The sequence below is a fragment of the Procambarus clarkii genome, chromosome 18 (genome assembly GCF_040958095.1).
Source record: "Procambarus clarkii isolate CNS0578487 chromosome 18, FALCON_Pclarkii_2.0, whole genome shotgun sequence".
In the NCBI taxonomy this organism is placed as follows: Eukaryota; Metazoa; Arthropoda; class Malacostraca; order Decapoda; family Cambaridae; genus Procambarus; species Procambarus clarkii.
In genome coordinates this window covers 25,664,352-25,800,564 of record NC_091167.1, presented here as the reverse complement: position 1 = coordinate 25,800,564, position 136,213 = coordinate 25,664,352, and the positions used below count along the sequence as shown (strand labels likewise).

Here is a 136,213-nt window from a genome sequence, read left to right as displayed (position 1 = left end):
TTAAAGCATCCAGCACTTCCACTAACACGATAACATCATTTATATTTGCCAACATCCAGGGTATAAAAACACGCAAATCCAACAAAGTTCACTTTATAGATGGTCTCCTTCATGAGGCAAATGCAGTGTTTGCAGCCCTAACGGAAACTCACACAAAGGACTACCTTGATGGTGAAATATGGATCTCAGAATACAATCTCTTCAGATGTGATAGGAAACACCGGCTTCAGGGTGGGGTCAGCCTCTACATCAAAGACACACTCATCTGTACTGAGCTGTTTACTGGAGGGTTTGCCTCCGGTGACTTATATACAAGGACAACAACTACATTTAGGATCTCTATTTTGACTATCAGCACTTCCACCATATCATTTGAGGTGTTTAGCCAACCCGTCCTCTTAAAAATAACGTCACTTTTGGCTGGTATGCGCGCTATGGCCAAATTTGGACGTAATTTGAAATGAAATCGACTCACAAAAGTGACGTACTGTTTCGTTTTCTGTTTGAGTTCTCCGGCGTACGCGCAGAGGGTATAAGAGGACACTTTAAATTCACGTTTTTCATAACGTTTTGAAACTGGTGCCCTCAGCAGTTTAAAGACCAACTAATGAAAATAGAGCACTGCTTGGAAAACCTCACAAATCCAGCTCCGAACATCATCCTGCTTGGGGACTTCAACCTACGGCACCTGAAATGGAAGCACCTGGCTAATACAGTAATATCAGAAAGAATACCAGGAAGTAGCCTAAATGAACAGGCACATGCAAATGATCTGCTACGGATGTGCGATAGGTTTGCCTTAAACCAGCAAATAGTAGAACCAACTAGGAAGGAGAACACGCTGGACCTCATTTTCACTAATAATGATGAGTTGATCGGGAACATAATGATTACAAATACCTGTTACTCAGATCACAACTTAATTGAAGTTCTGACAACCATAGGGAATGGACCTTCAAAACCAGTCCAGATTCCCGGTGGAGGAGATTTCAGCAAATTCAACTTCAATAATAAACGGATAAACTGGGAGCAAATAAACCAGGACTTCACAGAAATAAACTGGGAAGAACAGCTAGGAAATGCAAACCTGAACCAGTGCTTGGAAAAAATAAGCTCAGTAGCACTAGAAATATGTTCAAACCGCATACCCCTAAGAAAAAAGAGAAAGAGATGCAGATTGGAACGGGAACGTCGTTCCCTATATAGGCGAAGAAAACGAATCGCGGAACAACTTGAGAGTCGCACCCTATCTCAAGAACGGCGAAGAAGGTTAAGTAGAGAAATAGAAACAATTGAACTCAAGCTACAAGAATCATACAAAACCCAGGAGAGGCAAAGAGAGCAAAAGGCCATCAGTGAAATAGAGAGAAATCCGAAATATTTTTTCTCCTATGCAAAATCAAGATAAAAAACCACATCTAGTATCGGGCCCCTGCGAAAGGGAGATGGAACTTTCACCGATGACAACAAAGAAATGAGCGAGTTACTGAGGAAGCAGTACGACTCTGTTTTCAGCGAGCCATTAAATGCACTAAAGATTGATAACCCAAATGATTTTTTCATGGATATGATACCAACATCAAATCATATATCAGACGTAGCCCTATCCCCACTAGATTTTGAAGAAGCCATAAACAGTATGCCTATGCACTCTGCACCAGGCCCGGATTCTTGGAACTCCATATTCATCAAGAACTGTAAAAAACCACTATCGCAGGCCCTTCACATTCTGTGGAGACAAAGCCTAGACACTGGCGTTATCCCTGACATACTAAAAACAGCAGAGATAGCACCACTCCATAAAGGAGGAAATAAGGCAGAGGCAAAAAATAACAGACCGATAGCACTAACATCGCACATCATAAAAATTTTTGAGAGAGTGCTAAGAAGTAAGATCACAAAATACATGGAATCACAGCATCTCCATAACCCCGGACAACATGGTTTCAGAACAGGGCGCTCTTGCCTGTCGCAGTTGCTGGACCACTATGATATGGCATTAGATGCTATGGAAGACAAACAAAACGCTGATGTAATTTACACAGATTTCGCAAAAGCTTTTGATAAATGTGACCATGGTGTTATTGCACATAAAATGCGTTCAAAAGGAATTACCGGGAAAATAGGCAGATGGATCTACAATTTCCTGACTAACAGAACCCAATGTGTAATAGTCAACAAAATAAAATCCAGCCCATCAACCGTGAAGAGCTCAGTCCCCCAGGGTACTGTGCTTGCTCCAGTACTTTTTCTCATCCTCCTATCGGACATAGACCAGAACACAACCTATAGCACTGTATCATCCTTTGCAGATGACACTAGGATTTTCATGAGAGTTGGCAACATAGAGGACACGGCAAACCTCCAATCAGATGTAGATCAGGTCTTTCTATGGGCTACAGAAAATAATATGATGTTTAACGAGGATAAGTTCCAGCTCATGCGCTACGGAAAAATTGAAAATATAAAAACAGAAACCACGTACAAAACTCAGGCAAATCATAACATAGAACGAAAAGGCAATGTAAAGGATCTGGGTGTACTCATGTCGGAAGACCTTACCTTTAAAGAACACAATAAAGTAGCCGTCACAACTGCAAGAAAAATTACAGGTTGGATAACAAGAACTTTTCACACTAGAGATGCTATACCGATGATGATACTTTTCAAAACGCTTGTGCTCTCTAGAGTGGAGTACTGCTGCACAATGACAGCCCCTTTCAAAGCTGGAGAAATTGCTGACCTAGAGAGCGTGCAGAGAAATCCTTTACTGCTAGAATCCACTCAGTAAAACATCTAAATTACTGGGACCAACTAAAGAGCCTAAATCTGTACTCCCTTGAGCGCAGGCGGGAGAGATACATAATTATTTACACGTGGAAAATAATTGAGGGGCTGGTCCCAAACCTGCACACAGAAATAACACCACATGAGACCAGAAGACATGGCAGGATGTGCAGAATACCCCCGTTGAAAAGCAGAGGTGCAACAGGTACTCTGAGAGAGAACTCTATCAACATCAGAGGCCCGAGACTGTTCAACACGCTTCCACTACACATAAGGGGCATAACTGGCAAACCCCTCACAGTGTTCAAGAGAGAACTGGATAAGCACCTCCAAAGGATACCTGATCAACCAGGCTGTGACTCATACGTCAGGCTGCGAGCAGCCGCGTCTAACAGCCTGGTTGATCAGTCCAGCAACCAGGAGGCCTGGTCGACGACCGGGTCGCGGGGACACTAAGCCCCGGAAGCACCTCAAGGTAGCCTCAAGGTATATCCGTGAGAGGACAGACTATTTAGCAATAGTGGAACACAAACATTTGAATACTACACAACCCGGATGAAAAAAAAATACGGAAACAGTGACCCTCGGAGACATAACAAAACTCAATGTTATAATAGCGAACAAATGTATAATGCATTAAGCATTGTCGGTGGAGGTAGACTATATATTTTGCCCAAACGCTATGCGTGCTAGGGGCTTTACAAGAATGTAAATTCAACTTAATTTCTATGTTCTCTGTTAACCCCCAACGTACCGTCTTGTATATAAATAAATAAATGAATAATATTCATGCGTACCTCCCAATTGCTCAGATAAAAAAAAAAAAGTATCAGCCTTACCTACACGGGAGGGACTCACAGCACGCCGCCGCTGCTTCCTGACGACTGGCGGGGTCATAGTTGATGACCCGTTAGCGTCCAACCGACCCAGAGACCCCCTGCCTAAAATTATTTGTACGCCAAATTTAAATTCCTAGCTTATAGCGCCAAGAGTGTGTTAATTAATATTTATATGCGTTATAGGCCTTTCTAAAGTAACGTGTAGATCTCTGAATATCACATATTGTCTAATAAACTAATTATTTAATATAATATTTTAATTATGCCAGATACAAGTCTCATCGCACACAGGAAGATTCGTCTGCGGATTTTTTTTTTAATTTTTTTTTATTTATATATAAAAGAGTTCTTAAATTCTTGTAAAGCCACTATAGCATGCATAGCGTTTCGGCAGGTCCTTAATCCTATATTTTTCCGCGGAATACGACCCGCTAAATCGTTTAACAACCTATTCTCTACTGGGTGAACAATTCTGTGGTTGAGTGTTCAATAAACCCTTGAACTATATGTTTAACACTTCTCTAACCCTGTCCATGGAGGACAGAAGAAAATGTATATATGCTGGTTAGCATTGTAAATGTGTGGCCACGTCTGTGGTAGAAAATAATAATAATAAAAAAAAAGTTAAGGATTGGCTCCCGGTCAATCCTTCCCGGCCAGGATACGAACCCAGGTCAAAGCGCTAGCTTCCACTTGTTGTACAACTATCAGTGATTGGTGGATTCTGACTCCAAGATAATGTTGATAATTTGGTAGCTGTGCATTATGCCCCACATGGGTGAATAAAAACATCTGTTTTGTGAAATCGTAGTTCCTTGTTTGTGATTGATTCATGAAGATTAAGCCACCCAAGAGGTGGCACGGGGTGACACGGGCATAAACAGCCCGTAAGTGGAAGATTTTTTTGGAGTGAATGTGATCTTTGCACTCAAGTCGTGCATGTTGCTCCCAAACGAAAGGATATACAGCGTGCTGTGCTCGCATTTAAACAAGTTACATCCCCACTCCTGTGCCAGGTAAGTCCTCTATGGGCTCACCATAGCCCGTGCTACTTGGAACTTTTTGTTCCCAGTAGCTGAATCTATAACAACAACATCGCATTTAAATCGTCAGTCTGTGGCTGCTATCGCGGGGTGCTTAATTGTTTGTGTTGCATCTGACAGTACTGGTCGCTGGCTCAAAATATGCTTTCATACAAAACCAATTTATACATTCCAATAAATAAGGTAAATAGCTACAGTTTTTTTTATTAATAAGCTTAGGTATACACAGCAATGTGCTGCAACCCTATTCTATATGAAAGATTACACAAGATGGATAAAAAACTAGCTATAAGTTCATCTATTATCCTCGTCTCTTCTTCTTCTTGACAGTAGGTGCAGTTTGCATGAAGGATTTATCCTCCCGATGACTGCATCCCCATCTCACAGGATGGTTAATCATCCTAGGAGTTAACATTAGCATTAAAAGTGATGTATGCAATGTTCAGAACAGAACAATGTACAATCAGAACATTATATTCAGCACCTTGGGAAAGAATGAAGGTTAGTTTTGTTCAGTTCAGGTATAATGCATCCCATACCAATCCTGTGGGCGGTAGTGGAAAGGGTTACAGAAGGATATAATGGGCTCATGGACTGAACCCCACAATTCATTTAGTTAAGCAAGTTACAAAATTCAATGTACATCGTCACATCAATAATGAGCTCGAGACCGACGACAAGTAGTAGTAGGCATAACTCAGTCTCGGGAGACTATGGAGTTGCGCTCTGGGTGTCGGTCTGGAGTGGCCTCTTCAGGGCCCAAGCCAGGGTAGGTCGATACGGAGGAGAAGCTGTTACCCAAGCAGCAGGTCCCCTCCCCCTCCACGGTGCTGAAAGTTTCCAATAGAAAGGCGAACGCCAATACGATTGGTTCGAGCGCTGTTGCAGGAACTGCAAGAACGAGGTTAAAGTCAACAACAAATTGCCTTAGGGGCTCCAGCTCCGGATTTTTCCTCGAGGATGACTCTTGAAACCTTTTCCAAAAGTGGGTATGGCCGCAAGGCAGTGGAGGCTTGAGATCGGGGTTTTCCTTTCCCCAGGCGTCTGAGGTAGTTAAGGTAGTTCTGGCTCGTGGTCCCCGGTAGGCAGAACTTCATTGACTAATGCCTCAGACTAATATATCGCATATCTGTTCGATAGCTCCAGAGAGTCAAAGGGGCTCCCCACAGAAAAGTTTATTACAAAATATAATTTAAGAGTTGAGTGCTTGCAGTAAAGCATTAACATCAGGGTTTGTTTTGAGACCTTATATTTAAGCTAATTACTAATATGATGATTTGGTAGTACAGTAGTACATTGCTGGTAAGTAATTATCAAAAGGTGGCACAAAACCAGGGAGACTATGTAGCACCATCAAATTTGCAGGATATTCAAAAGGCACTAAATATTACTAAGGATGCCAACACGAGAACAAAAGCACTTAGGCCGAACGTTATAAAAAGTATCCAATTCGTCAAGGATTCTGTCAAGTGAAATGACCACGAGGGACAGTCAAGAAGCTAGACGCACGCACGTCTTGGAAGTCAGGACATTCAACAAGGACATGCACGACTGTAAGAGGGACATTGCTGGCAAGATTTTCTGTATAAAATTTGCGGTTTTGATCTACAAGTTGACAACTGTTGCACTGTACTAGACGAATGCTTAATTCAGGGTTTCTGCTTGAGTGCATTCAGTATGTGGGATTAATGTGAAAGTGGACTTACAGTATTACCATTAATGTATTTAGTAATGCTCAGTATTATGACAATAACAATAGTACATTTTGGGGCTTTACATGAATGTACCATTTAATCACCAAAATCTGTAATTACAACCCATTGTACGTTCTCGTAAGTAAAATAACTAGCAAGGATAGCAAGGGAATATTGTAATTAAATTATAATGGGTAAAACTGTAATTAATAAATGGGTCAAGTAAATTGAATACCGTGTGGTAAAAAAAGTAGAAAGAATGATCTTAATCAGATGATGGTTGATACTTTATGAGAATATTACTTTATAATATAGTTCATCCAAGATATATTAATGGCAATGACAGCAAGATAGAAATATTGAAATAAAATATATTATTGTAATAATGTATTGATGGCACTGTAACTGAACTCAGAATGATAAATATCTCTTGATCGTGTAAAGAAAACAGTTTTAGTTCTCAATTGTGTTGGGAATTAGCAGTTTCCTCTGTGTTGGGTTTTGTGCGTTTGGGAGCAACAAAAATTATCTTCTTGGCTTCAAACTTTTTATTGTTTCTAAAGTTTTCAGCCTAGTGACAAGAAAACTTATTAGCAGATACATTGACCAAATCACATACTAGAAGATGAAGGGACGACGATGTTTCAATCTGTCCTGGACCATTATCAAGTCGATTGTGATAATGGTCCATTGGTAATGTCACAATAGACTTAATAATCCAGGACGGACTGAAACATCGTCGTCGCCATCAACTAGTGTGTGGTTTGGTCAACATATCTTCAGCCACATTGTGACTTGTCATCTGCTAACTAATTAGGAGTAAAGCTGGTAGCTGTCTAGGAATCTAATAAACATGTAGAATAAACTGGCAATTCAAATGTTTTACAATGTGGTTTTAGTCTTTCCATTCACAATGTCAATATACATGCTGGGGATACGTGACTTGTGTTGCCTGCAGTTTTTGTTTTTTTAATAAGTTCTGAGGACTACACTAAGTTGTAGTTGGTTGCACTTGTGCTATTTCTACCGACTCTTGGTGGTAGTGGCCATTTAGGATAACTAGAAGCCTTTAATTATTTGAGTTAAATTTTTCATAGCAGTCTGAGAGGGTTTTGAATAGTATGAAGATGTCTTATTGCTAGACACTGTGGCACAAGTGATGGAAGTACTGAATGTCACCCTATCCTGAGGGTTAGGATATTGTTTACACACCCAATAAAAGCTTACCTATGAAAGTGAGTGGAATGCCTAGAAAACCATAAAGAAGCCATAAAATCAAGGTGTGATAAAACAAGCTTATTTTTGTTTTTACAAATTTAATATTTATTATTCTATAAATTATTAAAAAAAATGAGCATAAAAATTTCTAAAATATATTTACTTGGCTCACTATCACATGTTTTTGTAGAATTTTATCCTTTTTTAGTACAGTACAGAATTTCTTCAAAGGTTCTATGTACTGGGGAAGAGCTACTGATTTTCTATTTTAGTGTACAACTATATGACCACTCATTCATATACCAAATGAACAAGTCACAAAAAATTAGAGTGTAAGCTAAATATTACAAGCACCATATGTCAAACGTAAAAACATTTGCACTTCAAAGATTTTGCTGTACATCATACACTAATAGTCATCTGTGTTTAAGTCAAATTGAAAATGATTATCCAAAGTTGTTTATATTATACATTTTAGAAGAATTAATATCACAGCCATAATGAAAAACCTGATGTATTTAAAATTTAAAGACTTCTGCAAACTGATCAGTAACAGCAGCAATTCAACAAAAGATGATAATTAATACTGTACAACTTAGCTTACAAAGGATCTAATAATAATGAGTATAATACATCAAAGAGAAGACTTCCAATGATGAATACAAAGGCAAACTTAGAAGAATTCTTTCGTATACATGATAATCTTTATGAACATTTTACTGTTACCTGTCATAGGATGACATATCCCATGACCACAAAAATAAGAAAACCATCGCAACAGTAAATGTAACACACATACAGCACCTTGTCAGATCAAACCCAATGGTTTCTAAAATATATGTTTTGAAAATGTCATGGAACAGGTAAAGTGAGAACATGCTATACTTTTATATTGCTATACTTAAAAACCTTTGTGGCATGACATTTTCCAATAATGTTACTTTATTCAATAATCCATCAACTGAACATAATTTTCTCAATATAGTGTAATACCTTAATTTAAGAATAAATGGCTTTCACATACAATGCCAACACAATATCAGGACTCCTCAAAGCTTCTGCTTTTATTACTGGTATGACTCTGCAGCATCTACCAGGTTATTGATATGGTATACAATTATCAACTAAAAATTGGACCAATTATATGTATAATGTACACTCATGCAGAGCCTGGCCTGAACACCCTGTCACACATGTTGAGCCTGGCCTGAACACCATGTCACTCATGCAGAGCCTGGCCTGAACACCCTGTCATGCATGTTGAGCCTGGCCTGAACACCCTATCATGCATGTTGAGCCTGGCCTGAACACCCTGTCACACATGTTGAGCCTGGCCTGAACACCCTGTCACTCATGCAGAGCCTGGCCTGAACACCCTGTCATGCATGTTGAGCCTGGCCTGAACACCCTATCATGCATGTTGAGCCTGGCCTGAACACCCTATCATGCATGTTGAGCCTGGCATGAACACCCTGTCACTCATGCAAAGCCTAGCCTGAACACCCTGTCATGCATGTTGAGCCTGGCCTGAACACCCTGTCACTCATGCAGAGCCTGGCCTGAACACCCTGTCACACATGTTGAGCCTGGCCTGAACACCCTGTCACACATGTTGAGCCTGGCCTGAACACCCTGTCACACATGTTGAGCCTGGCCTGAACACCCTGTCACACATGCAGAGCCTGGCCTGAACACCCTGTTACTCATGCAGAGCCTGGCCTGAACACCCTGTTACTCATGCAGAGCCTGGCCTGAACACCCTGTTACTCATGCAGAGCCTGGCCTGAACACCCTGTTACTCATGCAGAGCCTGGCCTGAACACCCTGTTACTCATGCAGAGCCTGGCCTGAACACCCTGTCATGCATGTTGAGCCTGGCCTGAACACCCTGTCACACATGTTGAGCCTGGCCTGAACACCCTGTCATACACTTGGAGAGCCTGGCCTGAACACCCTGTCACTCATGGAGATCCTGGCCTGAACACCCTGTCACTCATGGAGATCCTGGCCTGAACACCCTGCCACACATGGAGAGCCTGGTCTGAACACCCTGTCACACATGGAGAGCCTGGTCTGAACACCCTGTCACACATGGAGAGCCTGGTCTGAACACCCTGTCACACATGGAGAGCCTGGTCTGAACACCCTGTCACTCATGGAGATCCTGGCCTGAACACCCTGCCACACATGGAGAGCCTGGTCTGAACACCCTGTCACACATGGAGAGCCTGGCCTGAACACCCTGTCACACATGGAGAGCCTGGTCTGAACACCCTGTCACTCATGGAGATCCTGGCCTGAACACCCTGCCACACATGGAGAGCCTGGCCTGAACACACCATTGCCTATTTTATTGACAAAAAAAAAGAGTGAAGCAATTACCAATTATTTCTACTATGACAATGAGAAGATGGCAAATAACATGTGCGCAAGGAGAAAGATGGACATGCATGTAAACTATTAAAACTCTATTCTTTGTATGGGAAAAAAACACCACATTTTCTGTATGGTTAATACTGTATATGAAGTAATAATCACAAATACATCTCAATGAAAAGAAGTCCTTACAGTGCTGTAATAGGCAGCCAAACAATATTGCACATTAGTTCCATATATCACACATGTTTGTTTATCAAGATTTGTTGGCATGCTTGAGAATTTATTGCACCATTTGTGTGTGTTTCTCAGAAAACATTGGTCCCACATCGTGACCCTTGTATGAATCCAATCGGCTATGGTTTGTTCTGATAACGATTTGCATTCCTTCATATACAAGACGTTCTTTATTTGTCAAAGTATGTAAATGTTGTATATACATAATTTCACCACAAAGTTAAGTTTCAGTTTGTAAGGATGCTATGATATCTCATACAATACACTAAGAGACTCCTGCACACTCTCCACATATATCTCTCAATTATTCAATTTCTTTAACAGAAAACCACTAAGTGGATACACTCACAATCCTCCCATGTATTAGGACAAAGATACACAAATAATAATTAAACCGGTTCCAATGATTTTCACTATTTATGCTCTGTTCAAATATATTCACTGTTCTATAAACTTTAGTGCAAATTGCACTGAAAATTAGTTAGTGAAAAGAAATTCGACTGCATGCAAACTGACAAATGGCCATCATAATTATGTCCATTTGGCCAAATTAGCTCCACTTTAAATTATGAAACTTTTACCTGAAGGACGCTAACACTAGTGGTCTCGATGAGGACAGGAAGCCAGTGGCTTGTCGAAGACCCCCCCCCCCCATTTGACTTGATCTTTTCCAGGTGGATTTTAAAACCTAAAAACCCTAGAGATCCTGGGGTTTTTGAGTCTTTTAGTTTGTCAATGTTTTTCGTATGTCACGTTATTGGTATATCCCTAAATTCATTCTCTTCACCACCTGTAACAAACATACGGAAGCAACACAAACCTTCATTTGTCTTGCAGACTGATTATACAACAATAAGTCATGAAAGAAGATTGTAATGTTTTGTGTATAATCTGTAGGTGTAAAGAAATGTATACATTTATCACTCAGAATGTTCTATAATATGTTGCTTGCTTGTAATGTGTTCACATATACAGACAGACAGAATATGTGTGTGTGTGTGTGTGTGTGTGTATATTTTATATATATATATATATATATATATATATATATATATATATATATATATATATATATATATATATATATATATATATATATATATATATATATATATATATATATATATATATATATATATATATATATTATATATAAACACGTACTGAATGGGGTGAGAATAGCTTGAGCTACCTCATCCCTTTGTGTGTATTTATACCTCAATAAACTTACTTCAATTTTAATTGTAGGTGTAATTTTTAATAAAGCAATGCGATGCTTAATAAGTCTAAGTATACAAATTCTTGTATTAAATATAAAATAATTATTAATTAACAAAAATCTCAACATGAATAAATAAAATTTTTTTTACCTGCAAAGAGCACAAGTACACATGATAAATATAAAACCAAACTAGTGTCTACTTGCATCTGGCCATAGAAGCATTACCAAGAAAACCTTGAATGAAGGTTTTGGTATATTACATGTATATGAATATATTACCAAGTATACTCATACCACATAATAAAAAAAAAGTGTGGAATTAATGCCCATATTATCTTTCTGGCTAATGAACCAAATAAATGGCTACATTCTGTACTGCAATCTTCAATGTAGATTTAAATAGTACATAATAACATTTTTGCAATTTTAAGTAAAAACTGGCTATTGCATTTTATAATTACCCTTGTGTAGCAGGTAATAACTTTACACTATGCAATGAATCACACGGCTTAAAAATATGATGGTAATGCTAACTTGCATACATATTAATTATTATAATTATATAGAAACTCCACTACTAGTCATAAGCTGGTCCAAACTTTTCGTTTACAGTATAACAAGGGTGCTTGTTATTTGAGGTTAAACATAAGAAAATATTTCTTTTGGAGGGGTTTAAAATTATGACCAATTTATACAGGCGAGCAACTTTATGAGGTTTCAATGTTCATAGTTATTGCATTCATTCATCTCATTTGTTAACAATGGCAGTGTTTTAAACAAGAAACCTGAGACTTATTGAAGAACTCAGTAATAACAACCTTTATACAACTGCAATATATCTCAACAGTTAAATGCAAATTTAAATGAACTCTACAATTATTATCACTTTCAAGTAAAATGTTTTTTAGATTGCTTGTTATTCTCTGGTATTCACAATTACTACATCCAGAAGTACTGTATATACATGTATTAATCTTCAAGATGGCATCTATATTCAATAATGAGATATAAACTACAACCTAAAGTTACTTCCCAAGCAATCATCATAAACACTAAAACAAATGTATTACATGCACAGCATTGTAATCACATGCACTGTCTGGGTTTTATGTCAAGGATTAAAAGTGTTCTAAAAGTAGATTAAATAAGAAACATTTCTGTGTTATACACAAAGATTTCTTGTTATAAGGTCCTAATGTTACAATACAAAATAAAACATGAAAAGTATAACTCATTAGACCTGGGATTACCCTGACATTTTAGAGTAGTTGTGGGGAAAATATCAGCAGGGTTAGAAGCAGACACTCTTAAGCCGATTCTGGCTTAGCGTCCAAGCACAGTACCTACGTATTTACCTCACGAACCACACAAATATAACTTAACTGACACAATAAGTGTGAAAGCTGTGGACTAAGAAAGACTTCTCACTTCCTAGCATGCAATGAGACATTAAAAAGCCAATAGGATATTTAGATCACTTTTTATATAAATTTATGATAAAGTCAACTAATAAAGAGCTTGTTACATAATAATAATTATATAATTGGCTTATATCTTAATATTTTGTGGTTGACACCAAAAATTAGGGGGATATTTCCACTGCTTTACCACAGGTCTGAAATATTTGATAAACTTAAAAAAAAAAAAAAAAAAAAGGGTAATTTAGTAACTTAAAAAATTTGGCAAATTAAAACATTAAGGCACTTTGTTATGAAACATTAAGGCACTTTGCTTTAAAATGTTAAGGCACTTTGTTATATATAAAAAAAAAAAAAATGTACAAGGTTCACCTACATTTATGATTTCCTACAATGTTTTTTGCTTCAAAATATTACCATCATTGTTCAAGATTGTCCGAGTCATCCCTGTCCAGTTTTATCCGCTTACTTTCATCCCTCTTCTTAACAAAGCTCTCAATTCTCCTGAGGGGTTCTTTAAACATTTCTTCAGAGTCATGAACCTGGAAGGCAAAGACATTTTTAATAAATTTCTAGAAATAAATGTTGCATGTTGCTAGGATCCCCTGATCATTACTAACCCTTTCTGGACGTTTCCCAAGACATACATGAAAACAGTTCACACGTTTGTGTGTAGAGGGATTCAACACCCTTGGTACAAATCAAGACCTACATTTCACTTTAATATGGTTACAGAACACGACGTTTTTGAGGAAAGGAAGAAAGAAAAATTGTACAGGGGAAGCTCGCCTGAATGGAACCCATTTCTTTGATAAACAAGATTGAATAAATTCATTGACTTTTGGTGGAACTTCAGCTTTAGTGAAAAATACTGTATCTGGAAAGATTCGGTCGAGTCGGTTTTTGTTTTCGTGGCCTAGATTTGACAAGATACCCATGTACAAAATGCAGTACACAAACTACATTTAAAAGTGCTGTATACACCTATGAGTAAATATTTGGTAGAGGGTGTATTTGGCTCAGTGGAGACTAATGCTCAGTACTGTATAACATCTTATCTTGAGGTTATCTTGAGATGATTTTGGGGCTTAGCACCCCTGCGGTCTGGTCCTCGAACTAGGCCTCCTTTTAGTTACACATTCCCAGGAAGCAGCCCGTAGCAGCTGTTTAACTCCCAGGTACCTATTTACTGTTAGGTGAACAGGTGCATCAGGGTGAAAAACTCTGTCCAATTGTTTCTGCCTCCACCAGGGATTGAACCTCAGAACTAGAAATCTGAAGCACTGTCCACTCAGCTGTCAGGCCCCGAGCATTCTTGAAACTTTTGTAAAACTGTGTCCTTAAATATTAATTTGATTTGGTCATCACAATACTTTAAGGTGCCTGAAGCACTAAAATCAGAAAAAAATATTAAAAAGAAAAACAAAAAAACTTAGAAATACAGTACAGTAAAGTACAGTACTGTATATCTAAAATTACTCAAGGAAAGTTTAACCCCTCGGTGCAAAACATGTGCACCGCATTTACAATGTATATACAGTACTGTACTATATTATACCCCTTTCTGGGGACGCCTCGGTGGCTCATTGAGACTGCTCCAATCTACCAGTTATATCAGTTGCATGAATTCCTCACGCCAACTGGAGGTCAGTGCCAAAACCTGTACCCTCACATAAGGTGCAGGGAGCAAATGACATTCTGCCATTTCACCAGGAAAGCATGCAGAAAGTCAGCAAAGCTTTACAGGAAACTGCTGGGAGTCACAAGACTCAAAAGCTACTAAACTATCAAACAATTCTCCAAATAATTCAAAACAAACAAAAGAAAACAAAAAACTAGCTAGAATCTGTTAGTACCAAAATGCTACCACCAGGCAGCCCAGAGGTCAGTTCAGCATCAGCTATCAGATCAGTTCCTCTGCTTATGCATAGCCTTGAGCAGCACAGTAGTGCTCCTTTGTCACATCTTGCAGGAAGTCCAAGAGCTGCTTTGCTTCACTTCACATTTTCTGTCTGGTTTTGTTGTGTGAACTTTGCTTTTTGTGCTCCAAAGTGCATGTGCCCAGTGGTTAGTTCCAGAGTTTTTGCTATGTCTTGCCTCCGGTTGTTGTCAGGTTGATGAGCTTCATGCTCTCCTCCAGTGGTGGTGGTTATGCTCCTTTGGCTCAATTGGCCATATTTTTAATTTGCATCTGTCTCCTCTTCTGGCAAAGAATGAGTTGGCAGGCTTCCAAAGGGGTCCTTTGGTTATTGATGTTTGGTTAATTTTGCTGATGGGTGCATCATTTGTTATGTTTGGTGACAGATTCACCACTACCTGTGTACCACAGCCTCAGTTTCGGTAGATGCTCTTTAGGTTGATCTAGTCTCCTTGGTTCCCATGTGAATGAAATATTGGAGCAATCTCGGTGAGATAGGTACAGGAAGCCAACGGGGCTCCACCAGAAAGAGGTACTTCATTACATACAATGAATTTGGTATTTGAGCTCAATTAAAAGATTACAAGATGTACAGCAGTATACATTTAGATTAGGTCGGCTGTTAACACAACCCCGTCCCAACAACTTTAGGTGAACAACCTTCAAAAAACAAACATTTGTATGATCTACTGAATTTGCACTGAACACAGTTTGACCCATGTGGGGATTCAATTGGGGCGAGGCTCATTACACTGTGGGCCCATTTTATATACATATAATGCAAAATAATGCTTACCTGTAAAAATTTTCTTACACCATCAATTTTCTCAAGGGTTTCATTTGATGATGGGGCCGAGTTTTGTCTCTTAATGGCCATGTGTGGTCCATTCAACTCCTCCTCTTCGTATTCCAGTATAATGGTTGTAGTGCTTTGTGAGTGCAATATACCTTCATGGTCTCCTCCTCTTTGAACCTCGCCAATCAATGCTGACGAGTTTCCACCAGTCATGCGCAAAGGAGATTCTCTACTCATGTGCTCTGGCAATGCTTCAGCTCTTACACCAAAACTGAATTGAGCAGTGTCAACTACATCATGAGGATCTTCAGAAGGGGTTTCAATTCCATCCTGAGGATCTTCAATGAATACATCACTTCTGAAATATTTATAAAATTGAAATATATATTTCCTTTATGTTATCATGTCTGCAACAATATTCAAAAGTTTCATTTAGCATCAAGGAATACACTTCCATAGTCAACTAGCATATTCTATCTTGTGCATTACTCTAGGAAGGGAATTTGTGTGTGATTTTAATATGTTAAGTGTCTGAAGGTTACCACTATCTCAATGGGTGTGCTCCCTAAAATGACAATGTTCACTGTGTATGACATCAAAAGATAGAATGTAATATACAGTATCCACATTACTTTGCCAACACATGTATACATATATTTTTTTAATCAAGACTTCAAACTATTATCAGACATGTTGAGCAGAATTACTTAGTTGCACCCCACCAAAGGTATCCACTGTGTCACAGCCCAAACTTTTATACAGTGAGGAAAGACAACATTCTAGGCACCAACACTGCAGGGATGTGTACAAACATCCCTGCCAGATTAGTAAAGGGGCTAAGGAGGAAAAGGAGAAAAGGTCACTCCAGCTCTAACTGCTGGAAGTACATTTATATTCAGAGGCTATTTAATCCTACTAAACCCTTGCTTAGTATTACATGTGATTGCCACAGACATCTTTAACATTAATCTTGTCTTCAGTCTTTAAATAATTGGGTCATTGGTAGCCAAGCACTCCTGCCTTGACTGGACAGCATGGGGCAGTCCACACACACTGAATCAGATCATGATAGTGGAGGTGTCAGGATAAAAAACATGGTAATGGTTCTGAAACTAAGGTTTGGAAGGTGGGATGGCTGGAGGGACCAAACATGTTGCACGAGCACAAGTAATGTTGGCGGAGCTAAATCATCAAACTTGGCACCTAACCTTGGGAAAGGACATAGAACCCTGGACCATTATCACAATCGACTCGATAATGGTCCAGGACGAAACAAAATGTCATCATCTCGTCTTCTGGTGTGTGAGGTTTGGACATGTCTTCAGCCATGTTATTGTGACTCATCATCTGCACATGTTGTGAATGATTTGTGGTTATTATTAGTACAGTACAGGCAATTTTTGCACAATAGGTGTTAAATAAAAGGCCAAGCAAAGTACCAATTGGGAGATAAAATTCATCAAGAATCATGGAGAAAGAAAAACCTGAGGGTTGACATCACGCCAAACTATTCTCCAGAAGCCCACATTAAATAGATACCAGTATATTCTAGGTTAGCAAATAACAGATTTATAAAAGTCATTTCTTGTAAGAAATAATTCAATACCTGGTATATCATGTCAGATCGATTCCCTGAATACCAGTATGCTACTTCAGCATTGCATTCTTATCTAATCAAATGCAAGATGAATTTTGAGTATTCATAGGTATGCCACCAGACTATTCCCAGAATTGATATAAGTTATGAGAAAGAGTTGCAACAATTAAATCTCGTATCACTGAAAGATATGATTACCATATACAAAAATTTCAGGTGATTTGATAGGGCAGACAAGAATAGACAATTTAGCATGGGTGATAAACAAGGCATGGAAACTGAGTACCCAAATAAGCCATAAAATAAAACTTTTGCAGAATCAGTCAACAAATGAAGTTCACAAAGCAGAAAGTTTCATATGAAGATATGCAGAGCTCAATATGTCCATGAACCTGTACACCCGATTATTAAAGATGATAGGTGGAGCCAAAGAGCAGAAGCAGCAAGGAGGGGGTGGGGGGCAGAGAAGACAACAAGGAGGAGGAGGAGGAGGGGGGGGGGGGGGGGTGAAGGTGGCGTGTCAAAGTGTATGCCATGTTTTCCCTCAGTACCACTCCCTTCCAATAATATAAAATGGTATGAAGTGACATGCTGAATACATACTATGAACAGTACTTATCACACAGTCTTATGTCAGCCAATAAATTACTTAGATAGTATGCTTCTATATTTTGGAACCTCTATATTCATCACTAACCCATTCTTGATGAATATGGAAACTGACGAATATGAACACTGACAAATATGGAAACCCTTTATCCACTTTCAAACTTGGCAACGAGCTGTTCTTTCAACTCGATTGTGGATCTCAAAGCTTATCTTTTTGGTTGTTTTTCTTCGCAATGCCTTGTTGGGGTCCTTTTTCTTCTTCTTTGGGGGGGGGGGGGCCCCTCCTTTGTTGGGGCATTTTACCTTTTTTTTTATACAAAGATTACCGCAAAGAGTTGCAAAAAGAAAAACAATTTCCAAGAGAAATTAGTAAGAGATGCGTGTTTGACGACTGCACAAAGCTGACTGGCTGGGTTAGCTGACCGAGTGACAATCCTGTACTGGGTGGTGGATGACAAATAGGGAAACTGCTGACGAATATGGATGTATTGTTCTTGTTGTTAAAAGTGACGAATATGGAAGTACTGTACTGTACTATTTTTTTGTCAAAACATGATGAATATGGAAGTACTGTATTGTTTTTGTCTTCAAAATGTGAAGAATACAGAATCTGACGAATATAGGGGCCAGAGGAATATAGAAGTTCCACAGTTCTCTATCACAGAAATCTAACATTTATTATATAAACCTATTGAATTACGGTATTGTACATACCCAGTGCTATAATTAAGTATTTCAGGTGGATCAGTAGCAGCTTCTTGTAGTTCCTGGGCTTGCTCTTGCTCACTGTTGGCACGGCCCCTTGCTTCTCGACGACGAGGAAGAGGAGTAGAATGGTGCAAGTAGCTTGTTTCAGGCAGAGAAGTACGCCTTCGAGGACGAGCGCCACTCAGGCTGCTCACTCGAGGGCAAATGAGTGCTGTGTTTGGGTTGAGATTAAGAGGTTCATGTTCTTCCAAACTTCTCTCTGAAGCATTATTGGCCCAACTTAGGTTTCTGTGTCTTGTTTGACGATAATTGTTATTCGAGTATGCCACAGGTATTGTTCCTCGAGAGCAATGCGTGTGCCTTTTTTGACAATATGCAGGAGCAGGTAGTGGTGATGCAGCATTTTCCAAACTCCTCGAGTCAGATAGAGCATTTGACAGAGTGCTCATGTTCAATAATCCACTGAAAAGTTTGTTTTAATTAATATTCAAAATCATAGTAACAATAATAATGGTTACACATTTATTAATAAATATCTAGATTATACATTACTTTGAATGTTAAACCAAGCCTCTTACATAAGACGATATATAAACAGCAGAGTAAGTCAAACATTGACAAATGAGCAGAAGTGGTCAAGAAGCTTATGAAGTAGGAAAGAGTTGCAGAAGTTAAAGGCCTTCAAAATATGGTTCAGTCTAACTTTAGCACCTATATTTTTAGTCTGTCTTACCTGGAAGTAATATGGTGTTAGTAGTAATAAGATCTTGTCAATGCTACCAAGTAAGAAAAAGCCTTATCTGAAGAAGTAAGTCACCAGCTGAGAAGTCTTGCAGCCCTGCATATTTGTGGGTCAGAGCAGAAGTAATAATTCATCCTCATGCAGTTATGGATAACCTTCCAAGGACCAGCATGAAAAAACTTTGCTTGCATGTAAAATAAAACTCCTAAATGCCATTTATTTTTTATATGAAGTAAATAATAAGTACTATGTTTATTTTATTGGTAGAGGTTCTTTTAAAAATTACTCAATGTTACATTCAAACCCACTGCAAAACACTTATCATAACAAATGAGGTAGTGTGTGTCACTACCTTTAACACCCATACACAGTAACATTTACACCATCTCTAGACAATACTATTCCATCCTAAATAACTTGACACAAGGGAGAAAAATAATGCTTATTAATGTGAAAGTTTATCATCAAAAAAGTAGGAAAGGTTACACATTAAGCCCCTAACCCCCCCCCCATCTTTGTTTAGCTAGACTCTCACCCATACACATGTTGGCCAGCAGGTTTTGTTGCAGTTATGCAGGAGAGTTACACTGTATATCACTTGTCCACCTGCTGTGCCAGTCACTATATAACACACAGACAAGTTTAACCACAATCCAGCACCTTACTACTTCATATAGTGTACAGTGCTCCTCATGAATTGAAATATAGAGTATAAACAAATATTCACTCCCTCACAAACTACTTTTACACACAGCCTTGTCCCTTCCCATATCTTGTACACCATTCAAACTGAATCTCTACTTCATCACACGTGATGAATGCCCATTTTCTGCTGGTCTTTCCCCTCAAACTCATCAGTATACTATTACCCAATGCCCAAAGCATTCCTGTATCTTCTATACAATCTTGTATTTATTTACTTCTGCACTCAAATCTTCAACATTTTAATTCCTCATTACATTTAATTAACACAAAACATGCCTCTCTGATTGCCAATTTGTACTGTTGTAATACTGTACAGTGGTACCTCAGTTTTCGTAGTTAATCCGTTGCCAGAGACAGAATGAAAACCAAAAATACGAATTTTCCCGCAAGAAATAATGTAAATTGAATTAATCCGTTCCACACCCTCAAATATATTAACTAAAAAATACATATTATACAGAATAATACTCTTAGGTACCTTACCTTTATTGAGGACTCTTGTTGGCATATGGAAGACAGTGAGGGAGGGGGGAGGAGGAGAGGTGTTAGTGTTTGGAAGGGAAGTCCCGTTCCATTATAACATCAGGCAGTGATGACTTCTCTGGAGTACTCTATCTCCTACGTTTTTCAGGAGTACCACTAGGACCTGGTTGTGGCTCACTGCTTACTTGCCTTACTAAGAAACTGTCTATAGACACTTGCTTTTCCCAACATTTTAACACTTGTCTGTAGTGAGACATCACATTGTGACACCACATTGTAGTGAGACATCACACTGTCTCACTATGAACGATCTCTTGTTTTTCCTCTATCGTCATCCTCACAACTATTTTCTTCAGTTGAACATTACCATTGACTTTCTTGGAACCTATGATGTGATATATAATAAGAACTTTTATGTTCAGAAACCAAAAAAGCACAAAAACAATGAAATTCTTCACAAAGAATTCAAGTGATTATCACTAGGCAGGAGACGCTGGTAAACAGAAGCACCACACGCTCCGTGGACCCGTACGCATATAAACAAACTCCGAACACCGAGGCAAACGAGTACCAAATCAAATTTTTCTAAGAAATTCAGTACGAGTACCGAAAAATACGAAAACGGGTATGTGAAAACCGAGGTTCAACTGTATTTCACTTTATGTTTCATGTCTATTCCAAAATGTCATCACATGTATTGATGATAAAATGTGTGTCCATGTTTATTTAAAAAAGCTAGTGCTTCCAGAGAACTGGTCAAGGCAATGGGATAAAAATGAGAAAAATACCCAGGTAAAGTGGTCTTCAAGCACAGTTTCTAAATGAGAAGAACCACCAAGGTACACGTAGGGAGATGGTAGAGAATCTCTTAGTGAATATAGTAACAGGTGACTGTCATGTAGTGTGAGAGGGACAAAGCAGACAATTTCAGAAAGAGCAAGACATCATTGTAGGAGTTCTGAACTGTGAGATAAGTAGCACAGAATTTACAGATTTAGAAATCGGGAGGGGATTTAAGAACCAGTGATAACGACCCAAAAAGATGTGAACTGAACTCGTTTGTAGCCGACACCGGATCGGTAATAAGTGAACCACAAAGATGGATGGATGCTATATCTAACAAATATTCACCTCAATCTTTCAAATCTATTAAAGGTTTTATCTAAAATCTTTTCACTGCATTTACCCTCTTGCTACAGGATGATGTCTCTTTAATGTAATGATATAATTACACCTTTTTTATCCTCTTGGGATAGTAGTAGTAAACTCAGTGTCCATTACTCCTTTTTCTTCATTAAATTTAATAAATTCTGCACCTACATCAACACCTGCAACTTTTCTATACCTAAACAACTTCAGTGATGTACTCCTATCTTCTCAATCAAATCTAATCATGTTCACATTAGCGCCTCTCATCACATCTGCCCATCAAATATTTAAAGTACTGTACTGTAAACAAATCCACAAGGGCCGTGACGAGGATTCGAACCTGTGTCCAGGAGCATCCCAGATGCTGCCTTAATCGACTGAGCTACGACATGGTAAAAGAGTTGAAACCGAAGTTCTACTGAACTTACTGGATCCCGCAGTCTCTCCGAGACACAAACCAGGGTTTTACAAAACTCCCCGTGCACTGGAGCTACGTCAATAGGCCGTTCTCACTCTTCACCCTTACATCCAAATTTTCTGTGTACTGTACTGTATTTTCTCCACTTGCAACAAATATCCTTTTGATCAATGAACATTTTCCAATTACAATACTGTATTACTTTTTTACAATACCAACCAACACACACTTTATAAAGCTTACAGTTTTCCAAATAATTTTCTCATTTGTCTCCCCATCTACTTGTTCACTTTTTTCTAGTAGTATTTTAACATATCTTTTACTTTTAATTTTTTCGTCCATCTAATCCACGTTACCCAAGAATCCACTTTTACATCACAAGTAATAAATGAGCAAGGAAAAAGTAACATCAACAGACTAACACTTTGCCTGACCCGGTGGGGCCACTAGCATCACACCGCAATGTAGGCCGAACGCTGCCGGTGAGCACACAACCCAATGTTAAACTCTTTCACTCACAATGTTTATACTTACTAATAAGAATAAGCACAAATTAATTGATGACGGCATTAACGTCATTACCCAAACTGCGTGTATTGTTTTAACGACGGCATGAATGTCATCACGACACCAAAGTGTTAATCAACAAGGTAAAAAAAAAAAAAAAAAACCCAAGTCTTTCCACGAGGGAAGCCTAGACATAAAAAATGTAAAAATACTGTATATTAGAATAAAATAATTCATTATATAATGATATACCCAAGTGTTTAAGAAAACCAGTGTGTCACCTACCAGTATCTTGCTGGATCATCAATGTTACTAAACAAAAACAATTAAATGCCGAGCTCAATATAATTTTATTTTTCATTAACATGCAGACAAATAATACAATGTTAGGAGTCCTTGTCAAATGAAACCACTACCCCAAACCAATTTAAAATACTATATTCTAGGTCAAATTAAATTAGTTTCATGCAAGAAAATCACATATCACATAAGCAGCAGCATTGTTAGTTACATAAAATTTAAATGAGAATGGAATCTTAGATATAAATTAATTATATATAAATATATACTAAGAATATATAAAAAAAATATATGTTCACTTTGACAATAGTTAATTCTTTTTTCCTCTTTGCTCATGGAGAAAACTAATGACAGCAGACCTTATATACTTAATTATATAATACTGTAATTATGTCACCATCTACCTTAAACTTATCACTGATGCATGAAACTAATTAGCAGTCATCAAGCCCAGCAAGCAAATGAACAGGTAACATTTATCACCGCAGCCAACACTGACCCAATACTGCATCACCGATGCTAACGTTTATCTAATTACTACTACTGCTATATTTAAGTGCCTACATTTTACTTGATTCAGACACCTTCTATAGGTACAGTCAGGTTTTGTTTGTATTATAAATAGCAACGTACTGTACTGATCACTTGTTAAAAAAATTAACTTCAGCAATTTCTTCATTCTTCAATGACAGTAAGAATAAAATCATACAAATCTCTTTATTAAAAATTAAATAAAATGTGCAAAAAATACTGGACTATATGCTACCATAGAATCACTTCACCTACATATTTACCAAGAGAGGGGAGACATTTATGATGAATTAATAATTATAGATTTACTTGGAATGCTTGTATTCCATTTCAAGCTCCACTATACATGACAAAATTAAAACACGTGTATGATAAAAACTGAGCTAACTACATTTCCCCCTTCTTCTAGGAAGACACTTATTCCATTCATGCAGGCCATCAATACTGTAGATTATATCTACCCATTTCCTACACTGCCACTGAACTACATCATACTGCAAAGTATTTTGGATCATTTCCATTAATAACAACGTGTGAACTACAAGATCAAACACTGGTAATGCTAAATATGTTTCAGATTCTCTATATATATATAGTACTGTATAACAGTCCTGAAATGTGACAGTTTGCACTCTTGTAAAATTTACCCCTAGAGAAAATCAGTCTGGGGGACAGGAATTCTGTACTTAAGACTTGTCCAAGTACTCCAAGGCCAACTACAAACCTTACCCAGAATGTAACCCAAGATACCTATTTAATTGCTTGATGAAGAGGAAATCAGGTGAATGTAAATATGCCAAACTGTTTGTGCTGCTTAGACTCAACCTGGGTGCCTCAACTGTGAGTTGAGAATACAGACCATTGTAATACAACACCTAAGCCTCCTACATTGTTTACGAAATTTCAAGAACTTTATTATTATTACTTTTATGTATTTGGTAATCTCCATGAAATCTGACCCTATAGTAAGTAAGTACTGTAATTATCAAAAGAAGGAACCAAGCTGGGGAGGCTATGTAGCACCGTCAAATGTGCAGGGTATTCAAAAGGCACTAAATATCACTAAGGATGCCAACACGAGAACAAAAGCGCACAAGGCGAACATCAAAGGTATCTGATTCACCAAGGATTCTATCGAGTGACAGGTGACCGTGAGGGACAGTCGGGAAGCAAGACGCTCGCACATCTGGAAGTCAGGACTTTCAACAAGGATATGCACGACTAAGAGGAACAATGCAGTTAGGACAATAAGGAGCAGGGCAGCGCTCCATTAAGTGCCCGTGAGTTAAGCGTGTATGGTCAATACATAACCTCACCAAAGCCGTTTCCCAATGCCGGTTACAATGGTAGAAAGGCCATGGGGGACAAGCTACCCTTAAGAGCACGCAGTTTGTTACCAGTAACAGAAGAAAAGTGATCCTACCAACGGGCACGGATTCAGGAATGAATAACTTGGTGAAAGTCAAAATAAGGAACACCTTTGCAGGAAATGGGACAAGTGTGGATAGTCTCCTTCACAGCAGCATCTGCACGCTCATTTAAGGAAACAGCAATATGGCTGGGAACCCAGTAATACCTGACTGTATTAAATTTGCTGGTGATAAGAAATGGCCAATATTGAATTTTGACAACCACAGGTTGGGCACAATTAAAGGACACAAGGTCAAAGAACAATAGTGTGTAATTAATAAAGTATGGCTATTGACCATTACACATTACAAACTAATACACTATATATGCTATCATTAAGATCTACTGCAATATATGTATTACAAACAAAATGTTGTTTAGTAATAAAAAATAGCCAGAACTTGAGTTACACAGCTGATATGAACTCTAATAATCCACACCCTACAGTGACTTCAGGCAACACCAAGATATTATTTGCCTATTTTATAAGAGTTGCCAGCACAATATTTTATTTTTACTATAAATTATGTTAGGGAATATAAAAATACACTAGTTCATAATGAAGTACCCCAGTATACCAAGAAACTGCTGTGCTTTTCATTCAATTGTACCCTAAAATACTGCACATGGGTTTGATTCAAACCTAAAACAGATTTTTACACGCCATTCAATTATTAGGGCAGTTAAAAAAGAATATTTTGCCTGGCAGTTACTTCATCAGTCACTTGGCTTCAACCAAGAGCAAGCAATACAGTATATCTGTCCAAAATACCAGCCATCACACATAGTCTAACATGGGATGATGCAGCAGTCCTTAACCTGAGAGTAGCAACCTCTGTGAAAGAAAACATCTACCACATGAGCTAGCTAGAGCCAAAACCTATAATACTGAAAGACACTGTAGTAGCATAACCACATTTATATCTACCTGCATATGAATTATACAAATTATGGATGTCATATTACCAGATACATAATGCATAGAAAAGTGGAATTATAAATTATGCCCTGCTCTTTTCCACTCTTCTGCCCTGCCCTTCTGTTTACACAGGGCCAAACAATGTGTGGATAAAAGGAAAATGTTAAGAAATACACTTATTCTGAAGTTTGACATGCATGCTCTATTACTCAAAGTTACTACTAACATATACTATACTATTAGTACATATATTGTACTAAAGTACATATATTGTACCACATTCTTGGCTAAGTTATCAGAAAATAGTATCAAAAGTTTAGAAAAATAAAATAAAATTAATATTGAACACCATATAATTTGTGCACTGAGCCCTGTATTAAAAAATACTATTTAAATGTCAAAATGACATTTAGAAATACAAGTCCTATGAAGTCTAAATCAGGAAATTTGGGACTTTAATCAGCCGCAAAAATTATGGTAATTCTGAAATTTTATTATTACTGGCTATGTAATTTTATTAAATAAATGTTTTGTATCTTTCTTACTGTCATTTAGCATAAAGCCTGCCATCCAAAACTGTTCACACAAAATAAACCAAACTATTTTAATTCATCTTAAATTTATACAAAAAATCTGGAATGCTTAAATTAACTTAAATTATTTAAATAGCATATTTCTTTATAAATTACCGATAACTTAGTAATGTACAATGAAGCCATCTAGAAATGGGTTGATGTGGTAACTAATGTTAACACCAATCAAAATTCTGAATTGTTTCAATAAATATTGCACTTTCATACTTTAAAAGCTAAGTGAACATTAGCTATTACCAGATTTATATCATATGATTATTCCACAAAAAAATATATTCATTCTAATAAGTAAATTATTATATTACTAAGACTAACATATGAGCACTGCACTCTAGGAAATCACAAAATTCATAAGTTATTTTTAAATACCTGTAGTGACCCAAAGGTTAAAACTAATACTGTATTGTATTGAAAAATATTTGAAGAAAATAGGAAAATGAAAATAGAAAGCAACAATGTCAGTAACTAGTAAGAAGACAACCAAGAGTAGAATGTCATCCAAATTACTATTTTCAGGAATTAACAAAAATTGTGGAGAAAAATATTATCAAATCTAACGGCAAGTTAATGTCGGTTTTCTTGCGTGTGTATCACCGCTCATGCAAACTGTACATAAATATATACTGTACATTGATACAATGGTATCTGAAAGACTTGCGTGTCAAGTTACTTATTGCAATACTAACTTTGTCAACCTGAATCTGAAAGACAACAGTCAACTTAAATATTATTATTACACTTCAAGGAAGATTCACTGAACCAAACTTGCTTGTTTTCTCTTCTACTGAACGTATCTTAAGTCATATTTAATGCCCATAACAAATGACTTGTTGCAGCACATCTGTACAAGTTTGTTTCTAAGGCAGCGTGCAAGAGGGATTGTCAAGCTTAACATTCTGCAGGCTTGCAGGCGATGAGTCACAATAATGAGGCTGAAGTATGTTGCCCAATCCACACACTAGAAAAATGAAGGGACGATGACGTTTCGGTCCATCCTGGACCATTCACAATCGACTTTAGAATGGTCCAGGACGGACCGAAACGTCATCGTCCCTCACCTTCTAGTGTGTCGATTGGTCAACATTCTGCAGGCTTATTACATACCAACTTGCCTCTGTCATGCACTTGGGAAGGCTACAACACTCCTAAAACACATCAGGTGGATAATATTTTCTCCTATATATATATATTTACTGCATTGTATTTACATTTTGTTTCTAGTAGAGAAAAATATACCACAAAAGATATCAGTCTATCCTAGAACTGGAATGTTCTGGAAAACCTTAATTTCCTTTTAATATGTAAAACCAGTCTATCACTATGCTGTTTAATTGAGCTTTGGATTATTCTTCATCAAAGTTTGATGTTTTTTAGAGACACCCTATAGTAACTTAAGACAATACAAACATGTTCAGAACACTCCACATTGGATTATTATGAACAGCTCTTGTTAGGAAGTTGAAGTATACTGTACATAATAAATTATCACATACTCCGTGAGATGAGTAACGAGTGAAAAAATTTGTCAGGGAAGTTTAAAGCGAGAGACTCATGACAACAAGTACAGAATAATTGTAATGGATTATATTAATAGTAAAGGAGGAACAGATCCAGAGAATGATGTAATGGTTATAAACGGCATCCCTGAAATAAATGACAATAGCTGTTGACTGAATGATCAATGAAATAAAAAAAATTATCAATAAAAACACCTTTAGCAACTCGGAACAACTTCAATTAACATTTCATCGGAGATAATGACTTTCTCAAGAACAGATGGAAAATAACCACTATATGTATATAAAAACAGTATATCAAACCACTATAGTATAGGTTGGGTATAATAATGTATGCTATAGGCACTGTCCCACCATTTGACCCCTTTCTAATTTTCTCTCTCATTCTAAACCTTTGACTATTGGCAAAACTATCAAGCTCCCCTGCATCTCGCATTATTAGTTATTACCTCTGCATCGGTGATGCTCGCTTCCCTGATCCTTCTGCCTGAGGCAACACTGATTCAAGCTTTATTTAGTGTGTCTGTAGGTAGTCACCCATCCCCCACAATTACATGCTTTGAGATTTCTTTGAAAATAATAAACATCATGCCATCATATAGGCTCAAAATATAGAAAGTGTCACTGAAGGTGTGTACTAGTAGTAAATGAAAGATGCAACACCAATTGATTTTAGCTGGAACTTAAATTAAAAAAAAAAAAAAAAAAAAAAGCACTAAAAAGCTTCATGTGCAAATAATTCTTTTTTTTTTTATATATTTTGAAGGATATGCACAAAATGAAAGTGATAAAGCAATGCAGCATAAATAAGTATAGAAGTAAATCTGACTAGATAATTAATGTGATACTGTGTAGGAATGATACAAGTACAGGGGAAGGAGAGAGAGAGAGAGAGAGAGAGAGAGAGAGAGAGAGAGAGAGAGAGAAAAAATTAAATTTCTTTCAATGGAGAGGCAATAGATTTCTATATGAAAATACTACAATAGTACTCTTGGTAAAGCCATGGTCAGTGCCACCAATAGTTATATATTTGTGTGCAGATTTTGCCGTTCTTTGCCGAGAGTGAGAAGGAATAGCAAAAGATTGGGAATGAGTTTGATCACGTGTGCAAGAGAAGTTGAAGATCTAGAAGGGTAAAATCAAAATATATATTGTATTAAAATAAAACTGAACTTTTTGGCAACATTTTATACAATTCATTACCTTAAATTACTTAATCTAGGATAAGATATTCCTGCAAACCAGGTAAATTTATCTAACACAAACTTCTTAATGAGCACCTTGGTTCACACTTGCAAAGGACTTCATTTTACCTTCTATACCAGCTTTTATTTCATTCAGAAGTGTATGGTCAAGTACTATGAAGAGATCAAGTAATGCAAATAATGTCCTACGTGTTTCTCAGTGGCTCAGGGTTGAAGAAAAAGTGTCGGTCGAAAGCTCTATTAACAAACTCGCACACTTGCTTGTTGCCGTCATCAGTGTAGTTATCGCGCACCCTACGAGAAACCTGCAACAGATCAATGTTTGGTTAATAAAATTAAAGTTTTTATGAATAAAATTAAAGACTCGCAGAAGGTGGTCTTAATCACATTAACGACACAAGGCTACACAGTGACTAGCTAATAAAAGCTGTCTGCTTGGGTAACATTTAATGATTTATTGAAAGTCTAGATGTTAGTGTCTTCTAAGGCAATATAAAACAAAAAAATGCAATATTAGATAAGGCAGTAAAATGAAAAAATATAAAGGAAATGGCACATTAATGGTTTTACAATAAAAAAAAAGGGATTAGACTCCTTGGAATCCAAGAAAATTGGAGAAAAATAGCTGCTTTTCTCTCGGGGGATCTCAAAAGTTAAATGTAATTCTCAATACTGTACAGGTACAGTATATGGTATTGGTAAAGTAGTCTACCTTAGACCAGTGATGCACCACCAGTAATAAACTCGTTTAATACAAGAGTTAATTAATATCAGCAAACATACCAAGCTCCTCTGCCTTCTTCAACTATACAGCTAAGATGACAGACATGCCATTACCATTAAATTTCAGTCTTTACCACCAGCATTTGAATCCATGCCTATATGACATATGAAGATAACTACAGCAAGAATGAGTTTTAAGCCACTTCCATTCAGCTGTGCCAGGAACAGGCTTATGTGCAATATAAGTGGACATATTACATAGCAAGTCTATATACAGTATCATTTTTTCTCAGCTCTGTATACATAAATTGAGTTACTCAACACAAACACTACAGTATGTAAACTAAGTGAAGCAACAAACAAAATGTCATCCAAGTTGAAAAGTAGAGTCCTCTCTCCCTGCACCACTGTCCTCACACTTGCACATGACACCAAATGGCAATGATCTCAAAACTCTGCTTCCTCCTACAGCTCACAAAACCAGAAAGTGTGATTTTCTGTTTATTATTTATTTTTTGCAAGGTGGAATGGGGGTCCCCACATAGGTGAGATTACAATTTTGATGATTGCTTAAAAATTTAATTATTAAATATAATTAATATTTGTTTTTTCTACTGTCCTTCAGTCATAATATCTTACCATTTTCATAAGCGAATCTAGTTCATGATCACATGCGTTATTCATGAAGACAAAACAGATGGCCTCCATTAACCAAGATCCTCGTTTAGGGTGACGAAATGACACAAAACCTGGAACACACAAATTCCAGAGTATGAGACCTGCATAGTAAGATTTAGTCCAACCTTGAGAAATGAAAAAAACTGGAACCTAGAAGGAACTTGGATCAAAGAGGAAAGCATTATGTCAATTTGGACAGTATAAGAAAACTGGCCTCAAGTGAGAGAGGGGTGGGAGGGGGATGAAGGTACACAATTACCTAAGTGTAGTTACAGGGTGAGAGCTACGCTCATCGTGACTCGTCTTCACGGCATTCTCATATAACGCTTTGAAATTACCGACGGTTTTGGCCTCCACCACCACCTCACCTAACCTGTTCCAACTGTCTACCACTCTGTTTGCAAAAGTGAATTTTCTTATGTTTTTTAGACAGCTTTGTTTAGTTAATTTAAATCTATGACCTCTTGTTCTTGAAGTTCCAGGTCTCGGAAATTCTTCCCTATCAATTTTATCGATTCCTGTTACTATTCAGTACATAGTGATCATATCACCTCTTTCTTTTATCTTCTAGTTTTGGCTTATTTAATGCCTACGCCTCTCCTCATAGCTCTTGTCCTTTAGTTCTGGGAGCCATTTAGTTGCATAACTTTTGCACCTTTTCCAGTTTGCTGATGTGCTTCTTAAGATATGAGAACCATACAACCGCTGCATATTCCAGCTTTTGTCTAACAGAAGTCATAAACAATTTCTTTAGTATTTTGCCATCCATGTAACTGATTCACGACTTCAATCGTGAATCACTTACGTGAACAAAGAAATTGTTCATGACTTTTGTTAGGCCAAAGCAGTTGTATGGTGCTCATATCTTAAGAAGCTCATCAACAAACTGGAAAAGGTGCAAAAGTTATGCAACTAAATGGCTTCCAGAACTGAAGGGCAAGAGCTACAAGCAGAAGTTAGAGGCATTTTCTATCTTTAGGTAGAGAATCTCACTTCAAAATGACCAAAAAAAAAAAAAAAAAAAAAAAAAAGTGTAATTTATTAAAATATTAAAGTGTGAATGCACCTTTAACCATTTAATATAACCCCATTCCACTTCATAATTCTTACACCGACAAAAGTTGCTTCAATATTCAAGTTATGAATTTATGCCTTAGATTCCATATAAATTCCTCCCCCTCCCCTCCATGGTGTCCTTTCCTTCACTTGAGACATCTTGAATATTCATCACCTTATTATAAGACTAAAGGTATGTACTCACCTAATTGTGTTTGTGGGGGTTGAGCTTTGGCTCTTTGGTCCCGCCTCTCAACTGTCAATCAACTGATGTACAGATTCCTGAGCCTACTGGGCTCTATCATATCTACATTTGAAACTGTGTATGGAGTCAGCCTACACCACATCACTGCCTAACCTAACAATGACAAGCAGGGTCTGTGGGCGGATGGAAGGAGGGATGTCTAGCTCAGATTTTTAACACCATAAAATTTCATACATGCCTGGTTTAAAAATTAGAGCCTCTTAAAGTTTTTCTATTTCAGCCACCTTCATATAGCAAGAGTCCATACAGAAACAATTTTAATATTAAAGTCTAAAACCCACTGCTTTAAGCATTTCATAAGCTACAGATTTGAATTTAATCCAACTAGAGATAATACAATTTGTAAATTGGGAAGAGTAAGAATATAGATGGCAGTTTTATTCTTACCTTCAACAGTTGAGTAAGCAATGTACATATCCGTGTAGGTTGGGTGTCTGTCAATAATGGCTTCCCCAAAATGAGCCGAGTCTGTCTGGACATCAAGAGCACGACTGTGCATCACAGGCTGAGGCACAGGTGGTACTCCAATATCTGGTGCTGTCCCTCTGTAGGTGTATTTAATACCTTAAGCTTTCAAAAGAAATAATAATAATAAAATGCTGAATATTTATAAGTCTTCAAATACTCAAAATATATATATACAGTATATATATATAAATACAGTATATGGTCAATAAGCTCATATACTGAATCTTCTGCCAGAATTGCCATTTTTGCTTGCAATTCACTAGTCCATTTTTCACCATTCAATGTTGTGCACCCATCCAACTCAATACATAGTTGTCACAAGGAAATTTATTACTTACAGAAACTTTTAATTACCAGATAACTTTTTCCCAATTCTCTCGACTGAAAAGACAGCAATGCAATATTAATCCTCTAACTGTGAACCTGTGTTAATGTCGATTTCCTGGTGAGCATTAAATTTTTTTTTATATTGTAAACATTACAGTACTTTCTGATGTTTGAAAAAAATTTTTTTAGTTTGGCTGCAGTTAGGTGAAGAATGTTTAAAACATAAAATTCGGAGAATTAATTTTCCAGCGAAATATTTGTAAAAAATTTGTTAGAACAACTATCTTCTGGTTCATAAAAATCATTGAAATTTAGCATCAATGGCTCCTACCATTAAGTGTCCATTGAGTGTCCAGTGCATTAGTAAATGGATGGTCGTGCACCTGACATGGTGCCAATTTAATTTACTGATGCAAAGAAAGGCAACTAAGGCTTTCAGAATCTTTGAAAATGGCAAACTATTGCCAGATGTCTCTAGTATCAAATAACGTCCACATAAAACAAAGAATTTTTAACATTTCAAGGCACAGTAAATCTCCCATAGGCGACAGGAGCACCATCAGTCTCTCTCTTAAGAGCAACATCAGTAGTTTAAGTGTTAAAGGTGGGCAAGAGTTAAATGATGTTCATACCATTTACCCTCGTAACCCCTTACCCAAAAATACTTTTACTACATATAATTTGCAGTCACTTATCAAAGAATATCTTTTGTATCACCACCCAACTATTTCAACAGCAACATCTACACAACTTTATTTGTGGACATTTTTGTCCATGAGCTTTCCCTTTCCAGAACATAGTTCCCCATCATTCTCTATTCACATGTTTATCCCACATTGTTATGCAGTTTCATTGACTTTCTGCCACTGCCTATTGGCAACAGCTTCCCCTGGCACAACTTTCTATCATTTGCACTCTGAATTTTACTTATTATACTTTTCAAAACTATTGTAATTTTGCTTTTCCATTTAATCAATTAATTGTTAATTTAAGTACAATTGAACCTTGACACACATGATCTACAAAGAATTCATATCAGGATCCACTAGCATATTTTAAGCAATCAACTTTGAGGTGAGAGTTCTATGCATAAATTTGATCATGTTTTCTTTATCACTTTGTTATTGTTGTGAATGTAATAGCTCAATAACAAGAGCATGTAGACCTCAGGAAATGGAAATTGTTTTATTCAGGATGCAGCTACGGTATGACTTGGTACTCTGTGCCACAAGTGTTATTGAGATTGGATATGGAACCAAATATACCCATACTGTATTCTGATATTAATCAATTCACATTCCAATAAAATTTAATAAGAAATATTTACCAAAACACTGTAGAGCAGGCATGTCAAACATGCGGCCCCTTCATGAATGTGGCTAGGCGCTAAACCATTTGTATGCAAATTCTGTGTTTCTAAGTAATATAAATATTCTGCAATAATTTTTATTAAATGACTTCAATTAGTTGTGGTGTGTGGCCCTCAGGACAACACAAATGTGATCCACATGGCCCTCGGGGAACCCTCAGGTTGACATGCCTACTGTAGTGTACTGGGTGTTTCAAAGTTAATGGCACAGTCAAAGATAGTTGTTCTTATTTTAATTCTGGAAATTACAAGTTTTGCTCAATTACATTAGATATTGGTGCACATGTTGTTAACCCTTTGACTAAGATAGGAGACAATAGTTGACTGAAAAAACTGGCATAGGATGCAATAAATGAACCTCATTCCACATGACTAGAAAAAATGAATTTGGTCATCTAATGTTTGACCAAGTCTGACCTTCAACACATGCTCCTGAGCACAGTAAATGCTGCCAGTGTAAGAAACAAGTGTCAATACATATATATGCACATTGGACTCTATGCACAAGTTTGGAAAGAGCTTTTCTTTTATATGTAAAAGTTTCTTATTCAAGACTCATTCACTATATTGTCCCATGATAAATAATAGTAAATTTGGAAAAAAAAATTCCACAGTAATACAGTACACAAATTAAGATAAAATCAATAAAGAAAACATCAAATCCCTAATATGAAAAACAGGCAATTTCATACTTAGCCCTTAAAGTAGTAAGTAAGTAATTATCAAAAGAAGGCACCAAACCGGGAAGGCTATGTTTAGCCCTTAAAGAAATTATATCTGATATTCTATAACTACGACCCTCAGTAGAGAGAGAGTGGGTCGGAAAAATGGTGTTGCAGCCAGTTTTTTAATTGTTTACTTCCGTGGAGATGCCGCAAGTGTTACTGTAAAGCTCGACAAGGGATCATCTCTCCAGAAGCATTAATTTGACTGAATTTTCATATAATTTCACATACAAATCTTTACAAAGTTTAAGGGTTAAATCATCACAGTCCCGTTGGGTCTGCTGGAGTGTCCGGTGCCTGTAACTGGGATGAATAACCATTACACTATTTCTTTACCTGCAGTACTGGAAGATGAATATCTTAGGTTTTCCTTGTAGTGCTGGACATTCCTTGTTGCTGAACCTTTCCACTACATCATTCACACTGAGAAAATTATTGTCAGAGGTGTAAAAAGACTTTTCATCGCGGCCATGACTCATAATTACCACTATGCAAGAGTCCACATAATTCAAGTCATCAAGGGCCTGAAATTCCCTTAAAGCCTTTATTGTTTCCTGAAAATATAAAATATTGTAAATTACACTACCATTTGAAATTCAAACATTTGTACTATTAAATACTGTACTGTATATAATACAGTACAGTACATAATAATAAGGAAGGCATAAGAAAATAATGTAGTAGCATGTCAAATTAAATTAAGAATTTGGGAATGTGCAAGTACAGCTTAAAGCAGAAATTAGATAAGAGTACAGTACTGTGCTTATACAAACTCTTAACTTAAATCTACAAATCTTTATATTTTAATATGGAAATTCCAAAAGATTCCCCAAAAATGTCATAAATTATCCTGGAAAATGTTCCAATGCTCCTTCGCTACACATCACCTGCACCATAATAAAACTTATTTTCACAAATCAAAAGTTATTTCCACTGTAAACTCTACTCTTTCCGTACTCTCCATTCCCAAACTACAGTACTGCCTGTGCTAATGATAAGCTACACAACTGAATAGTTTTGGTCTCCATCTGCACATATATAACCTGCTGATGGGGCTAGTCAAGTAAGAATGTAAAGAGCTTTGAGACTTTGTTGTGGAGTTAGTGTTTATGTGGAATTTTGGGTTAGACTACTGACATTCTGCTTGAGTATAGGAATTGCCCACTAAGACTGTAAACACGGTAGCTATGTCAATTTGTGTGCATATTTATGTTTAAAACCATAATATATGGCAATTAATATGCAAGTGGAAGAACTGCATAAATATTTTGTCAAAAAAGAAATGTACTACTTTTTGCATAACATTATGTTTCATCAAATTTATGTACAGTACAGTAGTATTCATTTAGACGAGTGCGAGGTTTGCTTAAGCTACCTCATCAATTACTTTATCTGAAACTTGCTTAAATTTTAGTTTCTCCATAATATTGTCAAGCACATACTGATAGAGAAAATAAAGATAGATTTAGAAAGAGGCATACAGTATTTACAATGCTGATGTACAGTACCAAGAAACTTATCTATAAACATTAAAAGTATATACTAACGTATTTTTTCATATTCAGGTGGACGTTTGGTATACTGTAACCCATTTGTGAAAATAACATTGTAAGGTTTTTCACATCAGTTTCCGACCCTGTACGAGGACTATGTTCATCATTATTAAAATTTTTAAAATTCGCCATGAATACCAGTCCTCGAGGCATGGTGAGATTTTTATACACCTGAGGAAGAGAATATATCTATTAAACAACTGGAAAGATAAAATGGTCATCACAGAAGGTTATTATTTCATTTAATATTTATCTCCAATCATTAATGGCAGAATAATGCTTCATGGAGTTCAGTGTAAATAATCTAGGTTATCTGTCACCTGTCAAAATATCAGAACAATACTAATCATGCACCTACGAAGTTAATTTTAGGCGACGTTTAAATTACAAGTCAAGATCAATCAAGGACAGATTTATTCCAGAAAAAATCTTAAGAAATTACTTTTACAAAATATATATTCTTCAAAAGTTAATATTGTTGCCAAAATATTTTAAGTACCTCTTCATGCTAATGAAGGATGACAAGACAAAGGAATGCTCATTAGTGGGCTGTATTTAAGACAGCTACAAAACATTTTTCCACTTTAGCAATGTTAAAAGCAAACACACTGGAAAAATTTAAGTATTAGTCAGACAAATATAAACATGTGGCTGGATGTAAAAAGTTGCTGCGTATGGCCCAAAGTGCTTTGGGCAAGCGCAGTTTCCGTTATTATGATGCTAATTCTGTACTAGCCAACAAAGATGCTACATTGCCAATAACCAAATGTAATTAAAGTTAAACTTGCAGAATTAAGAGGTACAGTACACTAATTTAAACAAACTTACCGATGCAGGTTCCAAGTCCTGACCCCCAACCTCCCTGTAAGGCACTACATCTATTATCAAAGGTTCATTAGGGATACCGCTCTCAACCATGTGATATTCTGGCATCTCGGGTCTTCTGCATGGAGGACGAGGCAGTGTAGGCAGTTGACCTGGCTGTCCAATATGGATGTTTGGCATGTACGTCAGGTCCTCTAATTCATTGCTATTCCCACTAAACAAAAAAAGATAACCAATATAAAAAATTATTTTCTGTTTAAATCCCATAATTAACATACTGTATAAGCAAAGTCTATAAACACTACTTATATGAGGATTTTAAAACAAAACACTGGTACTGTACATGAAAATGTTAGATGAAATTACCCAAGGTTCCCGCTGTGTTCCTCGTTGATGCTCTCATTTAGTCGCATAACAAGAGCACTCAGGCCCAACTGCATTAACACTTTCAGCAATTTCTGAAATGCTCCTTCTCCGCACGTTTCAAGATATGAAATCAAATTTTTCATCCTCGTGGTTTTTGTAGTTTCCATCTGCTATAGGTATAAAAATGTTGCCATTTAACAAGTATTCATTTGTTGCACTTATTCCTCTAAAGGATATTATTACACCATGTCATTCATATACTGTTTCTTATACTCCTTGTTTTTTCAATGCTACTTTTAATTAAATAGCATTTGTCCTTTTCTGTAAGAGTACAATTTCTACTTTAAAATTTAAACAAATTAACTACGGTCAGAGCATTTTTAAGTTTATATCCACTGTACTGTATATTGTAGAGTACAGTATACAATACTATACAAGCACTACAGTTAAGTGTAGCTACAGCCCTAAAGTAATGAACATATGCAAATCTAATTTATAAATTTACCCATTACGTATTTATGAAATTTATAAATTTTATTTTCAATTTATGTTAGTATTTTTCCTAGGCTTTGAGAGCAGCATTGCTACTGCTAACATCGAGCTCAATTATTGCCAGAAAAAGTATTAACATATGAACTATTTACTGATTCAGTGCTCTTTTCAATACAAAATAGATTACCTAGAATTTAATTAAGCAAGTCAAACTTTCTTCTTAAAGCATAAACTTCAATAAACCAAAACTCAAACAACTGCATTGAGCATGGATGAAATGAGTTGAAGAAACTGCTGTTAGTCACCCAAGGTAGCACCGCACACTTACATTGCATAATTTGGTTATTCCTCAGCTATATATCAGTTCCTTGTTAGGCCCCATTCAGAGAATACAGTTCAATTTTAATCACCATACTATAGAATGGAAAAAATGACTAATGGATTCAGAAAAGGAAGTTAATCCCAGCCTCTTGCGAGGTGATTAAATACCATAAATTACATTTTCAAGAAAGAGTAAAGGGTGATATGAATGAAGTACAGAATATGTATACAGTACTGTAAATAAAGAGGTATAACAAGAGACTTGTTATTGTTTTGAATATACAGTATTAACAAAACAGAACACAAAATAATGTACGTATACTAAACAAGTTTAGATTTGGGTAAGACCTGGGTAAATACTAATTTGGAAGCAGGGTTGCCAATTTATCAGACCGATTACTGGGTAACATAATAGACTTGCTATTGCCAAATGGCTTCAAGCGTATGGGTCAATAGGTCTTCTGCAGTTTTATTAATTATTATATACTTAGGAGTCTGTGCCAGGTGACATTTTACAGTTCAATTCCAGTCACTGGCTCACAACCAAAGGTTTGGATTCAATTTCCATGACAGGACAGATTGCTGGACGAGTTTCCTTTCACAAGATGCCTTTGTTCACCTAGCAGTAAATACCAGTAGGTACTTAGGAGTAGGACAACTTTTTTGGTTCATCCTGGGGAAGGTTAGTAGCTGGCCAAGGAAGACCTCGATAAGCTGATGTATAAGCTTCCTGTCCCCAACAACAGGACAGGAAATTTACATTTTTGGCAATTTAATATTCTTTGGGCAAGAAATAATGCATAACAAAATATTACTAATTGCATACAACACCTGCTAACCAATTTATATGACTATGCACACAACATGTAACAATAAATGAACACAACGATTTAATTTTATTACGATTTTCAACAAAAATGAATAATTTAAATTAATTTCCTTTCCTTTTATCAGTCATATCTATAAATATTCCCAGTTCCTTTCCCAACAACTTTAATATTAATATACAGTATCACAAATGTTACAACCAAACCACACACCAGAAGATGGAGAAACCACAGCGTTTCGTTCCATCCTGGACCATTATCAAGTCGTATGTGAGGGGGAGAGAGATGATTAATGAAGATTAAGCACCCAAGAGATGGCACAGGCATGAATAGCCTGTACAGGAAGAGAGATTGATTGATTGATGAAGATTAAGCCACCCAAAAGGTGGCACGGGCATGAATAGCCCGTAAGTGGTGGCCCTTTTAAGCCATTACCAGTATCAAGAGCTGATACTGGAGATCTGTGGAGGCGCGACTGCACCCTGCATGACGGGAGATGTCTCCCTTATGAATGTGTTAAGATGAAGATGAAGCAACCCAAAAGGTGGCACGGGCATAAATAGCCCGTAAGTGGTGGCCATTTTAAGCCATTACCAGTATCAAGAGCTGATACTGGAGATCTGTGGAGGCGCGACTGCACCCTGCGTGACGGGAGATGTCTCCCGGACCAAGTGGTGACCAGATGGTGGTCCGGAAGAGAGGAGGAAATGGGCAATAAATAAGTAAAGAGTGAGGTGAGGAACAGGTAAGAGAAGACGGTAATTCCTAGAAGAAGGTAAGAGTAAGCCAAAGGCAAGAATAGGATGAAACGTATGAAAGGGATGAGCCTAATAATGCGATAAAGGAAGGATGGAATAAGGTAAGAATTAAAGAAAGGGAAGAAAAATGAAAAGGCTCAAGTCAGGTCACGTTTGTTAACAAGGTAACAAGTGTGACCCGACATAAGCCTACCCCCTTTCTTTTTCTTACCTTATCCCACCCTTCTCTCATCCCATTATTACACGCTTACCTTTTGTACATTTTGTCTTCTCTTACCTACTCCTTACTCTTTCCTTATTTATTGCCCATTTCTTCCTCTCTTCTGGCTACTGAGTGGACTATTCATGCCCATGCCACCTCTTGAGTGGCTTAATCTTCATCAATCATCAATCTCTCTCTCTCTTCCTCACAAACGACTTGATAATAGTCCATGATGGAACGAAATGTCGTGGTTTCTCCATCTTCTGATGTGTGGTTTGGTCATCATATCTTCAGCCACATTACTGTGACTCATTGTCATTACAAATGTCTCTCCATACTAACCTTGAATGCCTCTGCCCTTTCTGAAGTCAGGACACCTTCCTCTCTAAGCTCATAGATGATATGTTGTGTCATTTCTGTGTGTACTAACGCTTCAGCTATAGCATCCTTATGTTCCCGCAGGATCCTCCTCCACGTTGCATCCATTATGCCTTGCTTTCAAACTAAATAAATGAGACATGTATCAGTTATGTTAATTGTAACTTGTCTTGCTTTCATCAGGCAAACACTAATACTCTATATATATTACAAAATAAATATGATCAGGGATAGTGGAAGTGGGTGGTTCATTACAGTATACAGTAGTCAAGTACAAGTCTATACTCTAGCATTGAATGTAATCCCTGGAAACAAACCGAAAATGTCTATTTTCCGCTTGTTACAACTTATAATAAAGTTGTTACATCTTGGCTTAACGTGTTAATGACGTATTAGAATGTTGTTACAACTTGCTATATTGGTTGTTATAACTAGTTAGGTGTTAAAACTTGTTCGAACGTTGTACCAACGTTGGAGTTTCAGTTTGTGTTTGGCGGGATGAAACTCAAGTTTCTGGGGAAGCTCTGGAATCTCCCTGAAGCTATCTTACTGATCAAGCACCATACTATTTGGAGTCATCAGTAGCTGAATTCTTGTATGCCTACCAGGGACCATGAACCAGAACCTGGCCATTTCAGAGAGGTGCTGGGAGCAATGGCCCATGAGCACTTTACATTTAAAGTTTGTTACCTTGCCATTGACAAGGGAACCACCCAGAAAGGTAGGGGAATCAAAACAAACTACTGCCTACATGAAAAATGCGACCTACGCATCAAATCGGATTTCCGTGCAAGTATCAAAAGAACCCTCATCAAAAACAAAACCAAAACTTCGTTCGAATACTGTAGCTCTCTGCTCGTTAGCTCCACGCCCTCCTCATTTAGGAATGTTGGGTGGAGGGGAGACCAGACTACCACCAGCCAGTCCTTGAATGATAAAAGCTGCTGACCGAAGGGACGGAGGGAGGGTGTAAGGAAGCCTCTGGGGCTTGCCCAGAAACTGGCGTTTCAATACATTCAACACTTGTTTTCCGGGGGAAGCTGCATCAGCTCCCAAAAACTAACCTCCTGTAATGCATCGGAAAAACTGAAAAAAGGAAAGGACGAAAAACTCATAGGGTGACGGAGGTAGAGAGGTGAAAGGGGAGGAGTGAGGAAGAGTGGTCAGGGGAAAGGGAAAGTTAAGTACTGTATGAGAGAAAGGAGGAAAGTAGAAGAATACAGCAGTAAGAAAGTGGAAGAGTAGTAAAGTATAAGAGTAGAAAGTGTCAAACGGAGCCCAAAAGCTCTATTCAGACTCCCACCTGAGCCTTGGAACCCACCACCAAGGGCCCCAGGGCCAAGCCCTCATCCTCACCTACCGCTGGCAAAGAAACGGCAGAGTCCAGGGAAAAGGCCTCAAAAGAGGGAGCCACCTGGGATGACTCAGAAGCCTCAGTGGGAAGTAGAGGCTCAATTACCTGCACACCTGCATCAGAAGGAACAACCCCAGAAGCCACCAGAGCCTCACCCCGAGCTAAGCCATGCCCCGGCTCTGAAACTCTCAAGACGCTTCAGAGCCGAAACCAGGGGGGATGGGGAAGAGATGGGTGAACCACACTTGCCTGGGAAGGAAGAGTAGGTGCAGTCATAACCATGGGCAGAGGCAGAATGGATGATGATCACCCTGAGGCAAGAGCAATGAGCAATCCTCGAATTCGAAGAAGGCACGAGTGGGCTCGGAAGAGATATCCATACTACAACCGAGACCGCAGGGGATTTTCATGGCCGATAGTGTGAATGAGCCCTACCAGGAAGCCCAAGGCAAGACAGAAATCTTCGAGCCCCCGACGCACCCCAAGTGCTCCATGAGTAATCATGGAGCACTAGGGAAGGTAACCCTAGGCGCATGAAGCTTCAGTATTCTAAAATCCTGGTGAGTGCACACGTCCATGCAGAAATAGCCTTGCAAAGCAAAACACTGACAAAATAGGAAACTGTGGCCAGCGTGAACCAACGACTGCCAGGCACGAGCATCAGTTAACAACTGGCGGCTCGGCTCTCACCCAGGCTTGCTCCCCCCCACCAATGAGGGGGGGGGTGGAGCTAATGAGCAGGGGGGCTAGTTGGACAAAGTTTTGGTTGTTTGTTTTTGGTGGGGAAGTTGTTTTGATAGAGAGAGCATAGGTCACATTTTGTAACCAGGCAGTAGTCTGTTTTGATTCACCTATCTTTCTGGGCACTTCCTTGGTCAATGGCAAGATGAGAAACTTAAAATGTAAAGTGTTCATAGTCCACTGCTCCATGCGCCTCTGAGGGAGCCAGGTTCTGACCCCCAACATAGGTCCCCGGTAAGCATACAAGAACTCTACGTACAATGACTCCAAGTAGTATGCACTTAATCAGTATAGATAGCTTCAGGGAGGTGACTGGGCTCACCACAGAAAATAAATTATATTTATACTATTCTGTGACAACCATATTTCAAAAATTCAAGAAATGGCAGAAAAAATTAAAAAGGAAAGTCCTAATGAAACAAGACTAAAGTAATCAGGAGCACAAACTTGGGGGAAAAAGAACAAGATCAACATTTATAAGAAAAATTGGGAACCAAATCTAGTCTTGGATAAAAAATGAATAGCTGGGTACAATGGGATCTGGTAACCTACATCGTCTGACTTTAGTCAAGTGATTAATTTTCTTATTTTGTTTAAAAACAAAATTCTGTATGCTTAGAATGTTTTCAAACTGGTCATAAGGCCAGAGTTGTAAAACTACCTCATATTTTCTTACATTTCATGGTATAAATAAAGTACACTGTTCTGTACAATATATGAAAATAGCATTTTTTTTTCAATTAGATAATAAAAACCCTGTAAAATATTGAAGTGACAAAAATTGCGTTATGTTTACAATGAAAACTCATTTTTATAAAACAAGGCTGTGTTCAAGTCATATACTGTACCAGTACAGTAATTGATAAAATTATTTTTAGAATAATTAAAATCAAAACCAGTAATTATACTTATTTTTTTGAGTTGAGAACTTTTATTTAGCATTTCCTTCATTTTTATTACAACTCTACAGATATACTTTATACATTACTGTACCTTACAAAATCAAAGTTTTTATGCAAATTCATAAAATATAACTAAATCATTATACAATATTGGAAAAAGAAACCTGATAATAGGCCAAAAGCATTTCAAATACAGTACAGTATAATATATAGACTATCATAAATACTGTAAATAAACCTTTGCAAAGAGGTGGGAAAGGGCAGGAATTTTTCTTATATGTAATGTAAAAAACTAATTTGAAGACTTATAATCTACAAAAAATTAATTGTTAAAATAGATTGAGCAAGGAATGAAAATGTCACGGCAATGTGGTATGCAAGTCATGACATAGTAATTATTAAGCCAAGCAGAAAGGGTGAACAATGCACAGGATATGGTAAGGGACAAGGTTGAGTGGAAGTACACTAGTTTGTAAGGGAATGAAAGCATTTTCATATATGGACCATATATACAATGATTCTTAATGAATACTATACACCTGATCTAATGAGATGGTGGGTACTGCTGGACATGCCAGCTAGTGTGGAAGCCCTTTTTTAGGTGATACTATATATTGTAAACGACATTATGAATGCAAAAAACTATCAGGAGAAACTCAAGCCATTACAATTCTATAGCATTTGGAAGGCATCAGGATAAGGATTTGGGATGGGACAGGGGAAAGGAATGGTGCCCAAAAAAAAAAACACTTGGACAGTCGGGGAAAAAAATTTCTATGCAAGTAAAAATATTCATGAATAAATTTAGATTGTTTTACATCAAATAAAAAAAAATCAAATTACAGAATACATTTTTTTTACATACAGTATGATCATGGACAAGTGTGATCTGGCACTGCAATACTTGAGATTTTTTCAAGAACTACACAAGAATTAATTACTTTAAATTAAACTAATTGATTTCAAGAATTTTAATGCTAGAAATGGATAGAGTATTATTTGTTCAATTAACAATTTATTTTGTCAGGGGCAGGAAGCCTGTGTATAATGTATATATCTTAGGCATATATCGAGGTCCACCCATGATGACACTGCCTACCGTCCCCAGGATGCAATCCCACTACATTAGCCTAACTCAGGTACCCAATTATTGCTAGTTGAACAGGGACATTAGGTGAATGAATATGTGCAAAACTATTTCTGTCTCACCCGGGATCTTCAATTGTGAGTCGAAAACCAAACTGACATCAGAAACTAAATGTAATTTGCAGCCAAAGGGTTAAGGTATCTTTTCTACCCGAATTTACCCGAGCCTCAACAAGGACAGAAAGCCAGCAGCTTGTCAAAGGTTCCCCCCTCCCCCCAGCATGGTTTCTACATATTGTACTATACTATATATTATGCTGCAATAAATAATTTTGCAAGACATTACAATATAACCCTTGTTACTAACCAAAATGCCACATGGCATTGTACTTGCTTCACAGCTGCACATAAATAAATTCTCAGGCTAGTAATGTACATATTAGTGAAAATAGCACACATGAACACGTTATAGATTTTTATCACAACATACCATAAAAGTCCTGATTCCCAAATACACCACTGTATTACAGTTGTATTACAGCTGTAGGTCTTGCCCAGTCTCCTCTTCCACTTGGCTCTGGATTAGAGTACCCGCTCCTACCTCCCGCCATACACGTTTGAATTGAACATTTATCACATTCAATACACTTCCTTGCACGTATTGTGCCTTCATACTTCAGTCATGAAAACTCTGACAATAATGGCTACACGCTAAAACATTATTAAAAATACATTATACAAGTTCATAAACGAAAACACACTGCAATAAACACATTAAATGTTTTATTTCAGGTGCAGGAACTTGAATTCGACATCTCGGGAGTAAATACTGTGAGACCAATATTAACTCACGCTTATTTCCTTGTCTCTCCACCATTCAAGAGTGTGCCCAGGTCAGAGCAGGGTCAAAATTGGATAAAAACTTGAGGTTTGAGCCACCTCAGGCCATCCTGTGTTGAGGTTTACTTGTTGTGCTCTACCTTTGTCCGATCCGTTCGCCCTCGCCGGCTGTCGTACTTTACTGCAAGTATTGTCGTGCCTCGCTGCCACGACTGTCGTACCTCCCTGCCGGGGTATCGTACCCTACTGTCAGGGGTCGTTGTACCTCAGCAACACGCGAGGGCATGCAATGGGTCAACCAACAAAAGATAGGAATATATACACCGAGAGGTAGACTCAGTTTTCTCGATATACACATTGTTTTATTGTTGCCGCCAGAGGCGGCTAGTTTATTATCCACCCCATACTCTTTCTGTGAGCAGTACAGCAAACAGGATTACAGAGGGCACAAAAGGCCTTTATTAGACCTCAACGGTGATTATTACATTAACAATTACCTCTATCCTTCACACCTTATAATATAATAACATCAGCTAGCTACAGAGAATGTTCCATTCCAATACCTATATATTTACAGTTAATCATTATACATTAATTGTAGGTCTTATCACTAATACATAATTATTTGAGCTATGGAGATATTACACATAAGGAAGCTGCTATTTGTTTTTATTAGTCTTCACAATACACTACTTGCTTCTTAATCTTATATGTCGTTTATCTACTGGAAGCGAAATATGGAGTTATCTTGACATGATTTCGGGGCTTAGTGTCCCTGCGGCCCGGTCCTCGACCAGGCCTCTTTTTTGTTACTTATAAACTACTACTATTCAAAGCTACTTATACTCAAAGGCCTCTGAGTATAAGTAGCTTTGAGGGGCGGGGAAGGGTGCGGTGGGCCTGCCAAGCTCCCATTCCCCACACCGGCCTGGCTATTCGGCTCTGCAGTGATGAACTCTCAATATAGGCACCAGTCTCCGTGGTGTAGTGTTAAGACACTCGCCTAGCGTTCCGCGAGCGCTATGTCATGGGTTCGTATCCTGGCCGGGGAGGATTTACTGGGCGCAATTCCTTAACTGTAGCCTCTGTTTAACGCAACAGTAAAATGTGTACTTGGATGAAAAAACGATTCTTCGCGGCGGGGATCGTATTCCAGGGACCTGCCCGAAACGCTACGCGTACTAGTGGCTGTACGAGAATGTAACAACTCTTGTATATATATCAAAAAAAAAAAAAAAAAAAAAAAAAAAAAATAGAGCGAGATTCTTCTCTCTGTCCTGAATGTGAAACTGCTGGTCTATTTATCAGGGCTCAAGGAGCTAGTCTTCGCCTACCCTGGGGGCTACTTTGCTGTCAACTCAAAGGCAACGGCGGTTTTTTTTTCGTTTGATGGGAGAACACAAGATTGATTGATTGATGAAGATTAAGCCACCCAAAAGGTGGCACGGGCATGAATAGCCCGTAAGTGGTGGCCCTTTTAAGCCATTACCAGTACCAAGAGCTGATACTGGAGATCTGTGGAGGGAGAACACAAGCAAACTGTGTGCATTTATGAGCTTAGGTACGGTACCAGGTAGGTCACCTGCAACACCTGACCTCTCAGTCAACCTCTAAGGTGTGATTTCCTGTTGTTAGGACAGAAGAAAGACTTGCAGTTACAATTTCCTTTGTGACTTGACTCTATTTCTGTCGGTGAATTATTAAATACAACTGTTTGTGGTGTTACAGTACACTAAACTACCACTCACAGGATGAGTATGGGGTGCACAATAAACTACCACTCACAGGATGAGTATGGGGTGCACAATAAACTACCACTCAGGATGAGTATGGGGTGCACAATAAACTACCACTCACAGGATGAGTATGGGGTGCACAATAAACTACCACTCACAGGATGAGTATGGGGTGCACAATAAACTACCACTCACAGGATGAGTATGGGGTGCACAATAAACTACCACTCACAGGATGAGTATGGGGTGCACAATAAACTACCACTCAGGATGAGTATGGGGTGCACGATAAACTACCACTCACAGGATGAGTATGGGGTGCACAATAAATTACCGCTCACGGGATGACTATAGAGAGCCCATTAAACTACCACTCAACTGACCTATCAAATAAGTTTCTTTGTTCATTTAATATGTACCTCATACCAATTCTGTGGGCGATAGTGGGAAAAGTCACAGAGGCACAATGGGCTCAGGAACTGGACCTCGAAATTCATTTAGCTAGACAAGTTAATCTTGATAAGATAGTTACACAGTTTAATGTATATTAGTATTATATCAACAATGGGTTTGAGAACGATCACTAGTACAGTCTCTAGGCTGAGCAACTGGCAGATACCCGCAGCATATCTGGGCCCATAGCATACCTAGGGCCCATAGCATACCTGGGACCATAGCATATCTCATTTAGTGAGGCAGTTTCATGATATGATTTCTTCCAATCACCCACATTTACAATCTGCAGTTTGCAAACTGGTGATATTTGGCTAAAACGTCCGGTAGTAGATAATTTTCAATTAAATACTTATAATTTTCTTGAATATATGTTATAGAGCTGTCTCTAAATTCCAGCCCACCTGTATATTTTGTTGCACAACGTCACATACTGACGTAGTGTGTGACGGTTGAGAGTCGCGCGCAATTAAGGACGATACGGAATCACTTACAATTAATGTATCAAGTTTGGAGACTGGTCACATAAAAAAATTCTTTGGGGACTAGTTCAGTATAAACAACTGAACCTCTACCCGTCACTATTTGCTATATTTCTTACACTCAAATACCATCCCCATAGTGACAGTATTGGGCAGCGTCACTCATCCTGTGAGTGAACACACCGTCATAGTGACAGTATTGGGCAGCATCACTCATCCCGTGAGTGAAGATACTCCATGCAGCAAGTACATCGGCCACCAATTAGAAGAAAACCTGCTAAGGTGTTCATCCTGTCACTTGTACCCAAACGCAGCTGGGACTTGCTTAACTGTCTCAAGAGAAGAGACTGTCAAACAAGGGATTAACAACTCACAACCATTAGGTTTACATATATGCTGCTGATGCAAGGTGGGAAAAGTTTTAAAAGACAGGATCGTTATTTGACAGAAAGAATGTGGGATTTGTTATATTACACGTATATCTAATGTCTCTTCATTCATATTGAAGATTCTGTTATTTTGCTGCTCAGCTGTTGTTTCCATCTCGAATCTTCACGGGAACAAAAATTCATCCAAGACGAATTTTTGTAATTGTGGATTTCCCTCCTTCGCCCATCTCCTTTTCCTCGATAATGATTGAGTTGTTAGTTGCAACTTTATTATACTAGTGAATGGATTCACTGACTTGCTCTTCTCTCCTGTTTTCCCCTCAACTGTCTTCTCACGGTGATGTTGTTTGATGCTCCTGATTTATAAAAGGGTGTTAGGGATAAAGTCTTCAGTGTGAGTGGAATCCTTCAGTACTCTCGACCGCTGGCACATGTGCTCGTTCATCTTCACAGAGTCCAACGTGAGATTGAGTCCACAAGAACTTGATCATCCATCCCCGGCTGGTCACCATTTTTACCTTCTGAACTGAGTTGTTTTAGATTCAGGTACTGGCAACCAAAAGTTGCAAGTTGCACGGGCTATGGTGAGCCCGTGGTGGACTTACCTGGCACAGGAGCGGGGCTGTAACTTTGATTTTAGCTGCTACTCGCCAGGCCCATCGCTGTCGGCAGTTCTTTCAGTCGCCTCGTGGCTATGGCTGCTGTAAAAATAGTCAGTCAGGAAGCGGCCAACATGCAGAGACCTAAAGAGCTCAGTATATGGAGCAGACCAAGGCTGCAAGGGTGGTATATATTGCAACATGAGCATGCATTGCTGAAATTGCAGACCCCAAGTTCTGATCAAATTAGATTTAAAGAACGGCTTCAAGCTGGTCAAAAGGGATGCAGTGCTGCTGTCCTAATGCACATATCAACCTTTATTCGTTCATATAATCATTCTACAGCGGTGATTCAGTTACAATTCTGCGATCACAAAATTTCCAATTCCTCAGATTTCCTCTCGGAGCTCTGCCGCACCGTGAGTTTTTGAGAAACAGAATCTTCCAACAAATGCATGATAACGTAACTAAAAGGTGCTTTGTCTGAAATTCAGCTGTTAATACGTGCCGTGAACAGTACTCTCTACCACACTCCCCGCGGGTCGGATGTCATCAACAAGATCCTTGGAAAGTGTACTGACCTCAATAGGATGGATGAGAGGACTGAAGACATCGATGGCTTTTACATTTTCACCTGGGTGCAAGTCCCTCTCCAGGTTATCCTATTTTGTCAGGCGTGTCTCCGAAAAATATTGCACACCATCTGATCACAACCCAAAACTAGGCAAATAAGCATTTTTTGCATTGAAATCTATCCTAGATAATGTCTTCAATCACCCACTTCCTATCTACCTACTTAGTATCTGACTTCCTGATTAAGTACATCTTGAACACGTAGGTAACTCAGCGGGATCACACAATGCCTCACCAAGTGGGATTCTCTCACAGCCACAGCACTCAAACCATAATGAAGCCCACAAGCAATCCGGCTAAAACAGCCTCATCGAGGAGAGGCTACAACCTTCATCCAAATTGTAACAACCAAAGAGGTCGCTTATATCACAGCGATGAGGGCTCTTCCATGCATGAACCTCTTCATTAGAGACCTCTTATGTCTCCAACTGGCACATGGCTCAACTCTCACTATCCACACTACAGTAGTCCTCCACCTCCCTCTTACAATCCACACTGAATATATATTTGCGGCAAGGCAGAAGATAACAGATACGGTTTGAACTGTGTAAATTCTGAAAACACCAAACGTTGTACTGAAAACACAACGAAGTCATTGACATCATCTAGAGGAGCTTCAGCACAGACAAGTGTACAAGAGAGAAGTTTTCTAATACCCCAGAACTAACGCTAGTTTTCTCATGCCCACAACTCTACCAATACCTTTGGTCACTTGGGCGGGATTACAGCACACCCTTGACAGAACGGTTGTCAATTGGTGCGGTACAACACGTGAATTTCAGCCCTGGCTTGTAACTGCATCAACTTCAGCATTTTTCAAGCAAATGTCACTGCCAATCACAAGGAAGTAGTCCAATATATATGGAGAAGTACACCTTTAACTGTAAGCAATCTTGTATAATGTATCAAACCATAAACACGTGTGCTTAAAAAAAAAGAATGTATGATCAAATACTTACTGGATGTGTATCTTTTTGTTAAAAGAGTTGGCCGAATTTGATATGGCGACGAAAGCCTACTGTAGGTTCATATTTCCAGGGAGAGCCTAAGGCACACTGACTGATCCTTCACACCCAGTGCTCTGCCACCTACTACCTCACTCCTCCCTCCCGCCCTGGCTGGTGTCTACGTAACTGGGCAGGAGTGACACACAGTACACACACCACCATATTGCGTGGATCTGTCTTTTACCAACAATTACGTAGTGTAAACATTAAACACAGCTTGTGGTCATATATGTGTTCTTATCACCATAGCGTCCACATGTCTTATCATTCTACTCTACATATACGCTGCGTGTAATTAACTAAGTGCAATTATCTTAACTACGACCGCTCACAGGATGAGTATATGGGTATGGGGTGCACAATAAACTAGCCGCCTCCGACGGCAACAATCCAAAAATCTGTTGGTGTCCCGTCTTCCCGGCACTCTTATATAACACTTTAAAACTACTGACGGTGTTGGCCTACCTTACCTTGAGGTTACCTTGAGGTGCTTCCGGGGCTTAGCGTCCCCGCGGCACGGTCGTCGACCAGGCCTCCTGGTTGCCGGACTGATCAACCAAGCTGTTGGACGCGGCTGCTCGCAGTCTGACGTATGAGTCACAGCCTGGTTGATCAGGTATTCTTTGGAGGTGCTTATCCAGTTCTCTCTTGAACACTGTGAGGGGTCGGCCAGTTATGTCCCTCCATCTTCTCATTTAACTTGTTCATTTAGAGGGTCTTCTCTGCTACCATTTGTGTGTGTGTACTCACCTAGTTGGTGAGTATCAACCAGGTGAGTATCTAGGTGAGTACTCAGTTTTGTGTGTGTATGTGTGTCTACCCATTTCCTAACGAACTATTACCCAATGTGTAATAGTCAACAAAGTAAAATCCGGATCAGCCACCGTGAAAAGCTGCCCCGCAGGGTGCTGAAGCTTGCTCTAGTACTTTTTTCATCCTCATATTGGACAGTGACAATCTAGAACCGTATCATCCTATGCAGATGACACTAGGATTTTTATAAGACTGAACAACATAGAGGACACAACAAATCGGCCTCCAGTCTGATGTAAATCAGGTCTTTCAATGAGCTATAAAAATAAAAATAAAAAATAACAATAAAATAGCAATGAAAATAACAGGTGGGATAACAATAACATTTCAGACGAAGAGATGTCATACCAATGATGCTCTTCAACACACTAGTGCTCTCTAGGGTGATATAAGGTTGAACAATAACAGCTCTATACAAACCTGAAGAAATTGCTGACCTGCAGAGCGTGCAAAGATCTTTTACTACTAGAATCCGCTCAATGAAACATCTAAATAAGTAGGGCCAATAATATATATTTTATATAATTAAAATGTTTAAATATGTATTCTCTAGAGCGCAGGCGGGAGAGATACACAATACTTTACATGTGGAATATATTAGAGGAACTGGATCCAAATCTGCACACAGAAATAACATCACATGAGACCAGGAGACATGGCAGGATGTGCAGAATACCCCCGTTGAAAAGCAGAGGTGCAACAGGTACTCTGAGAGACAACTCCGTCAACATCAAAGGCCCGAGACTGTTCAACACGCTTCCACTACACATAACTAGCCGACCTTTCACAATGTTCAAGAGAGAACACGGTAAACACCTTTAAAGGATACCTGATCAACGAGGCTGTGATTCATACGTCAGGCTGCGAGTAGCCGCATCCAACAAACTAGTTGACCAGAGCATCAACCAGGAGGCCTGGTCAGAGACCGGGCCGCGGGACCTTGACCCTGGGAACCACGGTAAGGTCACCCAACAGTAACTACTGAGGAGTGAGGTCCAGCTCCTGCCCCGCCTCCTGCCCGTCTATACCTGGGGCACCAGTTACCTCTCAATCTTAACGTTTCCCTAATATTTTTTCTTTAAGTTGTGGATGAAATTAACTTCAAAAACCACTGCCTTCAATGTTGAAGGAAGCTCCTTCATTTGCTGACCACCCGTATAGGGAATGAGAGCTTCCTTACATTTCTATGCCACAACTGCGTGTCCAGCTTCCACTAATGTCCCTTCATCCTACCTCCTTGTATTTTAAATAGGCTTCCTTTGTCCACTTTGTCTCTTCCCCTCGGGATCTTGGATGTCAAGATCATATACTCTCTGTTTCTTCTTTAAAGTTGCGAGGGTTAGTTCCCTGAACCTGTCCTCATAGCTTAGCCCTCTCATTTCTGGTACTAATCTAGTTGCAAACCTTTGAACTTTCTCTACTTTCTTTTCGTGCTTCATAAGTTGTGGGTTCCATGCTGGTGCTGCATACTCAAGTAATGGTCTCACATAGGCAATGTTTATGAATATGAAAGCCTTGTATAGATTCTTTAATGATGTTATGTTGGCTAACTTCCCAAGTGTTGCTGCTGTGTGTTCTGCGTAATTAGCTAAATGTGTAATTACCTAAGTGTAGTTACAGGATGACAGCTACGCTCGTGTTGTGTGTGTTAATATTAACATATTAATTTGTTATAGGCAAGCTTACTATATAATGAATATTAATGAATTTCATATCGAGCAGCTGTAATATGGGTATTGCGGCCGCCGAGGTTATGCAGGTGCTACCATGAAACACAGATAAGCAGAGTACTTGTCATGTTGCCAGGTGACACTGTACACCCGATAACATACGTCACAAGTTGTCTAGCTACCGTACGTCACAAGTTGTCTAGCTACCGTCTAGCTATCGACATAAAATATATATATATATATATATATATATATATATATATATATATATATATATATATGTCGTACCTAGTAGCCAGAACGCACTTCTCAGCCTACTATGCAAGGCCCGATTTGCCTAATAAGCCAAGTTTTCATGAATTAATTGCTTTTCGACTACCTAACCTACCTAACCTAACCTAACCTAACTTTTCGGCTACCTAACCTAACCTAACCTATAAAGATAGGTTAGGTTAGGTTAGGTAGGGTTGGTTAGGTTCGGTCAAATATCTACGTTAATTTTAACTCCAATAAAAAAAATTGACCTCATACATAATGAAATGGGTAGCTTTATCATTTCATAAGAAAAAAGTAGAGAAAATATATTATTTCAGGAAAACTTGGCTTATTAGGCAAATCGGGCCTTGCATAGTAGGCTGAGAAGTACGTTCTGGCTACTAGGTACGACATATATATATATATATATATATATATATATATATATATATATATATATATATATATATATATATATATATATGATTAAACATATACAGAAAACCATGATGTGTATCGTTGTCTTATCAATAATTACTCCATAAGTGTGAAATAAATATTCAACTGTTTATCATCGTGTTATCCTGGGGTTGCTAAACCCATCTCATCATTGTATCACATCCGGGTCCCTCTCACCTGGTTGGGTATCGTATGCACATGACAGTGAATGTCAGGTTGGCAACACCGGAACTCGTGGGCTACGAGGCCTTTCAGATAACTGTTAATTGTTTAAGCAAAATTGAAAAGCGCATCTTTATCATACCGGGAGAAAAAATAACCGATAAAAACAAAAGTATAAATGCACGCAGTTAGATCATTTCTTATAGGTTTGTTTAGTAGTATTAACGCCCGTCCTTGAACCCTTGCACCACGCTGGTCAACGGTTCACTGAACCGATGTTTATAAATTATCAGTGTATCTATAATTTGGTAGAACATCTTCTGTCGCTGATTTAGGAATTAAAATAGTAATTTCATAGGGCAAATTCCCGAATGAGACCATGAAAATAGTACATTTCAGCTCTGAACTCCATATATAAAGGCTACCTAATTAACATATCTGGCGGTGAGTCAGCCTGTGTGATGACGTATAATGACGTATGATGACGTGTTTCTGGAGGTCGCCGCCTCCAGTCTCGGTTATAACAAAACTGAATGTACAATTTCTGCAGCACAGTAGTCTACGTCCTGGACTCAATTCCCGGGCAGGATAAAACCGATTAGACACGTTTCACTTCATCTGATGCCTCTGTTCACTTAGCAGGTTTACAGCAAGTTGGTCAATTGCAGTAGCTGCCCTTCAACATCAATGGGCTCATATTGTCGAAAAAAACAAGATGCAACTACTCTCTTTGGTTAAATATTATAAATTACGTATACTTTTCGTGCAGGAAGACATTATAGTGTTACCAAACATGAAGTGATATTATCTGCATAACCAACATGATGATTAACCAGGCTGTGATTCATACGTCAGGCAGCGAGCAGCCGCGTATAACAGTTACCTGGTTGACCAGACACCCCCCCCCCCAGGACCCGTCTCTGACCTACACAGTAGCTGACGGTATACTGTAGGTCTTATCTTGAGGTTATCTTGAGATGATTTCGAGGCTTTTTAGTGTCCCCGCGGCCCGGTCCTCGACCAGGCCTCCACCCCCCAGGAAGCAGCCCGTGACAGCTGACTAACACCCAGGTACCTATTTCACTGCTAGGTAACAGGGGCATAGGGTGAAAGAAACTCTGCCCATTGTTTCTCGCCGGCGCCTGGGATCGAACCCAGGACCACAGGATCACAAGTCCAGTGTGCTGTCCGCTCGGCCGACCGGCTCCGGGTCGGAGCCGACAATGTACAACAACTAGCATAGCCGACAACTAGCTGACAATGTAACTATAAGGTGTAAAGGATAGATGAAATTGTTTATGTAATAATCTAAGATGAGTTCTGATAAAAACCTTTTGTGCCCTCTGTAATGCTTTTTTGCACTACCGCTCACAGGATGAGTATGGGGTGCACAATAAACTAGCCGCCTTCGGCGGCATATATATATATATATATATATATATATATATATATATATATATATATATATATATATATATATATATATATATATATGTCGTACCTAGTAGCCAGAACGCACTTTTTGGCCTACTATGCAAGGCCCGATTTGCATAATACAGGCCGCCGAACTTTCCATCCTCCTCGGTCCCACACACAATCCTCTTCCAGAATTTCAAATCTTTATCTTACTTCCTTCCCACATCCTTCTCCAAGCTCTTTGGACATCGAATTCGAATGTCTAAAAGATGTTTCCTGAAACATGCCTTTGTCTCCGTCCATCTTATACAACTTCTCTAATTCACTTCGAACGTAATATATGATTCGATCCGTATTATTTGTTAAATCCGTCCCATCATCTGTTCTTATATTGGTTACAAGCCCCGTACTCTTATTATTCTTTACCTTACTTAAAAAATATGTAGAAATGTTTCCTCATACATCCTCTCACTAATCTCGAGGCGGACATTTACGCCTTCAAATATATTCTTCCTCATTGTGTTAAGTCTTTCGTTTAAGGAACTAATTTCTTCATATTTATCTAGTCCCATATTAACTTTAGTATTGAGTTGTTTTAATGTTTTGTAGCAAGATCAAAAGTCCCTATCTCGTAGCTGCCTGTCTTTCGGACAATATGGTAAATAATGTTTATATTCAACTCTCCCCCACGTCGCACCGCACCCCAGGACAGGTGAACCTGTGTGTTTCACCACTGTACCACGGAAACTGGTGCAGGTGAACCACTGCACCAGTCTCCGTGGTGAAGTGGTAAGACACTCGCCTGGCGTTCCTCGAGCACTTTGTCATGGGTTCGTATCCTGGCCGGGGAGGATTTACTGGGCGCAAATCCTTAACTGTAGCCTCTGTTTAACTCAACAGTAAAATGTGTACTTGGTTGTAAAAACGATTCTTCGCGGCGGGGATCGTATTCCAGGGACCTGCCCGAAACGCTACGCGTACTAGTGGCTGCACAAGAATGTAACAACTCTAGTATGTAACTCGTTTGTCTCAACAAGTACTCCCACAATACTCGAAAAATACCAATAATATCTTGCAAAAAAACTGCAAGTTTAACTCCCACAACTCTTTTTTTTCCCATTTGAACTTGACTGTTAACCTCAATTTTCACTACAACAATACAATGATCAGAAAAGCTAACCGGATAGGTACTGTAAGAGCTAATCTTACTGTAAGAGGTCTGTTATGGGTATATATTGTGTATAGTCTTAAACCATAATTGTGGTGAGCATAGTTGGGGATAATGCTCTTGGCATCCAAACATTTCAGGCTAACCCTACTTAACGAATAGGCTTCCAGAGGAGCATATGCATTAAGCAAAGGAATTATGATGTCAATAATCGAAATTCTTGTATACAAAACATCATCATTAAAAATGCTGCTAAGTTACAAATCTGGCCGACAACATTAATTGCACAGGAATAAAAGTATGGTGAAATAAAGTCGTTGAACTCAGGCTCCTGTGTCAAATAACTTGCGCGTATTTTACAAAAATAAGATTCCAGTAAATTAACAATATTGCTTTGAATAATTCAATTTCTAAAGATAACACATAGGATAGCTAATCCTATGTGTTATCTAGTCCCAAATTAACTTTAGTTGGATATTCGTAAGATAGCTAATCATGTGTAGGCGATGAGTCACAATAACGTGATTGAAGTATGTTGACCAGACCACACACTAGAAATTAAGAGACGACTTGAGAATGGTCCAGGACGGACCGAAATGTCGTTGTCCCTTCATTTTCTAGTGTATGGATTGGTCAACATAGCTAATCATTTATGGTGAACATTCATATCCCACCTTTTTTCTTTACGTTTAAAGAGGTTACAGATTAAAGTCCGTTTAATCGGTAATTAATATCAAAGAATAGTGTTTTTCCATTTTCAAAGCAATTTTCGTATCCACTGGAGAATTATGAGACTTATACCATAGTTTAGAAAAAAATACGGTTGATTATTAAAGCCTTCTGAGAGTTTTCTATTTGATTTAATTTTCTCTTCATTTTCTATTTGACATCATATTCGTAGATACTGTAATATTTTTACTAAGTTTCTCCTTGCCCAACCACTTGGGCTGGACGGTAGAGCAACGGTCTCCCTTCATGCAGGTCGGCGTTCAATCCCCGACCGTCCAAGTGGTTTGGCACCATTCCTTTCCCCTCGTCCCATTCCAAATTCTTATCCAGATGCTATATAGTCGTAATGGTTTGTCGCTTTCTGTTGATACTTTCCTTCCACTTTCTAAGTGGAAGATTTCTAATTTCTGTAAGAAAATTTGTCTCATGTTTCACACCAGAAAATTCCGAGGGCCCTAATACTTCCCTGGAGCGTTCCTGGTGGGTAGTTCAGGTAACTTTAGTTATTTGCATTTAATTCTTCATGTTATTTTTTTTAGAGAGAGAGAGAGAGAGAGAGAGAGAGAGAGAGAGAGAGAGAGAGAGAGAGAGAGAGAGAGAGAGAGAGAGAGAGAGAGAGAGAGAGAGAGAGAGAGAGAGAGAGAGAGAGAGAGAGAGAGAGAGAGAGAGAGAGAGAGAGAGAGAGAGAGAGAGAGAGAGAGAGAGAGAGAGAGAGAGAGAATGAGAGAGAGAGAGAGAGAATGAGAGAGAGAGAGAGACAGTGAGAGAATGAGAGAGAGAGAGACAGTGAGAGAATGAGAGAGAGAGAGAGAGAGAGAGAGAGAGAGAGAGAGAGAGAGAGAGAGAGAGAGAGAGAGAGAGAGAGAGAGAGAGAGAGAGAGAGAGAGAGACTGATTGCTTGCTTTCGATACACCCATGTAATAACAGATTATATATACCATATACATTGACGTTGTAGAGCTAGGATGTGTATGGTAGAATTACTATTATAAGAGCTATGTATTGGAGAATTAGTGTTGCAGAGCTAAGCTTTGTATGGTAGAATTAGTGTTGCGCGGGGCTAGGGGATATATAGACTTCAAGTAGTGTTGAGGTGGGTGGATTTACTAGACAATGAAAAGAAACACACATTAGTGTGTGTAGACAAGCCACTCATGAGAGCAGCGAGGGGTAGGTAGGAATTAATGACTGGAGTGTGTGACTAGGCTTCGTTGATGGAAGTTAATAGTAAACTATTTAAGGTGTAGCAGCGGTGTGAGGCTACTACACAGTACTAACGCGCCATGCTTGTTATACCAACTCTCTCACAGCTGTACACAGGCGCATTACTTCTGCATAGACACGCAGGTGGCATGCTCTCACCTGCGTTTCATCTGCTGTTTTGTAAATATGACTGTATTCATATAGACAAACTTGTATTTACAATTGCTTGAAAGTTCTCTTGTGTTTGTTGGACTATATTGAAAAAAATGTAATTAGATGGGCAAACAAAAGCTTATGAAGATTATTAAAAAAGTTATATTATATAGGTTTACACTTTTTTTTTACAGTTTTTAATGAAATGTCCAAAGTTATGGAAATGTCCAAAGTTATAAGGCTTGCCAAATAAGTAAATAGTTAAAAACAATCTGAGTTTAGGTGAGACCACTTTCTATATAAATTTGACTGTTTGCTTCACTTCCAAACACTGTGTCTATTTTTAGCTGCCACGTGTTGGCGCAGAAATGGTGTTTTAAAATATACAATGGCGATTGTAAAACATTTTATTGAATATATCTTGCCGATGTTAATACAATGCTTCACAAGTGAAACATTTACAAGTGCTAGAGCTGCAGTACACCGGCACCCGACTCTGGTCCAGCATCAGTGACGACAACTGCGTAGCGGTCACCACGGTGGCTTCTCCAGCTCGTAAAAGTCGTCACTACACTGGTTTAAAGATGAGGCAGATGACACTGAGCTCCCTCACACTACGACCTCGTACTTTACTTTAGTCACAGATGTCTCGTTTTAGTTCTGTTCGGATGTAACACTTTTTTTTTAGCAAGGGAGCGGTAGGCCCTCTGGTTGTGGATCACGGCGGCAATGTTTACATTCATATGCACTGTCACTGTCACTCCGCTCCCGGCTTGGCTTTTTTCTTTTCACAAAGACACTGCGAGTTCGCGGACGCCGATCTTGAGGTCTGGTGAAAGCCGCCGCTTGTAGGGTCTATCGTAGATGGAGATAATGACGGCAGGATTACAGAAGAGGGAGAGGGCGAAGGGTCCAGCCTCAATTGTCTATCCTGCTTGTGACTTCGCCCGTAAGAAATATGGGTGGTGGTGACGTATGGAAGAAGTGGCGAGCATTGATGAGATAGGAAGTAGCAGCAGCAGGGGCCAGAAGATAGCCAAGAAGCGCCTGAGTGTCACAGCTACAGGTAGCAACCCCTGCAGATGGCTTCCGCTACTGCTCACCCACATTTCCTTCGGGCACGGACGATGGGACGGGAATTTGGGTATTTAAGCCTCACCCTCACCCTTTTCTGCTCCACCGGCGCACAACATGGCGATGAGGGCGTTGGAGTCGATGATGCCGGTGTCCTCGTCGATTTCCATCTGCTCAAAGGCATCGTCGACTTCCGCGGGCGTGAACTTGTCACCGAAAGCCATAAGCATTGCACGGAACTGCTCGGAGTCGATCTGACCGGCTTCCTTCTCGAAGGCACGGAAAGACTTGGCAACAACATCGTCGTCGTCGGACTCTCCAGAGGAGCGTGAGGCGAACATGTGCAGGAGGGTGGTGAAGTTAATTGGGCCAGGTGCGTCAGCAATCATGTCGTCCAGGTCCTTGTCGGTGACAATACGGCCGATTTCGTCGTAGACACCACGGAGGTCGTCCTTGCTGATGATGCCATCACGATCACGGTCCATCACCTGGAAGCCCTCCTTGAACTCCGCCACCTGCTTCTGGGTGAACATATCGAAGACATTGCTTCCTCCCTTCTTCGCCTTCTTGGAAGAAGAACGGGAACCCTTTGAGGCAGGCATGATTGCGACCCTAGCTGTGATGCACTGGCAGGGTTTTCTGGTTGCTCCTTCTTTATATCCTCTGCGCAGAAAAGGCTGCGCAAGTGGTCTGTGCGCACAACCTATATTTGGCTGGTAGGGCGGTGCCTGTCAGGGATACAGTACTCGTGGAACAAGTAAAAATACCTGGGCACAGGACCTCTCCGCTTGGAGAGCCAGTACACCCGCACAGCTCACCTTACACGATCGCCACGCAAACCCGCGCCGCCTCCCACAGCTCTACCATCCCTTCCTTACAACCATTATTTTTGTCATAAACTATCTCCGTAACCCCGCTTCTTGCATGCCATCATCTCCACCCCCCTACAGAATGCTCTCAATGTTGTGTCAAACAGAAGTCGCAGGCACCAAGCCACAAAAAAGGGTGTTTACCCATTCACACGAGGAACTCATAATGGGTCTCCTGTCACCTGGTCTCACCCACCAGTATTTTCTCTCACATTCATAAACAACGCACCCAAACAACACCGTGCCATTCATATTCATTTTGAGACATTTTGTTTGTTCATGTTAAATATGATTATAGATCTAAATTACCCAGCGTGATCTGAACTCTTAGATAATGAACAACTCGAGCACCATTCTTAACAATGCTTTTATTAGTAGAGACATTGGAGTACAATGTGACCTAATGTGGAGAGAGTAACCACGTATTGAAGTGGACGACAGCAGATGGTGTCCTCGGCTCCCTCGCCCACACCCCCAGCAGCGCCACCAGTGATAGCCCAGCCGGCAGTGTATGTGTAGTATACGACACGTGGTTCACTGTAGCAGCAGGCTGACATACAACACGTGGTTCACTGTGGCAGCAGGCTGACATACAACACGTGGTTCACTGTGGCAGCAGGCTGACATACAACACGTGGTTCACTGTGGCAACAGGCTGACATACAACACGTGGTTCACTGTGGCAACAGGCTGACATACAACACGTGGTTCACTGTGGCAACAGGCTGACATACAACACGTGGTTCACTGTGGCAACAGGCTGACATACAACACGTGGTTCACTGTGGCAGCAGGCTGACATACAACACGTGGTTCACTGTGGCAACAGGCTGACATACAACACGTGGTTCACTGTGGCAGCAGGCTGACATACAACACGTGGTTCACTGTGGCAACAGGCTGACATACAACACGTGGTTCACTGTAGCAGCAGGCTGACATACAACACGTGGTTCACTGTGGCAACAGGCTGACATACAACACGTGGTTCACTGTGGCAACAGACGCCTGCCATGGACTGACTCGCGTGTTGACAAAAACACAGCAATAATACCCAAGACAAATTCACACTGAGTGACATAATTTTACTATGTAAAAAAGAAAGAGCAAGAAATTAATTTCTGGTGCGCTAAAGCAGTCAAGAATTAGTGATGTTGGATTCAGAAACCGAAAATGTATTTTGCTTTTAATTCAGAGTGAAGGAATTTTTTGTGGTTGAGACCCGGGATGGAAGCTGATTGAGGTCTATCAACCTCTGGAGGGCCACCACAATAGCTTGCTGACCAACCAGCAAGTATATCTTAGTCCTGAACATCGTCCATGACTATCTTCTTGAGGTTATCTTGAGATGATTTCGGGGCTTTAGTGTCCCCGCGGCCCGGTCCTCGACCAGGCCTCCACCCCCAGGAAGCAGCCCGTGACAGCTGACTAACACCCAGGTACCTATTTTACTGCTAGGTAACAGGGGCATAGGGTGAAAGAAACTCTGCCCATTGTTTCTCGCCGGCGCCTGGGATCGAACCCAGGACCACAGGATCACAAGTCCAGCGTGCTGTCCGCTCGGCCGACCGGCTCCCCAAAGTAAAGTCTTGGTGTATATACACCGAGAAGCGGGGTATATATACCTCTCTTGTGTATATATGTCTCGGGGAGGAAGCAGAACACGAGAGCTATTTCAATAGCTGCAGCTGATGACTTGCATTGTTGGCCTGACTCTGTCCTCAAACTCCTTCCTCCGTTACTCTCATTGTCCATGTTGCATTTCCTGTTATTACTGTGTATCCAGCCTCTGAACTCTCACTACTTTCTTCCTTTACAATGGTTCCTCCTTTACAAGATGTCCTTCATTGCTAGGCTTCTTTCCTTATGAAGCTTCCTTCATTACAAGATTCCCTTTCTTACATGGCTGCCATCATTACACGGCTTCATTGTTTACGAGGCTTCCTTACAAAGCTTCCTTCCTTACTAGGCTTTCTTTCTCCTTACTAGGCTTTCTTTCATACAAAGAAATACATCTTTCTTTTCATACATACATCCTCCCGCCAATTTCTTAAACTGCTTGAATCTTTGTACTCCTTCATGGCTACTTGAAGTGGCTGAAGGAACCACTTCTCGTACATATGGTGTCGGTGGTGTAGTAGTGTGCTCAAGAACCCTAGCTATAGTTTCAATCATCCACACCTTACCACATACCTGTATCATCTTCGATATATCTATATCTATACATTGAAATGTCTTGCCTGTTTGAGGTTAGAAGCCAAACATTTGGGGCTAGCTTCACCCAATTTTTCCGAATAATTGCTGTTGGGTACGTGCCCATCATGGGTGGGTAAGGATTCGAAGCAAGAAAAAATCGATAAGTGACACTGCTAACGTCACTCTCCATGAACATCTTACAATACCAAATGGTTCGATTCTGGATTATTATTTTTTGGCAATATTGGAGACTGCACTGGTCATTCCAAAATTAAAAAAAAATCGAATTATAATATTTACCTTTTAAGTCCCCCTTAAAATTATGTTTTACCCAAAGACTTTATAGACTATGTAGTGATGAACCGACTGTGTGAATTGTTCTTAATGTTATTTGTCATTTTGACGGAGAGAGAGAGCGCTAGAGGGGAACGAAGGGGAGGAGGAAGAGGGGGGAAGAGAGGGAGTAGGAACAGGGGGTGAGGGGAAAGAAGGAAATAGAGGAGGAAGAGACAGGCCAGGACACAGCTGGGTACCCTTCTAGTATTATATATAAATGTAATTGAGAGCGTGAGTGTAGAGGGAGCGGTTAGGAAGAATGCGAGGCAGTAAGGCAAGTGGGCAGCGAGTGTGACAAGATAAGAATGACAAGAATGAGGGGAAACACGCGTTGAGGGTATTACTGGCAGCGGCCCCTGCTGACGCCACGCTACACCCGCGCCAACATTCTCCTCACATATACCACTTTCTCTTGTTTTAGAGGCCTCTCTTGGATGAGGACTTTCTCTCTCCACACACTATATATACACACACACTATACACACTACGTGCTCTACTCAGAAAAATTGGTTACCCTAAAAAACTGGAAACTACAAAGAACAAATATATTTGTTCAGTCATCGCGGATAAAAAGTGAAGAGTCGCAGAGAAATAAATCGAAAAATGGTTGCAATAAAACTGGACTTGTGTACACTGGTGGCCAGCTTCACCCCGAGTCTCTCCACTCTCGTGGATTTGACATTCTTCTACATTGACCACCTGCCTTACGTTTCATTATGATCATCTCCAGCCCTGTACCCTTGTCACAACTACACCTTGCAACTTTGGCTCATTGTGTATTTTCCCCGGGATAAAATTACTGGCGTCGACCCAAGGTGGCGAGGGGGAGAAGTAGCGAAGTGGGCCCCTTGAGGCAGCGTGAGTCAGCTCCGATGTCCACCAACACTCTCCCTCAGGACGAAATACCGCGCCTTACACACACACACACACACACTAAGCTCAGTCGGTACAGCATTAGGCTTATAGAGCTCGGTAGGCTCGGGAAAATGTACACCAGTTGATTAACAGTTGAGAGGCGGGACCAAAGAGACAAAGTTCAACCCCCGCAAGCACAAATAGGCGAGTACACACATACACGCCGTAATTGATAACCCATAGTCTATAGTTAATATTTAAATAAACTTTACAGATCTGATCACTAGTAAGCTTCTCCAGCAATCTAGCAGTGAACTATTCATAACGCAAGTAATTATCAAAAGAAGGCGCCAAGCCGGGAAGGCTATATTAATTATGTGTTTAGACTGAATAGTAACTTTTCCAACAAAGGTATATTAATTAAAGCCATACTGAGGCCTCCCTCCATAGGCGCTTCAGCAGGCACCTCGAAACTCCATCCCAGTTGCATGACCAGAAACAACTCGCCTTGGTTGAACTAAATCTAGCAGGAATACCCTGCTAGATTTATCGTCATGACCTCCAAGGACTTGGGAAACATCCATTTTGCAATAATTCCATTAATGTGGTTTCGTTGGAGGAGATTGTGAAGAGTTTTTGCCGTGGCGTGCAGGTGAGGTGTCCACGAGGCGGGCAGGGGGCGCGCCGGTCGTGCAAGCTGGCTTCTGTCGTCGCCTCGTCAAGGCCTCGCGGCCAACATCTGGCCCCCTGGCTCCGTCTGTCGCCAGGCCTCCTCTATGTTGTCTCGCCATCTTTGTGCTCTTGACGTAAATCTTTATTGTATTGTACACATTAAAATGCTAGAACATGGAGAGTGGAGGCCGCGTGTGAGACGATACCTCACGACAGAGGGATTCGCGCGCCTGAATGCTCATCAAAATAGAAGTGGACATGAAGGAAGAGTGTAATTTGAGGTCCAGTTACGAGGCATCTCAGGAAGACCTTTATACGGTCCCATGTTACACTATTAGAAGGACAAGAGGCTGAACGGATATATGCAGTAGCTTGAAGGTATGCCCGTATGCACCACAACCGTATTGGTTGTATATTATACAACCGTATACAGGACTTGTTTATAATATATATATATATATATATATATATATATATATATATATATATATATATATATATATATATATATATATATATATATGCGAACAAGCCTGAATGGTCCCCAGGACAATATGCAACTGAAAACTCACACCCCAGAAGCGACTCGAACCCATACTGCCGGGAGCAACGCAACTGGTATGTACAGGGACGCCTTAATCCGCTTGATGTCAGGGATGACTTAATCCTTATGTCCGGTCGTGATGGTCAAGCGGATTAAGGCGTCCCTATACATACCAGTTGCGTTGCTCCTGGCAGTATGGGTTCGAGTCACTTCTGGGGTGTGAGTTTTCAGTTGCATATTGTCCTGGGGACCATTCAGGCTTGTTCGCATTTGTGTTCCTCACGTGTGCCCCAAAGAATGAGGTGATTTGATAAAATGCTATGCCCAAGATTACCATCCGAGTGCCGGCGGGGAAGTGGTTCAAATAGCTTCGGCTATCACTTCCTTATGTCCGGTCGTGATGGTCAAGCGGATTAAGGCGTCCCTGTACATACCAGTTGCGTTGCTCCTGGCAGTATGGGTTCGAGTCACTTCTGGGGTGTGAGTTTTCAGTTATATATATATATATATATATATTATATATATATATACATATTATATATATATATATATATATATTATATATATATATTATATATATATATATATATATATATTATATATATATATATATATATATATATATATATATATATATATATTATATATATATATATATATATATTATATATATCATTATAATTCATTATATATAAAGGCTTCAGGAAAACGCAAACCATAAATCACTACATGACCCGACCAGGATTCGAACCCATGACGTTCAGGATCACCTCAAAAGTACACAGTACCGTCACCATCGCACCAATGATTGTGCAAGACGGTCAATATGCACACTACATCCTCAGGGGTTGGGGCAGTCGTTCTTGTAGACATGTTGTTCCGCATGACGGAATGAGTCAAGTCAAAGATTTAGGCATGAATCATTGCTTTATATTAGGCTCTTCTTTCTAACGCATGCAGCGCATTATCTCGCAGGCACGCACGCGCGTGTTCGTACACAGACACACACACAATAAGGCTGAGTGAAACTCTGTGTATTTTGACCATTAATATTTAAATAAATAATATACAATGTAATCAACACCATTCGCTTCAACCTGGAGAGCATTAACTCATTTCCCATGGATGACTAAGTTGAATTTTAACAATACAATAACAAGAACACGAAAGATTAACACAAAGTTGACACGGCAGACACACACACACAATGTTGTGTACGAAACACCTTTCATCCCCCCCCCTACCATCATGCCTGAATCGTCTCAACATCAACATTCAAATTTAAAGTGAGGGGTCACCTAACATACACATATTTTTACAAAGACTTTGACCGTGCTAAAATTGTGTGCACCCATTTGATATAGGTTTCGTTATCACTTAGGTTACAGCCATTCCACTTAATAGGGTTTAAGTAACATATTCCCCAAAAAGAACCTAAGCCTAGCATTAAATAGGTTTAAAACACAACCGTATTCCACACACACCTGACACCAATCCCATTCCTTAATCACATTTAACAGGTTTCTGAATGTTGACTATGGGTAAGTACCATTCCCAATCTGTGAATACAACGAGTATATTTGAATTCATGTCATGTATAGATTTTTTTTTGTATTCTCATTAAGTTTCTCCGAGATTAGGTCCTCTTTCATGGCCTTGCACTCAAATTATATTTTTCAAGTTTTATTATTTTTACTTTCATATTATTTGGGTGCAAAATATTTCACATTTCCTTTACTGTCTAAACTATTCTCACGCCCACGCTGTTGATCTACCTTCGTGTACACATCTACTTTGCTGATCTACCTAGACGCCCACCATACTGATTTATATACAATTTGTGTTTTTCATAATTCTTTGTGACCTGTCGCGTGGGTTCCTCTTCCACCTATATTACCGCCATCTTCTCTCACCCTTCAATTACTACATTCATCAGCTATATTTCCCTTGATTTATTTCATGTACACTATCTTTCCCATTGTCTTCCTCGACTCCTATTTCTTCCCCGCGCAGTCAGTGGGCGGGGAAGTAAGGTTGTAAGGTGAGCCTTCTCACTATACTCTCGTGTTTATTGCATTCCTCCCCACCCCAGCGGTCACCCAGCGGCCGGCAGATCAGCCGGTGGTCCAGACGAAGGGCTCCAGCCTCTCCTGGATGGGCAGGGAGTCATTGAGGGTCTCCAGGCTCTCGAGGATGTGGTTGAGGGAGGCGTGGCAGCGGGCGAGGGCGTGACTGACCTCCGTCACCTGACTCAGCTTCTCCGCGTACCTGGCGAAGTTCTTCTGTCGCTCCGTCACCTGCGACACCAGGCCGCTCACGCCGGCGTCCATCTGTGGAACACAAGAGGCATTCAGCAGGCTACCACAAAGTGAAATTGAAAAGTGTACCGGCAAACTTAGGTTTCTGGTCTCTGCGCGCAGACTCCTTTATGTGGCATAGTGTGAACAACTGTCACGTGAAGAGCGTATGATAACAGGTGTGGGGGTATACTGACCTCCCTGATCTTGGCGGAGAGGTTATCCTGGTGGTGGCTGGTGGCGGCGGCCGCTGCGTGCAGGTGGATCTGGTAGCGGCGACACAGCTCCACCATGGCGCCCGCGTTGAGTCGCTCCAGGACCTCTGGATCACGTGCCGACGGTGCCGTCAGCGCCCCCCGCATGATGGGCAGGAACGTCGGGATGGACTGCCACCAGATACAACCAGGCTCGTTATTCGCTGATTACCAACACCACAAGACAAGCATGAAGCAAGAAAGACTATGATAATATATGGGAATTCAACATAAGGAGGGATTGTGTATACAAAGCCGCCATGAGGCGTAGGACAGCGCCTGGAAGCAATCGCCACGCGACAAGGTTTATATGGAAGGTGTGTGTGTGTCTGGGTCTGGAAGATACACACTGGAAGGCGTATTGTTGGTGGTGTTTGAGATTCAGCTATTGGGAACAAAAAGTTGCAAGTAGCACGGTCTATGGTGAGCCCGTAGTGGACTTACCTGGCACAGGAGTGGGGCTCTAACTGTGGAAGGCGCATGTGTCCTCACAATATAAAGCTCTCACCTTCACCTGACACAATAACCTCACAGTTCACAGTGATGGTGAGAACCAAGGAGTGTGAATCAATATACCATCACAACCAGTTGTTCGCGGGTCCACTGCTTGTGGTAACAATATTTTTCATAGTACAATATGAAATAAATGTAAAACAATGTTTATAGTACAAATTCAACAGTTTAGCTTGCATCTGGACAGATCTACGTATAGGAAAATGTAAGAGATTTATATGGGATTGTAGAAGGTGAGTTATAGTGCAGGAACTTAGTAGTAGGAGTGGGCGGGATGGAGGAAGTAGGGGAGTTAGGAATGGGGACAAGGACGCAGAGAGAGAGAGAGAGAGAGAGAGAGAGAGAGAGAGAGAGAGAGAGAGAGAGAGAGAGAGAGAGAGAGAGAGAGAGAGAGAGAGAGAGAGAGAGAACTGACTCACCTGAAGTCTGGCCAACTCGGGGTCGACACCGGCGGTGTTGGTGGCAGCCTCGCGGACGACCACCACCTCTTGAGGTCGCTGCTGGAACTGTCGCCGACGGGTCCTGCGCGGTGACCCTCCCCCACCACGCAGCCCGCGCATCCCCCGCGACGTGTGCTTGGGTGAGTCTGGTCCACCCACCAGTAAACACAGTGTCAGTGTCACAGTAGTTACAGTGATGTGGTGGAGGCTGACTGCATACACAGTTTCAAATGTAGATATTATAGAGCCCAGTAGGCTCAGGAACCTGTACACCAGTTGATTGACAGTTGAGTGGCGGGATCAGAGAGCCAGAGCTCAACCCCCGCAAGGACAACTAGGTGAGTACACATGAGTATCACTCAGCCTTTTACTCACCCACCACCAACGTGCCTGGGTCCTGCCTTAACCTGCTTCTGAGATAACTGCTACAACCTCAAACAACATAACACAATTACAACGCTAAAACTACCCTCTCTCTGTGGTAAGACACCAACGTGGGAGTTTGTCAGGCAGCAGCATGGGAGTTTAAGTCATATAAGAGTGAAGGTGGTGAGGAGTGCACACAGAGAAGTCTGGCGCTTCCTCTCACTACAGGAAGTTTCTTATCAAATTAAATGTCAGAGTTGAGGATACCTTTATAAGCATCACATACCTGGGCTACGGAGTCACACACGTAATACTCACTAATATTTGGCATTTATAACATACACCAAACCTTCGATATTCCTCCATGCCATTGTCACGGGCTGGGTCAGTTTGATTGGGTAAAACACAGCAGTCATAGCTATACAGATGGGGGATATGTGGCTAAACACAGCCTCTGTACATATATGTGGGGACGTCAGAATTCGCATGCATGTGGACGAAAAAAGGCTTGGCTACGAGGTTATTATCGCACCAGCAGACTCTAGTGCCCAGGCTCCCAGATAATGCTAAACACATGTTGACGATTTTGTGAGCTCTGGTACTCCCCGCAGCCTGGCCTGTGGCTAGGCTTCCCTGGTGACTGCCTGGTCTGTAAGGCTCTTTGTCTTACTAGCAGCCGGGAGGCCCACGTTTATTCATATTACCGAATGAATAAACATTCGGTAATATGTTTATTGTTTGTGATGTGTGTCTATGTATGTATTAACACGATGTACTGAACGGGATGAGAATAGCTTGAGCTACCTCATCCCTTTGTGTGTATTTTACCTCAATAAACTTATTTCAATTTCAATTTCAAAGACTAAGAAGCCAATGTTTTCCATTTCACAACTTCGAGGCGTCTTCTGTTGGTCTCTTCCAACGGTCTCTTACTGTACTATACCAGAATATATATCTCCTATAATGTAGTTGTAATATTCACGTGCTCCTTCCATTGTCTCCTCAAACCTCCGCTGGCAACTATACAGTAAGACAAACATCCTCTTCCACCTGAAAATTGTCGAGGAATGTTGAGCTGCTCTAAACTGCTGACAATTTGGTCTTACCCCAGAATGTGAGGCTGAATTGTCAAGACTCGTTCCGGTAATTCTAATCAGTTAACGCATGTGTATTCATGAAGAACACCTGTATAGTGATCATATATACCGTACTGTGATGTAACAGGGGTTGGGTGAATTTAGGGTGCCTAGGTTTGGGTGGGTTTAGGGTGCCGAGGGTTGGGTGGGTTTAGGGCTGCTGGGACAGTGTGGAGTAGCTGTACTAAGTTAGGGTGAAGCTGTGCCAAGAGTCGTTGTGGTCAACGACTTTGTTGCCATCTTATTCTAGCTTAGCTTTCTCTTTTATCTTTCTTCTCTTATCTTCTCTCTCTCTCTCTCTCTCTCTCTCTCTCTCTCTCTCTCTCTCTCTCTCTCCCTCTGTAGGGTTGCGTGGTGCTACATTTGGTACTGGGGTAAGATAAATGTCTGTGAAGCCCTTCCCTTAAGCCACACTTTCCTGCAAGTTCCTGTACACTCAAGAACTACAGCTCTTAAGCCTCGCCTCTGCAGAATGTTGTTATTTAATGCGGCGTTTATACCATCTTTCCTCTTACAATATTTTCTGTTGTTATTCTAACCCATCTATGTACTGCTCTTGTGCTGAACATGTTCTTGCTGACAGTTTGTGTGGCTCGCTTACCTCTAGTTGCCGTGCACGTCCCCTCGTTCTGTTGTTCACTACTGTGAACAGTGCTTCTTGGTCTGCTTCTACCCTATACTTGTTATATATCACCGTCATGTCTGCCTTGTTCTTCCTATGTTGTGGTGTCTACGTCCCCCCAGACCGTCCTTGTTGGTCAGTCTCCTCATCACTTATGTTTATATATGTGTTATATTGTCTGTGTTAATATGTGTTATATTGACTGTGTTAATATGTGTTATATTGACTGTGTTAATATGTGTTATATTGACTGTGTTAATATTCGTTCATGGAGACGCTCACAGTATCTTCAATTGTCAAGTTGTAACAAGTGAGTTGTTGACTAACATCATTATATCCTCTCTTCTGCCACTGCTGGTAATTTAACTCGTAAGCCACATGTGTGACACGGGTGAGAGAACTGTCAACAAGAACACTAGCGCAGAGTGAACATGCGACCAGCCGGGAGGACTGGTGGGCGAAAGTCGGAAAATAATAGCAACTACACACACAAAAAAAGTGTGTGTAGCCTCCACCACTATTACCAGCCAGTACCATCTACCACCACCACCACCTACCAGTATTATCTACCACCATCACGCTAGTACCTCCCTGCCCCCTGGCCGTATTTGGAAGGTCTACACGTAAACATTCCACTATCATCGTCCGGGTGTTTTGGTCAGGGCTCTCCACAGCTCTCCTTACAGGCAGATCTCAGAACTGGGACACATTCTGGCTGGCTGGTTGGCTGGCTGGCTGGCTGGCTGGCTGGCTGGCTGGCTGGCTGGCTGGCTGGCTGGCTGGCTGGCTGGCTGGCTGGCTGGCTGGCTGCCTGCCTGCCTGCCTGCCTGCCTGCCTGCCTGACAGGCAGGCAGGCAGGCAGGCAGGCAGGCCAGCTAACCAGCCAGCTAACCAACTCCCCCACCTCTGGGACAGGAAGCCGGCTAGCGAGCGAGCCAGCTAGCCAGCCAGCCGGACCCCCCCCCACACCACAACTCTTACAGCCAGCCAACCCTTTCTTCCCAAGGTTATTTTGCGCGCTACAGAACCAAACTCCCCAGGAAGATGTCGTTGGTGAAACATCTACCGATAATCTTGGAGTCGCGGGCCCCGGCGGGCCCTCGCTCGCTCCCTGTGTCAAGCAGGAACACGGACACTCTACAGTGGAAGCTCCAAGGCGTTTGTGATTTGTTTATAAACTTGTGGATGTTTTTCTCCACTGGTGATGTCGACTTGTCTACAGCTCGTGTTTAATTAGTGCATGTAAAGGTGCAAATATGTTTGCAGTGGATGTAAAACTGGAGTAATGTGTCTTGATGGTATGATAAAAGGTCAACTTTTGAACGTTTTTATGGTGGCTTTGGAGGTTTATATTGTGGCTGTGAACGTGGATGTTTATATATAGTGACTGAACGTGGACGTTTATATAGTGACTGTGAACGTGAACGTTTATATAGTGACTGTGAACGTTTATATAGTGACTGTGAACGTGAACGTTTATATAGTGACTGTGAACGTGAACGTTTATATAGTGACTGTGAACGTTTATATAGTGATTGTGAACGTGAACGTTTATATAGTGACTGTGAACGTGAACGTTTATATAGTGACTGTGAACGTGAACGTTTATATAGTGAACGTGAACGTTTATATAGTGATTGTGAACGTGAACGTTTATATAGTGACTGTGAACGTGGACGTTTATATAGTGACTGTGAACGTTTATATAGTGACTGTGAACGTTTATATAGTGACTGTGAACGTGGACGTTTATATAGTGACTGTGAACGTGGACGTTTATATAGTGACTGTGAACGTGGACGTTTATATAGTGACTGTGAACGTGGACGTTTATATAGTGACTGTGAACGTTTATATAGTGACTGTGAACGTGGACGTTTATATAGTGACTGTGAACGTGGACGTTTATATAGTGACTGTGAACGTGGACGTTTATATAGTGACTGTGAACGTGGACGTTTATATAGTGACTGTGAACGTGAACGTTTATATAGTGACTGTGAACGTGGACGTTTATATAGTGACTGTGAACGTGGACGTTTATATAGTGACTGTGAACGTGGACGTTTATATAGTGACTGTGAACGTGGACGTTTATATAGTGACTGTGAACGTGGACGTTTATATAGTGACTGTGAACGTGGACGTTTATATAGTGACTGTGAACGTGAACGTTTATATAGTGACTGTGAACGTGGACGTTTATATAGTGACTGTGAACGTGGACGTTTATATAGTGACTGTGAACGTGACCGTTTATATAGTGACTGTGAACGTGGACGTTTATATAGTGACTGTGAACGTGGACGTTTATATAGTGACTGTGAACGTGGACGTTTATATAGTGACTGTGAACGTGGACGTTTATATAGTGACTGTGAACGTGGACGTTTATATAGTGACTGTGAACGTGGACGTTTATATAGTGACTGTGAACGTGGACGTTTATATAGTGACTGTGAACGTTTATATAGTGACTGTGAACGTGGACGTTTATATAGTGACTGTGAACGTTTATATAGTGACTGTGAACGTGAACGTTTATATAGTGACTGTGAACGTTTATATAGTGACTGTGAACGTGGACGTTTATATAGTGACTGTGAACGTGAACGTTTATATAGTGACTGTGAACGTGGACGTTTATATAGTGACTGTGAACGTGAACGTTTATATAGTGACTGTGAACGTGAACGTTTATATAGTGACTGTGAACGTTTATATAGTGACTGTGAACGTTTATATAGTGACTGTGAACGTGCATATAGTCCTGGGGACCATTCAGGCTTATTCGCACTTGTGTCCCTCACGTGTGTCCCAAAGAATGAGGTGATTTGATAAAATACCATGCCCAAGATTACCAACCGAGTGCCGGCGGGGGATGGAAATAGCCTAGGCTACCATCCTCTTTTGACCGGTCGTGTTGGTCGAGCGGTTGAGGGATCCTGTACACCAGCAGTGTGCTCCTGGCAGTATGGGTTCGAGTCACTTCTGGGGTGTGAGTTTTCAGTTGCATATAGTCCTGGGGACCATTCAGGCTTGTTCGCATATATATATATATATAAATATGACCGAAAAAGTAAGATTAATAATTCTAACACGCATTTTCTCATTATTTCTTATATTTCTTTTCACTGTTGATGGTAACTGAAAAATCAATTCTCCAAAATTCATTTTTATTTTGGAGAATTGATTTTTCAGTTACCATCAACAGTGAAAAGAAATATAAGAAATATTGAGAAAATTCGTATTAGAATTATTAATCTTACTTTTTCGGTCATATTTAATAATATATGTCTACAGGAAAGACTGCTACCAAAATATACTAATAATATATATATATATATATATATATATATATATATATATATATATATATATATATATATATATTATATAGTGCAAACATTCAAGCTTATGTCACGGGAAATATATTCACAATCGACTTGAGAATGGTCCAGGACGGACCGAAACGTCGTCGTCCCTTCACCTTCTAGTGTGTGGTCTGGTCAACATACTTCAGCCACGTTACTGTGACTCCTCGCCTGCACGGGAAATATACACCTAAAAGTGTACCACCCCTTTTCATGAAGCATGTTCAGGACTAGACCATACTGCTTCCTACTCATACTTTATCGGAGCAGGTGGGTCGGGGGGGGGGGGCTTGTGGCGTCGTGGACACGTGTCTCGCACGACACTCATTGATTGATGAACATTAAGCCACGCAAGAGGTGGCACGGGCATGAATAGCCCGTAATGAGGACACCACATGTGCCCAGCCTTTGTACCACCTCACCACAGTTAGGTAGGCTTCAGACGACTCGAGGATCTCACTTCTTGGGAAAAAGCCAAGACATTTGGGAATTCGTTGGCAAGTCAGGCCATTTGGGATTTTTTTTTTTAGATGAATTTGAAGTAGAAAACTGCGAGCAGGAACTTGGCAATTCAGTGTTCGTCACCATGAAATGTATTTAAGAAACACTTATATGGGGGGAAACTAGTAAACTAAACGTCTGTTAGTTTACTAGTCTTCACAGCTCTAATACGACTTGGGCTTATAAGCCCAAGTGTATAAGTGTACAAGCCCAAGTACTTATACACATCCCTGTATAAGCACTTGGGCTTATACAGGGATGTAGATGTAGTAAAGTGTAAAGTTTGTGTACAATGACAGACACACACACACTAGAGCATTATATCTTACACTGTAAACAATGTAGCCATTTAGAGATCAATCCAAACTTATGCTGAACGAAATGGCAAACCATCTTATTACAAATAAAATATGGGAAATCTTTGCACTGTATCCCTATTTCCCTTCTAGTAAATAAATCCTGCTATTATCCTGTAATATCCAATATTTAAATTTAGTTTTGTATTAACAAATAACATACATCCTATGTATACTAAAACAGTGAATACATAGATGTTGCAGGTCAAACAAGTTTGTTACTTGCAGACATCATATTTATAAGGTGTGCAGGTGAGATATAATTGTTAATGTAAAACTGTCCGTTGAGGTCTGATAAAAACCTTTTGTGCCCCTCTGTAATCCTTTTTTGCGCTACGGCTCACAGGATGAGTATGGGGTGCACAATAAACTAGTCGCCTCCGGAGGCAACAGTCAAAATAATCTTTGGCAAGTGAGGTCAGTAGGAATTCTTTGTGAGGAAGGCAGGAGAGTCAGCATTACTTTGGTGAAAAACACGACAGTGATCAATTATCTGGATAAATTAAGGAGAGTGAGAGCTGTTGTTGTTTTAGATTCCGCTACTGGGAACAAAACGTTCCAAGTAGCACGGGCTATGGTGAGCCCGTAGTGGACTGACTTACCTGGCACAGGAGCGGGGTTGTAACTCCGAGAGTGGGAGGACATGAGAACCGTACAAGTTATGGTGGAGTGTGGCGAAGAGCGCACTTCGCACTGGTGAAGGGGCGCCGGTACTCACCGCCTATGGGTCTGTTGACGGTGTAGGAGATATAGGGGAGGTCGCCGTCGGAGCAGATGGAAGGTCGCGGGGAGGTGGAGGTGGGGCGGTTAGAGTCTGGTGCCTGCCTCTCCGACACCTCCACCCGCCCACCTCCGCCCACCCCGCCGCCCGCGTCCCGGCTCTGCTCCCCGCCCATCACGCTCTACCTGAAGTTAAAGACAAGCAGCATTAATTCCCCGTCAACCCTTAACACCACCACCACTTGACCTCTCTATTAATACTGTATTAACATATTAAGGTTCTGGTAAATAAATAATGGCTTTTGTTCGTTTGGAAATTGAAGTAATTATCAAAAGAAGGCACCACGCCGGGAAGGCTATGAAGCACCGTCATACGTGCGGGATATTCAAAAGGCGCTAAATATCACTAAGGATGCCAATACGAGAACAAAAATGCACAAAGTGAACGGCGTAAAAAAAAGAAAATTAAAGATTCCTCTTCCTACTTTGCCGGTAACTGCTGTTGCACGCATTTTGTGAGCAATAACATCATGGTTACTTCTGTCGAAAGATTTCGCGAAATGTGTGTATAATACAACAACGATTTGCTTGTCTTCCCCGGCAGGTAAGACCACGTCATAGTGGTCCAGCAGCTGTATCTGCAGCTGTATCTATGTATTTACGTATGTAGCTTAGCCTAACATTTTAAAAGCACTACAATCACCTGTGGTTGTTCAATAAATCCCTGAACTATATGTTTGACAAATCCCTCACCCTGTCCATGGAGGACAGAAGAAAATGTGTATATGCTGGTTAGCATTGTAAATGTGTGGCTACGTCTGTGGTAGAAAATAATAATAATAATAATAAAAAGCTGTGAGAGGCAGGAGCGCTGTGTTCTGAACCCGTGTTGTCCAGGGTTATGCAGACGCTGTGAGTCCATGTCTTTTGTGAGCTTCTTAGCACTCTTTCAAGGATTTTTATGTGTGAAGTTAGAGTTGTTGTTGATAATTGTTGTATTTATTCCACTTCCTCCCTCGTGGAGTGTGGCGCGTGTATTAAGACGCCTGGAACAAGTTTTATATGGGTTCAAAGTTGAAGCTGCAGCCTCATGTGGAACTGGGACGTGGGTGAGTCTTGCCACCACATCTCTTATTCAGTAACAAGAATTATATTACCTAAGAACATCGGAATAAATGAAAATACAAAAGTCCTATTCGATCATAAGAGGCAGCTCCTATTTATATCCACCCAAATTCATTCATATATATATATATATATATATATATATGTCTAACCTACACTTGAAACAATTAGGTATCCCCCACGTCTATTGTGTCACCTGGTAAGTGGTTCCATAAATCATCAACCCTGTGTTATGCTCCACATTCTCCAAAAATGTTGATGGAAGTGAATAGTATTTCACACACGTGAAAAAAACGCGAGAAAGTTCACACGATTCCCACCAGCGAGATGCTACTCTGTATGAATCAAGAACTCGTGGGAAAGGCTTTCCACCAGCTATGGCAAGGGAAAGCTCCATTTCCCTTCCTATTAGGAGAGAGTCGCCAGTCGTCTGTTCCTGTACCCACCTGTGTATATAAAACAAAATTATTCACCCACCATTCTCAGGCTATACTCACCCGACTGATATACGAATGATATATCATTCGTCATTCTGTTCTATACGGTGTAACTAAACATTAAATTCTCTCTGAAAGAAATTAATTTTATTTTAAAGTATTAAAATTGTATGTATAGTTTAGGCCAAGGATAGCCTAGGTTTTTGGTTTTGTTCGGTTGGTAAATATTTATATTTGATGAATTTAAAACAAAATGTGTCACGTGATTACAGGAAGGACAGGAAGGACCGTTAACAAAAAGTTTGAACATCTGTCGTTAGTGGTATGTAAAGGTTCTTCATTCCTAAACAAGCAGTTGCATTATGAAGCATCTGACCAATTTAGATGAGGACGGACCGCCCACAAGTGCTGGTCATTATTTAACTTAAAAAAAAGTGCTTCCCGCACTTCCTGTACTCAAAGAACACATTATTATCATTTATATATACAAGACTGTACAGTGGGTTGTGTTAGGGGGGTTGATCTCGAGCACAGACAGAGTTGTGAGGGCCTCAGCTTGGGCCAGCAGGGACTGAGGTTGTGCAAACACTTAAGAGAACGGAGCCAAAATCTCCAAGTTAACAAGGTTTAAGTATTAACAAGCCCCAAGAAAGATTTATACTGTCAGTCGTATATCTGATGAACTTGAATGATACTAGTAAAAAAATTAATTTGTGCGACACATGTGTACTCACCTATTTGTACTCACCTAGTTGTGTTTCCGGGGGTTGAGCTCTGGATCTTTGGTCCCGCCTCTCAACTATTTGTGCTTGCGGGTGTCTCTCTATATATAGCAAGCAAGCACTATTTGTGCTTGTGGGTGTGTGTACATGTGTATGTAATACTAACAATTGTGTAACTAGCTTGACAAGACCGTCACTTGCTTAGCTAAACGAACTATGGGTTCAGTTCCTGACCCCATTATGTGCCTCTGTAACCCTTCCCCCCCACAGGATGGGTATGTGGTGCATAATAAAGAAATGAATAAATATATAAACAGTGCTTTGGTACCCACCCTCCCATGTCTCGTGGGTGGGGGGGAGCGTGGGGGGGGGGAGCGTGGGTGGAGTGGGTAGGGGACTTCTTATTCCCCCCCCCCCTTCAGCAGGGAATTACAAGTGCCCTTCAAGAGACGTTCCCTTCCTATGGTAAACCTTAAACTAGTTTCCTTGGAACACGACCCGCTAGTTGGTTTACAGCCAGGGTTTCAGGAGAACCATTACAGTGGACTATTATCTTACCACTGTGCTAAGTGTTTACCCCAGACCATCCTCCTGTTGTGGTAGTACATATAGTGACGGTGAGGACCATAGTACATATACCGACCTTCACGGCAATTAGAAAGTAGAAATCGGACATATTGAATTTGGATAGATCGGAAAATATTGTACATATATGTTGCAAAGACAAACTAAACTAACCTCATCTAACCTTCCTAGGCCTATTACACGCTATCCGAGGCCTAATATAGTACATATGTGTGCTATAATAGGCCTAGCAACATTCATTTTTTAGTTTCATTTTATCGGACTCTTATAAGTGAATAGCACAAAATTCTATCAAACTGCTTAGTACGTCAGAGTGTGTACTATGGTGCACATAGTTACAAATAGTACTATCTAATCATGCGGATGAGGGGGGGTGTATAACATGGTGAGAAAGTTATGCAGCGTGAGCAAGGCCGCGCAACACGTCCCAGTAATGTTTAATTAACGCAAGATAAGCGTTATCTGCGCTGAGTCATTGTCGTATCAACGTTGGTAACCCAGCTTGACCAGGGAGGGAGTGGGGCGGGGGGGGGGGGGGGGAGGCGCAACATGTGCAATGTTGGCTAGCAATGTTGGCTAGCAATGTGGGCAGCATGTTGGGAATGTTGTCCCTGCAGGAGTGGGTTGTGGGAGGAGTGGTGCTGTCCCAAGCCAAACCCACACACACTTTGGTTCCAGCAATATTTCTTATGTTTGTTGGTGGGATTCCGAAGATCCGCCGCCCTCAGTGCTTGGCTGGTGGAGCTCTGGAGCCCTTGGTACCTCTGGAGCCCCTGGAACCCCGTGGTACCTCTAGAGCCTCTGGTACCTCTACTCTTCATTGATCCTATTCTGCACTTCCTTCCGTACCGTCCCCTCCATTTTATGTTCTTATTTGACTGTAGAAATGTGGGATCTGGCCCTCCAGTATCTTCCACGTTGCAGCAGACACAGTATTAATACTGGCGCAGTATTACCACAACACTGGTGGTAATACTGACGCAGTATTACCACAACACTGGTGGTAATACTGCGCCAGACAGACGTCAGTGTTGTGGTTAGCGTCAGTGTGCCACAGTGAGAGAGAGAGAGATAGTAATAAGCAAGACGTCCTTGCCAGGTGGAGTAATGTCCCCCACTACCAGCGACGCCTCGTCTGGTACACCACTTCCTGTTACCAGGCCTGCTGCCACCCTGCTGCCACCCTGCTGCCACCCTGCTGGCACCCTGCTGCCACCCTGCTGGCACCCTGCTGCCACCCTGCTGCCACCCTGCTGGCACCCTGCTGCCACCCTGCTGGCACCCTGCTGCCACCCTGCTGCCACCCTGCTGGCACCCTGCTGCCACCCTGCTGCCACCCTGCTGCCACCCTGCTGCCACCCTGCTGGCACCCTGCTGCCACCCTGCTGGCACCCTGCTGCCACCCTGCTGCCACCCTGCTGGCACCCTGCTGCCACCCTGCTGCCACCCTGCTGGCACCCTGCTGCCACCCTGCTGCCACCCTGCTGCCACCCTGCTGGCACCCTGCTGCCACCCTGCTGGCACCCTGCTGCCACCCTGCTGCCACCCTGCTGGCATCATGTTGTCACCCTGCTGGCACCCTGCTGCCACCCTGCTGCCACCCTGCTGCCACCCTGCTGCCACCCTGCTGCCACCCTGCTGCCACCCTGCTGCCACCCTGCTGGCACCCTGCTGCCACCCTGCTGGCACCCTGCTGCCACCCTGCTGCCACCCTGCTGCCACCCTGCTGCCACCCTGCTGCCACCCTGCTGGCACCCTGCTGCCACCCTGCTGCCACCCTGCTGCCACCCTGCTGGCACCCTGCTGCCACCCTGCTGGCACCCTGCTGCCACCCTGCTGCCACCCTGCTGGCATCATGTTGTCACCCTGCTGGCACCCTGCTGCCACCCTGCTGCCACCCTGCTGCCACCCTGCTGCCACCCTGCTGCCACCCTGCTGGCACCCTGCTGCCACCCTGCTGGCACCCTGCTGGCACCCTGCTGCCACCCTGCTGGCATCCTGTTGGCATCATACTGCCTCCCAGTCACCCTGCTGGCACCCCAGTCACCTGCTGCCACCCCAGTCTACCAGTCATCAGTATCACCACCTTAACACAACAATAACCGCTCCCTGCAGTGTTACCACCTCAGCTCAGGAATCAGCTTCACTAGCTCAGTACTATCATAAGCCGTGCTAGTCAGTGTTACCAGCTAAGCACAATAACGTCCTTGTTAGCAGTAATGCCAACAGAGAGGGGTGTAACACCCCCCACTCCCCAGCAGGAAGGCCGCCGTGCACCACCTCCCCCAGCACCTCCCTAACACCACATACGAAGCCTCTACATCTTCAACATGGCGTTGTTTTTTGTTTTTACATTTATTAAACATTATTATATGAGCTCCGAAGCAATACGAGAGTGTTTACAACAATAATAACCACGGATTGTTAAGTTCGGAAGCTGGTAAGGTGTTCGATAAAGGTGTTCGGTGAATGTAAACAAACCCGTCAAGACTTTTGAAAGATGTACAGGTTTCGGGAGTAGATGCGCAAGTGTTCAACGAACACGGGATGGGTATGGGGTGCATAATAAATTGAATTGAACCCGATTCATTGGTCCAGTTCACTCCACATTGAACTGGTTGTTAGTTATAATTGGCACCAATTGTTTGTTGTCAATTATATATGACTCGATCAATGTGACTTCCGCAGAGGGGGTTGGGGGGGGGTGGAGGCAGTGGGGGGCGTGTTCAAGGTAGTCTCTGTTAAGGTGGTAATTACTCTTGACAGTAATCACCGTCAGGGTAACCACCATTGTCAAGGTAGGCTGAGCACCAAGCGTTGCCTAATTTGTCAGTTGAGGTGTCCCAAGTAGTTAGTGTAGAGTAGATTGTTGGCAGCGAGGCTGCTGTATAATGTCCAGCGAGGCTGCTGTCTCAATAATCATTGCGGGCTCACCATAGCCCGTGCTACTTGAAATTTTACATTCCAGGTAGCGAATCTTTAACAACAACAATAATCATTACTTATTTCCATATGCGGTGATGTATAAATATTATAAGATCGACTTGAGAATGGTCCAGGACGGACCGAAACGTCGTCGTCCCTTCACCTTCTAGTGTGTGGTCTGGTCAACTTACTTTAGCCACGTTACTGTGACTCGTCGCCTGCATTATATAAGAAGTTAAGAGGTGCCGTGGTGAGCAAGTGTGGGCTACTGCTGTAAACTTCGATAGTAATGTAGATGTAAATATATTTATATAAAGATAGTAATGATAGATGTAAACCTCGATAGTTCGGCACAAGAGACTTCACCGAGAAGTTGGACTAGAGACTTGTGGCACAGGAGAGATGCCCGCCTTCCTCTTCCAAACACTGTTGTCGTCACACACACACACACACACACACACACACACACACACACACACACACACACACACACACAAACACACACACATAACTGTAACATAAACACAAAATAGTAACGGGTGCCAGAATGATAAAGTCTGAGGCTAGTCTCATGTTGTGGAGGCGTTGTGTTCACCTAGTTGTGCTTGCGGGGGTTGATCTCTGCTCTTTCCGCCCCCCTCTCAATTGTCAAACTGTTACTAACTACTACTAACTTTCCCCCCCCCCCTACACACACACCAAGGAAGCAGCCCTTACGAGTCCCGCGCGCTATCCACTCAGCTACCAGCCCCCCAGTGTGTGTGTGTGTGTGTGTGGCGTACAGGGAGGCTGGAGGCACACACAGTGTGTGTGTGTGTGTGTGTGGGGGGGGGGGAGGGGGCGGTACACACGGCATGAGAGTAAGATCACCGGGAGAGAACACACACTGACGACTGTGGTGGATATACACAATCTGGGTCGTCTGTCCCCACCAGACACTGGGGGGATGGGAGAGGGGGTGCAGGGGGCGGGGAGTGCCACCTTGGGGGGTGCAGAGGGGGGGAGAAGGGAGGGAGGGAATTATCACGGGAAACACCAAGCCACTACGACAATATCGCACTTGGAAGGGGTCAGGATAAGGATCTGGGTTGGGACGGTGGGGAAGGAATGGTGTTCAACCATTTGGACGGTCGAGGATAGAACGCCGACCTGCATGAAGCGAGACCAACGCTCTACCGTCCAGTGTCAGCAAGGCGGACAGCCCGCCTGCTTTCATACCTCTCACTCTATTTCCCCACTTCTATACTTCCCTTCACCTATGCCTCACCTTCCTCTTTACTCCCCCCCCCCAAAAAAAAAAAGTGGTTGGTCAAAGTGGGGGGGGGGGAAGAGTGCCACCCTGGCGGTACTTTGAGTGCCCAGAGTGTGGGGCCACGCGGCCCTCGGAGCCCCTAAACATGTTGGACCTGAAATTCACTCGCCCTCCCCATCCTGTCCATAATACTGGCCCAACACAGGTCTATGACCCTCACTGTCACTCAAGTCTTCAAACTGTCTCCACCGTCTTTTAAGTTGTCTTCCCACAGGTCACAAACTGACCCGCCTCGTCACAGAAAGTGTCGAGACAAAGTCCTGAAAATGGCAGTGGTTAACGCAGTCGACTTGCACCAGATTGGACCCCGAGTTCGATTCCCGAGCAAAGTGTGACCAGCGACGCGTGAGGAAGATGCGAAGCCGGGCTTGGGGGAGTAGAACAACTCCCAGAAGCCCCATCAAGCAGGTATCAAGCCGAGTGTGGTAGTAGCACCCTGGGGAGGCCGAGATGATGGCGCCCTGCCAGGGGGCGCCCTTGTGGCACCACCACAAGCACACTCCGCCACCAGTAGTCAAGACAGCAATTTACAGTGACCCGGCTGGCGACCAATAACCCAACCCCACACATCCTGTGTCTGTCAGTTGGATTATAGGCCATCAGTTACGTCAGGTGGTTTAACCTGCACGCCACACGAGGAGGGAGGGGGATGGTTTAGACCAGTAGCGGGGCCAGGAGTTTACCTGGACAGGACTCTAGGAGTTCTACTCCCCAAGCCCGGGCCGCAGCCACTGACGAAGCCTGTACTTGGTAGCATTAATCATGCCGGCAATGTTTACATTTTTTAACAGTTTGTACATTTGAAACTTCACAACCCAAGGTTATTATTGTTATAAACAACTCCGAGTGCTTCGGAGCTCATAAATTGATCAATTAATGTAAACAACGCCACCCATGATCCAGGAAAGACGTACATGTTTCGTAAGTGGTTGTGCAGATGGTTGTTGAAGCCTGGAGTGCAGAGAGGGTAGCATGACCCCCCATGGAGGGGGTTACTATAGAGCAGGAGAGTAAGTCATTGTCAAGAGCACCACTGTAGGCCCAGCATGGTGTCCTGCAGAGGAGTACCAGTCACGGGCGGCTCTGTTGTCGCTCTGCTCCCATACTCTGATGCTCCAAGTAACCTGTTCTTGTTGTTGTTGTTGTTTTAGATTCAGCTACTCAGAACTAAATGTTCCTGCCCACCTTAGTGCCCGGGCAGGAACTGTCCTCCACCACTCTCACTCTCACCCCAGTTGGCACCCGCACCTCGACCAGGAGTTAACAAGAGTCCCACAGAGGTAACCCACAAGGAAAACCTTCCTTCGCCCACACGAAAAGCATTAAACAGACTCTCCATATTGATTCATCCTGTAATAATAATAATAATAATAATAATAATTAATTATCATCATTGTAAATTTTGGCGGGACCAAGAATCCAGTTGGAAACTTTCTTAGGAAACAGAAGTGAGAGTGAGGCAGTACATGCAGTGGCCGGACATGGGAAGTGCCAGTGGGAACTCTCCCCTTCCTGTCACCCAGAGTGAAAACACGAGAGTGCGTGAGAGAGTGCCGTCACACTGGACAACGCATCACCAAGCAGAGAAGAAAACCTGCACTTAACAGGAAAGAGAGGATGGGAAGGGACACGCGAGCCGCCGGAATGACTCGCCAGAAGCCTAGTAAACATAACGTGACGTTCCTCTTCCGCCAGCCATGTTACCAAGTGTTGGGGAGTCCTGGCGATGTCTGCCCCTGGTCCAGAGGGCTCCAGCACCCGCCGCTGGTCCAGTTTTGTCTTCTATAACGCTATCCATCAGTATTTGGTATGTTGGGATTATGTCCACTCAGAGTCTCCTTTCTTCAAGGACTAATAAGTTCATCTCAGTGTTCCCTCGTAGCTCAGTTCTCTTAGTTCTGGGACTAACCTTTTAGCAAACCTTTCTTCTTCTTTTTTTTTACAATATTTGAGATAAGGTCTTGTATGTGTCTACTCACCTAAATGTACTTGCAAGTCGAGTGTTAGCTTCTGAGCCCCGCCTTGTAAAGTGTTAGTTGCTTAACCAATTCGCCAACTTACCTTTTATTGTCATATTTATTTAATGTGGTACTGAGTTGGCTTCTGTCCCCCTGATCCTTTAGGCCATTCCATTTGCTTACTATCCTTATAGTAAAGTTAGGTTAATTATATCTCTCAGGAGAGGACGGTGATCCCTGCTAACCAGGAACAAAAGACACATTTCACCATTTACTTCAAGAGTAAAAACGCCACCAACTTGCTCATAAAGAACTCTCCCGGAGAGAGAGAGAGAGAGAGAGAGAGAGAGAGAGAGAGAGAGAGAGAGAGAGAGAGAGAGAGAGAGAGAGAGAGAGAGAGAGAGAGAGAGAGAGAGAGAGAGTGTGTGTGTGTGTGTGTGTGTGTGTGTGTGTGTGTGTGTGTGTGTGTGTGTGTGTGTGTGTGTGTGTGTGTGTGTGTGTGTGTGAGTGAGTGAGTGAGGGGGGGGGGCGAGGGTAGCAGACGGTGGTGACCAGTACCAGCAGCAGCAGTAGCAGAGATCACCACCACCAACGCTACACATTCCACACCTCTAAAATAGTCCAACGGAAGGTGCTGCTGCTGCCGACAACACCTCTCCTGCTACTCCTGCTTACATTTACCACAATAACTGCTTCTCCAGCCAAGACTACTGCTGACGGTAAAACTACTGTTGCTACTACAACTACCACATCTGCCACAATGAAACCCGGGCAATGGTATCAACAGGCTGTGGCAACTGTTAACAATACTCCCCTCTTTACCAGCTCCTGCCCACCAAGACAGCCACTGAGCACTGTACACACACACACACACACCGTCAGAGAGAGAAAGAGAGAGAGAGTAAGACTTCTAAGACGACGTTAAGGAGCATATCTAAGATGATCTTAAGACACACTTCTAAATCTAACATGGATAACAACTTAAAGAGTGACAAAGGTCGACTTCCTATACACACACACACACACACACACACACACACACACACACACACACACACACACACACACACACACACACACACAGTATGCGGCTCCAGCATGGAGTCCATATCTAGTCAAGCATAAGACTAAACTGGAAAAGGTTCAAAGGTTTGCCACCAGACTAGTACCCGAGCTGAGAGGTATGAGCTACGAGGAGAGACTACGGGAACTGAACCTCACTTCGTTGGAAGACAGAAGAGTTAGGGGGGACATGATCACCACATTCAAGATTCTCAAAGGAATCGACAGGGTTGATAAAGACAGGCTATTTAACACAAGGGGCACACGCACTAGGGGACACAGGTGGAAACTGAGTGCCCAAATAAGCCACAGAGATATTAGAAAGAACTTTTTTTAGTGTCAGAGTGGTTGACAAATGGAATGCATTAGGAAGCAATGTGGTGGAGGCTGACTCCATACACAGTTTCAAGTGTAGATATGATAGAGCCCAGTAGGCTCAGGAACCTGTACACCTGTTGATTGACGGTTGAGAGGCGGGACCAAAGAGCCAAGGCTCAACCCCCGCAAGCACAACTAGGTGAGTACAACTAGGTGAGTACACACACGTTCTGGGGGTAAATTGGCCCGTTTTGTCCACGTTTCAGGCATAGTTTCGGATCTGTGGCTGCTGCTGCTGCTGGTGGTGCTAGTTTTAGCACGTCTGCTGGCTAGTGACGGTGATTTCAACTGTGCGCGCTCACGTGGTGCTAGCATCACAGTGCTCTCACTGTATCATGAACTTTAGCGATTGTACACTGCATCATATTCCTTGTAATATCTTCACCACATTGATCATCATCTTACTGAAGACAACACGGAAGTTATAAATACTCGTCCTCCGCTCAGGTAAGACAGGAATGAGTAAGACTTAGTGGGCCATGTTTAGGCCTTCTGCGTGACCCCAACCAGGCTACACCACACCGTCATCACCAGACTACACAACACATATTACACCATTTCCTACACACAAAGGAAACATCTCTCCCTCACAAGCTCTGCGTAAGATATACGAATCTTAAGAAAACCAAGACAAAGGTTAAAGCTGTGAATAATGTAGTGTGTTTTCCCTCCCGGTGAAAGTGGTGAATGATAAGAGGGAAAGTTTTACACTTGGCTTCACCTGTGAGGGAGCCCCGTGCCCCCCCCCCCCCTCACCTCTACCCCGGCGCGCACCGCTCTCTTCACCTGGTTAATACAGTGCAGTAGGCGTCCGTCAATCCCCTGGGGTTAAGGTGGTGTGACCTGGGTGTCTGGTTGGGTGCAGCGCCTGCTGTGGCTGTGTAGTCCAACCCAAGAACAGCAGTTCCGATCGCAGCGAGTGTAGATAAAAGCCGAAGCGGTTGTCTGTCAGTGGTCGAGACTTCCTCTGAAGTCTATTATCCTCTGCCTGCCTCTCCAGTTCGTCCTCGAATTGCTGGAGTCCCTTCTGCACTTTGCATCTCCAGGCAGATCTGTCCGCAGCTGCTGTCTCTCAAGTGTTGATGTCGATGTTCAGCTGCTTGAGGTCGCGATTGGAGGCGTCTTTGAAACGCAGCTGAGGTCTTCCGGTGGGCCTCTTTCCTGATGCCAGTTCTCCATACAAGAGGTCATTCGGTATGCGGCCATCTTCCATGCGTGTGACATGTCCCAGCCATCGCATGCGTCTCTGCTTCAGGAGAGTGAACACTGAAGGGACTCCTGTTCTCTCGAGCATTATTGTGTTGGTGACGTGGTCTCTCCACGTGATGTCAAGGATGCGTCTCAGGTTCCGCATGTGGAAGGTATTGAGCCGTCTCTCCTGGCGAGAGCGCATGGTCCAGGACTCCCGAGCCGTAGGGAAGTGTACTCACCACACACGCCATGTAGACCTGCACCTTGGTGTGTACTGTCAGTTTGAAATTTTCCCAAACGCGCTTTGTGAGCCTGGCCAGTGTTGTTGCGGCCTTCCCGATACGCCTGTTGAGCTCAGTGTCCAGGGAAAAAGAGTGTCTGAGATTGTGGAGCCCAGGTACACAAACTCGTGGACCGTCTCTAGCACGCAGTCTGCGATGTTTATACAGGGTAGCGCATTGACATCTTGTTCCATCACCTGTGTCTTCTTCAGGCTGACTGTCAGGCCGAATGTGGAACAGGCAGCGGCAAAGCGGTTGAGTAGCTGCTACAGGCCTTCTGCTGTGTGCGTGGTGATGGCTGCGTCGTCGGCGAAGAGGAAGTTCCTGAGGATTCTCATCTGTACTTTCGTCTTTGCTCGGAGTCTGGATAGATTGAAGAGCTTTCCACCAGATCTTGTGCGGAGATAGACGCCCTCTGTGGTTGTTCAAAAGACATGCTTGCATTAGGCTACCTGTCGTCAATTGAGTCAACTTGGGCTTCTCGTTTAATAGATTTTTGATACTTGGTTAATACCTAATATTAGCATGCTGCTACATATGTGCCTCTGCATGAGCATTAATGCCCCAGGAGAGTCCTTACATTTGGTAGTGGCCCACACGGGTCCACCCGTGTACACTACGACACACGGCACCGCCAACAGTGACCTCCGTGCGCATCAAGCAATTCTGATTTCGCCGGAGTGGCAATTTTTTTTAACATCTTCGTTAACCGTGAAATTTGGATAAAACCTTTTCTATTTATATCTCAACTTCCGGAAACGCGAGGATGGCGGAAAGGGCTTGTGGTCCAACTATTGATTTGTAATACTGTACTTGTGTAGGTATAATGATTTATGAGGAGGAAAGGGCAAGTATTTCCTCATGAAAGCTAGGTGTCTACCCCCCTTTTGTTTGGGGCAAAGGAAAGTCTTGGCATTCCTCTTAGAAAGCCTTACTAAGGAGACGAGTACAATTGGATGACTGACACGAGCAGTTAATATGGTGGTGGCGACAGTATGGCAACAAGAAATCATGGCACTAGTACTCGAGGGCAGCAGGTCACGTCTCCGACCCCTAGCCCATGGAGGGGGGTGTGTGTGTGCTGGGGGTGGTGACGGAGCCCTCCCACACAAAGCAAGGGAAAGTTGCCCCCCCCCCCTCCTCCTCCTCGACACGCTGAAGCCAGTCACGCAGCGTGCAAGTCTCCAGCCACACACACACACCGGCGGCAGCTCTCAGTCTCCCGCCCTCACACACCTACGCCAGGAGGCTCCACCTGCCGCACGCGCGCCATACCCCGCCCCCACACGTGTTGTCGCTACACACCTTGCGACGCCCCCTACGTGTTCTGACGCTCCGCTTAAAACGTGTTAACGTCCTCTGCGCATTTCGACCGTTTGGGCGTGTGGCCGCCCCCTACGGGTGTTGACCAGTGATCACCGCACACACTACCGACCTCTCAACGGCTCTATAACACTGAGGGAAACCTTATACTGTACTGTGTGGCACAATCATTGGCTCCTCTTTCTCCGGTATGTCCTGTTTCTGTTTTCTTGTAGGCTGCATGCTAACTTAAAACCGTGCATTTATTTGATTTGTGTATTAATATCACAGTGCTCGTTGTGATCCGCATTGTGGCTACTCTAACAGTGAAGAGGTTCCTTGTAAGATCATATATTACTGTGTAGGCGTGGCGTGGTGTGGACTTGACCCAAGGCAAATACATCAGTCACAGGGACTTGTTGTTAGGTAATACTGTTGGCAAGCCTAGCCCAGGAAAAGATACGTAGCGTTCAATTCACACGCCAATCATATTCAAATGTTTTAGTGAGTAATTATTCTACACTCTTACTGACTCGTCAGCTCTCGCCAAAAATGATTAAAATCAGTCATTAAGAGGAAATAAGACCCAAACACTTATCAAATCCAAAGTGACAATGAGATGTGGCACTAGGCTACAGCTGACATTGTCCACGTGACTGATGGTAAACACCAAACAGCTGACACTGTCCACGTGACTGATGGTAAACACCAAACAGCTGACACTGTCCACGTGACTGATGGTAAACACCAAACAGCTGACACTGTCCACGTGACTGATGGTAAACACCAAACAGCTGACACTGTCCACGTGACTGATGGTAAACACCAAACAGCTGACACTGTCCACGTGACTGATGGTAAACACCAAACAGCTGACACTCACCTCCATGCTACTCACCACAGTCACCTCTTACATACTACCTGTGTTTGTGTCAACTCCTGGACCCTGCTATTTTAGCTCTTGGACACCAGACGCAATGACTCTCCACCCTCTTGTTTAGTATCGCGAATTAGACTGTGAATGAAGTTAGCTGCTGCTGCTGCTGCTGCTGCTGCTGCTGCTGCTACCAGCCCTTCAACTCTCCCAGCAGCAACTGGGTCGTGTGCCGAGGAAAACATGTAGGGCAAGGCTTACCTTGAGCTATGGGAAGGGTAAGGCTTACATTGAGCTATGGGAAGGGAAGCTCTCACCTCGCTAAAGGAGTAATAGGTGGTCTACTCCTGTACCCACCTGTGTAAACACCTCACTCCACTGTGGTTGTATAAGTTTAAGTACGTTTATAGAGACAATAAAATACATGTCAAAGAGATAGAGTACACTTACGGGCTCACCATAGCCTGTGCTACATGGACACTTCATTCTGAGTAGCTAAATCTAAAACAGCAACAACAGATAGAGTCGCTTAGGGTATTTCTACCCCCCTATGCGAACTGTTTCCGTTATGGCTCAAAAGGGCCACCACTTACGAGCTATTCATGCCCGTGCCACCTATTGGGTGGCTTCATCTTCATCTAAACACATTCACAAGGGAGACATCTCCCATCATGCAGGGTGCATTCGCACCTCCACAGATCTCCAGTATCAGCTCTTGATACTGGTAATGGCTTAAAATGGCCACCACTTACGGGCTATTCATGCCCGTGCCACCTTTTGGGTGGCTTAATCTTCATCTTCATCTTCAACTGTTTCCATTTTTCTAGTATGGCAGTTTTTTTGGCCTTAGGTTGAGTGTTTATACTTCAAAATGCGACGCTCTATTGGTTAACACGGATTGGTGAGCTGCTTCCACCTGCCTGGTGTATACAGTGGCTCTGTGCTTGTGTTTCACCCTCACAGCTCTTGACACTCCTCTTATCTTACTCTCACACCGCACTCTCCCTCCTCCTCATCCCTACTCACTCTATACTCTCACTCATCACACTGTACACACACTCCCGCCAACACATCCACACACGCCCGCCACAACTCCATCCACCTCGACGAACCAAACACACGGATATTCAAACATTATCTAAACTATTGCGATCTCTGGTGAAGACAGGACGAACAAGGGGAGGTGTGTAAGGGGGAATGGGTGTAAGGGGGAATGAGTGTAAGGGGGAAGGGGTGTGTGAGGGGATGGAAGACACCACTACCCACACACACACAGCAGCAGTAAGGTACATGACTTGTGGCACAGAGGGGAATTGAAATTCATTATGTCACAGTTACAACCTGAGGGTAGATAATAGCTCTCACCAGTAGGTGGGGAATATCCTGCAGGCAAGGAGGGAGGGAGGGGGAAATATTCGGCACGAGGAATATTCTGCAGAATATTTAGGAGGAATATTCAACAGGAAAAATAATATCCTGCTGGATATCCTATATTCAGTAGGATATCCTGCACGAGGAATATTCAGTAGGATATCCTACGAGGAATATTCAGTAGGATATCCTGCACGAGGAATATTCAGTAGGATATCCTGCACGAGGAATATTCAGTAGGATATCCTGCACGAGGCATATTCAGTAGGATATCCTGCACGAGGAATATTCAGTAGGATATCCTGCACGAGGAATATTCAGTAGGATATCCTGCACGAGGAATATTCAATAGGATATCCTGCACGAGGAATATTCAATAGGATATCCTGCACGAGGAATATTCAGTAGGATATCCTGCACGAGGAATATTCAATAGGATATCCTGCACGAGGAATATTCAGTAGGATATCCTGCACGAGGAATATTCAGTAGGATATCCTGCACGAGGAATATTCAGTAGGATATCCTGCACGAGGAATATTCAATAGGATATCCTGCACGAGGAATATTCAATAGGATATCCTGCACGAGGAATATTCAGTAGGATATCCTGCACGAGGAATATTCAGTAGGATATCCTGCACGAGGAATATTCAATAGGATATCCTGCACGAGGAATATTCAGTAGGATATCCTGCACGAGGAATATTCAATAGGATATCCTGCACGAGGAATATTCAGTAGGATATCCTGCACGAGGAATATTCAGTAGGATATCCTGCACGAGGAATATTCAGTAGGATATCCTGCACGAGGAATATTCAGTAGGATATCCTGCACGAGGGATATTCAGTAGGATATCCTGCACGAGGAATATTCAGTAGGATATCCTGCACGAGGAATATTCAGTAGGATATCCTGCACGAGGAATATTCAGTAGGATATCCTGCACGAGGAATATTCAGTAGGATATCCTGCACGAGGAATATTCAGTAGGATATCCTGCACGAGGAATATTCAATAGGATATCCTGCACGAGGAATATTCAGTAGGATATCCTACACGAGGAATATTCAGTAGGATATCCTGCACGAGGAATATTCAGTAGGATATCCTGCACGAGGAATATTCAATAGGATATCCTGCACGAGGAATATTCAATAGGATATCCTGCACGAGGAATATTCAGTAGGATATCCTGCACGAGGAATATTCAGTAGGATATCCTGCACGAGGAATATTCAGTAGGATATCCTGCACGAGGAATATTCAATAGGATATCCTGCACGAGGAATATTCAATAGGATATCCTGCACGAGGAATATTCAGTAGGATATCCTGCACGAGGAATATTCAGTAGGATATCCTGCACGAGGAATATTCAATAGGATATCCTGCACGAGGAATATTCAGTAGGATATCCTGCACGAGGAATATTCAGTAGGATATCCTGCACGAGGAATATTCAATAGGATATCCTGCACGAGGAATATTCAGTAGGATATCCTGCACGAGGAATATTCAGTAGGATATCCTGCACGAGGAATATTCAGTAGGATATCCTGCACGAGGAATATTCAGTAGGATATCCTGCACGAGGAATATTCAGTAGGATATCCTGCACGAGGAATATTCAGTAGGATATCCTGCACGAGGAATATTCAGTAGGATATCCTGCACGAGGAATATTCAGTAGGATATCCTGCACGAGGAATATTCAGTAGGATATCCTGCACGAGGAATATTCAGTAGGATATCCTGCACGAGGAATATTCAGTAGGATATCCTGCACGAGGAATATTCAGTAGGATATCCTGCACGAGGAATATTCAGTAGGATATCCTGCACGAGGAATATTCAGTAGGATATCCTGCACGAGGAATATTCAGTAGGATATCCTGCACGAGGAATATTCAGTAGGATATCCTACAGGAGGAATGAAAGCATTTCCTCAGTGTTGCAGAAACTGGAGCACACTGTTTCACGAGCACACTGCCTCAGTGTGCAACAAGTATAAGAAATATCAACCAACACTGGCAGGTGAAGGATGGAGACCAGGAGCTGGAGTCGCAGCCTACACACCACACACATAAGCGTAGTCGCCACATTACTGAGAGTGAGAAGGTTAGCAACACTTGCTACCCCAAGAGCTAGCAACACACCAACTACTTGAACACACACACAACACAATCATTCCTCGACTACTGATGACACATGAACGAAAAATGGGTAACCTGAAACAGGTATAATTAGTTAGGGAGAGAATGTTTAACATTAAGAAGGGCAGAGAGGTCGTACAGCAGGTAATGTTGGCCAACTTTCCCTGCCCCGTTGAAGCTCTTTTAACTTTCTACACCTTTCATCACATTCAAGTTCCCAGCATTTGTGTTTTTATAGTGCATCCCCTCGGCCTGCCTGCCGGCCTGCCTGCCTGCCTGCCTGCCTGCCGGCCTGCCTGCCTGCCTGCCTGCCTGCATGCCTGCCTGCCTGCCTGCCTGCCGGCCTGCCTGCCTGCCTGCCTGCCTGCCTGCCTGCCTGCCTGCCGGCCGGCCTGCCTGCCGGCCTGCCTGCCTGCCTGCCGGCCGGCCTGCCTGCCTGCCGGCCGGCCGGCCTGCCTGCCTGCCTGCCGGCCGGCCTGCCTGCCTGCCTGCCTGCCTGCCTGCCTGCCTGCCTGCCTGCCGGCCTGCCTGCCTGCCTGCCTGCCTGCCTGCCGGCCGGCCTGCCTGCCTGCCTGCCGGCCTGCCTGCCTGCCTGCCTGCCTGCCTGCCTGCCTGCCTGCCTGCCTGCCTGCCTGCCTGCCTACCTGCCTGCCTACCGGCCTGCCTGCCTGCCTGCCGGCCTGCCTGCCTGCCGGCCTGCCTGCCTGCCTGCCTGCCTGCCTGCCTGCCTGCCTGCCGGCCTGCCGGCCTGCCGGCCTGCCTGCCTGCCTGCCTGCCTGCCTGCCTGCCTGCCTACCTGCCTGCCTGCCGGCCTGCCTGCCTGCCTGCCGGCCTGCCTGCCTGCCTGCCTGCCTGCCTGCCTGCCTGCCTGCCTGCCTGCCTGCCGGCCTGCCTGCCTGCCTGCCTGCCTGCCTACCTGCCTGCCTGCCGGCCTGCCGGCCTGCCTGCCGGCCTGCCTGCCGGCCTGCCTGCCTGCCTGCCTGCCTACCTGCCTGCCTGCCGGCCGGCCTGCCTGCCGGCCTGCCTGCCGGCCTGCCTGCCTGCCTGCCGGCCTGCCTGCCTGCCTGCCTGCCTGCCTGCCTGCCTACCTGCCTGCCTGCCGGCCTGCCTGCCGGCCTGCCTGCCGGCCTGCCTGCCTGCCGGCCTGCCTGCCTGCCTGCCTGCCTGCCTGCCTGCCTGCCTGCCTGCCTGCCGGCCGGCCGGCCTGCCTGCCGGCCTGCCTGCCGGCCTGCCTGCCGGCCTGCCTGCCGGCCTGCCTGCCGGCCTGCCTGCCGGCCTGCCTGTCTGCCTGCCGGCCTGCCTGCCTGCCTGCCTGCCTGCCTGCCTGCCGGCCTGCCTGCCTGCCTGCCTGCCTGCCTGCCTGCCTGCCTGCCTGCCTGCCTGCCCCCACTCTACACTAGCTGCGTCATACAAGACAGTCTTACTCAAACACAACTGATAGACAAATAAACAGGTTTTAGTAGTGAGCGAGGCTGCTCACTCATGTGTTATTGTAAGGTCAAGACTCAAGTCTTCAGTCACCGTCGTGGGTAATGCTCCAGACTTATAATGCAAAGGCTCCGGACTTTGATGATTATGTATAGGGTTGGCTTTTGAAACCTTCTCGTTTAATTGTGTCTGTTATTCTTACGTTAAAGGAGCAACTCCACCAGGGCTGTGATTTGGGCGCGAACCCGCCACCTCTGCATTTCCAGCTAGTCGGGTACTCTACCACTCGACCACCTCATAGCTTTGATGGTTTCCTCATTGATATACACCACGTTAGTGAGATTTGTGCATAGCAGGCTAACCATAGCCCGTGCTACTTGCCCCGCTCCTGTGCCAGGTAAGTTACGGGCTCACCATAGCCCGTGCTACTTGGAACTTGTTCCCAGGAGCTGAATCTATAACAACAACAACAACATGTGATTTGTGTGCGATGCTAAAGAAGCAGTTCCTCAACTCTCTCTTGCTTACCTGTGCCTCCAGCTTCCTTGTTCACACAGCGTTAGTTCACCTGAAGAGTTTGTAGCTCATCATGTGGCCTTTCTCTCAGATGTCGACTACATGCTGCAGCTGCATACTCTAGGACTGGCCTCATGTACGTGGTTTACATAAATAGTAAGGTTCCTGAAGGTATCGTGTGACTATTGAGGAGTACTCAGTGTTGTGTGTACTCTTTGGTCTTTTTCTTGAGTTAATTCTAGCAAGTGGGTTTCCCTTCACTCTGACCAGTGCTGAAGCCTGTGTAGGACCTCTTGGGGCATTCTGCAGGCTTCGTCTGCCCGAACTCTTGCAAGTTAGACCTACACACACTGACATGGCCTGGTCCTGATCAGGAATAGTGTGCTGTAGGTCGTAGAGCAGATACTCGCGGAGGACACACACACCCAGTGTTACTCTTCGCTAATCTGACTTCTTCCTCTGACACTCTGGCTCATGTCCGGTAGGTATTCTCTCTCCCAGTTCAGTACTCTGCTCCTCCCTGTTTCTCTCTTACTTCCCCAGCTTGTAAGGCAGACATTCCAGTATTGTTATTATTACTATTGGCACTTTTAAAGATGTGTAATAATTTGTTTTGTCGGTGACAGGAAGCCTGTATATATACATAATGTAGGCTCGTATCAAGGTCTCCCCCCCCCTCCCCACGATACACAGTAGCTGCTTACTATTACTACCCGTGTAAGTAGGTTCACAGGTACCTACTTACTGCTAGGTGAACAGAAGCACAAAGGCAAAAGGAAACGTGCCCAACCGTTTCTGCCCCGCTCAGGAATCGAACCCGGGATCACAGATTGTGAGTGTTTTTTTGTATTATTATTATTTTCTACCACAGACGTGGCCACACCTTAACAATGCTAACCAGCATCTATACATTTTCTTCTTCTTGTGAGTGGTGGAGGAAGGCAACAATTCTGCGCCCGCTGCGTGTGCCAATGTGTACACACACGTGCTGTATAAACACTACACACAGCGGCACAAGTGCCACTTACACCCGACTCTCGGCACTCACAGTCGGTGTAGACGAGGGGAGGGGGTGTAGGGGGGGGGGTGCATGGGGGGATGTAGGGGGGGGGTGCATGGGGGGATGTAGGGGGGGTGCATGGGGGGTGTTGGGAGGATGTAAGGGGTGTAAGGGAGGTGTGGGAAGGTGTGCAGTGTAACCACGCCAGAATAATACCTTTCCCTCCGAGGTCATTACCCCTGCAGTAACCTTGAACCAGGTGACCTATGACCTCTCCCTCCTGACCCCAAGAGCACACACTTGGAGAAAGTAGGTGCGGGGGCGGGGGGAGGGGGCATTATCTGGGGTTTCCTGCCCCCCCTCCCCCGCCCCCTCCCTTCCACACCCCTTCCCCACCCTGGTTTTTATATTATTGGTATTGTAAATGTTTTGGAATTGTTGATAATCAGTAAGAGAGAGAGAGAGAGAGAGAGAGAGAGAGAGAGAGAGAGAGAGAGAGAGAGAGAGAGAGAGAGAGAGAGAGAGAGAGAGAGAGAGAGAGAGGGGGGGGGGGAGACAGAGGGAGAGGGAGAGTGAAATTGAGGAAGAGGGAGAGTGAAAGTGAGAAAGACTGAAAGTGAGGAAGAGTGAGAATCAGGGAGAGTGAGAGTGAGGATGAGTGAGAGTGAGAGTGAGGGGAGAAGGTGAATGAGAGCCAGATTACACTGATATGAGGAGTATGAAGGGCAGAAGAGACAGTCTCCGTGGCGCAGTGGTAAAACAGTGTAGACAAACTGTAGCCTCTGTTCACCGAGCAGTGCATGGGTACCTGGTTGTTAAAACGATTTGATGGGTCGTATTCCGGGGGAAATTAGGATTAAGAACCTGCCCGGAACGCTACACGTGCTGTACAAGAATATAACAACCCTTGTATGTATGTATGTATGTATGTATGTATGTATGTATGTATGTATGTATGTATGTATGTATGTATGGATGTATGTATATATATATGTCGTACCTAGTAGCCAGAACTCACTTCTCAGCCTACTATGCAAGGCCCAATTTGCCTAATAAGCCAAGTTTTCATGAATTAATTGTTTTTCGACTACCTAACCTACCTAACCTAACCTAAATTTTTCGGCTACCTAACCTAACCTAACCTATAAAGATAGGTTAGGTTAGGTTAGGTAGGGTTGGTTAGGTTCGGTCATATATCTACGTTAATTTAAACTCCAATAAAAAAAAATGGACCTCATACATAATGAAATGGGTAGATTTATCATTTCATAAGAAAAAAATTAGAGAAAATATATTAATTCAGGAAAACTTGGCTTATTAGGCAAATCGGGCCTTGCATAGTAGGCCGATAAGTGCATTCTGGCTACTAGGTACGACATTATATATATATATATATATATATATATATATATATATATATATATATATATATATATATATATATATATATATATATATATATGCAATTGACGATCACAAAACACTGATCATTTTTATGCAGAAAATCCACAGAGAAATATGAAATGAGGTGAACGTTTCGGCCTGTTAAAGCCTTTGTCAACACCAGACTCAGTCTGGTGTTGACAAAGGCTTTAACAGGCCGAAACGTTCACTTTTCTTTCATATTTCTCTGTGGATTTTCTGCATATATGTATATATATAAATTGGAGTCGGCGGAACGAGGCAAGGCCACAGACACACACACACACATGAGCCACAGGGACGTTAGAAGGAACTTTTCCAGTGTCAGAGTAGTTAATGGATGGAATGCATTAGGCAGTGATGTGGTGGAGGCTGACTCCATACACAGTTTCAAATGTAGATATGATAGAGCCCAGTAGGCTCAGGAACCTGTACACCAGTTGATTGACGGTTGAGAGGCGGGACCAAAGAGCCAGAGCTCAACCCCCGCAAGCACAATTAGGTGAGTACAAAGAGAGAGAGAGAGAGAGAGAGAGAGAGAGAGAGAGAGAGAGAGAGAGAGAGAGAGAGAGAGAGAGAGAGAGAGAGAGAGAGGGAGGGAGGGGGGGTTCCCCCCCTCCCCCAGCCAGTTGTGTTCCATAAATAAACACGACTGGCCAAGTGAACAAATAAACACGACTGGCCAAGTGAACAAATAAACACGACTGGCCAAGTGAACAAATAAACACGACTGGCCAAGTGAACAAATAAACACGACTGGCCAAGTGAACAAATAAACACGACTGGCCAAGTGAACAAATAAACACGACTGGCCAAGTGAACAAATAAACACGACTGGCCAAGTGAACAAATAAACACGACTGGCCAAGTGAACAAATAAACACGACTGGCCAAGTGAACAAATAAACACGACTGGCCAAGTGAACAAATAAACACGACTGGCCAAGTGAACAAATAAACACGACTGGCCAAGTGAACAAATAAACACGACTGGCCAAGTGAACAAATAAACACGACTGGCCAAGTGAACAAATAAACACGACTGGCCAAGTGAACAAATAAACACGACTGGCCAAGTGAACAAATAAACACGACTGGCCAAGTGAACAAATAAACACGACTGGCCAAGTGAACAAATAAACACGACTGGCCAAGTGAACAAATAAACACGACTGGCCAAGTGGACAAATTTCCCCAAGCTACGTTTTTTTCACTTTTTCCTAGCTTCTGTTGTTGTTGTTGTTGTTGTTATAGATTCAGTTACTGGGAACAAAAAGTTGCCAGTAGCACGGTCTATGGTGAGCCCGTAGTGGACTTACCTGGCCACAGGAGCGGTGCTATAACTGGTCCTACCTTCTTTTATCCCAGTGTTTATAGCCGGAGCCGCTCGTTAACCTGACCTAACGAGTCCGATGCATAGAAAACGTGGATATCTGTGATCTTTTTCTTAAAATAAGTTATGTTTGTTAACGTTGGTTAAGACAACGTACAAAACGCGACCTTAGTTGAGAGGACAGATCGCAGCGAGCTTCTCCTGGGGCCAGATTCACGAAAGCACTTACGCAAACACCTACGAACCTGTACATCTTTTCTCAATCTTTGGTGGCCTTGTTTACAATTATTAAACAGTTAATGAGCTCCGAAGCACCAGGAGGCTGTTTATAACAATAACAACAGTTGAATGGCAAGTTTTCATGCTGGTAAACTGTTTAATAAATGTAACCAAAGCCGTCAAAGATTGAGGAAAGATGTACAGATTCGTAAGTGTTTGCGTAAGTTCTTTCGTGAATCTGGCCCCCTGGTCGCCCCCCCCCCCCACAGTCGACCGGAATAACCCCTACAAAACCTAACACAACGAAATGCAACAAATTATAGGAGTAAATTAGGCGGCGGTTGAGTCATTATCCCGAGGCGAGTGAGTCCGCCTCAACAACAACCTGGTTAAACTGGACGACAGCGGCAGGAGGAGGCTTCACGGGGCTATTCATGCCCGTGCCACCTCCTGGGGTGGCTTCATCAATCAATCGGAGGCTGGTCATCCAGTCGCCGGCCACCACAGCTAACCTCACCTCTCCTCCCATCTCTTTGTTTTGTTATCTGGTGTTAAAACTGTTGATGCACTTTAGCACAGATTGGGTAAGTTACGGGCTCACCATAGCCCGTGCTACTTGGAACTTGTTCAGAGTAGCTGAATCTATAACAGCAGCACAGGTTATACCCACTTGCTGAAGGTGTTGGCAACGAGAATGTGCTTGTCGGCGTGTCTGTAAGGTCACCAAGCGTTACCTACAGTGTCTGTAAGGTCACCAGGCGTTACCTACAGTGTCTGTAAGGTCACCAGGCGTTACCTACAGTGTCTGTAAGGTCACCAAACGTTAACTACAGTGTCTGTAAGGTCACCAAGCGTTACCTACAGTGTCTGTAAGGTCACCAAACGTTACCTACAGTGTCTGTAAGGTCACCAAACATTACCTACAGTGTCTGTAAGGTCACCAAACGTTACCTACAGTGTCTGTAAGGTCACCAAACGTTACCTACAGTGTCTGTAAGGTCACCAAACGTTACCTACAGTGTCTGTAAGGTCACCAAACGTTACCTACAGTGTCTGTAAGGTCACCAAACGTTATCTACAGTGTCTGTAAGGTCACCAAGCATTACCTACAGTGTCTGTAAGGCCACCAGGCGTTACCTACAGTGTCTGTAAGGCCACCAGGCGTTACCTACAGTGTCTGTAAGGTCACCAAGCGTTACGTACAGTGTCTGTAAGGTCACCAAACGTTACCTTATTCTCGCTACTCATAATACACATGATGTGTGTGTCTCAACGTTGTCAATACTTGTTTGCATGTCCTCGTTACCTATCTTACTCTCAAGGGGGCGTGAGGCGGATACAATCAGCTAGATTCAATGGATTCCAATCAATCAGATTCAATGGATTCCAATCAATCAGATTCAATGGATTCCAATCTATCAGATTCAATGGATTCCAATCAATCAGATTCAATGGATTTAGTAGCCATTTGTTGGACCATTCCTTCAGTTTGACTATGTCATCTTGTAGCCTCGTACTATCTTCCTCTGAACAAATCCACAAGGGCCGTGACGAGGATTCGAACCTGCGTCCGGGAGCCTCCCAGTCTATCTTCCTCTTGTCATAATCCTTCTTAATAATTGTGTGTGTGTGTGTGTGTTAGTCACAGCCGTCCCCGCTACGGAGAGGCCACATCCTTTATCACCCCCCCCAGAGATAACAATCAACTTCTTATCCCACCCAGACAACAAAACAAACCTCTAATTATCCCGATATTTGCGGAAATGATAAAAATTTCCCCCATTTTCATTACCGACAAGTTATTAGCGCTTCCCGTTTTCGTTAACTACCGCCCTGAGAGTTCATTAAGGGTTAACGTGTTCATTACCCAGGGCCAGAAAACAGGGACAAGGGCACTATAAATCCCTCCGGAGATGTCTTCTCTCATTAGTGTACATCCGGTTCCCACAGACACAACATTGATGTCTTGTAAGATGTTTATAAGAGTGAAAAAGACGGACACACACACACGTATATGTTGTAATTACTTCAGTCTGTCAGCGAAATATAATTAGAAAACGCACACAGGTAAAGTCCTGGTGGGACCTTCCAGCCCCAAGGATGTCGTCGTCGTTGTTGTTATAGATTCAGCTACTGGGAACAAGTTCCAAGTAGCACGGGCTATGGTGAGCCCGTAGCTTACCTGGCACAGGAGCGGTGCTGTGCCCAAGGACGCCCTCGACCCCTGACCCTCACATTGTAACATTGTAGACCTCCTCAAGTGAAGAACAACAATACTATATGTATCTTGAAGTTTATCTTGAAATGATTTCGGGGCTTAGTGTCCCCGCGGCCCGGTCCTCGACCAGGCCTTTACCCCCCCAGGAAGCAGCCCGTGACAGCTGACTAGCTCCCAGGTACCTAACTCCCAGGACCACAGGATCACGCGTCTAGTGTTATGTCCGCTCAGCCGCAGGCTCCCTAAGCAGTCTAAAGAAAGACTGCTGCCAAAATATACTAATTATAGTAAACCTAAGGACAACACTTCTAAGAAGGCAATAATTACAGTAATATTATCATGAAGACCAAGTACTTAATATAAACAGAAAACGAGAGCAATAGAAGGCCTTTTTTGTTTTGTGTGTGTACTCACCTAGTTGTATTCACCTAGTTGTGTCTGCAGGATTGAGCATTGACTCTTGGATCCCGCCTTTCGAGCATCGGTTGTTTACAGCAATGACTCCTGTCCTATTTCCCTATCATACCTAGTTTTAAAATTATGAATAGTATTTGCTTCCACAACCTGTTCCTTAAGTGCATTCCATTTTTCCACTATTCTCACGCTAAAAGAAAATTTCCTAACATCTCTGTGACTTAACTGAGTTTCCAGTTTCCACCCATGTCCCCTCGTTCTGTTACTATTCCGTGTGAACATTTCGTCTATGTCCACTCTGTCAATCCCCCTGAGTATCTTATACGTTCCTATCATGTCCCCCCTCTTCCTTCTTTTTTCTAGTGTCGTAAGGCACAGTTCCCTCAGGCGCTCCTCATACCCATCCCTCGTAACTCTGGGATGAGTCTCGTTGCAAACCTCTGAACCTTTTCCAGTTTCCTTATATGCTTCTTCAGATGGGGACTCCATGATGAGGCGGCATACTCTAAGACTGGCTTCGCATAGGCAGTGTAAAGCGCCCTAAATGCCTCCTTACTTAGGTTTCTGAATGATGTTCTAACTTTTGCCAGTGTAGCGTACGCTGCTGTCGTTATCCTATTTATATGTGCTTCAGGAGATAGATTCGGTGTTACGTCCACGCCCAGGTCTCTATCTCGCGTCGTCACAGGTAGGCTGTTCCCTTTCATTGTGTACTGTCCCTTTGGTCTCCTATCACCTAGTCCCATTTCCATAACTTTACATTTGCTCGTGTTGAACTCCAGTAGCCATTTCTCTAACCATCTCTGCAACCTGTTCAGGTCCTCTTAGAGGATCCTGCAATCCTCATCTGTCACAACTCTTCTGTGTGTGTGTGTGTGTGTGTGTGTGTGTGTGTGTGTGTGTGTGTGTGTGTGTGTGTGTGTGTGTGTGTGTGTGTGTGTGACGAAAGCCTGGCACCACCACCACCACCACTAGCCTCATACACAGTGTGTACCATGAACTAGGACACTGTGCCCTCCCTCCCTCCCCCCACCACAAACAAAGGAGGTCTTACGCGTTCATATAATCACAATAATAACCTAGACCAAGGCCTTGAAAAACCTTGGTGATAAATCTATCTCCCGGTAGTAATTATTGCTCTGCTGCGATCCTTCCCCCCCCCCCCACACTCTCCTCTGTGGCCTCCTTATCTCGTCTCAGTGGCTAGCTCACTCTCATCAACTTCTCGTCTCAGTGGCCAGCTCACTCTCATCAACTTCTCGTCTCAGTGGCCAGCTCACTCTCATCAACTTCTCGTCTCAGTGGCCAGCTCACTCTCATCAACTTCTCGTCTCAGCGGCCAGCTCACTCTCATCAACTTCTCGTCTCAGTGGCCAGCTCACTCTCATCAACTTCTCGTCTCAGTGGCCAGCTCACGCTCATCAACTTCTCGTCTCAGTGGCCAGCTCACGCTCATCAACTTCTCGTCTCAGTTTATCAGTGACAGAATAGTTAACAAATGGAATCTATTAGGCAGTGATGTGGTGGAGGCTGACGCCATACACAGCTTCAGATGTAGATATGATAAGAGCCCAGTAGGCTCAGGAATCTGTACACCAGTTGAGAGGCGGGACCAAAGAGCCAGAGCTCAACCCCCACAAGCACAACTAGGCGAGTGACTAGCTCAACTCTCATCAATTTTCTGCCTTAGTGCCTCGCTCTTGCTCTTGGTTCTGTTAAGAAGAACCTTGTATCCCAAAATATTTATATCACAAAGAAAACAGTCGACGAACTATTAGATGATCTGTGGCGCAATGGTCACCGTATTCGGCTTACAACGGAAAAGTCCCGGGTTCGATTCCCCCATGCAGGACCCGGATTCACGAAGCAGTTACGCAAGCACTTACGAACTTGTACATCTCTCCTCAATCTTTGAAGGCTTTGGTTACATTTATTAAACAGTTTACAAGCCTGAAAACTTCCTAATCAACTGTTGTTATTGTTATAAACAGCCTCCTGGTGATTCGGAGCTCATTAACTGTTTAATAATTGTAAACAAAGCCGCCAAAGATTGAGAAAAGATGGACAGGTTCGTAAGTGCTTGCGTAACTGCTTCGTGAATCTGGCTGCAGGACGAGACAGGTTAGCAAGTTTCTCACATTCCTCAGTTTACGTAGCAGTAAATGAACACCATTCTGGGGCAGTCGTTACTCTAGGCCGTCTAGGGGGGCCTGGATTACCCTAACACGTTTTCTGTTGCAGAGAACATGGGAAACCACGTCCTCCTGCTGCTTGTGTTGACAATACTGGCAGCAAGACACTGCCCTTCACTGAAGACACTGTCCTTCACTGAAGACACTGTCCACAATAGCGGGGGTTATAATACGTCATTCACTTGGGATTCTACATCTTATACGACGTGGATGAAGGCATGAATGACCTCCAGATACCATAATGGTACCCCCAAGGAAGGGTTAAAAGTCTCAATTGGGCACCAGTTAGGTACTTCTGAGTAAGAAGTATCAAAAGAAGGCACCAAGCCGGGGAGGCTATGTAGCACCGTCAAAATTGCGGGATATTCAAAAGGCGCTAAATATAACTAAGAATGCCAATACGAGAACCAAAGCGCATAAGGCGAACAACATCAAAGGCATCCGATTCACCAAGGATTCTATCGAGGGACATGTGACCGTGAGGGACAGTCTGGAAGCAAGACGTATGCATGTCCTGGAAATCAGGACATTCAACAAGGATATGCACGACTGTAAGAGGGACAATGCAGTTAGGACAATAAGGAGCAGAGCGGCGCTCCATTAAGTGTCTGTGAGTTAAACGTGTATATGGCCAATACGCAACCTTGCCAGAGCCGTTTCCTACCGCCGGTTACGGTGGTAGGAAGAAGGCCACAGAGACTCTACTCTTAAGAGTACACAGTTTCTTACCAGTAACAGAAGACCAACAACCCTGCTAACGGGTAAGGATGGAGGAATGAATAACTGGGTAAAAGTCAGAATAATGAATACCTTTACGGGAGATGGGACAAGTGCGGATAGCTTCCTTTGCGGCAGCGTCCGCACGCTCATTTAAGGACACGCCAATATGGCTGGGAACCTACGGGCTCACCATAACCCATGCTACTTGGAACTTTATGTTCTGAGTAGCTGAATGTAAAACAACAACGGCTGGGAACCCAGCAAAACTACTGTCTTATCTAATGGAGATAAGAAACAGCCAATATTGAATTTTGAAGACCACAGAATGGACAGGATTAAAGGACTCCAGGGGCCAGATTCACGAAGCAGTTACACAAGTACTTACGAACGTGTCCATCTTTCCTCAATATTTGACGGCTTTATTTACATTTATTAAACAGTTTACGAGCATGAAAATTTCTCAGTTAACTGTTGTTATTGTTATAAACAGCCCCCTGGTGCTTCGGAGCTCATTAACTGTTTAATAATTATAAACAAAGCTGCCAAAGATTGAGAAAAGATGGACAGGTTCGTAAGTGCTTGCGTAACTGCTGGCCCCAGAGTCATGAGGGTACTGCGAGAGTCAATTACAACCACAAAGGAAGAATTACGGCGAGAAAGCAGTTGACGAAGATCAAACAAAATGGCATTTCTCTCCTGTCAGACCGGAGTGTTTGGAACAATATAGTTTTGACAGCAGAGATGGGGATACCTAGATCTAATTCAGCTTCATCTTTGTTACACGCTAATTTGGCTACAATGGCTGTGTCATTATGATGGGTTATATTTGTGTGTGACGGTATTCATACACAGGAGATTCGAAACCCGTTACTCTGTGCAGCGATTAGGTCATTTATAAATGCTGGTATGAGGTTCTTGCTGTCCATCTTCCAGGAGTTTTTAACTACTTGAAGAGCAGCATTGTTGTTATAGATTCAGCTACTCGGAACAGGTTCCAAGTAGCACGGGCTATGGTGAGCCCGTAACTTACCTAGCACAGGAGCGGGGCAAGTAGCACGGGCTATGGTAAGCCCGAAGAGCAGCAGTAAACTAGCACCTCTTAAAAGCCTCCGGTGGCCCCCACGTCACTGGACGTGCTGGACAACAGCTGACTGAATGTTAGATGAATTCACCCTCCTTGAATTCCACTCCAATCATTTCCCAGACGTAGTAAAGTACACACGAAGGCAATCCTCGGCGTCATCTTGGGGCCACGTGGTGACCACATCTTCACGTGCTTAGGTGTCCACGTGTAGTTTATCTGATGAAGTACGTGTATTATCGGTCATAACGTGAGGTGGTTCAGCTCTTATAGAGCGCACACCTCTTGTTATTCATTGTTCATCTTTTATCTCGCTCAGAGAGAGAGAGAGAGAGAGAGAGAGAGAGAGAGAGAGAGAGAGAGAGAGAGAGAGAGAGAGAGAGAGAGAGAGAGAGAGAGAGAGAGAGAGAGAGAGAGAGAGACTGGATGCCACCATATATGGGAGTGTAATGCCACAGAGGGAGGCACCGGAGAAACCCCCCACCAGGTTGGAGGGGGGGAGGAGTTGGCACTCTCCCCACCTATATTCTTACGAGTTAATTACACATGTGCTTGCTTGCTTGCTTGCTTGCTTGCTTTTGCTTGTTTGTTTGTTCCTGCTTACAGTGGTCCCTAGGCCCCGCTCAACCACCCAGTCAGCAGGCGAGGAGTCACAATAACGTGGCTGAAGTATGTCGACCAGACCACACACTAGAAGGTGAAGGGACGACGACGTTTCGGTCCGTCCTGGACCATTCTCAAGTCGATTGTGAATGGTCCAGGACGGACCGAAACGTCGACGTCCCTTCGACCCCCCAGTCAGTCCCACCCTACGGTCAACAATGCGCCAACACGCGGCTCTGTATCTTCAACCTGGCCTGTTGCAGGACGCTGGCCCACCACCTCTGGCCTGCTGCAGGACGCTGGCCCACCACCTCTGGCCTGCTGCAGGACGCTGGCCTCCCAGGTCTGGCCTCAACACACCAAAATAAGTGTCGCCACACTTTCTCCCAAAAAGTTCGACAGAAATTTGGCAGCGGTCCGAGGGTCCTCTTATTGTGTTTCACTGTATTCTCTCACTCCCCCCCCCCCTTCCTCCCTCACCCCCGCCGGCCTTCTCATTCTCTCCACGGTCCGTTCCTCCGACTGACCTGTCTGGCTGGCTGGCTGGCTGGCTGGCTGGCTGGCTGGCTGGCGGTCTGGCTGGCTGGCTGGCTGGCGGTCTGGCTGGCTGGCTGGCTGGCTGGCTGGCTGGCTGGCGGTCTGGCTGGCTGGCGGTCTGGCTGGCTGGCTGGCTGGCTGGTCCAGTGCCTATTTAGGTGGCTGGCAAGTTATTTGGCTGTCTGGTTGAGTGTTGGATTGTCTGGTTGGCTGTCTGGTGGGCAGGTTGGCTCAGCACTTCCGTCCGTCTCCCCACAGACACCCGTCCCAACCCAAACCACACACACCTATGTCTGTCAGTCAGGATAACAGCCATAACCTTTCTACGCAAAAGATGCCAAACCCATAAATGATCCTTTAAGACACTTTAGTGCAGTCTGAGGGAACATACAACCCAGCCTCCTGTTCAGAGAGTTCTGCTTGTAACTGTGCACCATGGTACTCAAACTGACGAACGTGGCAATTACATAGTAGAAATTCGTTACTATTCACTCTATACAGTCCAAAAAAAAATAAAAATATTCCAAGGCCTAGTATAGCACCTATATGTACTATACATGAATGTACTATATATGTATTGAGAGGTATATATATAGTTCTTTGCAATATAAATACAAAACCTTTTCCGGGTTGTCCAAATTCAACAGTAACGATGTCAACTGCCTAATTGCCCATCACGGCATATGTCCGCTGGTCCTGATCGCTACTACAAGTACTAACTGAACAGGAGGATGGCCTGTGAAATGGTGTTCACAATTACACCCTAATCAGACGCAGGAGAAGTTCCATAGAGAGCGCAGAGAACTTTGAATGCCTTCAATACATTATTGCTATCGCTTCAAATCCTTAAACTGTACTCTCTGGGGAAGGGATGGGAGGGGGGGGAGGGGGGGAAAAGGCTGTACCATACCCAGTGAAAAGGCTGTACCATACCCAGTGAAAAGGTTGTACCATACCCAGTGAAAAGGCTGTACCATACCCAGTGAAAAGGTTGTACCATACCCAGTGAAAAGGCTGTACCATACCCAGTGAAAAGGCTGTGCCATACCCAGTGAAAAGGCTGTGCCATACCCAGTGAAAAGGCTGTGCCATACCCAGTGAAAAGGCTGTACCATACCCAGTGAAAAGGCTGTACCATACCCAGTGAAAAGGTTGTACCATACCCAGTGAAAAGGCTGTACCATACCCAGTGAAAAGGCTGTGCCATACCCAGTGAAAAGGCTGTGCCATACCCAGTGAAAAGGCTGTGCCATACCCAGTGAAAAGGCTGTACCATACCCAGTGAAAAGGCTGTGCCATACCCAGTGAAAAGGCTGTGCCATACCCAGTGAAAAGGCTGTACTATACCCAGTGAAAAGGCTGTGCCATACCCAGTGAAAAGGCTGTGCCATACCCAGTGAAAAGGCTGTACTATACCCAGTGAAAAGGCTGTGCCATACCCAGTGAAAAGGCTGTACTACACCCAGTGAAAAGGCTGTGCCATACCCAGTGAAAAGGCTGTGCCATACCCAGTGAAAAGGCTGTGCCATACCCAGTGAAAAGGCTGTACTATACCCAGTGAAAAGGCTGTGCCATACCCAGTGAAAAGGCTGTACTATACCCAGTGAAAAGGCTGTGCCATACCCAGTGAAAAGGCTGTGCCATACCCAGTGAAAAGGCTGTACTATACCCAGTGAAAAGGCTGTGCCATACCCAGTGAAAAGGCTGTACTATACCCAGTGAAAAGGCTGTGCCATACCCAGTGAAAAGGCTGTGCCATACCCAGTGAAAAGGCTGTACCATACCCAGTGAAAAGGTTGTACCATACCCAGTGAAAAGGCTGTACCATACCCAGTGAAAAGGCTGTACCATACCCAGTGAAAAGGTTGTACCATACCCAGTGAAAAGGTTGTACCATACCCAGTGAAAAGGCTGTACCATACCCAGTGAAAAGGCTGTACCATACCCAGTGAAAAGGCTGTACCATACCCAGTGGAAGGTTGGGGTACAATGGGTACTCTCTAAAGAAGGTTCTATAAACATTAGTGACCCCGGGAAAGGGGAGTTATCACCCTCCCTCTAAATATAAGGGACATAACTAGCCGGCGTCTTTCCGCGCTCAAGATCATCTTGATACACCTCTCCAAATGGTGCATGATCAACTAGGCTGTGATTCATCCGTCAGACTGCCTGCAGCGCCCCCAACAGCCAGGTTGACCAACAAGCATGCCTGATAAGAGACCGGGCCGCGGGGGACACTGACCCCTCGGAACAACTTAAGGTAACGTCAAGGTAAGAGAGCATGTACAGTGAGGTCGCCAGAAGGCTTACACCCTCCTCTTCCCCTCTCAGTGCCAGACCGGTGCCGGGGATAAGACCCACGTTGGCACCACCACCACCACCACACCCAGTGCCGCCCCCTGCGGCCTGACACTCGCCACCTGGGGTAATCTCCACCATCATAAACACGGTGCCAACAACGGTGATTATGTCACTGTCGGGAGTGCCCGTGCCAGCCTGGCCAAGGGTGTTACTGTCAAGGTGCCACTGGCACCCCCACCCAGCCTGCCAGGGCAGAGAGGGGGGAGGGGGGAGGGGAGAGAGTGTGTTTTGAAGTGTGTTGTGGTGACCCTTTCACATGTGGAGCCCTGTGCCTGCTCTGACACACCGCTACCTGTCTGTCTCTGTCTCTCTCTCTCTCTCTGTCTCTCTCTCTCTCTCTCTCTCTCTCTCTCTCTCTCTCTCTCTCTCTCTCTCTCTCTCTCTCTCTCTCTCTCTCTCTCTCTCTCCTTATTGCTAATTACGCCTGAGGCGAAGGAGTGCCAGGTGCCACATGGAGCCAGCTGGGGGATGAGAGAACCAGGTGCCATCTGATGCGGGCCGGATGGTTGTTGAGAGGGCCTGGTGCCATCTGCTGTCATCTCCATGGATCACCTGTTGTCATGCATCACTTGGTGTCACCTCCTGATGGATGACTGCAGGTGACACACACACACGCCGGCACCACCTGCCTCTCAGCTCACGACCCAAGACGGCCAGGTACCGACCAGCTGGGTGCCACCTGTCGTATCCCATAACACCATCTGCCACACGGCCCAGAGGGCTATATGGGTAGTGGACGAGTGTGACGTCAGCAGTTAATCAGGTCCACCACCTGCTGGGTGCCACCTGTCATCATTCCCCCTAACTCAAACTTGGCCAACGCCAGCTGGCCATAACTGGCACACCTCCACCAGCTGCCAGCATCACTACCACCAGCCTACATCGCATAGCTTCCTAAAGTTGCCATGGCAACTTTCCGAGCATAAATTTATTTATATTTTCGAATATAATCCTTAATCCTAATTTTCCCCGGAATACGACGCGCCAAAATGGTTTAACAACCAGGTACCCATTCACTGCTGGGTGAACAGAGGCTACAGTTAAGGATTGGCGCCCAGTCAATCCTCCCCGGCCAGGATACGAACCCAGACCAAAGTGGTCGCGAAGCGTCGGGCGAGTATTTTATTACTGTGCCACGGGGACTGTTTAAGTGGTGAAGGTCCTCACGTGGTCCAAGAGACCTAGACACCTGACAGTATTGGGCAGCGTCACTCATCCTGTGAGTGAATATATCACTGGTGCGACATAGTCTACGACGGATCAGTTGAAGAACGTCTTCAAGAAGCCCCGTGACCATTGCTGGACACGGCTCTCAGGAGCCTATGAGTTGACGAAACACCTTTCTTGTCCCCCTTGTTAGAGTCGACAGTAACCCAAAGGTAACAACGGTGGCGACAGTGGTTAACCCATTCAAGAACTTTAGCATTAATTTCCAGGTCTTCGTTTTCTCTCTCTTGTGATGGGTGCCTATGTTATTGTCTTGTTTGTGGAGAGACGGAATCCAGCACACACATCGTGTCAGCACTACTGCTACTTCTACTATAGATACTACTACTACTACTACTACTACTCCCACCCGGCCCCACATGGCAATACATGAATGGTTTACCAGTCATTCATCTATCCCTGTCATCACTTAATCAGCCGGCGCGCCGCGGGGAGATTTAACAAATGGAATTTTGTTAAAGAGATTTAACAGATTTAACAAATGAAATGCATTAGGCAGTGATGTAATGAAGATAGACTCCTTATATAGCTTTAATTGTAGATATGATGTATTTCCTGAGCCCCATAGGCTCAGGAACCTGTACACCATTTGACTGACAGTTGAGAGGCGGAACCAAAGAGCCGAAGCTCAACCCCTGTAAGCACAACCAGGTGAGTACACACGAGGCATCTGTTCATTATTCCCGGCGTGTGTCTTGGTTAACTAACTACAAACGTCACCTTAGGTGAACCAGACTTTGGGAGCCGGGCAGGACAAGTGTCAGACTTTACAGACAGAGCTCCAGCTCTCCAGCCCCGCCTCATGGCTATTATACCTGGCGCATATACTGTATTCACATTTTCCATTACTCTAACATACTTGCTTTTGAAACAGTGAGTGATAGATGCTGCCACCGCCCCTGGTTCATACTCAACACCTGTGAGTGCTTCTCCTCCTCCCTAAACACCTGTAATGCCTCTCCTCCCCCACAACACCTGTGAGTGCCTCACATCTGTGGTGCTATATCAGCCTCATAACTCGTCCCCCAAAATATATGATGGCGCACATTTTGACTCAGACTCGGCGTGAACATTATGAGTTATTTTATGAGTTTTATGATGTGTAACATGAGGGCATGAGCAGGTAGGGCGGGGAGGGAGAGGGAAGGACGCCGCCGGATCTGTCACTTCACTTACACAATGTCAACAGAAAAAAAAAAAAATATGGCCGGCCGCCAAAACAAATGAAGCGAGCTTCGTTAACGCTGTATTTTATCAGCAAGTGACAGCTGGTGCGGTAGGTAGTGACGTGTGCTGTGTGTCGGCATGATGACAGCTGGAGGTGACGGGTGACGGCGGCTCCTCCAGCAGTCAGCTTATCTGTCAGTTACCGCGGCAGGTTGAGCTCTAGCTCTATGCCCCGCCCTGTTGTACCTGTTACAATAATTATCCTAATGTTCGAATTCCTTGTCGAATTTAGCTTTCAGCTTTTCAATGGCGTTGGATTCCACAACTTCTTTCCGTGCACTCCACACTCGCTTATTCCTCCCCTCAGTATCTTGTATATGGTCATCATGTCCCCCTCTCGTCCTTTCATCCTCTAAGCTGTGAGATCTATAGTTCCATGAGCCTATCCTTATAGCTTAACACTCTTAGTTCAGGCACCAATCTTGTTGCAAACCTCTGTATGCTTAAAAATTTGGTTTTATACTGCATAAAGTGCAGATTCCAGGCTAGTGCTGCATTATTCCAAACTGGTCTAACGAAGGTTGTGTAAATTGCCTTGAAGGAGCCCTGGTTTAGGTTTCCAAACGATGTTCTTTTGTTTGCCAGCATCCCTTATACTGGCGATGTTATCCTGTTTGAGTGTCTCTCCTGTTAGTGTTGAATTATATCAGTACTATATCTTTCTGATTTCTGTAGTTGCCTTTCCCCTATAGTGTAGATATCTCCTCCTCATGGTGTAGATATCTCCTGGTCTTCTTTCTCGCTTTCCCCATCTTCACTACCTTACACTCATTGAGATTAAACTCCAGCATCCACTTATATGCCCACTCCTTTAGTTTGTCAACGTTCTCCTGTAACTTCCTGCATTCCTCCTAGTGTTACACTCTTCATTAGCCTTCCATCATCTGCAAAAATTGATACGTTTCCTGTTTTAGTAACCCGGTCAAAAAACTCAACCCTTCCTAAATCCGTGGCGTCGTTACATTATACAAGTTGGAACCTCTACAGGTGCTCCACCTGTACACGTTCCACCTACTCTCAAAATGATCCCTTTCTCCTGCCCTTTACATAATATACTTGTCTGTGACACTTTTTTTTTATATCTTTATTTAAGAAAATACAACATAAATCATATATACACAAGTTTTACAAGGCAATACTACATTATAATTCTTAGTGAACAAGTGTTTCATTAGTACACAACACTGTTCAACTTTAATGCCTCCTGTTTCTCTCCTTTTTTTTTAACATATTTAGCGAACATTTGTCTTTTTTTCCAGAATTCTAAAAAAGGTTGATTATCTCGAGTGTCTTGTTGAGCATTTTAGATGACAAGTGACTAAGTACTTGTGTTTGGATGGTGCGGGTATGATGCTCCAGAAGCACCTGCGTGTCGCCACTCTCACAGGTGACGATGGTGATGGTGGTGATGGTGGTAATGGTGATGGTGGTGATGGTGGTGATGGTGGTGATGGTGGTGATGGTGGTGATGGTGATGGTGGTGATGGTGGTGATGGTGGTGATGGTGGTGGTGATGGTGGTGGTGATGGTGGTGATGGTGGTGATGGTGGTGATGGTGGTGATGATGGTGGTGATGGTGGTGATGATGGTGATGGTGGTGATGGTGGTGATGGTGGTGATGATGGTGATGGTGGTGATGGTGGTGATGGTGGTGGTGATGGTGGTGATGATGGTGGTGATGGTGGTGATGGTGGTGATGGTGGTGATGGTGGTGATGGTGGTGGTGGTGGTGGTGGTGATGGTGGTGGTGGTGATGGTGGTGATGGTGGTGATGGTGGTGATGGTGGTGGTGGTGATGGTGGTGATGGTGGTGATGGTGGTGATGGTGGTGGTGGTGATGGTGGTGATGGTGGTGATGGTGGTGATGGTGGTGATGGTGGTGGTGGTGATGGTGGTGATGGTGGTGATGGTGGTGATGGTGGTGATGGTGGTGATGGTGGTGATGATGGTGATGGTGGTGATGGTGGTGATGGTGGTGGTGATGGTGGTGATGGTGGTGATGGTGGTGATGGTGGTGATGGTGGTGGTGGTGGTGGTGGTGATGGTGGTGATGGTGGTGGTGGTGGTGATGGTGGTGATGGTGGTGGTGGTGATGGTGGTGATGGTGGTGGTGGTGGTGGTGGTGATGGTGGTGATGGTGGTGATGGTGGTGATGGTGGTGATGGTGGTGATGGTGGTGGTGGTGATGGTGGTGATGGTGGTGATGGTGGTGATGGTGGTGATGGTGGTGATGGTGGTGATGGTGGTGGTGATGGTGGTGATGGTGGTGATGGTGGTGATGGTGGTGGTGGTGATGGTGGTGATGGTGGTGATGGTGGTGATGGTGGTGATGGTGGTGATGGTGGTGATGGTGGTGATGGTGGTGGTGGTGGTGGTGGTGATGGTGGTGATGGTGGTGGTGATGATGGTGGTGATGGTGGTGATGGTGGTGATGGTGGTGATGATGGTGATGGTGGTGATGGTGGTGATGGTGATGGTGGTGATGGTGATGATGGTGATGATGGTGATGGTGGTGATGATGGTGATGATGGTGGTGGTGCCGAGGAGAGAAGGGGAGGTGGTGATGGAAGGCGGAGTCACAGTTAAATGCACATGACAGGAAACACAGACCAAAAAAAGGACGATGACTATAAAGAAAAAACAGCAGCAAAATAAATAACTATCTATCCAAACACTAATCCATTCATACATTAACACACACACACATACAGGTCATCCGTTCATAAACTCGTCCACTCAAACATCCATACAGCCTTAAAGCTATACACTTATCCATTTATACATCAATACGTACACCCAACCATTCATACAAACACACACACACACCAGTTGATTGACGTTTGAGAGGCGGGACCAAAGAACCAGAGCTCAACTCCGGCAAGCACAACTAGGTAAGTAGACACACACACACACACACACACAGTGCATGATTCTGAAACTCCCAAATCAAAACTTGGGAATATGAGAGGTAAGGAGAGCAGTACTCACAGACCCTCCCAAGTCCAGTACAGGCCTCAGCTTGCTCTGTAGAGTAAAGACAATATTGTATTAACAACACCGGTAATTATCATGCACCTTCTAGCCACTCATGATGCGTCACTGCTAGCGGGATTGTTGAAATCATTGTTACGGGTTTGTTAGGAGTTCAGTTCTTGACACCCTGAGACAGCCCAGTAGTTCAATCTTCGATTGCCTTGTAATGCGCAGGACTGCGTGTTCCTGGCTTCTTAAACCAGGCTGTGGAATGTGGGGGAGGCGATGGGGGTGGAGGGTGGCAGGTGTCTACTGGGATTTAGCTTTGATGTCCAAAGAGCTTGGAAAGGATGTGGGAGGAAGAAGGACTGGGATGAACCCAGCGTCGGCCGCGCCGTGAGTACCCGCAAGGACCCTTTGTTTACTAACATCTAAGCACGTGCTGTATGGTCATGGCAGGGGGAGGTGTGGCAGGGGGAGGTGTGGCAGGGGGAGGTGTGGCAGGGGGAGGTGTGGCAGGGGGAGGTGTGGCAGGGGGAGGTGTGGCAGGGGGAGGTGTGGCAGGGGGAGGTGTGGCAGGGGGAGGTGTGGCAGGGGGAGGTGTGGCAGGGGGAGGTGTGGCAGGGGGGTGGCGTGGCAGGGGGGTGGCGTGGCAGGGGGTGGTACGGAGTGGTGTGGTGGAGGCGGCCTGGCATGACGGCAGATGTCAACTCCCACTCGGCGACGATCCTCTTCTACCCTTGAAATCGACACCGCATCCGTCATCTCCCTTAATTAGCGTGTCAAAAATATATTAAAAACCTGCAAATGGTGATGGCGCACAAACGTGTTCATTTATTATGCCCCCGTAAAGGCAGCCTTGGAGTGGTAGCGCTGAAGGATAGAGGTAGATCATGGGCTTGGGCACCATTAGCACGCCTTGCTGTAATACGCTCACACCTCTGCTTCTATAACTTCTATCATGTTACCGTCTCGTTCTTTTTCCCCGGCTTACGCTTAGTTTTACACTTTCAATAATAATAAAAATAAAAAACAAAAAATGTGGCCGAGTTGAGGACGAATGTGCTCTCTACCCAACCTGTCCTCTTAAAAATAACGTCACTTTTGGCTCGTATGCGCGCTATGGCCAAATTTGGACGTTGGCGCCTCCTCCTATTCCTCCATTGTGATTTTAATTTTTAATTTTGCCCCGAGGGGCGAGTTTATTGGGCAGCGCCACTCTGAGTGGACACACCGCCATAGCAGCATGTACAACACTCCCCAATAGGAAGAAAACCCGCTAGGTTGCAAGTATTCCTCATCCTCCCTCCGCGAATCACAAGAGGGCGACTTTCTACCTACCGATAAGAGCTCTGACAACACCCTAATGAATGAGCATCAATGGACCGAACTGCTGACGGCTCAATACTCCCAGCAACCGACACAACGCAACCTCCGGCCCAGATATACAGCGTACCATACTACAATTCAACGCATCATTGAAAAACAATATAAAATAGTGCATAATATTTATTACATTACAGATTGCAGTACGAAATAGAATCATACAACATAATACAGGGTTAAGCAATACAAACTCGTACGCCAGTCAGATCAGTGTTGGTTACCCTAGACCCTCTATCATACTTTTTAACACACTCACCTCACACTGTGATAATGTAATTCAAATGTTATTATAATAATGCTGATGTGATCTCTCTTTTTTCAGAGGCAGAGAGGTATCCAAGGCCTGACACCTGGTGAAGGATACTGCAACACTGACCACCAAGACCTGCTGAAAACTTTTCAGCTACTCTAATTCACTGTTTATACACAAGTAATTTATATATTCAAGTGACCGATTATGTAAACACATGTATTACAAAATAATGATAACTCGACTAATTCAGAAAAAGTATTGATTTACATATCGTATTTTTTGTGAAATTTTATTTAAAGAAGATACGAGCTTTATTATGGTTTTTGAAGACGTGTTGAGAATGACTTTATAACTGCCCCCAGAGTGTGTAGTGTGTGATAGGTGTAGTGTGAGTGTGAGTGTGTGTGTGTGTGTGTGTGTGTGTGTGTGTGTGTGTGTGTGTGTGTGTGTGTGTGTGTGTGTGTGTGTGTGTGTGTGTGTGACGGGTGTAGCGAGCGTGAAGGTGTCGTCAGTGTGACACACACATGACAAGCGTGTCAGCGGTGCCATAAATCAGTGAGACAGTGAGGGACCTCCGACACAATACCAGTGACCATGGGAGTGTCGTTGTCACCGGCGTCCACCTGTCACCTGCGGGTGTGTCTGGTGGTCCTGGCCGCCCTGCTGGCTGCCGCCCAGCCCCCGCCCACCACCCCTCCGCCCACCGACACCTTCCACGCCCACTTCCTGGAGCTCTACCCCTCCGTCACGCCCAGCATCGGCCAGGCCGCCCTGATCCAGAGGCTCGGCCGGCGCCGCCTCCATGGCCACTCGGCCCGGAGGTCCCGCCGGATGGACGAGCGGACGCTGAGGAATCTGGCCAGGTGGCCGACGCGTCTTCAGGCCCTCGACGACCACCTCGCGGGCGACGACGACGACTGGAAGGACGACTTGGGCAGGCGTTGGTGGGCGACGGGTCGGCCGCTGGTGATCGAGATACCCGCCTCCACCACCCACGCCCACCCTCTCCCGCCCCCGCCCGCGCCCGTCGTCCAGGGGCACCACCGGGCGGTCACCGCCCAAATGCACCCGCTCCTACCCCCGCCGCTACTTGCAGCGGTCGTGGAGGGTCACCGCCAGGCCGTGACCGCCCACGCCCACCCGCTCCTGCCCCCGCCCGTCGAGGAGAGCCACCACCCACAAACCACCCCATACACCCACCCCAACCACCACCAGCCGCCGCCCACGACACCTAAACTGCCGAGGAAGAAGGGCGGCGGGTCATCGGAGCCGACGACGACGCCCACCGCCCTGCCGCCCACCACCGTGGCGGAGGAGCCGGCAGTGTTGCAGGCGCCGCAACACCTGGTGTACAACACCCTCCCGGAGAGACAACCACGCTGTGAGTACCCAACACTCCTACACCCACTCAACACACTCACACTTCAGAAACACTTCCAGTACTATTTAGTCGCAATGGCTTGCTGTTTTCCCCTGATAACTCCCTCCCTTCAGAAACAGTTATCTTTTAACACTCATAACTCAAGCTGACGACTGAGCCACCAGGTAACTGTGAGGGAGAGACTGACCTTATGATAGCGAGTTAGAGGGAGGGAGGACGAGTAACTAGAGGGAGGGAGGGTGAGAGGTGTGGAGCATCACCGGCCTGGACTATCCCCAGGGCTGACACTGGGCCGCCTCTTCGGTATGCTGACGGAGGGCGGTGGTGGCGGGGAGTGCCTGGGCCAGGACGGGCGTGAGGGCGTGTGTGTGCTGCAGCAGCAGTGCAGGCGGGGCGGCCACACCCCTACCTCCTCCTGCACCTACGGCTACGCCTCCTGCTGCATAGGTAAGACGCTCCTCTACACACACAGGGTCGCACTCCTCACCTGCGTCTGATCACACACTAGTGTAGGACAAGACAGATGAGGTCACATGCTCACTCACCGTCTTACTTCATGTACTTACACGTAAACACTGTTCTATGAATAGCCCATTACGGGCTATTCATGCCCGTGCCACGTCTTAATCTTCATCAATCAATCAATCAATCAATCACTGTTGCAGTGGGCAACACATCCTCCAGTTACATGGAATCAACATTTTTAACGTTGATTTAACGTCCGTTTGCCCAAGTGCCCACCCCAATGGGCACGTGGGCAAAAAATTGCAAATATGCCCATTTTTTGCACATATATTTATGCAAAATAAATGTGCAAAAATAAATATTTAGCAAAATATTTAAATATTTGCAAAAATATTTGATATATGAGACTACGAAAAACACAAAATGACGTTCAAAAAAATAACAAAAGAGCTGGATTATCTGGCAAACAGGTCACAACTAGCATCGAAATGATCAAAGTAATAGGTAATTATCAAAGAAGAACTAGTATCACTAACCCAAACAAAAACCACCCCTGTGAGTGGTAGTTTATATATATATATATATATATATATATATATATATATATATATATATATATATATATATATATATATATATATATATATATATATATATATATATAAGGGATTACAGGGGGCACGAAAAGTCTTAATCAGATCTGGGCGGAAATGTATACATTAGTCATTACATCTAACCTGCACACTTTGTAATTATAATGACACATAGTAACAAACTTTTCGCACTGCGCCCGGAAAACTGCACTGACTCCCCTCCCCCCATCCAGTATTTTTTTCTTAATTATGCCCAGAATAACGAATTTATTGGGCACGAACTTAAAGTCAAGAAATTGTAACGCGCTAGGTACAAGCAGCTAAGAGGCAGAGCTCCTTCCCAGAGTCGAAGGAATATAAAAAAATACTCGTACCTTGCACGGGTGGCAAACAAGTGGAATGCACTGACAGTATTGCAGAAGCCAAATCCATCCACAACTTTAAGGTCTCTACAAAATCAATCAAACGTCAGAATAGTTAAATTATAATGCAATAACAAGGCTAGTTGACGGGACAAAAAGCTAGACCTCACTTCCCCGTAGATACTGATAAGTAAGAGCTGATAGCGAAGACACACACACTCCACCGACTTCACATGACCAGTCAAAATTCCGTGACAGGGAGCGGCCTTCAACCCACTCCACAGTGACGCCGCCATCCAGGCCGTCATGCTCTCTTCTGGCTTTCATCACTTTCTCTCACTTTCTCCAGGCCTGGGGAGCCTAGGTCGGGGGTGAGAGTATAGGGCGGGGCGAGAGCCTCAAACGGGACGAGTTGCATCTTTCCTACTGTCTTAACAGGAGAATTATTCAAGAAAACTTTACACTGTCTCTTACTTTCAGGATGATTAACGTAAGAAGTGTAGGCGTGGCTTTATATTACTATGGTTATTGTAGTATGTGATGACCAGATTACACACTAGAATGTGAAGGGACGACGACGTTTCGGTCCGTCCTGGACCATTCTCAAGTCGATTGTGAGAATAGTCCAGGACGGACCGAAACGTCGTCGTCCCTTCACATTCTAGTGTGTGGTCTGGTCATCATACTTTAGCCACGTTATAGTGACTCATCGCCTGCATTGTAGTATGTATTTACAGTACAGTGAAATAAATAACTCTGGGTGAGAAACGGCCACTGTCATACTGGAAAATCAGACAGCCAATCTATCCAAGTTGATCAGACAACCATTCGCTATGTATAGGACACCTGGCGTGTAATATTTTAGCATTAACGTTCCTGAGTGGCTACATCAACGACAGAATAACTGTAACCATCGTTTCTTATTAGTCAAATGTCCCTTAGTGACTACGTTGCGTCTGCTATTCAGACAAATGTTTTGCTATCCTGATGCCACAAGACAACCAATATGCTTAAAACAGAAACCCACTCACTAAATAGGAGCTAGCTGGGAAACAACATTGGTGTCACATTCACCAGCTCAGCCAGGTGGGAACGTCTTCATCGCCACTGTGCAGGAAAATTATGCACGATCAGGTGACGTGTGTGTGTCACACTCAGTGAGCAGCGGAAGTGAGCACCGGAACAATAACAAAAACACCCCGTTCTCGAAATACTAACTACACATACACGCAAGAATATCATTTGGCACGGCACGCTGACATACATTATGTTCGACAAGGTTATATACATTTCTCAGTGTATATTTTGTATTTCATGCACACGAGAGTAATAACAGGACTTTTAACAATGTGAGAGTTCTACATGCCTAGAAAGTCACTAATACGTATAGCGTATACGGTCAACTCTTGAAGCTAACAAATTAGTTGAAATATATGCACATGGAGGATGTCCAGTGATAGATCAGTTGCAAGATGTTCAATTAAACCTAAACAAAGTAATTAAAACTAGTGAGTGAGATATACACTGAGATTAGGCAAAAATATTGAAATTAATATAAGCACAATTAACATTAAAATGTCAAACTAGCAAGTAAAATAGGCTGTGTTTTGATAATTTACAATAATTTGGAAGAACGTAAATATACCCAACTTTGCGGCTTCGGCAGGAACGTGGGTTCATTATCTTACGGGTTGAAAAATTATCTGTGGTACATTGTGGCTTGTTGAGCTTGAAGTTGTTGCTCCTTGCATGCGTTACAGTGCCTTGGTTATTCACCATGGCTCCTTCATAGCTAGTATAACTTGTTCAAGTAAATTAACCCATGTCGGAGAGATCAAAATGAGACGATGAAATGAAAGTATCAGAGGCTGGTCATTGTTGCTCCAGCATTAACATTAAATTAAAAGCAACAATCTCTAGCCTAAACGCATGAAGCATGAGATTAAAGTCAGTTGCGGTTTCTCACGCCAAAGAGACGGCGAATCCCAGGCCAAGGCAATGATTTGTCAATATAATTTTATTATCGCTCCTTGCATGTCTGGCACAGGAACTTTGCAAAAGTGTGAAAGTCTGAGAGAGCGGTAAGTACACACCGTGAAGAGAGATTCATTTACGAAGATATAATTACACTTAGCAATCAGAAACCGCTTTTGACGAATACTCTAGGTAACATTTCTAGCTCACGACGTGTGGAGACAAATTTTTCTACATAGTTTCCAGTTTCTTATTACAGTATCAGGGACAGGAAGACTGTTAGGCTTTCGAGGTCGCTTCCTGGAACAATAACCACCGACCTTTCCTAGGATGCAATCTACAACAGTTACCTAACATCCGGGAATCCATTTACTGCAAGATAAACAGATATACAAGGTGAAAGAAAACTTGCCAAAACGTCTCTGTCCTGCCGCGGAAATCGAACCCGAGACCTTTCAGTTGTGAACAGCCTATTGTAAAGGATCTTTTATGAGAGCCAGTCAACATGCATCCATTACTGCCATGGTTTGTCCTCAGTGGTCGTCCTACACCAATGCACTTCATCAGCAGATACAGACAAGCTCCGTGCCTTCAACTACCAGTATAAGCAGTCAACCAATACAAATATTGTGTCGGGATTTGGCAAGTTCGCGTGAAATCTGATTCAACCCTACGACATGTTTACACAATATCATCCAGCGTTAATATTATCACATTTACGGTGCAACTGCTATCCGATTTATATTTATTATTTGCAACTACTCCAGCAGTAAGGGATTATTATTATATGTATTTTATTTAATATTACTGCTGAGATGTAAATTATAGCCTATGCAAGCGCTGTTGCAATATAAGGCCACAAATACATGGGGCTGACGCAAGCCAACATATTATTTAGTCATTCCTCTTGCATGATTTAGTTCTATGATCACTTTCAATATTAAACCCGTGCTCTCACACTTGGATACTGTATTGAATTTAACGTTGTGCCATCTTGAATAGATGCAACGCTTAGTTCTTTATAAGCTACGCTAGAAACTATAGTTTCAAGGCTACATAACAAATACTTGTATCAAGTAAGTTTATTCCTCTGAACCCACAAATATATACTCTCAGTGACCTAGGTCAGGAGAAGCAACTTGCATTGATTGTTACCTAGGTTACACGTACAGTAATTTGAATTCGGTGTGGACTAGGTTACAAGATGTAGGCCTAGCTTGCCGAACTTTAAGTTATGAAGTGAAAGCCAAAACTGTAACCTAGGTTTTAAGAACCAACTAAAACTTTATGAAACCCTAACCTAGTTAAAAATACTTTAAATATTGGAATAGTAGGCTGATCCTTCGAGTGCAAATTAGACCTTCAATATTACCTTAAATCCAGCAATTGTACCATAACTTCACAAGTAACTTGATAGGAGGAATTATATAAAGCCTTAATATTAGAGTAACAACTTGCGCTTCCCAACCATAACATCACAAATTAATACAATGAATTCACAGCAACTCAGTTTAGGGAATTACGAGACAGGAATTGAACTAGTAACTTGTATCATTCAAAGACTAATACTGCAGTGCATTTTCAGCCTACCATTCTGGGTGTGGGTCAGAGGTGAGCAGCAACAACACCTACTGGGTGTCCCCGCAGCTAGGCACCTCCAGTGTCCTCACCACGGGAGGAACCTGCACTCTTCGCATCAAAAAGATCTCCCGTTCCATCTGCTTCATTAGACTAGATCTTATCAAGTTTAAGGTATTTGTGAGAACTAACCTCATACTATACAAAACGTATTATGAAAGAAGTCTAACAGGAAAAGTTACATATAACGCAATAATTGATGAAAAATACATGACTATTCTCATAGCCAATAATTAGCAATTAACAAACTAAACCCAAGATTTTTTTCATCATGAAATCCTTGACAATGTTACAACACTAACACATTTAGTTTCCTATAATAATTAATTAATTTTTCAAAACCAAAACTTTCCGTTTTTAAAAATTGTATACACAGTACATATAAATAAATGGATCTGCAGCAAGCATATTGGCAGATGACAGGCAGCTCCAATTTTTATATCTACCCCGACTACCATTCATGTAAAATAAGATATTTCTAACTTGTTCCATTAATTTAAAATCTTATTTCTGATCCAGTTTTTACAGCTCTCATGTCTAAATCTAAAATCTAACAGTTTAATTTATTATTTTAGGTTCTAACTTTGACATTTCCAGAACCCCTATCGTTAAACCCTTTAATCATTTAGTACATTCCTCGAATGTCCCCATCTTGCTCTATGCCTTTCTATGCAAAGGAAATTTGGTTTTAATGGTCTCTTCGTGAAGGAGATTCCTAGTGACATGGATTAACTTAGTCAACTTTCTCTGATTACTTTAAAATTAATTTATATTAATTTAAAGTATGGTGCCCAGAAGCATATTCCAAGTGAGATCTCGTAAGAGCAAAACAATGGATGCTTTGAAATTGCCAACCTTCTAGCATTTTTTTTTTTTTTTGCGAGGGCGGGGGAAAGCATTAGTGTTCCCGCCTCTCAACTGTCAACCAACTGGTGTACAGGTTCCTGAGCTTACTGGGCTCTATCATATCTACATTTGAAACTGTGTATGGAGTCAGCCTCCACCACATCACTGCCTAATGCATTCTATCCGTTAACTACTCTGACACTGAAAAAGTTCCTTCTAACGTCCCTGTGGCTCATGTGGGTACTCAGTTTCCACCTGTGTCCCCTTGTTCGCGTACCACCAGTGTTGAATAGGTTATCCTTGTTTACCCGGTCGATTCCCCTGAGGATTTTGTAGGTTATGATCATGTCTCCCCTTACTCTTCTGTCTTCCAGTGTCGTAAGGTGCATTTCCCGCAGCCTTTCCTAGTAACTCATGCCTCTTAGTTCTGGGACTAGTCTGGTCCCAGAACTAAGAAGCACGAGTTGTATGTAGGTGTGTGTATGTGTGTATGTAGGTGGGTGTGTGTGTGTATGTAGAGGTGTGTGTGTGTATGTAGAGGTGTGTGTGTGTATGTAGAGGTGTGTGTGTGTACTCACCTATTTGTACTCACCTATTTGTGCTTACAGGATCGAGCATTGACTCTTGAATCCCGCCTTTCCAGGTATCGGTTGTTTACAGCAATGACTCCTGTCCCATTTCCCTATCATACCTAGTTTTAAAAGTATGAATAGTATTTGCTTCCACAACCTGTTCCCCAAGTGCATTCCATTTTTCCACTACTCTCACGCTAAAAGAAAACTTCCTAACATCTCTGACTCATCTGAGTTTCCAGTTTTCACCCATGTCCCCTCGTTCTGTGTGTGTGTGTGTGTGTGTGTGTGTGTGTGTGTGTGTGTGTGTGTGTGTGTGTGTGTGTAAATCACGAAAATTAACACGTGATGAAAAATGCGAGTGTCAGACCACAAAGGATGAATTGAAACAGGAATTTCCTTAAGTACTTTCGTATTTAATAATACATCTTCAGAAGGATCAATGTGAAAGGATCAATATCATGTAAACATGATAATGAAACTGTATCAAATATCAATTACGCGATATTTGATCCTTCTGAAGATTATTAAATACATCTTCAGAAGGTATAAGTAAGGTAATACATCTTCAGAAGGTATAAGTATACCTTATAAGTAAGGTGTACTTATACTTACTATTACTCTACTCAACAGCTGATGTCCCCAGTTGATGGCAGCTGTACAAGAGATCAACTGGTTGTATCAGGGCAAAACATCAATGCCTTTACACCCAAGCTTTGCGGTGAAAATTCTGGACAGCACAGTAAGTATACCTTATGTTCAAAATGCACAATTGTACTGTAGAGGAAAACACAAGTTTTCCAATATTCTTGTTGGCAAATTGGGGAAAGCTAAAAAAAAATTGACCCAAGTGCAACTGCTACTAATGCTTATCCTTCAGAACTAGAACTTTACCAATTAAAAAACTGAGGATTCAAAATGTACATCAGTGAATAAAAAAGGCATAAAATATTACTAAAGCACATAATGTTTTGGCAGTGTACATTGACGTAGACACTGTCCACGGCCCGCTGGAGCTCAGTATTACAACTGTTGGGGCAGGACTGGAGAGGCAATGGGAAATCAAAGCATCTCAGGTAAATATATTACATACTGCACTGTATACTGTACACACACACACACACACACACTCTATATATATATATATATATATATATATATATATATATATATATATATATATATATATATATATATATATATATATATATATATGTGTGTGTGTGTGTGTGTGTGTACAGACACACAAGTTTCCCTGATTATACTTTTAAATACATGAATAACACACAAATCTAGCGTATGTAATGAAACACACTTTTTTGGTGGAGGTCCTTAGTAGCTCCCTGAGCTCAGCACTTGTACAGCCATGCCACAAGATGATGTACCAGGCCTCTGAGACTCACCCTTGCCTTACAGGACCTAGAACCAGAACTTGGTTCTCTCTCCATGGAGCAAGAGGAATTTTGGGGTCAAAGATCCAGCTCGTCCTTATAAACAAAGGCCAAAAGTGATTCCATGCACCTGCCAAACCCGTTTATTAATGAAAAAAGGGTTTACACACGACTCACAAGTGATGACATTCAAACAGTTCTCGAACAGTGCTTCGCTGACAACTTTTGTTTGAACCACAACGCAGTAAATGCTTCACCCACGCACTACATATACAAATAATCGCCAACAGAACCTAAACACCTAACCTAACCAATACATAAATATGCACAATATGCTACTATATAATAATATTAATTTATATTTGAGAAACATCCTATTTTGAATGAACAGCATGTTAACATTTATGAATGTGCCTTTGTGGTCGACCACGGGATGGAATGAACATAGACTGAGGATGGGTTGCAAAGATCAACCCAAAACAAAGAAAACCCCAACCAGAAAGTATAAGAGCAACAAATCAAGCAACCACTTGAAAACAAATTAGGTATTTCAAGGTACTGCACACAATAAGGTTAATAATTGTTACAGCTATGTAAACACTCCAACTATGTCAACTTCACTGCCACCAAGAAGCAGCCCAGATTTTTTTTTTTAGCACTATGGGGAAGAAACAAGTAGAGCAGGGAGCTACAGTACTGCCCTACTCATTTCTGTAGGGTAGAGCCCTACAGAAAAGGTAATTTCATTGAATTCAGTGCTTGATTTCTGGTAAGGGTCCCCTCTCAATAGTACCTTGACATGTTAATTCACAGTGGTACTTTGGTACACGAGGCCTACACTTCAGAAAAGAAACTACTGTAATTACATATGAGAAATATAAAGCTGGTCCCTACCAAGTCAGGACTCGAGAGGGAACTAACATGCCCTCATGTTACTCTCATCTACCAGCATGTTTGCTGGTAGACCAAGAAGCTAAAGAGGGCTAACTGGAAAAGATCCAGATACTGGGCCACAGTAGGAGCAAAATACAAAGCTAGGACGCACAATGCAGGTGACATAAAACACAGTTGTGAAAGAGAGTATGGAAACAATAACTTACATGCCAGGGATAGCTGGGAGAACTTAAGTGTAAAGCTGAGGATGGGCCTGGTCAGTGGTTTCATGCTTGCGAAGCTCTGGCCAGTTGAGGGAGCAGGCTTGTGGGTACATCAGATGACTTGATGTCATCTGACATCATTAGCATCACAGCAATGATTATTTATCTTATTAAGTGACAGTACGAAATTTCTCTTCAAATTTTCTAAAGAGATGTTTTCTGCTTATGCTTTTGGGGTGGAGTTTTTTCTTATGTGAAGGTTGAGCTCTTATCCCCAAGCCCCCGTCATCTCAGTGCACACCAGATTCTGGCCTGACTTCCAGTAGGCAAGGCCAAGTCTTCAGATTATATTCAGATTATATGATCATTGCTGTGATGCAAATACTCCAACCATTACCAAGTGGCAACTCAAGTCATCTGATGTACCCACAAGCCTGTTCCCTCAACTGACCAGAGCTTTGCAATATGTTATATATATTATATTATATACTGTATATACAGTATATAATTTATTTATTACGTATGTACACAATAAAACTGAACACATCTGTAAACCTCTGATGACGTGTTGAGCATGGAAATGATTAAAAGACACTTTTTTACTGTTTTGTACAAGGTAGAGAATCATTTCATTCTGGCTTAAAAAAAATGAACTTCCACGTAAAATGCCAACAAATATCTTATGTATTAATCAGCATTATTTCTGAACTGCATTGAACATTAAGTTTGTAATGCTAAACAATGAATTATCTACACAGTTACATAAATAAACACATTAAATTTAAAATACTGTACTGAAACCTCTAAATATCCTTAATTCATGCAAATTATGATTTACAAACAGCAAGGTAAATGGAATATAAACATACTTTACTGAAAAGTCTTATTTATTTACCACAGATCGAGTGCAATAGCCCATATAGTCCACCAGCTAATTGTCTACAATACTACACAGGCACTCAAGGCTCATTCTCCTCTTTCAACTACGCCTCTAACAGAAATCCTGAGTACTTAGTGAGTATTACCTTACCACATGTGCCATAATATCTACTGTATGTGTCAGGAGGGGGGGTATAAATAGCCTATGCTACTCTATCCCTTTGAAATATATTTTTTCCTTGTCTCAATAAACATACAGTTCAAGTACAGTATGTGTCAAAATTACTTACTGTATATTATCATACAGTATGGTGGACACCTCACTTGCACTGCCACCTATTACTAAGATGCACCTTTAAAGCTTTCAAGAGATGGACGGAGAGGTTTTTTGGCAATGAACACTTAAAATCTTGTCAGAAATCTTGTGTGAATCAACTCTCTCAATACCAGTGTAAAGTGGACCATTAATGGAGATATGGAGTATGACACTGCTGAGCCTGATGGAAGTTAAGTTCATGCTGAAAGGGAGAGCTTTGAAATCAAACCTTTTCTCTCTATACAAAATCAGGAAAATCTCTGAAATGGGGAAGATGGACAGAAATATGTTAGTATCTGCCCAGGAGATCGAACAATACTAATTATTCAGTTGTGGTCTTACCATCGTTTAGGTAGTCATACAAAAACCGATGTACTGGATGGGGACAACCCCCCCCCCCCTCCCTCCCCTGCCCCGTTACATTATTCAAAATAATTTCTGACCCCCCCAAGGATGAGATACACTGAGCTATGTATACATATTATTGGCATACTGGAACACTGGATGATATACATGATCCCAAAATTTACTGTTATGCAACAAATACATAATATATGTGTAGTATTTTATTTAATTATACTGTAACAAGCTTTTAAAAGCAAGTTAATCATTTTAATCATTTTCTGTGATCGAATGTTCGATAATCAAGGGGCAGATCTACAATGAATCTAATGAAGCTTAAGCTTCAGAGCCCATAATCCCAGAGGGACCCCAGAAGTGACTTTAGTCCACATTGCTTAAAAATTTTGGGTCTACATCTCTGATTTAATCAAAATCCGAGATGAAGTGGTTAAATTTTGTTTTTAATTTGTGTTGATCTATAGTGGCACAGCTCCCATTGAAGAAGATAACAGTAGTTACTGAGACCTCGTTACTGGTTGCAAAGGGGGGCTCCCATAAAAGTTCAAGCTTCAGGGCCCCACGAATTGTAGATCGCTACTAAAATAACCCATTATGTATTCTAAATAACATAGTTTATAAGTCAACTCATATAGGCACTATCAGAAAATAATTACTGTATTAGTAATTAATTTTATTGTTACTACATCATACTATTATTTTTCAGAACAATTTAAACTATGCCATGTGCATCAGAAAGGAAGCTGGGTTCTGTTCTGTCGTCTACAAAAATATGGCTTCAACAAATAGTATAATCGATAAGCAATTTGAGATTGTGAACTTTAAGGTTGATTCTAGTAAGTAACTGTGTGTGTATTCATGTATTCATATATATATATCCATACATATGTTCATGTATGGACAGTACCTTGCAATTATCTAAGTCTAATTACCTATGTGCAGTTACAGGATGAGAGCTAGGTTTGGTCATCACGAGAGCTAAGCTCATTAAGTTTTATCTTCCCTATGATTTTTGTTATATGAAATTTTTAAGTTTCCAATGATTCTGGCCTACACAACCCAATATATTTGCAAAAGATAATGTCAATTTTGTTGGTGCACATGTTTTCATTATTTCAATCTATGACCTTGTGGTCTCATTGATGCATTTTTAAAAACATTTTCCTTATAATTTTTTGTTATTCCTGCCATGAATTTGCATGTACTCACTTAGTTGTACTCACCTAGTTGTGCTTGTGGGGGTCAAGCTTTGGCTCTTTGGTCACCCCTCTCAACTGTCCATTGACTGGTGTACAGAGTCTTGAGCCTACCGGGCTCTATCATATCTACATTTGAAACTGTGTATAGGGTCTGCCTCCACCACTTCACTGGCTAATTCATTCTATCTGTTAACTACTTTAACACTAAAAAAATTTCTTTCTATCATCCATGTGGCTCATTTGTATACTAAATTTCCGCATGTGTCCCCTAGTTCGCATACCACCCGTGCTAAACAATTTATCTATCTACCCTGTCAATTCCTCTGAGAATTTTATAGGTAGAGATCATGTCTCCCCTAACTTCTGTCTTCCAGTGTCTTGAGGTTTAGTTCCAGTAATCTTTCCTCGTATCTCATACCTCTCAACTCGGGGACTAGCCTGGTAGCATACCTATGTAACTTTCCTAACGTCATTTTGTGTTTGACTAGATGTGTACTCCCTGCTAGAACTGCATATTCCAGTATTAGTCTGAGGTATATGAGGTATACAATGTTCTGAATGATTTCTTATGTGGTGATCCTATCACATTTTTTTCTTTCAACTAGTTTTGGCATATTTAATACCTCCATCGTCTCCTCATAGCTTTCACTAGCATTCCAGTGAAGAATGAACATGTCGTGTTGACCCATTAATAGAAAATAGAATTTAGGTTAAGAGTGGCATCTATGAGTATTGTGTGCATACAATACTCATACAGGCCCCAATGTGAAGTCCATGGTATACCAAGGAAAGAGAGCAAGGACAACTTAATTGTTTGACTTGTTAAATGTAGGTTGTGTAGGATGCATTCTGTATAGCTTTTCCAGTGCTTATGTGATATCATGCAATAAATGTTTACCGTCACACTCAGTGAGTCACCTAAAATAATGTTATTTGATCTCCTTGGCCCTTGCAGAAGGTGTAGCCACCTCATTAGTTCCCAAAGGTGAAGCTGGGATTGGTCCTATCCAGTGTCCTAATGATTACCTGATCATGGCTGGCAACAGACTGTGTGGAGAACGTCTCAATGATGGTTCCAACCCACAACCCACCAACAATGGTCCCATTACAGGTACTGGTGGTGGTATTCATATTTAAGCAGTTGTGACTATTGTACTGCAGAGTATGTCATAAAAGTATCATGTGATAATGCACTTTCGTTATGTAACTGAAGTAATATACCATAGCGTTCAATTTTAAATTATTACTAAAAATTTTTGTATTAATGAAGAATATCCCACTGTCATTTAAATTGTCATTCCATAAAGGCTACGACAGACTGAGTTGGCTTTTACTACAAGTAAGTATTTAAAAATCATACACTTTTGACTTAAAGAAGAAAGTATCATTTTGCTATCTTTACCAATCTGCAAGACTTCATGAAATGGAATCTTTAACAACCCAACCATAGTTGGTTTCTGCAAAATATCACATATTGAAGCACTACCATTCCATATTTTCCCTCAAATTTCTACCCCAAAATTATTCTTGTCATACGTATATGTTATGATATTACTTTAAATGCCAACAATAACATACCATCACTACTAAACCTTCTTTTTCAGATAGGACTAATGGGCCCTTCATTGTTCAGTTCACCAGTGATGGCTGGTTCACAGGACACGGCTTCCAACTATTCTATCAGCAACATCCTTGTTAGATTAAATAGATATACTTAACTATACTGTATATATGATACATTATTAATAAGTCTCCATTGTATTATTATTCTGGTAAGACAGTCAGGTTCATTCTTGACTCACAGTCGGGAATTCTGGGTTCGAATCCCGGGCAGGACAGAAATTGTTGGGCGAGTTTCTGATCACCTAATGCTCTATTCATCTAAAAGTAAACAGGTACCCAGGAGTCAATCAGCTTGTTGAAGGTTGCTTCCTGGGAAGGGTCAGTTGTTCAACCTTGGGAATGAGCTTGCTACAAGCCTAATATGTATATATACAGTCTGACTGCCCCACAATACAATGAATTTTTTAACTAGAAAATTAGCTATAGTCGTTTTAATAAATGTTGATCCTTCTGTCATTTATATCTCTAAAATGCTAAGTAGGCACAAAAAAAACATATTTCTGTCTCTATACATAGAATAATTTATATATCCCGGCATGTAGAGTCTTCAAAGAAAGAATTCATTGTCCAGATAAACAAGGTAATTACAATAAACATGATATATTTATTAGAAAATCATTGCAGCCAATTTGGGCTTGCTACCAGCCCGGTGTCTCCAGACTCCTAGTAGATTTAGGCGAGTGCTAGGTTGTACCCAGGATGCTGGTTTGATCCCCATCCTGCTCTAATGATTTTCTCAGTCAATTTTTTTTTTTCTTATTTCCAAGTAAATTATTTTGTATACCATATAAAAATACTGTATAAGAGGCCTCTTTTATATACACAGAATTTATTATAAGCAACTACTATAGTTTAGTAATTAACAAAAAATGATCTCACAAATATACAATAATCTATTTTTGTTGATAAGACTAGTGTATAATTATAAAGAGGACTGTACAGAACTCCTGTTACAATACTTTTAATGGATGTAGACTGCAATCACAAAACTCTGATCATAAACACGGTCTTGTGAAACAAAGTACAGAAACTCCCAAAAGCTATTGCTCCGTACTGTACTGTCAAATCTACTTCTCCATACTATTGAAATCTAACAGAAGCAAGAGAAACTGTAAAAGGCTGGCATGCATCGAAAGTGAACCTCAATAAGGACTAAACCTATAAAAGCCAGAATTGATGCTGGAATGAAGTGAATCAACGACCCAATAAGGCAATAAACTATTAGGGTGCAATTCAAATGAAGATAGAGTGCAGAACTCCACAAATTACAGATATGCCGAAACAATTTGAGTCTGCGGCATGATGCCGCAGACTCAAATTGTAGTGTGTCCGTGCCACAGGTGAAGAATCTGGCCAAACCTAGCCAGAGTGATGAGAGCTAGAGGCAGATACCCAGCTAAGGTCATGTGGCAAAAGAAGATCTGACCTTTATCTGGTCTAATTAGAGGTTCCATTTCCCCAGAGCTGTGACAGGCTCTTAAAGAGTGTGTGGATGGATGGAGGGGATCTGATTAGGACCCTGAGTGACCTGGGTTGCCATCTGGTGGTGGTGAAGTGCATATTGTTTAGGAGGTTTACACCGCAGCAACAATTGTTTGTTTGATTACCAAAGAGTACCTACTAGTAATTTTCTTCAGAAAATGGCTTGTTTTGATGCACTTATGCTTTCTGTGGATATTCATAATAGATTTTTGGCTAATCCCTAATCCCACATTCCTTTTGCCTCATACAGAGCCAGATTCTGGTTCTGGTTTCTGGTAACCAAGGTTTGGTCTTACAGGCCTTGTGCACTTCCCCGAGGCTTGGCTGGACCAGTGTTTATCTCAGAATTACTGAGGAAGCCCTCCAATAAATGCACACAAACAATATGAAACATCACAGAAGAGTAGTGACACACCCTGCCGCCATTTACGATATTCTCAGATGGTTACTGATTAGCTCAGTTGTTGCTGATAAGTGAGTGCACTATGAAACCCTAAACTGTGTCAGTTTTAGGTTAATATTCCAATGGGTATTGTATGTACAGAGTCCAGTCCCATGTCATTTTATAAAACAATGTCTCATTTTCAGATTCATTCCATACATTTTGCAATAAACTAAATATAACTACAGTATCTTATAGCCCATTGTGAATGTCAATAGATGTCTTAAGTGTTCATAGACTGGTGACTATCTAAAGAACAATAATTTATTCTTATTGTTTTAATGTGAACTTTCTGAAAATTCATAACATTCCATCTTTGTACAGTACATTTATTTATATGAAACTGCAAATAAAATTATATTTACTAATACAGTATGATGGTTTAGTATAGCTCTCTTATCTAAATTGTAAATATTAAAAACTAACTTTGAAATAGACAGTATCATATCATAAATGACAATGCACCCAATTCTTTAAGCTGTAATATGGTATTGTGCTATTATTCTGCTAATATATGAAGATATATTATATATACAGTATATATTTTTTTTCCCCTGGAAGAACACCCATGTACAAAATACAGAACATACAAATATGGTATTAGAAAATATAAACAAATTATAATATAAAATAAAGAATGATTCTGGAATGCAATTTTTTCTCTCCCATTTCTAAATATATTTTGTTTAACTCTTAAAAACAAAGCCTGAAGCTCAAGCTTGTGCCCCGGCATGATGACAATGCTGTACACAGTACATAACAATAAATTAGAAAATAAATAACTTTACAAATAAATTTGGAGGTACTGTACTTTAATTAAATTGGTAATTGTTGGTGGTTTAATTTATACAAAATGGACAAAAAAGTTTAAACTATAATAAAAAAATCTTTCATCAATTTCATTCAAAATGTTAATTAATTTTATTAATTTTTTCTGAATGTTTATTATACCAGTCCCGTAGGTATACAGTCCTGCAAGCCAAAAAATGCATACAGCTTAAAGTTAGGATATGCAGTACTACAGCAAATACATGCAATTTCCTATAGCATTTACACAGATGAATTACTGTATCTCCTTAGTTACTGAGGGAACGTGCAAACGAGTTCAACTAGTAATGCAAAATAGTACCCCTGACAAGTATGGTGGCAGAGATACAGTACTAGAAATGAGCATTAAGTTTGCATGACTAAACAACCTGAAAAGCAAAAACATGCTAACCAAAAAATTGTCCAGGTTCAGAACTGGGAAAATGTTTGTATCAAACCAGGTAATTTCTTCAATAATGGAATAATTAGGAAATGGAACAACTTTCAGGAGAAAAGTGAATGTGACAAAAATACAGCAAAGTTTTAGGATAGGATGCCATAAACATTACATAGTCACAATCGACTTGAGAATGGTCCAGGACGGACCGAAACGTCGTTGTCCCTTAACTTTCTAGTGTGTGGTCTGGTCAACATACTTCAACCACGTTATTGTGATTCATTGCCTGCATGTAGAAAGCAACTTATACTCAGAAATTTACCCTATATTATTTTTAATTATGAAAGATAAACAAAATTAACCTGCATATTATTTTTTGTCTTTTCTTCATTTCATTACACTGTAATATGTTTTGTCTTGAAAGTAATTTTTGTTACATTTCTAAGCTTATATATTAGTAAGAATTTAATTAAGCACAAATGCATAAATTTAATAATCTGGAACTGAATGATGATTACCATGTTCCTATATCTAAGACATGTGAAAACTATGGATTAAAATTTTAGCGTACAGTACTGTATTAGGAAGACGATTCAAACACTAATGTGTCAAAAAATATTCAAGAAAAGCATAAATATTGCATCTCTACTATGGAATACCTATACAGTACAAGCAATACCTGAAGTCCCCGTGGCGTAGTGGTAAGGCACTCGCCTGGCATTTCGGGAGCGCTTTGGCCTGAGTTCGTATCCTGGCCAGGGAGGATTTACCAGGCACCAATCCTTAACTGTAGCCTCTGTTTACCCAACAGTAAAATGAGTACCTGGTTGTTAAACAATTGGGTGGAGTTGTATTCCAGAGAATATTAGGATTAAGGACTTGCCTGAAATGCTATGTGTGCTAGTGGCTGTACAAGAATGTAAGAACTCTTGTATATATAAATAAATAAATAAAAATACAAGCTAACTGTACATATTCAACCTCAATGGCGTGCATCATTCATCAGGCTCATCATTACAAAAGAAAATCCAATACAAATTGTACATCGAGTTTGAGCAGACAGAAGGAGCACCACCTTACCTTACCTGTCACTGTCTACTGTACTGATACTGTTGTTGTCACTTTAGAAACCTCGGCACCGTCATCATTTGTAGCCAGCCACACCTTAGGCTGGGTAAAAGTGAACTAAGCCATATGACTGTATACAGCCAACGACCAAATGGAAGGCTGGTCGAGGATAAATAGTCAACACTAACAGCCAGTTCCAGGCAGCTCTTGCGTACGAAGTGACCACTATCCAGTACCCTCCGTGTGTGCCTGGCATTACATTAATCTGGGCTGTTTAGGAAAGCACGCCTTAAGGCAATATCAAAACCCAATGGGCACAATTGCAACACTATTCAATTACCTTATCTGCCAGGGTTTATTATAACTCTGCTGGCCACACAGCAACGTTGTGTTACGCTCCTCATTACTTCACTACTGGATACGTACATCAAAGGAAAACCTTAAACAAGGTCACAAGTTGCTTAAAAGATGTGTAAATGATGTAGACTTACCTCGAATATATCTTAATTATTCTCTTATTTCTCCTTCTCCCCCACAATCAATATGTAAAACTTGACCCCTGTGACAGCCGCCCGCTGGTTAACACCGTATTATACAGTAAAGATAAAGTCTAAAAACAAATTATTATGTCTTTTTGAAGTAGGAACATTAAAGTTATTAATATTTATATATACACTAATAAAAATATAATATAATTTTAGTTAAATTACTCGGATTTAACATCAGTAAATATAACAAATAAAATAAAAGCTGGAGCATTTTTACTGTATTATATAACCCGTAAATACAAACTTTATCAGTTATTTTGTGACGTTGGGCTTTAGGCCTATCAATCTCGATAAGGTTAAAATAATTAAATAATAATATTTCATTGTGTCGG

General features: G+C 42.5%; 5 protein-coding genes across 9 annotated transcripts; 2 read left to right on the top strand and 3 right to left on the bottom strand.

Annotated features, from left to right (window-relative positions):
* Positions 1-10,079: 10,079 nt before the first annotated feature.
* Positions 10,080-50,583, bottom strand: LOC123754306 (caspase Dronc). 4 transcript variants are annotated; one of them, XM_045736567.2, is made up of 12 exons: positions 50,449-50,583; positions 40,239-40,399; positions 37,297-37,466; positions 36,934-37,144; positions 36,100-36,276; positions 34,889-35,106; positions 32,051-32,208; positions 30,304-30,413; positions 29,131-29,246; positions 18,469-18,924; positions 15,549-15,906; positions 10,080-13,376 (listed from the first exon to the last, which is right to left on the bottom strand). In XM_045736567.2, the coding sequence occupies exons 2-12, from the start codon at positions 40,380-40,382 to the stop codon at positions 13,254-13,256; spliced, it is 2,241 nt and encodes a 746-aa protein (XP_045592523.1). In that variant the 5' UTR covers positions 40,383-40,399; positions 50,449-50,583; the 3' UTR covers positions 10,080-13,253. The 4 variants fall into 4 exon arrangements, with proteins under 4 accessions (XP_045592523.1, XP_045592525.1, XP_069182484.1 ...); XM_045736569.2 differs by lacking the exon at positions 50,449-50,583 and adding an exon at positions 45,210-45,429 and having other exon boundaries at positions 37,297-37,463; XM_069326383.1 differs by lacking the exon at positions 50,449-50,583 and adding an exon at positions 44,848-45,428.
* An 8,334-nt stretch (positions 50,584-58,917) lies between these two features.
* Positions 58,918-60,248, bottom strand: LOC123754305 (myosin regulatory light chain 2). The gene has a single exon (XM_045736565.2). It carries the CDS (start codon positions 60,198-60,200, stop codon positions 59,673-59,675), a length of 528 nt encoding a protein of 175 aa, XP_045592521.1. The 5' UTR covers positions 60,201-60,248; the 3' UTR covers positions 58,918-59,672.
* Positions 60,249-66,105: 5,857 nt separating this feature from the next.
* Positions 66,106-135,914, bottom strand: BORCS5 (BLOC-1 related complex subunit 5). Of its 2 annotated transcripts, XM_045736562.2 has the most exons (6): positions 135,825-135,914; positions 114,818-114,853; positions 75,648-75,835; positions 68,554-68,720; positions 67,565-67,753; positions 66,106-67,400 (listed from the first exon to the last, which is right to left on the bottom strand). In XM_045736562.2, exons 3-6 carry the CDS (start codon positions 75,823-75,825, stop codon positions 67,185-67,187), a joined length of 750 nt encoding a protein of 249 aa, XP_045592518.1. In that variant the 5' UTR covers positions 75,826-75,835; positions 114,818-114,853; positions 135,825-135,914; the 3' UTR covers positions 66,106-67,184. The 2 variants fall into 2 exon arrangements, with proteins under 2 accessions (XP_045592518.1, XP_045592519.1); XM_045736563.2 differs by lacking the exon at positions 114,818-114,853 and having other exon boundaries at positions 135,825-135,905.
* Positions 79,626-80,609, top strand: LOC138366026 (keratin-associated protein 10-3-like). The gene has a single exon (XM_069326746.1). The coding sequence runs from the start codon at positions 79,626-79,628 to the stop codon at positions 80,607-80,609; it is 984 nt and encodes a 327-aa protein (XP_069182847.1).
* LOC123754303 (uncharacterized) lies at positions 88,808-133,710 on the top strand. The gene is made up of 10 exons (XM_069326382.1): positions 88,808-89,136; positions 116,511-117,822; positions 118,102-118,269; positions 122,802-122,968; positions 124,906-125,014; positions 125,251-125,348; positions 127,661-127,774; positions 129,022-129,151; positions 130,470-130,625; positions 131,119-133,710. Exons 2-10 carry the CDS (start codon positions 117,036-117,038, stop codon positions 131,211-131,213), a joined length of 1,824 nt encoding a protein of 607 aa, XP_069182483.1. The 5' UTR covers positions 88,808-89,136; positions 116,511-117,035; the 3' UTR covers positions 131,214-133,710.
* Positions 135,915-136,213: the final 299 nt, after the last annotated feature.

Bases quoted from the DNA above. Each gene is read 5' to 3' on its own strand.
- LOC138366026 (XM_069326746.1), top strand. From the start codon at position 79,626: ATGTCCCCCACTACCAGCGACGCCTCGTCTGGTACACCACTTCCTGTT.
- LOC123754306 (XM_045736567.2), bottom strand. From the start codon at position 40,382: ATGGATGCAACGTGGAGGAGGATCCTGCGGGAACATAAGGATGCTATA. The intron at 32,209-34,888 runs GTAAAGAAATAG...ATACACCTACAG, and splicing joins TTCATCTTCCAGTACTGCAG to AGGGACAGCACCAGATATTG. The intron at 13,377-15,548 runs GTAAGCATTATT...TTTGCCTTCCAG, and splicing joins GTGTAAGAAAATTTTTACAG to GTTCATGACTCTGAAGAAAT.
- BORCS5 (XM_045736562.2), bottom strand. From the start codon at position 75,825: ATGGGCGGGGAGCAGAGCCGGGACGCGGGCGGCGGGGTGGGCGGAGGT. The intron at 68,721-75,647 runs GTGAGTACCGGC...TGGGTGGACCAG, and splicing joins CGTCAACAGACCCATAGGCG to ACTCACCCAAGCACACGTCG. The intron at 67,401-67,564 runs GTCAGTATACCC...TGTGTTCCACAG, and splicing joins TCTCCGCCAAGATCAGGGAG to ATGGACGCCGGCGTGAGCGG.
- LOC123754305 (XM_045736565.2), bottom strand. From the start codon at position 60,200: ATGCCTGCCTCAAAGGGTTCCCGTTCTTCTTCCAAGAAGGCGAAGAAG.
- LOC123754303 (XM_069326382.1), top strand. From the start codon at position 117,036: ATGGGAGTGTCGTTGTCACCGGCGTCCACCTGTCACCTGCGGGTGTGT. The intron at 122,969-124,905 runs GTATTTGTGAGA...TCTACTCAACAG, and splicing joins TAGATCTTATCAAGTTTAAG to CTGATGTCCCCAGTTGATGG. The intron at 127,775-129,021 runs GTGAGTATTACC...ATTATTTTTCAG, and splicing joins ACAGAAATCCTGAGTACTTA to AACAATTTAAACTATGCCAT.